Here is a 144,179-nt window from a genome sequence, read left to right as displayed (position 1 = left end):
ACACTTATGTACTATGTACTTGTTGGGGAGAGAGAGAGAGATTGTTTAATTTTAGAAGGCCTATTTATTATAGGCCTCATATTATTTTACACTTACTTCAACACATTACCAATGAAATTGCATAACATATCACAAAAGAGAAAAGCAAAACTAACCAAAGATTAGTGCATAATTAGCCAAAGTCCTCATATTTTTTCAAATACACCGCACTTTCGCCGCATAAATTACAGATTTCCGTGCGCAAAATATGCGGGGCTTGCATGATTTAATAATCTCCACATTTTCGTAGCAAAAAGTCACATATATCTTAGCAGAAAGTTGAAAAATTTTGCATTTACTTCACACAAGCGCAACCTGTCCCTGTTGCCTATGGAGGACCACAAGAGTCATGCAAAATGTAATAAAGAACTTCAATATTTAATAACTACCTGGACAATAAAAATAGCAATTAATAGATTTGTTTAAAAATTAATTAATTAATCTATAAATAAATAGACAAAGTTATAAACAAAATCATTTATGTAAGATTTTATTAGGCAATAAAAAGTGAGATTATAAAAATAACGTAGAAATTAAATATTAATCCATTAATAAATAGTTCAAATTAATATAACAATTTATAAAAACAACATAAAATACTCAATAAGTTCATCATTTTAAATTGCATTTATAAATTCTTAATTAAATAATGGAATTTCAAAATGTATTTCAAAAAGCGATTTAAAAAGAGAAATAAATAACTGGATTTATAAATTGAATTACAAATACAGGTTTAAATTAGGCATTTAAAAGGGCATTTCCGTTTAACTTTTCTGTTTTCATTTTCCCAATGATTCTCCTTATTCTTTTCGCTATTGGATTTGCTTTTCGTTTTAGCCTCTCTATTTAGCTTTTCCGTGACTCTTTGGGTCCTTGCAAATGGTCAAATGAGAAATGCAAATTAGCTATGGCCAGGAGGATGTAACAAGCTCGCTGATTGGCTCTGATTGTACGTCATGCGCAGATTTATAGATCTCAGATGAGGACCCAAAGAGTCACGGAAAAGCTAAATAGAGAGGCTAAAACGAAAAGCAAATCCAATAGCGAAAAGAATAAGGAGAACCAACGGGGAAATGAAAACAGAAAAGTCAAACGGAAATGCCCTTTTAAATGCCTAATTTAAACCTGTATTTGTAATTCAATTTATAAATCCAGTTATTTATTTCTCTTTTTAAATCGCTTTTTGAAATACAATTTGAAATTCCATTATTTAATTAAGAATTTATAAATGCAATTTAAAATGATGAACTTATTGAGTATTTTATGTTGTTTTTATAAATTGTTATATTAATTTGAATTATTTATTAATGGATTAATATTTCATTTCTATGTTATTTTTATAATCTCATTTTTTATTGCCTAATAAAATGTTACATAATGATTTTTTTTGTAACTTTGTCTATTTATTTATAGATTAATTAATGAATTTTTAAACAAATCTATTAATTGCTATTTTTATTGTCCAGGTAGTTATTAAAAATTGAAGTTCTTTATTACATTTTGCATGACTCTTGTGGTCCTCCATAGTTGCCATGGGAACGTTATGAGGTGACGTGATTTCCCGCAATTTTTGCAAGTTCCAGCACTTTCATCGCATAAAATATCATACATATCCCACATATTCCATCGCATTTTTTAAGAAAACAAAGATCAAGGATTTTTGCCCGCAACAATGACAAAAAAACTCTGCATTTTTCTGGAAGGACTTATTTATGAACTGCTATTTTATAATTAACTGGTTTTCCCACTAACACATTAAACTAAAGATAAATCTTACACACTGCACATCAACATGCTCTTATTATCTTGTTAAGTTGAATTAATGTGCTGGCTAGATAAATGTAGTCATTTAACGTTAAACTCAACAAGGATTTATGAAATGAAATATGGCCACGGACTAAGAATGTCGTAGTTATTTATAAAACTAGCACACACATTTTTAATTCGTGGGAATTAATTATTAATTCAGTTCGCGCTATGTAAACTTTGCATCGTTTAAACGTTATAAAATAAAACGTCATTAAATCGGTACTCACAGTCTGATTGCTTTCCATGTCGTCCATCTCAAATGAATGGTTTTGCTCATCCAGTTCGGTAGTTGGCGCTGTCACAAAAACGTAGGGTCATAGAACTGCGGTCATAGAACTGGGGTCCTAAAACTGCAGCTTCCAGTTGTGCAGGACTACCCTTCTCACTGATGTTGGTTCTCATTCATACGTGATGCCTGATGGCGCCCTCGTGCAGAGACCGTCCACAATTGATACAGGAACAACAGCTTGGATACGTTTCATCATGGTGCCCATATAAGGGCATAGCCGCCCTGCAGCTAAAAACCTATGGCTAAAACATGCACATATAAAGATGTTTTGTTGGTTAAAACAAGAAGACAATAAACGCGATTGGGATTTTATATGGTGCATCTGTGTGTCATGTATGGCTCTCTGGTATCTCTTGACATTTGATGTTTAAATATGAGATGATATTGAACTTGTGACGACTGTATTTTTGTTTTATCAAAAATGAATCCGAAAATGACGGCATCCATTTTAACCATAGTGCCTCGACTCGAGATGTGCGCGGATCGTCCGGTTGCCGCGCCGCGGGCTTCACAGCGTTGCGCGGATCGTCCGGTTGCCGCGCCGCGGTAATTAAATTACTGATGTCATATGAAACACCGGTCTACACAGCTCAACGCGACGTCAAACACGTACCCAGTCTTTCCCACAGGCGCTTGTAATCAGACATCCAAATGCGCCATAACCACAGAAAATAAACCTACGAGCGAGCTACCTGTAGGAATTTGTGTGGAATACAGCTGCTTTCCCAAGGTTATTATGGAAGATTTAATGAGGTACATTTAAATAAAACTCAAACATATTTACAACACAGACAGATGTCACTTATATATATATATATATACGCACAGCAACACCACAAAAGAAAGTAAACTTTAAGTATGAAATGATAACAGGAGCAGACTCCGTGTATCTCCGTTGCTGAAGCTGCTGAACTGAAACCTTGTGCATGCGCCAGACAAGGTCAACAGGTTGAACTCGCACATGCATGTTGTACAATGTGCTTTAAATTTATGATTTTTTTAATGCATCTTTGTGTAGTCCTAATGTCATATAAAAATACTATCATCATGAATTACTGATTTTATTACTTTATTCCTAAATGTCAGTTTCCACTTTCTCTCACGTACCCCCTGCAGTACCTCAAAGTACCCCTAGGGGTACGCGTACCCCCATTTGAGAACCACTGCGACATACTATATATTAGATACTTTATTATACAACTTTAAAATATAAAAACATAAAAAATTAAAACTTTTTTTTTTTTAATGTGTTTAAGGATGAGACAGGATCTGCATCAGACATTCAGCCAGCGGTCTGTGGTCATGACGACTGAGGATGAAATAAAACCTGAAGATGAGAAAGAAAGGAAATGTCAACATTTAATTTTTAGTCATCATATTTATAGTATATCTAGAACCTTAAAGCCACAATATCAGTGGCGGCTCGTGACTGCTCATCCGAGGGACGCTAATTGAAAATAAGTGTTCGGAGTGTCATATGTGTTGCTTGCGTTTTTAAAATATTTGTTTGTTGCGTCATGTGAACCATGTGCATCACGTGTTTTGTCAAAATAAGTGCCTGCTGCACACGCCTCAAAACCATTTATGATAAAAGAGACGCTCTCGTTCACAAAATACACGCAAGACACTCCCTTAACAGTAAACTTTGATTACGCATGAGATTATGCGAGTATCTGGCAAACGCAAGTGTCTCTTTTATCATAAACCCTTTAGACGCGTCTGCAGCAGGCACTTATTTTGACCATACATGTGATGCACATAAGATCTCTCGACATGCAGAACACATATTTTAAAATTACGAACCACACACATGATGGGCTACATAAAGGTTGTGACGAACTTGAACTTCACATCAAGAGCCTTCGGAAAAAAGAAGTCACCGGCCGCCAGTGCACAATATGTTTGATTTTTTTAATAAAATATACAAAGATAAATGAAGTTGTGTACTTACATTATGCAGAAAGTGTGCAAAAATGTGTTACTCCTGAGAAATTGTGGCCCTTTTAATGTCTGTGCTATTCTCGCTTTCTGGTTATAGAAACTAGAGAGACACAAGAGGACAAATGCAGAAGTGTTGGTTAAACAACATCTAACACACGACTGTTAACTTATTCATTATAATGCCATAAAGTATTAATTTATTACCTTATTTATCCGTAAACATGATTAGCAAACTGCATAAGTCTCAGGATGATGAAAACAGCATCTCCAATCATTCCCCTCTTCTTCAGTCATTCAGCTTCATCCTTTTTATTTTCTGTGGATAGTGCCCTGTAGTGATGAAAATTTACATTTAAAACAATCTTACTATACAACTAACTACAGAAAATAAAAAGCATGTAATCTGCAAAATGTAGTTTCCTAATTGGTCTGTTACCTCATTTTGTATACGAGTAGCTCTTCTTCGTCAGACTCAGTTTTAAACCAGTCATGATCTAAGATCTGCTTGAGCGTCGGACGATCACTTGGATTCAGGGCCAGGCAACCACTTAACAGATCACAGATTTCTGTACAAGATTTAGGAGAGAGCTGTTCGTCATCATGACACACAAATGGCAACAATGATCATGGCATAAAGAGACGCTTTTGTTGTCATTTAATAATACTGCAAAAAAAGTCTGTCTGTCTATCATCTAAAGGGACCCTGGTCACAGACAGACAGTACCTCAGGTTAAGATGATGGCACAATGATGTAATAAATTGGCGAGCCACTAAATGACTGTTTAGCTAAACACAATAAAATCTAACATCTTGCCAGACAGACCGTATCCTCTGATAATATTTATTGTGGATTTGATCAAAGGCTTTGTGTGTGCATGTTGATCAGTCATTTTCACTCACCCTTTGATAAATCCTTCTCAGTTGTCTCCAGATTCCCGGAATTAAACTCGTTTAAAGGACAGGGGAAAGATCCAAGCACCATGAAGTACAGCATAGTACCTATGGCCCAGACGTTTGCTGGCACGGCGTGGAATTTCTTAGCCGTTTCGATCTCAAGCGGGGTGCAACATGGAGCTCCTGTACACAAAACATCATGTTGAGTCATTTTGTAAAAGATGACCCTGCAATAACAACAGGTTTCAATACTCTGCTATATTAATTTTTTTTTTAGCTCACCCATAAAGTCACGGGAATCATATGCCTCATGCGTCAGATAATGTCCAAGCCCAAAGTCAATTAACTTCAGGCTCATTGTTGATTGCTGCACCAAGAAGTTTCCGGGATGGATGTCGGTATGGAAAACTCCACAATCCAGACAGTGTTTCACTGCCAGTACCGCCTGACGCATGAGATGTCTTGCTGTATTTTCACTAAGTTTTTCTTCAAGAAGAACAAATAGCAACAAGGATTCGCTGTGCAGTGGGTACTCCAACACGAGCGTGTAAAAGTGTTTAGTCTCGTACCAGTCATACATCTGTATGACATTGGTGCATGAGGGCGCATCTCTTAACTTAAGCATCAGCGCCACTTCTGTAATAAGTGGTTTGGGGGATCCAGGCTGGAGAAAAAATGGTCAACAAATTACAATTAGATAAAACAAATATCTTGTATTGGTGCGTAATCGCTATACTGTCTATTTTCTGTTTAGTTCACTTCATCAAATTTTATGACAACTTACAATCTGAAGAGTCCTTTCATTCTTTCGTTTGATTATTCGCTTGATGGCAACCTGTAAAGAGAAAAACAACAAAAGTTAATTTCTCTTGAGCTGACTGAAGCGGCTCACCTGACACTGCACACATAACTTTAAGGTTTGAGAATCTACAAACTTTAAAACATGGTTTAGATCAAGTGGACATACAAATTTCAGCAAACATTGTGTTTGATATAAATACGAGTGCATTACCTCACTGCCATCCGATTTACGGATCCCTTTGTACACTATGGCACAGCCACCGCACCCAAGCACTTCATCCTCCAAGCGTTGATATTTAGAATCAAAAGTGTCTGAAAAACACACAGAAAAATGATGAGGTGACAGTACATGTTAACACTCATATACTCACAGATGAAAGGTACAGCATACATTTCCAGGTACAGAAGAATATGATGAAGAAACCATTTCACATATTGGTGCAACCCACCGTAGGAGTAATGAAGTCAGTACACTCACCTTTAGGCACTGACGGATCAGCTGGTTTCTTCTTGCTTGGCGGTTCAGAAGCTTGAACAACATTTATAACTTTTGGCCTGACAACTTTATCATCTTCTGACAAGGGATTTCTGGGATTTTCAAGGGCTTTTGCCCCAGGATTTCCTTCTTCTTTTGGTCCAGGATTTTTAGTTATTTTTGCATTAAAAAACCAAGGAAGTCTGAGATTTCCAAAAGCTTTTGGCCTGGGATTTTTACCACCTTTTGCCTCAGGATTTCCAACATCTTTTGACCCAGGATTTTTAGCTTTATTTGGGTCGGGATTTCCGCCACCTTTTAACCCAATATTCTCTGGAATGGCACCTATCTTCTGTAGCCTCCCATTAGCTGCAGTGATGCCACCAAAACTGGCCAGATCAGCACCATCCATGGCATCAGGAATAGCTGTATCTGCATCTTTTTTCACTTTACTCTTCCCTTTTTTTCTCCAAGGGTTGTGAAATGAGCGGCTCTTTGATGCCTTTTGTTTGTGTTTCTTTAAGCCAACACTCTTCGATTGACAATCTGCCAGATCAACAACTTCCCTGGCATCAGGGATAGCTGTATCGGCCTCAATCTGTGAAGTCGGCATTGACTCCACTTTGCCCCTCCGGAAGCATCCAAGGAAGCGTTGCTTCAATGTCTTGGGTTTATCCGGACGAATCTTTGGTTTTGATTGGGGGCAGGCCAGATCAGGAACATCCATGCCAACAGGAATATCTGAAATGGCCTTGGGCTGTTGAGTTGGCACAACAGTCACTTTTTCTCCCTGGAGGTTAGATTTGCGGCTCTTTGAAGCCTTTTGTTTCTGTTTCTTCGGACCAACATTTGTCTTTGACTGTGATGCAAGATCAACAACTTCCCTAACATCAGGGATAGCTGGATCCGCTTTAAGCTGTGGAGTCGGCACTGACTCCACCTTGCCCCTCCAGAGACAGTCAAAGAATGTCATTCGTTTGTCCGGTTTTATTTTAGTGTTTAATTCAGAGCTGGCCAGACCAGCATCATCCTTTAGATTAGGATTTGCTGAATCCGCATTAAGCTGTGGAGAAGAACAGAGGTGGGTCAGACCGACAGACAGACAGATAAATGTTTCCTGCCATGTTTAGAAGCCATGTTTCCATCCAAGGCTTTTTAGCAAAAAATGCTTTAGCGCATAAACGCAATGTCAATACCTCAAAAAAAAAATTTTTGGAAACACTTTGAGGCTGTTTACACTTGGCATTAACATGCGTTTTCGTTGATCGGATCACAAGTGGACGACGTTAATGCCAGGTGTAAACGGTGTTCAAAACGTTTTGAACGCGTCCACTTTCGACCACTTTCAACCACATCCAGAGGTAGTCGAAACCACTTTCGATCGGATCGCTTTGGAGTTGCGGAACGCAAATGTGGTTGAATGTGTTCGAACAGCCACACGCGGCCGCCTTCTCTCCGCCCATTTATCTAATCTGAGGTATTAAAAACAAGTTTTATGTCTTTTCTGACTTCTGGCGTGAACATACGGTGAACAGCGCTATTTTTAGCCTTTCATTGATAAAACTACTGCGGGTGTTCTCTGTAGTTTTGTTTTGAAAGCGTGAAAGTTGCGTGATCCTATTTCATCAATTGCGCTGAAAATTCAGAGAAAGCTCTTACATACACACGTACAAAACACTGTGCAGCAAGTATACTTGCTAAACAAGCAGCGGACTCCGACATAATATTAGTTTGCGTCCATATAAACTCATCATTACTCCCGCTCGCGTTTGAATGACAGCAGAGAGACTCGCCCACCGTCTCACGGACCGTCCCCTCACAGTATTCACAGACAGATGCGGTTTGAAAGTGGACAAAAGAGACGGATTTAAATACCAGGTGTAAACGTAATGTGTCTCTCTCGTCCACTTGTGATCCGATCGATGAAAACACATCTTAAAACCAAGTGTAAACAGCCCCTTTGTCAAATAATAGCTTTAACGCAAATAAATGTGATGTCACATGATAGATCTTCATCACACGCAACCTCTGAAGGGCATGACAGCAAACAATAGGCGCTCTTATTGCAGCCTGAGACTTTCTGTTTTGATTTGCAGAGTCGATCCTCCCTATACACAGAGGGTACACAAGCTGCACTGAACTTAAACTTAAACCGCTCTCACTTCATAAAAATATTCAATTTTTTCTCCTCATAATCGGGTCCCTTTGGTGAAAGCAAATTTATTTTAAATTAAATTAAGACCACAAACATCAGACTCGACCTGGCTAAGCTTTTATTGTAAGAGCATTAGAGAAATTAGGTAGATTATTTGCTCAAGGTGAGATTTTTTTGGGACACAATTTAGGTGACAATTCGCTTTCATCATTCGTGACATCACCACAGACACCATTTTAGCACCATTTGAATAGAAAACCTTTTTTACGCATTTTCACTTGGTCAATAACAAAACCTGGATGGAAACATGTTTATAAATGGACAGATAGTTGTAGTAAATGTAATGATGTAACAAACCTCTGAAGGAATCAGTGTTTCAACTTTATCATTATTCAGGAATGGGTGCTTTACATTCTCCCATGCCTTCTTTAATGATTTAAAGAATGTATTCTTGCATTTTTCTACACCAAAAAACAAAAACAAATGATAAACTATTAGAAAATTCATTATGACAAAAGAAAATGACAAAGAACCGTTGTCAGTAATACTACTTAATAAACACATTTAACAAACTGTCCACCCAGATACTATTTTATCAAATATGTATATGTAATTGAGTATCTAATTCTTTATAATAAATTCCTAAAAATACAGCAATGATTATTGCATTAATAATGCTGTTAAAATATGAGTTTAAAACACACTAGAAAAACGGTCTAAACTTAATTTCTTATTGTAAGATGCTTTATTTTACTGAGTTTAATGTAATAAGATATTAGTATCTGCAAGGGTCAACAAAACTATTGAGGAACAAACATGATACAGATTTAAAGATTGTCAAGAACACAAAATTTCTATCTGACCTGTGGGGCTGTTCGCCTCCTCAAATGCTGGAGTAAACTCCTTTACTCCTCCTCGTGGATGTGAACTCCCGGCATGTCTGTCTAACAAATGTCCGTTGTTCGGGACATTGTCAGGGACGGCACTCGGAAGCACAAAATCCATTCCACCATCATCACATCTCCATCCCAACACTGCAATTCAATAAATAATGTTATGAAATGAATGCTTTAACTGAAGTGATCAATATGTGTCTAAAACTTATTTTAATGTATTATTTATTCAACTGTATAAAATAAATACCACATTTGCAATCATGCTGATATATATAAGACCTCATACGGTGGCAATTCTTATTTTTAATTTGGGGACAATTTATATTTATGTTAATGTCTTGTTATGAAGCTGTATTTTAGATACATGTATTTAAAATCTGATTTTTAGTTAAGTACTTTTGCATTTTCAAAATACAGAAAATATCTTCGACAGCAGAAATGATAAACATCAGACAGTAACATACAGGGATGCAAACAATGACATGATGTTGTGTGTTATTGTAAATCAGATGAGACAATAACATTAACAAAGCTGTTTTAGCATACTAAACATAAGATAAAGCGAAAATGGTAAAAAATAGCAAAAAAATTGATAAAACGACAAAAAAGATGCACCGTTTAGGTGAATGGGAAGGACTGGCGTATCATATGCACGCCAAAGTGGAATTTGGCATATGTATTGCACGAGTTTTACGGAGACTGGGCTGGTGTAGCTAATAATTTCATATAGACTAATAAATAAATAACGATTGGGGCGGTTTCCTGGACAGGGATTAGACTAGTCTGAGATTTAAATTAATTTAAAAGCTGTCCAAACTGATAAGAACTTGCACTGACATATCTTAAAATACATCAGTGCCCTTTGTTTTGCCTATAAATGCACACAAGTAATTTTAATTTTAAGTTTTTAGTAAGGCATGTTTGTTAAAACTAGTAATATTTCCTAAATAAATTAAGGCCTAGTCCTAGTTTAATACAATCTTTTCCCGGGAAACCACCCCATAATGTGCGTGAACTTAGGGACCATCTTTAATGTAATAACGTTAACGTTTCTATTTTCAATTGTATTTGACAGTTTATATTAATAAATAAAAAATAAAAGTGTACATTATAGCTGACAACCATATGAACACAGTTGGGTTTGTAACTGTTTGTTGACTAAAAGTCATTTCATTTAAATGCTATAAAAAGTAGAAACGTGTATATTAAGGAGTAACTTTAGAAACGGTCCCTAAAATCACCACTATCAACTTGCCAGCTACATACTGACGAATCAATTTCATCTTAAGCGAATCCCTGATCCAAGTAAAACGTAATTTGTTCATCCCCTAATTTACCAAAATATACCTCTGCTGTCTTCAAACAATACAACCCGTTCATATATATACAAAAAAATAAAACTTTTGTTAACTTGAGATAACGAGAAATTAAATTGTGATCATGAGAAAACAAGCAAGCCAAAATAAAAATAGTACAACCTCGGCTTCCGTAAATGAACAAAAAATTTGCAGTCTGAATAACAACAGTCGTGTGCACTGCTAACTATTTATTATGTTATACATCACTTATGAAAATTAAACATGGTTTTACTACAGTTATCTAACAAAACATGGTTTACGGTACTGTAGTAAAACCATTGTTACCACAACATAACCTAGGTATGATGACAAAATTTTCAAAAAACCCAAAACTCTAAATTTTTCACATGACTAGACAGAGCAGACATTCCCATTTGCAAAGAAACAAGGATTGTAAAAATCTGTTGAGTATTGAGAAAGTTATGATATTTTTAATATTAGAAATCCGGGGAAAAAGTTATATATGGATGTCTATGAAATGTGTGTGACCGAAATGCTGCTTATTCACAAGTTTTTGCTTGTAACTTTCTCATTTTATCAGATATTTGCATGAAATTTTAACAGAAGGTAGAATTGTGTTAGTACTTTCAAAATAAATGATAAACATTTACTGTTTTAGTTGGATTGGGCATCAAACTTTAGTTGGAATGTGCATCAGACCCATGGTAACCATGGTTTTTAGAACGATTCCTGCAGTGGACGTTCTGACAGAGCGTTCACTGTAGTCTATTAATAGATACGCGACTACCAAATTTCCGCGGTTTATTTAAATACCTTCTCCACCATAGACTATGAGTAAAATGTTTCAGGACCAAGATAAAATATATTTATTTGGGTCCATCTACCTTTCATTAGAGACCAGAGCTTAGTGGAAGCACACCGCCCGGTTGAAACTGACACAAATGTTTAAACAGTTGCTGTGAATTAAAAACACCTCCGAGTTGAAAGTTAAAAATATCAAACGCTTCCGGTGGTCGGACTTGACCTATTAATTGTCGTATTTAGTAAAAACATACTACAACCTTGCGGCGAGAAGTGGATATTGCATGACACACATTTAAAAGTACTGCGTGGGCTGAAACAGATTATTCGACCCAGAAATTCGACGCGCGTGCCCGCGATGTCAGCATTGCTACATAACCATGGTTTTGCTAATAGTACTCAATACACAAATAAACATGGTTAGTACACGTTTACCACATAAAAACCATTGTTAATTTTCGTGAGGGATATTAAAAAACAAGGCCTCATACGGCGTAATTCTTATCTTAAATTGCGGGGATGTTTTATTAATTTTGGTAGCTTATTTTAATTAATGGAGTCAGAATTTGTCTGCGTATTCTGCCGGTCAAGAAAAACGGCGGGTGAAATGTCAAGTTCACGAGCACCTCCTGGTGTGTCTACATGTACACGTGCATTAACAACAACTTAACTGTATGTAAACTTATCAACATGTAAGTCAGACTTTTTGATTTAACTTGCATCTTACCTCTTTGGCGTTTCGCCTCAGTACGTGTTGGATAAACATCCACCATCTCCTCCTCATCATCCTCCTCTCCTCCACATGGATTTAAACCACCGGCAGCGCGCCCGAATTTTGACGAAAGTCCGATATCAAGGACATAGTCAAAGTTCGGCACAGCATTCGGCAAAAAAAAATCCATGTTCTCGACATCTGTTCTTTCCGTGTCCTTGTCGGACAATGGTGTTACAGGACGAAACATGATGTCAGAAAATAACTGCAGACTTAACTGTGCTTAGACTCGGTTCACAGAGGGTTGAAATCTAAGTAAACTGTCCTCCGTACACAGTGCGTCAAGCAGTTTAAAGTTGCGAACTTTTTGAAAGTCTGCAAATTCACTTGGTAATCTGTACAGTAGCGTTCAGATCAGTCAAATGATACCGGTTTCTTCTGGTTCAGCTGTTTATAGGCACCGAGTGTGATGTCATAATGGTTCCATGACAACTACGCGTTCTACAGTATGGTTGTCATGGAGTTTAATGACTCTGTTCTGTTTACGGTTCAACTGTGATGAGGTTTTATATATATATATATATATTTGTATGTCCCTTGTGTTGTTTAATTAAAACAATTTACAACTTTTGGACTTTTTATTGTAGATATATATGAATATCCCATCAAAACTCTTTAATATGTCTTACTTAATGCTTATTACTACTTTTTAAAATGTATTTTACAGTATGTATAGATGCTATTTTGTATTAATATATTTAGACCTATTGTGTTATTCATTTACAACCACTAGATGGCACTATGTTAATTACCAGTAATGTTAAAAGAAAAAGAGTATTAGTCGAGAGCAAAACACAGACATGCTCAGATTGTATGGAGATTTTATTTAAATCATCAAAAAGCATCAAAGGTCATATATTTTAATGCATGATACATACAAAAGGTTTTTTAATTGCTCAAAATCCTTCACGCATATCAAATAGTTAAACACTGGCAGTCAGTCAAAAACAGACATTAAGTTAGATTATAATCCCTCATCCCTTACAGCAGTTAAAGCATCAACAGAGTTACATATTGCTGGGTTTACTGCAGGGTTAAATTCACTAAACACTATATTACTTCCCAAAAACATTAAAGGACATTTGACATGTTGACTCATGAAGAACCACCACAGAGACTAAAAAGGGTCATTGTGGTGGACAAAATACTGAATGAGATGAGAGGAAAATATCTTAAAAAATGTTTCCACTACCAAAATACTTTTTTCTGCCCCAAACCAATTTTATGCAACAATCTCCTATCTTTGGTCAGATAACATGAAGCCTAAATTAACCTCCTAAGATCGAGCTTTGGTTTGTCTTTTTTTTTTTCAGATTTCTACCAGCTATTTTGGGGATCCAATAAATATAATAACCAAATATTTTTCTTTGAACATGAAGCAGTGTATTTGTCCATGTTTGTGTATAAGAGGTTCCAGTTACACAGAATTAAGTATTATGGTGCAAACAACAAAAACATTGATGTCCACATATGTGACATCCAGGTCTTAGGAGGTTAAATGTGGTTTATACAACTATAAATAGAGATAGACCTTATATATATTTTTTTACCTTATTAAAGATATCAAGATTATATTTTTTACATTATAGATTTTATGTAGAAATCTCTCAAACTTGCTTCACTGATACTCTAAACTTTATTGAACAACATCTAAACACAGTTTAAGAATTACCTTCATTCACGGTTATATTTACCTTTAAGCTAAAGAAGACTGTACCATATACCATTAATCTATATAAAGCACTGTACTACCACCAAAAACATGTTGAAACATGTACTTTCTATTAATGTTATTCATTTTTATTACCACCAGGTGGCGACTGTAGATCAATCATGCAGTCACTGTTTCATTTCTCTGCAAAGGTTTGAGTGGAGATGAGCACGTGGACCTGTGTGATAATAATAAGAGATTATTCAAAGACATATCACAATGATGATAACTTTAGTATATGGATGAATATCCCTACTAAAAACAACTAAAACCAACCTAAGTTGACCTGGTCTCCCAGTTTGGTTTTAGCTGGTGTAGCAGGCTGGTTTTAGAGAGGTTTTTAGAGTCCACTTTAAGCTGTTCAGATCGAAAAACCAGCTTTACCAGGCTGAAAGCTTAGAAGAGTGGTCTTAGCTGGTTTACGCTGGTGCTCCACGCCTGGCAAAGCTGCATACATCTGGTTTTAGTTTCTGTGAGCTTTTATCCAAACCAAAAATGTGCACCTGGAGAATCCAAATAGACACATGATAACAACATAAGAAAGAGCACTACATACTACATGACTATCAATTCAAAACTTATCTGCACACAAAAGCACAAAACTATTTCAGAAAAAAAAACATTTGTACATTATAACAATATACTTGTTATGTTGAATGTGCTCGCTCGGGATTGGACTCCAGACTCCAGTCATTATCTGTGTCAGTTGAAGGCCTATAAAAAAATACTAACATACCCTTGGCTATGTATATTGTGTTGGACTTGATGAGACAATTTCCAGTGCACTTATGTATTGCTGTTCTTGTGTTGCCATAATTGCTTCTATTGTTTACCTCACTTGTAAGTCACTTTGGACAAAAGCGTCTGCTAAATGACAAAATGTCAATGTAATGTAAATGTATTTTACATCGCAATGAGAAAACACACGCATACGCGCGCAAACGCTTTATAATTACAAATGCCTTATGTTTGCCAAATAACTTATGCTTATAATGCTCAACATTGCTGGTAATTCCACCCCATTGCTGGTAATATCTTACTTTCTTGTGTTTATATATTTTATGCATCAGATTCATAAATATGCATTTACATAACATGATGTCATAGAAAAATAAACCCATATAAAACTCGTGCCTTAGTCATCTCCACTGTTAATTTTATGATCAAAAACAACATGAAACAAAAAACTGTAAATACATGAACAACATAACAAGACAAACTTATTGTATCTATACAGCACCTTTACTGATCGATGCATCTCTGGCTCTCACACTCTCAACAACAAAAAAGTAATATGCAGTCGACGATCCACAGTGGAGATGTTTATATCTAACCTCTGGAGAAATCTTTTTATCGTATCTTTAGGCTCTGAGCTAACGTTAGCCACAGCACGCACGCGTCCGTGTATGCGCAGATCTGCGCAGATGTCGCATTTTACAGACGCAAATTTAATCCCTGTAATCGTTTCGTGATTGGTTACTAACCCATCAATCAAAACGTTGCTGAATAGACATTGGCTGGCTTCATTTTGACATCATCCAGTCAAAAACTAAGGTCTGCAAAATGACACCTCGCTTAGCCAATGTACGATTCCTGTACTTTTAAGTTCTCAAACCTTATCTGATTGGACAATACAGAAACATAAGGCGTAGTTTTGCTCGGAAGATTCTAATGCAGAGCAGGAAGACGTGACTTTTCAGTGATAAGAATCGATATTTTTTTTTAAAATAAACATGATCGATCATACTAACCGGAAGCGCGAATCTTTCAGGGTTTTTTTCTTATTTTTTTCGTTGTTTTGGATTAAAATGTGGGATGCGTTTTAAAGAGTGGACTTTTATACGTTGCAATGTATTGTGGTGTTTCTTTGATTCGTCCGAAATGATCAGAACCATATGACGTGATATGTAAGTAAGTTAGCACTTACTGACATTCATATTATGCCTTCCGTCTGCGTTAAGTTACATTTAATTCTTTCCACTCCAGTGTACTGATCGCAAAAACAAGCTCAGAACATAAATCTTGAGTTTTAGCTTAAATGATGCAAAGTTTATGATTGTTGATTGAATACTGATGTAAAACAAAGTACAGAACCACGTAGATACGCCCCTAGGGCACGCCCACGGGCCGGTGTAGGTTAATAGTAATGTAATATGATGCTCTTCTTACAATCCCTTTATGAAAACAAGTTTATCAGGCAGGTCTTGACAGTCACGTAATTGAATCACGAATTTCCCTTTTCTTCTTGTCACTCAGAACGATTTTCAACATAATGTATTTTAATAAGATGTATTTTTCGTCCTTGACACACGTTTTTTAATCCTATTTTTCACCTTTTCCTACTTAGCGAAGTGGAAAAGTCTACGTTCAACGTAGACAATTATGGCCCGTCATTGGCCCACAGTCAGAGTGTACGTTCACTGTAGACTCTAGGCCAATCAGAGAGCCGAACCGTCTACGTTCACCTGACGACTAACTGGTTGGAAATAGAATTGATAATTTAAAGGTAAGTAAGAAATGATATACTATCATGTAAAAACAGAGAAATACGATAATATTATGTCAAAGTACAAGCTTAAATTTACGTGATTTAACTATTTATTCGATGATGCGTGACAACGAAGCGTCCGGTATCAAGATCGTTACACATTGACCGTTTCACTGACTGTCCCTATGAAACTTAACCATGGTTTTACTACATATGAAATAAAATAAAAACGTGGTGGATATAGTTAAACCATGGTAACCGCAAATTAACCATGCTTTCCCCCTACGAAAAGTATGGTTTTATTGTGGTAAAAGTGTAGTAACCATGTTATTTAGGTGTATTGATTACTATCAACAAAACCATGGTTTTACTACAGTAACCGTGGTGTAACTATGGTTTTTGAAAAACATGGTTGTCAAACCTATGGTTATTTTGTGGTATCCATGGTTTTACTACAGTAACCATGGTTTTTTGGTTTTAATTGTAGTAAAACCATGGTTAATTTTCTTGGTATTTGTAGTAACACAGTCTGGTCATTCAAATGGCATTCATTTCACCAAAAACTTGGTTATAACACTTTTACTATAATAACATTTGGTTAATTTACATAAGGATGGGCTAAAATAATAGCTTGATCTGTTGTAATGCCCAAATCAAGTTCTTTTCAATATTACTTTTTATTTTTAATTGCCACTATGACCAAAAGCCTATAAATCTCTATATCACCTCATGTAAAATACTGTACAGTGGGGAAAATAAGTATCATTAACGTTCATTTGCCCAATAAATAGCCTAGAATTCAGATTTTCACCTGACTTTGTGCATTTATAATGTGTACAGATATTCAAATTCACTCACTGTAAAACCCCTAACCTAAATCATGACCTTCTGTATTTGTCATGGTAAGAATAATTTTTTATCATCATGATGATTATAACAGGCTGTTTCCTTCAGGAGAAGATGGATCCATTGCTGCCCAAGCTAAGCTTTTTTGACATAAGTGTGCCAAAAAATAGGCAACAATGCCTTCTTAGGGCAACAAAGGAAGCCAAGGCACTGGCGAATCGAAACACGTGCTTCAAAAAGACAACAGTCGAGGACCAAAAGACGGCTTGTGAGGAAGGTATATCTACATATATCTTGGCACTAGGGCAGTTGATGTGTTTCCACCCTATGTTTCCACTGCAGCATATGATGTTTTTGTGCTTGTCATTAAAATGTCTGTGTCTTCAGCTAAAAAGAGATGTCGGCACTTCACCTCGACTCCATCAGAGGAGCAGTATCTCGGTCAGCTTCATTTGACCTTTGGAAAATACAATGGCCAAAGCTTTAAATGGCTGGTCGAGAATGATGTTGGCTACATTAAGTAGTGAGTGTGTTGCACAAAACAGAATCAACATTTTTCATAATTCCTTTTTCCATAAATTAATTATATTATGTGACATTTCAGTGTCATTGATCTGCATGTAAAAGAATGCCGGCATCCCTAAAAAAAACCATTAATGACCGGAGGGTGAAGGACCTCCTCCTGAGGTATGTGCAGCTGTTCCCTCCGGTCTCCTGCTACCTCGAGGTCAACGTGGACAGGGCAATTTATGGGCAGGACCGCTGCAGGTCGTTCACTTTCCTCGAGATGCGGCAGTGGTACAGCCTGCACAAGCTGGGACCGGCCAAGAGAGAAAATGGCGCAGGAGGCGTACACCTCTACAAAGCAGTGGCTGGTGATGAAGGAGAAGGACATCACCACCAAGTCCCAGAAGTGCTTCAGGCGCTACATTCTCGAAAGAGAGGTAGGTTACGGTGACTTTAAACAGCCGTGATTGTTACTAAACACAAGCCATGTTAAGACAAACCTCAAAGCTAAAACTTCCCTGTAATTCACAGAATCCTCCACCAGATTCCAATCTTCCTGCCGCCACTTCCAGCTCTTCAAGGCTTTATTGCCAGGTATGTTTGCACATACAAGGCATTTGTTTTGGTGAGCTTCTAGAGCACAGAATAAGTGTGACAGGATACAGACAATAAAATAATACAATTAGAATTAATAAAATACACAATATGCAAAAAATAGATTAAAAAAAGAAAATATATATTTTAAAAAGACAAGATACAAGATGGTATGTAGAGGTATGTATGTACAAATGCAAGGAAATGTAAATAAAGTTGGTAAGAAGTGTGGTGTGTTAAATAAATAATGGTTAAATAAATCAAGCTTCCCTGCAGCCGCTGCCACCTCCCAGTTGTCATGGTCCAATGACGCTCTGGACGACACAGTCTTCTTGCCCATCTCCACCAGCCAGCCTGTGTTCGTCAGGAGTCCCGAACAGCTGCCGCTCTCCACCAGCGTGCCAGCAACTGCAGACCATCCTGAACAGAATCCTTTGCGTAACGAGCAAGAAGGCAAAGCGCAGCAAGCACAAGAAGCCCCTGCTGTCCTCCACCAGCAAGGCTGGTTAGTCTCCCCCTGATGCTCGCCCAGAGGAGCCATCATCGACCTCCAACAGCGTGACTGCGTCTGCCACCACCTTGCCACAGTTTGACTATTCTGTAAGTGTAAAATCACAACATACACAAGCAATGTTAAAGCATTTCACAAAATCCCTTGGTTACTAACCCCCACCATATTATGGAAAATAAATAACTAAATGTGATGTGTTGCAGGTGGAGCTGGAAGGCTGGTTGCGGCTGAGGGAAGACTCAAATAGCATCCCATCTGCAGACATCCCCTGGCTGAAGGAAGACAGCGAGAGAGGCCTCTTTATGGCCGTCCAAATTTACAAGGACATCAAGGGCGTCATTCCAAGGCAGGGCATCCTTAAGTCAGACCGGATGTGGTTTTACCCCCCGAGCCACCCGGCTTCATTAGAGGTGGCATCCCCACATCCGGGTAAGGCTTAGTCTCTTCACACCTGTTATTATAGTGATAAATACATCAGTATTGATTACTTGAAGGGATAGTTCGCCTAAAAATGAAAATTCTGTTATCATTCACTCACTCTCATGTTGTTACAAACCTGTATAAATTTCTATATTCTAATGAACACAAAGGAAGATATTTTGAGAAATGTTTGTTACCAAACCGTTTGTGTACCCCATTCACTTCCATAATATTCTTTTTTCTTACTATGGAAGTCAATGGGGTCCACGAATGGTTTGGTTACAAACATTCCTCAAAATATCTTCCTTTGTATTCATCAGAACAAAGACATTTATACGGGTTTGTAACAACATAAGAGTGAGTAAACAACGACAAAATGTTCTTTTTTGGGTGAACTATCTCTTTAACATAGATGAATGCTGTTCTGTGATTGATGTCTGATCTCTCTCTCTCTTACTCCGATGTGTGTTTTAGGTACGTCACATCTGCGGTGTGTCCGGTTAGTTAGGGCTGGACGATATGGCCAAAATTTTTATCATGATATACTTCTTAATTTCGGACGATGCGGTATAGATCCGATAACGGTATGCATATAAAAAATACCTCAGTTTAAGAGAATAGTTTTTTTCTCCTATAAAACTATATCATATTTAAAATAAAAAGGGGATAAATATATTAATGTTCACCTTTAATACGTGTTAAGTCTTCATACAAAAAAAGTGATATCACTGTCCAGTAAAACAGACTTTCAGGCTCAGCTTAATAATATTATAGGTGCACCCTGAATCTCAGTCAGTGTTAAATGCTGTAATGCAGGGGTCTCAAACTCAAATATGCTTGGGGCCATTTTTGAGATCGACATCTCATAGAAGGGACGAAGAGCTATTTTAACATTAAAAAGCACAATTATTTATTTTACATTTATAAACTATTATGTTTTTTTGCCACCAGGTTGTGTTTTGATTTATTATGGATTTATTTAGTCACAGTATTGACTTTCATAGTTCCACCTGTGTTAATCCATAGTTTTGATATAAATTTGCTATTATAGTAATGTGGAAAAATATTAATCAGTCAATTAAAAGTCAATGTGACCCTAAAACTTTTCAATGGTAGTATTTAATGTTACTTACTGTTAGAAAAATAAAAATTACTGATCTACTTGTAATTGCTTAGCAAGCTAGATAGTCATATACTGTATTTGATACTAGACATTTAATTATATTATACATATTACTCATAACCAGGTGACACAGCAACATAAATACTTATCGTTGCTCCTCTTCTTCACCCTTTTTTTAACCATGGCACCTTATGGCTTAAGCCTATTTTTTCTCACCAGTAATTTAGTTTGTTTGCATTACATCTCCTGTTCTCCCTCCCTGTATGGTGTCATCACCTCCTTCTCTTACTTCTGAGTAACAGCTCTTCTCAGAGCAAACACTCCTGAATAGATCAATTGATCGCATGGTGACAATGATATGATTTGGCGCGAGGTACCGGTTTAAATCCAAATTCCATTTGCTCGTCGTCCCGGAGATTGCGGCTCATGGGTGCATAACTACAAAAGACGCCACGGGTTTAATAAGGAAGTTGCACCTTGACCTGCGTTTAACCTGCGTTTTTACACGTGACATGTGAACGGCCACGGGCCGTCGCAATGTATATTGAAATATCGGAAATGCGTTTAGAAACTATATCACAGTTACCGAAAAAATTTATACCGCGAGATATATTGATATTGAATTATTGTCCAGCCCTACGGTTAGTACACCATGGTGACAGAGGTGGTTTCCTGTGGACTGTGCCTCAAGGCTGCCAGGGGTGGAGCAAGTGGTCCCATGGGTCGGTGGCGAGGCTCATCGGGCCAGGTTTCCGGCTGTGCTGATGGTTGACCGTAAAGCGTGGGGTGGACAAAACTGTGATTCACCTCCTGTGTGACCGCACAGAGGGGAACACCGTAATTAAGGTATATAAGGTATTATATGTATTTAATATTTAATAATACTGTATAAATCATCACGCGGGCAGGCCGTATGTTTGACACCCCTGGCTCAGAGCCTAAAGATACGATAAAGATTTCTCCAGAGGTTAGATATAAACATCTTCATTGTGGATCGTCGACTGCATATTACTTTTTTGTTGTTGAGAGTGTGAGAGCCAGAGATGCATCGACCAGTAAAGGTGCTGTTTAGATACAATAAGTTGTAAAAGTTTGTCTTGTTATGTTGTTCATGTATTTACAGTTTTTTGTTTCATGTTGTTTTTGATTATAAAATTAACAGTGGAGATGACTAACGTTAAGGCACGAGTTTTATATGGGTTCATTTTTCTATGACATCATGTTATGTAAATGCATATTTATGAATCTGATGCATAAAATATATAAACACAAGAAAGTAAGATATTACCAGCAATGGGGTGGAATTACCAGCAATGTTGAGCATTATAAGCATAAGTTATTTGGCAAAACTAAGGCATTTGTAATTATAAAGCGTTTCCGCGCGCGAGTGTGTGTGTTTTCTCATTGCGATGTAAAATACATTTACATTACATTTACATTTTGTCATTTAGCAGACGCTTTTGTCCAAAGCGACTTACAAGTGAGGTAAACAATAGAAGCAATTATGGCAACACAATAACAGCAATACATAAGTGCACTGGAAATTGTCTCATCAAGTCCAACACAATATACATAGCCAAGGGTATGTTATAGGCCTTCAACTGACACAGATAATGACTGGAGTCTGGAGTCCAATCCCGAGCGAGCACATTCAACATAACAAGTATATTGTTATAATGTACAAATGTTTTTTTTTTTCTGAAATAGTTTTGTGCTTTTGTGTGCAGATAAGTTTTGAATTGATAGCCATGTAGTATGTAGTGCTCTTTCTTATGTTGTTATCATGTGTCTATTTGGATTCTCCAGGTGCACATTTTTTGTTTGGATAAAAGCTCACAGAAACTAAAACCAGATGTATGCAGCTTTGCCAGGCGTGGAGCACCACCGTAAACCAGCTAAGACCACTCTTCTAAGCTTTCAGCCTGGTAAAGCTGGTTTTTCGATCTGAACAGCTAAAAGTGGACTCTAAAAACCTCTCTAAAACCAGCCTGCTACACCAGCTAAAACCAAACTGGGAGACCAGGTCAACTTAGGTTGGTTTTAGCTGTTTTTCAGTAGGGAATGTTCATCCCTATACCAAAGTTATCATCATTGTGATATGTCTTTGAATAATCTCTTATTATTATCACACAGGTCCACGTGCTCATCTCCACTCAAACCTTTGCAGAGAAATGAAACAATAACTGCATGATTGATCTACAGTCGCCACCTGCTGGTGATAAAAATGAATAGCATTAATAGAAAGTATGACTTCAACATATTTTTGGTGGTATGGTACAGTGCTTTATATAGATTAATGGTATATGGTACAGTCTTCTTTAGCTTAAAGGTAAATATAACAGTGAATGAAGATAATTCTTAAACTGTGTGTAGATGTTCAATAAAGTTTAGAGTATCAGTGAAGCAAGTTTGAGAGATTTCTACATAAAATCTATAGACCATTTCAAAAGATGTAAACAACACTTGTCCAGAAGAACTTCCTGTTTCAGTTTTTTAACACTAAATAAAAGTTGGGATAAAATACAACCAACAGAACATATAGAACGGAGTCAAAAAGTTAAACAAACATCTTAAAGATAATGATATGTGTGTGAAATAAAAAAAACAGTCACAAACTGAAACAGGAAGTGCTTCTGGACCAGTATTGTTTACATCTTTTGAAATGGTCTACAATGTAAAAAAATATAATCTTGATATCTTTAATAAGGTAAAAAAATTAATAAGGTCTATCTCTATTTATAGTTGTATTATGCCACATTTAACCTCCTAAGACCTGGATGTCACATATGTGGACATCAATGTTTTTGTTGTTTGCACCATAATACTTAATTCTGTGTAACTGGAACCTCTTATACACAAACATGGACAAATACACTGCTTCATGTTCAAAGAAAAATATTTGGTTATTATATTTATTGGATCCCCAAAATAGCTGGTAGAAATCTGAAAAAAAAAGACAAACCAAAGCTCGGTCTTAGGAGGTTAATTTAGGCTTCATGTTATCTGACCAAAGATAGGAGATTGTTGCATAAAATTGGTTTGGGGCAGAAAAAATTATTTTGGTAGTGGAAACATTTTTTAAGATCTTTTCCTCACATCTCATTCAGTATTTTGTCCACCACAATGACCCTTTAGTCTCTGTGGTGGTTCTTCATGAGTCAACATGTCAAATGTCCTTTAATGTTTTTGGGAAGTAATATAGTGTTTAGTGAATTTAACCCTACAGTAAACCCAGCAATATGTAACTCTGTTGATGCTTTAACTGCTGTAAGGGATGAGGGATTATAATCTTACTTAATGTCTGTTTTTGACTGACTGCCAGTGTTTAACTATTTGATATGCGTGAAGGATTTTGAGCAATTAAAAAACCTTTTGTATGTATTATGCATTAAAATATATGACCTTTGATGCTTTTGATGATTTAAATAAAATCTGAGCTTGTCTGTGTTTTACTCTCGACTAATACTCTTTTTCTTTTAACATTACTGGTAAATAACATAGTGCCATCTAGTGGTTGTAAATGAATAACACGATAGGTCTAAAAATATTAATACAAAATAGCATCTATACATACTGTAAAATACATTTTAAAAAGTAGTTAGCATTAAGTAAGACAGTTTTGATGGGATATTCATATATATCTACAATAAAAAGTCCAAAAGTTGTAAATTGTTTTATTTAAACAACACAAGGGACATACAAATATATACATATATAAAAAACTCTTCACAGTTGAATCGTAAATAGAACAGAGTCATTAAACTCCATGACAACCATACTGTAGAACGCATCGTTGTCATGGAACCATTATGACATCACACTCGGTGCATATACAAAGCTGAACCAGAAGAAACCGGTATCATTTGACTGATCTGAACGCTACTGTACAGATTACCAAGTGAATTTGCAGACTTTCAAAAAGTTCGCAACTTTAAACTGCTTGACGCACTGTGTAGGCTACGGAGGACAGTTTACTTAGATTTCAACCCTCTGTGAACCGAGTCTAAGCACAGTTAAGTCTGCAGTTATTTTCTGATATCATGTTTCGTCCTGTAACACCATTGTCCGACAAGGGCATGGAAGGAACAGATGTCGAGAACATGGATTTTTTTTTGCCGAATGCTGTGCCGAACTTTGACTATGTCCTTGATATCGGACTTTCGTCAGAATTCGGGCGCGCTGCCGGTGGTTTAAATCCATGTGGAGGAGAGGAGGATGATGAGGAGGAGATGGTGGATGTTTATCCAACACGTACTGAGGCGAAACGCCAAAGAGGTAAGATGCAAGTTAAATCAAAAAGTCTGTTGATAAGTTTACATACAGTTATTGTGTTGTTAATGCACGTGTACATGTAGACACACCAGGTGGTGCTCGTGAACTTGACATTTCACCCGCCGTTTTTCTTGACCTGCAGAATACGCAGACAAATTCTGACTCTATTAATTTAAAAAAGCGACCAAAATATTAAAACATCCCCGCAATTTAAGATAAGAATTACGCCGTATGAGGCCTTGTTTTTTAATATCCCTCACGAAAATTAACAATGGTTTATGTGGTAAAAGTGTAGTAACCATGTTTATTGGTGTATTGAGTACTATTAGCAAAACCATGGTTATGTTGTGGTAACAACGGTTTACTACAGTACCGTTAACCATGTTTTGTTAGATGTAACTGTAGTAAAACCATGTTTAATTTTCATAAGTGATGTATAACATAATAAATAGTTAGCAGTGCATACGACTGTTTCAGACTGCAAATGTGATGTTCAATTACGGAAGCCGAGGTTGTACTATTTTTATTTTGGCTTGCTTGTTTTCTCATGATCACAACTTAATTTCTCGTTATCTCAAGTTAACAAAAGTTTTATTTTTTGTATATATATATATATGAACGGGTTGTATTGTTTGAAGACAGCAGAGGTATATTTTGGTAAATTAGGGGATGAACAAATTACGTTTTTACTTGGATCAGGGATTCGGTCAGTACTAACTGGCAAGTTGATAGTGGTGAATTTAGGGACCGTCTCTAAAGTTACTCCTTAATATACACGTTTCTACTTTTTATAGCATTTAAATGAAATGACTTTTAGTCAACATACAGTTACAAACCCAACTGTGTTCATATGGTTGTCAGCTATAATGTACACTTTTATTTTTTATTTATTAATATAAACTGTCAAATACAATTGAAAATAGAAACGTGTACGTTATTACATTAAAGATGGTCCCTAAATTAACGCACATTATGGGGTGGTTTCCTGGGAAAAGATTGTATTAAACTAGGACTAGGCCTTAATTTATTTAGGAAATATAACTAGTTTTAACAAAAATGCCTTACTAAAAACATTACTTGTGTGCATTTTGAGGCAACACAGGGCACTGATGTATTTTAAGATATGTCAGTGCAAGTTCATAACAGTTTGGACAGCTCTTAAATTAATTTAAATCTCAGACTAGTCTTATCCCTGTCCAGGAAACCGCCCCAACAGATAGACACCTCATTTTACTTTTAATTTGGCACATGACATCACTTATCACTTAAGCTATACAGAAAGCCAAATTTTGACAAAGCCACAATATAAAAACAAATTCAATCTTTATCTTATGCTTAGTATGCTAAAACAGCTTTGTTAATGTTACTGTCTCATCAGATTTACAATAACACAATACACAACATCATGTCATTGTTTGCATCCCTGTATGTTACTGTCTGATGTTTTTTGAAAATGCAAAAGTACTAAACTAAAATTCAGATTTTAAATACATGTATCTAAAATGCCCTGACAACAGCTTCATAACAAGACATTAACATAAATATAAATTATCCCCAAATTAAAAATAAGAATTTCACTGTATGACGTCTTATATATATCAGCATGATTGCAAATGTGGTATTTATTTTATACAGTTGAATAAATAATACATTAAAATAAGTGATACGTTTTAGACACATATTGATCACTTCAGTTAAAGCATTCATTTCATAACATTATTTATTGAATTGCAGTGTTGGGATGGAGATGTGATGATGGTGGAATGGATTTTGTGCTTCCGAGTGCCGTCCCTGACAATGTCCCAAACAACGGACATTTGTTAGACAGACATGCCGGGAGTTCACATCCACGAGGAGGAGTAAAGGAGTTTACTCCAGCATTTGAGGAGGCGAACAGCCCCACAGGTCAGATAGAAATTTTGTGTTCTTGACAATCTTTAAATCTGTATCATGTTTGTTCCTCAATAGTTTTGTTGGCCCTTGCAGATACTGATATCTTATTACATTAAACTCAGTAAAATAAAGCATCTTACAATAAGAAATTAAGTTTAGACCGTTTTTCGTGTTTTAAACTCATATTTTAACAGCATTATTAATGCAATAATCATTGCTGTATTGTTAGGAATTTATTATAAAGAATTAGATACTCAATTACATATACATATTTGATAAAATAGTATCTGGGTGGACAGTTTGTTAAATGTGTTTATTAAGTATTATTACTGACAACGGTTCTTTGTCATTCTCTTTTGTCATAATGAATTTTCTAATAGTTTATCATTTGTTTTTGTTTTTTGGTGTAGAAAAATGCAAGAATACATTCTTTAAATCATTAAAGAAGGCATGGGAGAATGTAAAGCACCCATTCCTGAATAATGATAAAGTTGAAACACTGATTCCTTCAGAGGTTTGTTACATCATTACATTTACTACAACTATCTGTCTATTTATAGACATGTTTTCATCCAGGTTTTGTTGAATAGGCGTAAAAAAGGTTTTCTATTCAAATGGAGCTAAAATGGTGTCCATGGTGATGTCACGAATGATGAAAGCGAATTGTCACATAAGTTTTGGTGTATCGCAAAAAAATCTCACCTTGAGCAAATAATCTTCCTAATTTCTCTAATGCTCTTACAATGAAAGCTTAGCCAGGTCGAGTCTGATGTTTGTGGTCTCGGTAATTTAAAATAAATTTGCTTTCACCAAAGGGACCCGATTATGTGGAGAAAAAATTGAATATTTTTATGAAGTGAGAGCGGTTTAAGTTCAGTGCAGCTTGCGTACCCTCTGTGTATAGGGAGGATCGACTCTGCAAATCAAAACAGAAAGTCTCAGGCTGCAATAAGAGCACCTATTGTTTTCTGTCATGTCCTTCAGAGGTTGTGCGTGATGAAGATCTATCATGTGACATCACATTTATTTTCGTTAAAGCTATTTTTTGACAAAGTGTTTCCAAATTTTTTTTTTAGGTATTGACATTGCGTTTATGCGCTAAAGCATTTTTTGCTAAAAAGCCTTGGATGGAAACATGGCTTCTAAACATGGCTGGAAACATTTATCTGTCTGTCTGTCTGACCCACCTCTGGTCTTCTCCACAGCTTAATCCTGATTCAGCAAATCCTAATCTAAAGGATGATGCTGTTCTGGCCAGCTCTGAATTAAACACTGAAATCAAACCGGACAAAGGAATGGCATTCTTTGACTGTCTCTGGAGGGGCAAGGTGGAGTCAGTGCCGACTCCACAGCTTAAAGCGGATCCAGCTATCCCTGATGTTAGGGAAGTTGTTGATCTGGCATCACAGTCAAAGACCTACGTTGGTCCGAAGAAACAGAAACAAAAGGCTTCAAAGAGCCGCAAATCTAACCTCCAGGGAGAAAAAGTGACTGTTGTGCCAACTCAACAGCCCAAGGCCATTTCAGATATTCCTGTTGGCATGGATGTTCCTGATCTGGCCTGCCCCAAATCAAAACCAAAGATTCGTCCGGATAAACGCAAGACATTGAAGCAACGCTTCCTTGGATGCTTCCGGAGGGGCAAAGTGGAGTCAATGCCGACTTCACAGATTGACGCCGATACAGCTATCCCTGATGCCAGGGAAGTTGTTGATCTGGCAGATTGTCAATCGAAGAGTGTTGGCTTAAAGAAACACAAACAAAAGGCATCAAAGAGCCGCTCATTTCACAACCCTTGGAGAAAACAAGGGAAGAGTAAAGTGAAAAAAGATGCCGATCCAGCTATTCCTGATGCCATGGATGGTGCGGATTTGGCCAGTTTTGGTGGCATCACTGCAGCTAATGGGAGGCTACAGAAGATAGGTGCCATTCCAGAGAATATTGGGTTAAAAGGTGGCGGAAATCCCGACCCAAATAAAGCTAAAAATCCTGGGTCAAAAGATGTTGGAAATCCTGAGGCAAAAGGTGGTAAAAATCCCAGGCCAAAAGCTTTTGGAAATCTCAGACTTCCTTGGTTTTTTAATGCAAAAATAACTAAAAATCCTGGACCAAAAGAAGAAGGAAATCCTGGGGCAAAAGCCCTTGAAAATCCCAGAAATCCCTTGTCAGAAGATGATAAAGTTGTCAGGCCAAAAGTTATAAATGTTGTTCAAGCTTCTGAACCGCCAAGCAAGAAGAAACCAGCTGATCCGTCAGTGCCTAAAGGTGAGTGTACTGACTTCATTACTCCTACGGTGGGTTGCACCAATATGTGAAATGGTTTCTTCATCATATTCTTCTGTACCTGGAAATGTATGCTGTACCTTTCATCTGTGAGTATATGAGTGTTAACATGTACTGTCACCTCATCATTTTTCTGTGTGTTTTTCAGACACTTTTGATTCTAAATATCAACGCTTGGAGGATGAAGTGCTTGGGTGCGGTGGCTGTGCCATAGTGTACAAAGGGATCCGTAAATCGGATGGCAGTGAGGTAATGCACTCGTATTTATATCAAACACAATGTTTGATGAAATTTGTATGTCCACTTGATCTTAACCATGTTTTAAAGTTTGTAGATTCTCAAACCTTAAAGTTATGTGTGCAGTGTCAGGTGAGCCGCTTCAGTCAGCTCAAGAGAAATTAACTTTTGTTGTTTTTCTCTTTACAGGTTGCCATCAAGCGAATAATCAAACGAAAGAATGAAAGGACTCTTCAGATTGTAAGTTGTCATAAAATTTGATGAAGTGAACTAAACAGAAAATAGACAGTATAGCGATTACGCACCAATACAAGATATTTGTTTTATCTAATTGTAATTGGTTGACCATTTTTTCTCCAGCCTGGATCCCCCAAACCACTTATTACAGAAGTGGCGCTGATGCTTAAGTTAAGAGATGCGCCCTCATGCACCAATGTCATACAGATGTATGACTGGTACGAGACTAAACACTTTTACACGCTCGTGTTGGAGTACCCACTGCACAGCGAATCCTTGTTGCTATTTGTTCTTCTTGAAGAAAAACTAAGTGAAAATACAGCAAGACATCTCATGCGTCAGGCGGTACTGGCAGTGCAACACTGTCTGGATTGTGGAGTTTTCCATACCGACATCCATCCCGGAAACTTCTTGGTGCAGCAATCAACAATGAGCCTGAAGTTAATTGACTTTGGGCTTGGACATTATCTGACGCATGAGGCATATGATTCCCGTGACTTTATGGGTGAGCTAAAAAAAAAATAAATATAGCAGAGAATTGAAACCTGTTGTTATTGCAGGGTCATCTTTTACAAAATGACTCAACATGATGTTTTGTGTACAGGAGCTCCATGTTGCACCCCGCTTGAGATCGAAACGGCTAAGAAATTCCACGCCGTGCCAGCAAACGTCTGGGCCATAGGTACTATGCTGTACTTCATGGTGCTTGGATCTTTCCCCTGTCCTTTAAACGAGTTTAATTCCGGGAATCTGGAGACAACTGAGAAGGATTTATCAAAGGGTGAGTGAAAATGACTGATCAACATGCACACACAAAGCCTTTGATCAAATCCACAATAAATATTATCAGAGGATACGGTCTGTCTGGCAAGATGTTAGATTTTATTGTGTTTAGCTAAACAGTCATTTAGTGGCTCACCAATTTATTACATCATTGTGCCATCATCTTAACCTGAGGTACTGTCTGTCTGTGACCAGGGTCCCTTTAGATGATAGACAGACAGACTTTTTTTGCAGTATTATTAAATGACAACAAAAGCGTCTCTTTATGCCATGATCATTGTTGCCATTTGTGTGTCATGATGACTAACAGCTCTCTCCTAAATCTTGTACAGAAATCTGTGATCTGTTAAGTGGTTGCCTGGCCCTGAATCCAAGTGATCGTCCGACGCTCAAGCAGATCTTAGATCATGACTGGTTTAAAACTGAGTCTGATGAAGAAGAGCTACTCGTATACAAAATGAGGTAACAGACCAATTAGGAAACTACATTTTGCAGATTACATGCTTTTTATTTTCTGTAGTTAGTTGTATAGTAAGATTGTTTTAAATGTACATTTTCATCACTACAGGGCACTATCCACAGAAAATAAAAAGGATGAAGCTGAATGACTGAAGAAGAGTGGAATGATTGGAGATGCTGTTTTCATCATCCTGAGACATATGGAGTTTGCTAATCATGTTTACGGATAAATAAGGTAATAAATTAATACTTTATGGCATTATAATGAATAAGTTAACAGTCGTGTGTTAGATGTTGTTTAACCAACACTTCTGCATTTGTCCTCTTGTGTCTCTCTAGTTTCTATAACCAGAAAGCGAGAATAGCACAGACATTAAAAGGGCCACAATTTCTCAGGAGTAACACATTTTTGCACACTTTCTGCATAATGTAAGTACACAACTTCATTTATCTTTGTATATTTTATTAAAAAAATCATACATATTGTGCACTGGCGGCCGTTGACTTCTTTTTTCCGAAGGCTCTTGATGCGAAGTTCAAGTTCGTCACAACGTTTATGTAGCCCATCATGTGTGTGGTTCGTAATTTTAAAATATGTGTTCTGCATGTCGAGAGATCTTATGTGCATCACATGTATGGTCAAAATAAGTGCCTGCTGCAGACGCGTCTAAAGGGTTTATGATAAAAGAGACACTTGCGTCTGCCAGATACTCGCATAATCTCATGCCTAATCAAAGTTTACTGTTAAGGGAGTGTCTTGCGTGTATTTTGTGAACGTGAGCGTCTCTTTTATCATAAATGGTTTTGACGCGTGTGCAGCAGGCACTTATTTTGACAAAACACGTGATGCACATGGTTCACATGACCCAACAAACAAATATTTTAAAAACGCAAGCAACACATATGACACTCCGAACACTTATTTTCAATTAGCGTCCCTCGGATGAGCAGTCACGAGCCGCCACTGATATTGTGGCTTTAAAGGAACACGCCCAGATTTTGGGAATTTAGCTTATTCACTGTATCCCCCAGAGATACAAAGATAAGTCCATACATACCTTTCTCATCTCCGTGCGTGCCGTAACTCTGTCTGACGCAGCCCCCGCTGGCTTAGCTTAGCACAAAGTCTGGAAGTAAATGGCTCCAGCTAGCAAACTGCTCCCAATAAGTGACAAAATAACGCAAACATTTTCCTATTTGTGTGTTGTGACTTGGATAGTCACAGCGTGTACAAATAACAAGGTGATATGAGAGACAGCGATCTTTTAACAGTATACCTACTGGGAACTATATTCTCTGAAGACGAAGCACTGCTACATGGGCGGAGTGATTTGCACAACTCTGACCGAAATCTCTGCTCCTCACCAGGGCTTCTCGGGTGCTGCGAGCAAATCACTCCGCCCACGTAGCAGTGCTTCGTCTTCAGAGAATATAGTTCGCGTTATTTTGTCACTTATTGGGAGCAGTTTGCTAGCTGGAGCCATTCACTTTCAGACTTTGTGCTAAGCTAAGCTAGCGGGGGCTGCGTCAGACAGAGTTACGGCACGCACGGAGATGAGAAAGGTATGTATGGACTTATCTAACTCTGGGGGATACGGTGAATAAGCTAAATTCCCAAAATCTGGGTGTGTTCCTTTAAGGTTCTTGATATACCATAAATATGATGACTAAAAATTAAATGTTGACATTTCCTTTCTTTCTCATCTTCAGGTTTTATTTCAGCCTCAGTCGTCATGACCACAGACCGCTGGCTGAATGTCTGATGCAGATCCTGTCTCATCCTTGAACACATTAAAAAAAAATATTTTAATTCTTAATGTTTTTATATTTTAAAGTTGTATAATCTAATATATAGTAGGTCATCTATGTCTGGCTCTCTCTCTAGGGTTTTTCTCCTAGGAGTTTAGGGAGTCAGGTTTATTAATGTAAAGCTGCTTTGACATAATAAACAATTGTGAAAAGTGCTACAGTATATAAATAAAATTGAATTGAATATGGAAGACTTTTCTTTAGCAGATGTTTTAATTTGCTTTTTACTTTTTTATTTGAACAAACTGATTAACTTGGGTTACTTATGTACATGTTTTTCATATGCAATATCAAACCCTTGACCTTGGTATAAAATCCTGGGAGTTAACGTAGTAAATCCAATCAGACACAATGTTAAACCTGATGCTGTTTTAACCCAAATAAATAAGTACACTTGACCTAAACCTTAAAATATACCCTTCAGTACTCTGTGTTTTAGTTTAATTTGCATGATTTCTCTCAATCATCAAGACATTTTGATTAACTTATTTTATTTAAATCTGTGAATTGAACATTTCACCAATCATGCATAAATTAAACTGCTACTCTGCAGCTATTTCTGTTATCACTGTTGGCTATTATTTTTGTTGTAAAGTTAAGAGCTGATTAAAAGTACATTACTTTACGAAATACATGTTATATATGTTTATGATAATATAATTGCAATTGGCCATAAATTAATCTAGAATAAACTTGAAATGATTGAAGTGCTCGAAACATCTGCTGGGGAAAACATAAAAGCATCAAGATCTCACTCCAAACATTTTGCACTTTTTACACAATTACAAGAATTTGTTAAAATACAAGTTTTTGGGAAAAATTACTGATTTATCTTAACTTAAAGCCATTAAGTCAAAGTGTATTCTGTTTTTTTTTTAGGGCAAACAGATCATTATTAAGACCTTTACCGCTCTTTTAATTATGCACGTTTGTCATTAAATCTGTCTATAAATAAAAACTAGACAAAATGGTAGCCTTATCAGTCAGAAGGATAAATGTTTTATGAACTTATAATAGTAAAAACCGACCAAAGTTCACCTAAATCATATTAGACACTGCTCATCTGTGATCAACTCCCCCTACTGGTGAACTATCTTCAGACTGGAAAGGATTTGGCGTCTAATTATCATTATTTGTTATTATTATAATAATTACTGACAACGGTCTATTAACAGTGTTTTTTCCCCTCTTTTCTTTGATTAAATGTCTTCAACTGTTTGACTTTGTGTCAAATGCCTTTCTTACAAAAAGATATTAAATTTTACCATTATTATTACCATTTGAAATAATTCCTCAAACCTATTTTGCATATCTAAATGTTAGCAGGTGCACGTTAGCTTAGCAGGTATTAGCTTAGCACACCATCAAAACAGGAGAACTGGTGGGATTTTTTGCTACAAACTGACTTTATAACAGAAGTCGAGTGTTTTAACCATATGTGAGCTGACGTGGCTTCGGATTGCAAAAACAAAAACACAGAGATGCACCATATATAATCCCAATCTTCTTGTTTTATCCGTCAAAACATCTTTATGTGCATGTTTTAGCCATAGGTTTTTAGCTGCAAGGTGGGCGGCTATGCCCTTTTTTGTGTGCTTTATATGTATCAAAATAATTGTACAATCAAAGCATCATGTAGCACCATTGCAAGCATAAAGGATTACAAATAACATTTGAAGTAAAAGAAATACACTTTAAGGGAAAAAAAATAAAAGAAATAAAAAAAAGAAAAGAAAAGAAAGAGGGTATACAATACAATTCTTTCAAAATGAGGAATTTAACGCATTGTAATATGCCATAGTCTTGGTAGCCTTAGGGTTTGAAAGTCCTTTCAATGTTTCAAAATAAATCTTCATCTGAACCTTAAATTGGGTAATATTGGGCTTAGTCCGAGCCCATTTGCATTTATGAATGTAAAACTTAACATATAAGATAATAAGATTTAAGCGGCTATGCCCTTATATGCATAGACATTATATACGTAGACACATCTTGTAAAGTCAAGTCAAGAATTGATTTTTGGTTAATCTCTGTCTCCATTATAAACCTCATTAGTGACACTTGTATGTCAGCAGCTCCTCTCACAGACCATGCTGTTATTAAATTAAGTTTTAATCCTCCTGGTGTTAGCCAACAGAAAAAAGGATATTGGAAATTCAATTCTAGTTTATTAAAAAGCCAATCCTTTATTGAAGGTATTAAAGCCACAATCTCAAATGTGATGTCTGATAATTGGATAGTATCATATATTTCTAAATGGGAGTTTCTTAAATTTAAAATGAGAGAATATTCTGTTAATTTTGGAAAAACAATCAATAAATTGAATAGATTAACTGAATTGAATATCATTAAAGAAATAAATATATATTATAGTAAAACTTCTTACGGATAATGACAAACAGGAACTACAAAATCTTTTAAACAAGCTGGATGAAATTTATCTTCGTAAAGCGAAAGGGGCTTTTATCAGGTCCAGAGCCAAATGGATTGAGGATGGAGAAAGAAGTACCTCTTACTTCTGTCGTTTAGAAAAAAGGCGGCAAGAGAAACTTTCAATTAAAGCCTTATCACTCCAGGGCCAGGTAATCACTGATCAAGCTTCAATCACTAAGGAAGTTGTGTCATTCTATAGCAATTTATATTCCTCAACTTTTTCCTTGGATGATGAAATTGTGTTTTTCAACCACATTAAAGACCTTATTCCCCATATAGATGCCGAAGATGTAGCGCTATGTGATGCTGAGATTACTTTGGATGAGTTAGATAAAGTAGTAAATAGTTTGGCTTCAGACAAATCTCCAGGCTGTGATGGCCTCACAGCCAATTTTTATAAACATTTTTGGTCTTTTCTAAAAGACCCTTTTTTGCTTATGCTAAAAGAAGCAACTGAAGGTATGACTTTCCCTCCCTCCATGAAACAAGGGGTTATAACTTTAATCCCTAAACCTGATAAGGACCCAAAAATTTTAGATAACTTTAGACCAATCACATTATTAAACACCGACTATAAAATTGTTACTCTCATATATGCCAACAGATTAAAATTATTTTTACATAAAATTATAAGTGATTCCCAATCCGGCTTTATGAAGGGTAGATCCATACATAACAATATTCGTTTAGTGCTTGATCTTTTAGATTACAGACATCTAGTTGAAGATGGTGGCTTTATTCTTTTCATTGACTTCTACAAGGCATTTGATTCAATTGAACACCCATTTATTTTTGATTGTTTAAAATTGTTTGGTTTTGGAGATAAATTTAGAAATATTATAAAATCCCTTTATGAAAATTCAAATAGCTCAATTTCTTTATCAGGAGGTACATCACCAAGATTCCCAATCAATCGTGGCATAAAACAGGGCTGCCCAATTTCCCCATTTCTTTTTATTTTAACCACAGAGATGCTTTCTATCCTTGTTAAAAATTCAAGTATAGCACCTTAAGAGGTACTTGGCCAGCCAGTAATCATCAGCCAGTTTGCTGATGACACTACCATTTTCATGAAACGGCTAACTGAGGTCCCCAAAATTTTACAAATAATTCACACTTTCTCTAAAGCCTCCGGTCTAAAAATGAATTTAAATATGTGAATTAATGCCAATTCATCAATGTCATTTAACTGAGGCCTATAACATCCCAATAAGATCGGTAGTTAAGTATTTAGGAATGTTTATTTCAAAAGATTCTGGGGAAATGGAAGACAGGAATGTGTGGAAAGTTTTAGATAAATGTCAAACTAAACTGAACTCTTGGTTGTTGCGTGATATAAGCTTACTTGGTAGAGTTTTTTGACAAAGATGGAAGGCATCTCAAGATTAATTTATCCTGCATACACAATAGCAATTTCGAATAGAGCCATTAAAAAAATAAATCAGATCAACTTTGGTTTTATATGGAGAAAGAAAACCCATTACGTTAAAAGGGTAGTGATGACAAAAGATTATAAAGACGGTGGGTTACAAGCCATTGATTTTGATTCTATAAATGGGACCCTAAAAATGTATTGGTTGAAATCCTTTTTGAATAACAATAACAGTTGGTTTCACATTCCCAGAGAATTATTTAAGAAATTAGGAGGAATAGAGTTTTTACTAAATTGTGATTTCACTGTTCAACGTCTGCCAATTAAATTATCCAATTTTCATCAACAGGTTTTGTTATATTGGAAGATTTTATATAACCATAATTTCACACCCCATAATTCACCGTTATGGAATAATAGATATATTAGGAAAAAATCAATGTTTGAAAAGAATTGGATGGAGAAAGGTATTTGGTCAGTGTCTCATTTAATTGATATAAATAGTGGAATTATATCATATGAAAATTTCTGTGTTAAATATAATATTATTTGTAATCGAGCCAAATTTAATTCTATTACTAAAGCCATTCCTAAGTCTGTTGTATGCCTAATTAAAGAAACTCTCTCATATTCTGATGCTGTAATTCCACATCTCCCAGGTCTTTTAGTTGATGGCCGTGAGTTCAAAGGATCCAAACTTTCAAAGTAACATAACTGTTAGAAATATTTTCAATGACATTTCTTATCCTGTAATAATTTATAAAAATTCTATTTTAAATTATTTTTCAAAAGACACCATTCACAAACTTAGAACCAAATATTTAAAATTCCCCTTACCTCCCAAAGTAAAAGAAATTCATTTCAAAATTCTAAATGGGATATATCCATCAAGTGAATTTTTACGTCTTAGATTTGGATTTGACTCAAATAAATGTGTATTTTGTGATGACATTGAAACCACAGAGCATTAGTTTTTTCACAGCATGTATGTGGAGGCCTTATGGACTGATATTTATGACTGGCTTTACCCAAAGATATTTCTCCTGGAAGACTTTACTGCAAAGGACATTACATATGGACTTTTACTGGAAAACAAAAAAGACAATTTCTTGGTTAATAATATCCTCATGCTTGGGAAATGTTTTGTACATAAATCAAAATACCGAAAGGTGATACCGAGGTTTTATGCTTTTCATGCTGAATTTGGTTCATTTATTAAAGCCCTTAAAGTGATTAAGAAAGAAAATGCAACTTGTGTCCATCATATGTGAATATGATTTAGAAGAAAAACCCTAGCCTCTTATTATTATTTTTATTATTATTATTATTATTTTTTTTTATTATTATTATTTTGCATTTAATTATTATTTAATTTATATATAAGTTTTGTGTATGTGTATTGTTGTTTTATACATCTGCACCTGATTTGTACGTTTAATGTTAACAACTATTATTATTGCCTTATTGTTTGTACATGAATATTTGTTTAATAAAAAAAAAAAAAAAAAATACTGAGCTGCCTATTGGAGCTGACGTATCGCGCGGCCGCCATCTTGGATGGGTGTCCAGTGTGCTCCCTTGCATTCATTTCTAATGAGGAATAATCATAACTCCCCTAATTTTTACCTGATTTTCACACACTGTAAGGGTTTAGCTCCAATAGGCAGCTCAGTCTTTTTTTTTTTTTTGATAAGTTCTACTAACTCAAAAAATTTGAGGCAACTGATTGCCTCTAATTTTCTTAGTTTGCCAAATTAAAAGTTTTGAGTACTGACAACTTTTATTCAAATCAAAACATTTTATTTATCTAAACTTGGATAAAGTCTTATATAAATTAAATTATATAATTTATGTAACTTAAATAGTAGTAGTTGTTTTACTTAAATATTTTGTGGCAACTGATTGCCTTGTTTTTCTTAAGTTTCCTTTACTTAAATATCTACATTTTACAACTTAAAAGAACACTGTAAAACCCAAGTTCAGAGTACTCAAAATATTCAAAATTGGTTCACAAATCACAGAAACATATCATGTGACTCATGAAAATTTGATACCAGTGAAAGTGTGTTGAGACTGAGCTCAGTGTTGACTTTTTTTTTAAGTGATAAAATAATACATTTTTATTGACCTAAAGCCTAAGCACAGGCACTACACTTCTGAACAATGGTAAGCACAAAACTAAAAAAAATAGCAAACTTTTCTAAATCTCCAAGATAAATAAATGTTTAACACTACTGAGTCTTTTTGTTTACTAAAAAACACATAAAATATCACTTAATTTAAAAAAATGCTCTCGTTTTGCGGGCTCATGCAAAGCATGCTGGGAACGGAACCTCCTCAACCAATGGTGTTGATTTAACTTTAAAATGAAGTAAATTTGCAGTGACAGACTCTTTCTTAGCTTACCTGGCAAACTGAACTCATCACAACCACCAAAAGTTTGTCATTATTTGCATCCAAGAGCAAATTCATCCGTTTAAAACACGTCTGAGTGCCCTTTCAATGATGATGTCACTTTTTGGTAAAAAAACGCCACTAGAGGGCTTTTGACTTCAAGTTCCCTAAACTCTTTACCATTGGTGTAGTTGTAAAAACTCAAAAAAAAAAAAAGATTTACTGTTAACTTAAATCTATGATAGATGTTGAATGAACTCAAAAATAATAGTTAGCTAAACTTTTTGGCACATTTTGAGTACCAGGTACTTTCTATTATAAGTTAGTTTTACTGTTTGGTTTTACAGTGCACGGTTTGAGTTGTTATAAGCGGCATAGATTTAGTTTTGATACAGGACGCTGTCACACATTGAAAAATACTGCTTTCATGCTAAAATACTTTGTTTTTATGCTCTTTAATATTGACAGAAGCAGACACTACTTAAGTACTTTCTACATAAAAGTAAATTTTCAAGTATCTGTATTTTATCAGTGTTTTTCTTTGGAAAACTTATATTCCAAAGCATATTATCATACTTTTTACTCCACTACATTTCATAATTTAAAGTTTTTGGTTTATATTTAATATTTAAGTACATTAAACATCTTCTTTTTTTACTTTTACTTAAGTATTTTTATGTAATTTTTACGTAATTAGGTATTAAATTAATTTTAATATGCAATATAAAAGGAATACACAGTATGATTCTATGGTTTAGAATGTAGTGAACATTTTTTAGTAAAGTCAATTTTTTCCCAAGACAAAGACTCTGGTAAAGCACAGATGCTTGGAAAATGTAACTACAATAGTCAAGTATTGTCCACCTTTACATATTGATAAATATAAATGAATTTATTTGATATTTTAATAAAGAAACAAGTTTGATTGTTCATTTGAATTTATTTCACTCTCTTTCTCTCCACACTCTCTCTCTCTCTCTCTCTCTCTCTCTCTCTCTCTCTCTCTCTCTCTCTCACTCTCACACACTCTCACTCACTCTCACACTCTCACACACACTCTCACACACTCTCACTCACTCTCACACACTCTCACACTCTCACACACACTCTCACACACTCTCACACACACTCTCACACACTCTCACACTCTCACACACTCTCTCACTCTCACACTCACTCACTCACTCACTCACTCACACTCTCTCACACTCTATCTCTCACACACACTCTCTCTCTCTCTCTCTCTCACACACGCACACACGCACACAATATTAAAACTGAACAAGGAGAGCTTAAAAACAAGACCATGTCATACATACCATTTGACAACCCTATGACCTGAAAAACACTGAACACAAAAAGATTCCAATACACAGAGACAAACATCATAAACAAGAAAAAGTGCAATACAAGATATGCTCCTTAAAACAGGAGGGACTCACATTACCTCCTGCCTCTGGTTTTGCACACAGCAACATCATATGAACATACATACCATTTTTGCAAAAAGATCCAAACAAGAGAAAAAACATCTCATGAAATTGATGCATAACAAGAGAACAGACCATCATATTAACTTATGATGTTGTGAACTTTTCATGGAAACCATCATTCAATATTTAAAAAACCCCTCTTTGTTTTGTGGAGAGGGGTGCCATCTTTTATCACCAAACTGAGCAAGTATTCCCTGCCTCTCAACAAGGGCTCTACTATCTCTGTCCAAATCAAAGTACCCAGAGGAACTTTGGATCCCTTGGCACGTGGATTGCGGCTGTTCAGGATGTCAAACAACCTGTCAATCATCTAAAAAAAGCATAAGGCTCTGTTAACTGATATATCATCCCAAACAATGATAATGTTATCATATGACAATGAAAATCATATCATGGAGATCAAATTATAGTCTAATTTTAATATATAAAACAAGTAAGTATTTAAGTACACAGCTCTGCTTGGATTTATTAAAATCCATCTCTAAGTTAAACATAACAATTGTATGATTGTAACGGCGCATTCACACGGGGCGTAAGCATTAACGCTTAGTGGAAGACTTGTCTGAAAGCGTGGCCAACAGCCAATCATAGTGGCGGCTACACATGCTCCGTTCTTCCATAAACGAAAATGGCTGGCTCTGCCTAGGTTATTTGCCGCTTGAAAAGTTGAGAAATGTTCAACTTCTGCCGCGAGCAACGGCACTGACGCGGCGCCGACAGATCTACAAATTCAGTTCGGCAACGCATGACATCACCCATTAAAAGTGAATGGGAAGCGTAAACGCTGACGCTCCGTGTGAATGCGCCGTTAGTTCCTGCATTCATTGGTGTAGCTTGACATTTGAGTCTGGGGGGCAGACTGATCTTTCTTTCTTTCTTCTTTATGCCATTCCAGCCTCTATGGCTATATTCATGGTGAGAACTAGTTAATACATTTACAAGTTAATCCAGACAAAGATTGGGGAGGGACAATTTGGCATCTCCAATTTGCCTAACTTGCATGTTTTTGGCTTGTGGGAGTAAACCGGAGTAAACCCACGCTGGCACAGGGAGAACATGCATATCATAGTATCTACACCGGTACATGTGCTATGATTTTTACCACAAACTAGAAACATTTTGATTGATTACACTAAAATAACATAGCCTGAATGTTAGATACAAAACATGATAATGGGTTTCTGTTTGTGCTGCCATCTCAGTTAGAACTTTGTAACCGGTCACACATAACGAAGGATAAAAGAGTTACGACTCAGACATGATCTGGCGTTTAGCCTGCACACCCACACAAGAGAGCAGCGGCCATTTTATTAATGATTGTGTTACCCGCTCCAGGCCCGAGAAACCCAGAGGGGCAAGTTGAATGAATTCACTGCAGAGAAATAAGAGAGACACGTTTATGCTGCTGAGCTCTTGCAATGTTTAATGAACTCTGACCTGAGCTCTGCAGCCTCTATTACTCAGAAGCGCTAGGCGCCCTCTTCAGGCGGCAAAGATAATAACAATTTAAGGATCAGTCCAAAAACACATTAATGAGTCCATACTACACAGAACAGAATGAGGTACATTTACTAAACAGTTTTTTCTACCATTTAATATTGTGGGGTGTCTGTTTTTCTTTATGTTTATGCACATTTATTTCTTGGACCTCTACACTCTCTCCTATTTTTTTTAGATGGCTCCTGACATCTTATTGTTCTTTAATCTACAGCTTTGTTTTCACTTCAACTCTAATTAATAGACTTTATGGCACCAATAACAGCAAGGATGAGTTGGAATGTACTGAAAGTGAGAGGTTTCATGCTGGTAATAGGGTGGCTGTGTGAGCTGTACTGATTTCAAATCTGCTCTCCATGGCCGATATGTGGGTCTACCCAGAGTGTCATATGTGAGCACTTCCTTTGGTCTTCCAGCTCTCTGTGATCTCCTTACTTCCTCCTCCTGTCTCTGTTCTACCTCTCTTTCATTCTCAATGCTCTGTCCTTCCTCCATTGCTACTTCCATATGATCTATTCCACTCTGCTCTCCATCTGGAGTGACTTGGTCTGATTCCAGGTCGAGTACCTCTTCTCCTTGACTCTGCTCTAGTACCTGGTTCTGCACTGGACTACTCGGCTTCGTAGGATGGAACTCTCTGGCAGTTGGACGAAGGCCAATCTGGTTTTGAGGCACCACAGGTACAGTTTTGGTTTTCTTGTGAGGAAGTTTGACCAGTTGGTAACACGGGATTGTTTTCCGTAGGTTGTAATGGTAAGTCTGTTCCTCCTCATCAGAGGTATCAATGTCTGTGCATTCTTTTGTCTGAGTGGTCAACAAAGGTCTGGGTTTAACTCTCATTGTTTCCTTACTCACAGGTGCAGGTTCTTCCACTGGAAGTTCATTAACAGCCATTAGAAGATTGCGATGGAGCACACGTAAGGTCTTTTTACCCATCTCTGGCTGTACCTTGTACACTGGGCTATCTCCCACTCGTTCCACCACTCGGTGCACTTCTCTCTCCCAATAGGCACGTAGCTTACCCGGCCCACCTCTTTCTGACATGTTTCTAACTAATACTCTGTCGCCAGGATGAAGAACGGCAGTAGTTGTATGGGACCGGCATTCGTCAAACTTTTATGACCCCCTCCCCCACCCGGTGACAGTTGCTGTCTGACAGGTCGTTTTTATGACCCCTTGACAGGGGGGCGGGACCATCAATCAAAATCTGTACAAGTTGTCAACTTTAGACAGAAAGTATTTAATGGTTTTATTACCGGTCATTTAGAGTGATTGTTTTTCCTGTGTATGTGTTTTATGTCACGCGTATGCTGTTATGTTTAATGACAGGTTGTGTTTGTGACATTTGCAGTCTATCACCCCTCCCTTTTCGACCCGTGCGAGTCTCACCACTGCGTGTCACGCTGCGTGTGTGTGTTGTATAAATGGGCTGTTATAAGATAGGGTTGTTTAAAACAGGTTATAGGTTTTCAGTGACTGAAAACACTTTGACTCTGACTTAACCGTTGAACAATGGCTGGCGCGTTTAATACACCTCCGGCTTCTGGTATGGAAATGGATGAGGATCTAACTTTTGCCCCCCGGAGGGGTGTGGGACATCGTGTGCGTATGACAGAATTTTTACACGATTCGGAAGACGCTGTTAAATATGAATTTCTAATGGCTGACAAGCGTTTGGGGTACTACGAGTTTGACAAGAAATTGCGCACTGTAAAGGTTTACAGTGTGGAATCTGGTGAGAAACATGAATACGGCGATCCATTCCTTTTCCTCCCTGCTAAAGACTGGTCATTGTTCTACAAACGTATCTGGAAAGATGTGCAAGGATTTTGTGACGTGCCGTTGTACGTTGGAGAGTGGAACGGTGTGACACGGGGTATGCGCTATCGTGTAGTCGCCAATCAGTGTAAAAAGAAACTTGATGAGTGTGTCTACATTTTCACATGTAGAGACGCATCAAAGATTTCCGAGCGTACTTGGCCTATACCCGAGGATGAGCACAACAACCACTACGATCTGCAATTCATATTCCAATGGCGCGACGTTCGTGTGCTTGGAGATATTTTTGCTCACATTGACAAAATGTTTAGATGGTGCAAGATGCGAGACCAATACAACTCCGTAAGGGTTAAATTGTTTGACCCCCGCGGAAGCATGGCTGAGACAGACGAGATGGCGACTCCGCCCACTTACTACAAGCATTAAATGAGCCGTCACAGACCCCGCAAACACACTGATCCATAATGTCTCAAGACTCTGAAACACCCTGCCACACAGTCAAAGATACACCCGATACCATGGAGGCTCCCCCGCCAAGTGTTGAGGACACACCGCCTATAAACAGCTGGCTGGATGAGTTCTGCAGAGAGCTGGGGTACCACAATCTGAACTTCCTCACAACGCGTAGCTGTAACATCGCTACAGCCGCGCACAGTGCATCAGAGGACGGCGTGGACGGCTGTATCGGAGTCGATGGCTTTAAGCTAATAAAGGCCATTGTTGCGTCCGTTCTGGAAAGCACCGTCGGTTCAAAGATGAAACGTGAATGCTACGGTTGCAAAATCAACCATCCTAGTCAAATACAACACGGATGCCTCTATGAACCCACGCCCTATTACTTTGACTTTAATTATGAAGAGTTCACCAGAACCTTGTTTAAACCGGAGTTTAAACACATCATCGTACAAGCTCTGAACCAGATCGGTCTGAAACTTCATCCCCTGCGGATCCAAGGAGCTGTGGACGCTATTCTGTGTGAACTAAGGTCTGAACCTTACGTTGTGGCTAAGCTGAAAGAAATTACAGATGAGCTAGTCGACGAGAAATGTGAGAAACTCGTCTACGATTGTGTGGACTCCTGGAGTAAAATCTGCTGAGTTTGAACTGACATCGATTTTCAGATGGGGAATCTGTGTTTTACCGGACTGATTAAAAATATGTTTAAAAACCATTATAAACGCGAACTGGTTAAACTCTTATGTAGCGTGATATCTCTTGAAACTGACTTTGATTTCAAACCTGATGCTTGTGAAAACACAGTCAAACGTGTGACCAGCCTCAAACAACAAATGTCTGATGTTCGAGATATTGCTAAGACATGGAATACCATGGTGCAGATGTGTGTTAATGCCGAAGATCATCCTTGTGTTTTTATTAAAAAAACTCTAGATTTGATGTATAAAAGTCATGATAATTTTTACATAGGCGATGTAATCACAATGTCTACATATGTAATTGATTTATGCATTGCTATGATTTTAAAGAATCCACAGTTTAATGTGTACGAAGTTGTCGCAACAGCTGCTGAATATATGATTGATAAAAAAATTGTTTCATGTATACACTTTTTATGGTATTTAGACACCCTGTAATGGTTTTCTGTATTATCGTTGCTGTGTGTGAAAATAAAAAAAGACTTTCTAACCAACTCTCATGCATTACTTATTTGTGGTCTGATGAGGAGACATCATGTCGGCAGAGCTCATGAGCAAAGTATATTACACACCATCCAACCCCGGGTCTTTAGGTGGTAAAAATCGTTTAAAACAAGCTGTTTTAAAAGATTACGATGTGGTGTTAAATGACGACGAGGTTTCAGACTGGCTCTCCTCACAGGATGCCTACACATTACATAGGCAGGCCCCTCTTAAATTCAAAAGAAACAAAGTGATTGTTTACGGGATAGACATGCAATTTCAAGCTGATTTGGTCGATATGTCTGCATATTCCAAGGAAAATGACGACACAAAATGTTTACTCACATGCATAGATGTGTTTAGTAAATATGCGTGGACTCGGGTCTTAAAGAACAAAAGCGGTGTTGAGGTCGCTAAGGCTTTTGAATCAATACTTGATGAAGGTCGGGTACCTCAAAAAATACAGACGGATCAGGGGAAAGAATTTTTTAACAAGCATTTTCAAGAAGTTGTTAAAAAATATAATATTCATCATTTTGCCGTCGCATCGGATTTAAAAGCTTCTGTGGTTGAAAGGTTTAATCGCAGTCTCAAAAACTTAATGTGGCGTTTTTTAACAGCCACAAACTCCAGGAGGTATATTGACGTGTTACAAGATATCACGCTGGGATACAACACCACTTATCACAGGAGCATCAAGATGAGACCTGTGGATGTCAACAAAGATATTGAACACGTTGTGTTTGAAAATCTGTATGGACCTGCAGGAGTGCGACGAGACAAACCCGTGTGTTTTAAATACAAGATTGGCGATGTTGTCAGAATCTCCAAAGTAAGGGGTCCGTTCGCGAAAGGTTATGAACAGAATTACACAGAAGAGTATTTTACAATCGCAGAGTGTATACCCAGGGATCCGCCGGTCTACAAATTACAGGATTATGATAACGATGTTATTGATGGTCGCTTTTACGAACAAGAATTACAAAAAATATCTGTGTGTGAAAACAAGGCATTTAAAGTAGAAAAAATCTTAGACAAGAAAAAACGTGGCAAAAAAATATTGGTTTTAGTGAAATGGCTCGGATGGCCTGATAAATTTAATAGCTGGGTCGCAGAAAAAGAGGTGGTCGATATACAGAATCCTTAAAAAGGAGAAACCCACGCAGAATAAAGTCAGTCCAATAAAAAGCAGACATGGGTGACGGCGGATTTTATGTTACATTACCATGCAACGCATCTTTGGATGTCTACACCAACAATACTATCTCAAATTATAGGACCATGTTAGGAAATCCTATAAACCTGAGAGGCAAATGGGAGGTGGGGATTGTTGAAATTGAATATCCTAGAACATGGTACACATTTAGTACCGAAGACGCATTTTTTGATATAATTACAGAAGTAGGAGAGTCCAATATTTACAACGATAGTAAACGACTCTTTATAAAAGCAGGATATTATGAAAATGTCACATCGGTGATTAGTGAAATAAACAAGGCTCTAAAACCTAACGGAGTCATGGGCTATGATAACATCAGAAACAGGGTATTTTTAAAAGCACCAGCCGGTGTCTTGTTAATGTTTAGCGGAAAGTTGGCTGTTATTTTAGGGCTGAAACCGAATGTGCCTATAGGGATGGACGGTCATGCGGTCACCCGACTCTGAGTCTGTCAAAGATGTTACGACAAGAGGCCCGCATCAAGCAGACATACACGGAGGCTTCTATTCGCTCTATATCTACACGGACATTATCGAATATCAATCAGTAGGTGACGCATATGTGCCGCTCTTAGGATGCGTACATATAACTGGTGAAAACAACAACATCGTCAGTATTAGATACGACAAACCTCATTACGTACCTACAAACAAGTCCGTTATCACAGAAATTGCTATTGAAGTAAAGGACGATCAAAACAAAGACGTTGCGTTTTCTTACGGTAAAGTGTGTGTTAAACTACATTTTAGACCCGTGAAGCAGTCATCTTTTTAATATTCAGTAATGTCTTATTACAATTATAATTATAACGCAAACCCTGAGCGCTACGTGACATATTATACAAACCAGGCTGGAAATGGACTACCAGGATATGTGGGGGGAGGGGTCATGTACGGTAATGGACTTGGGGGGCTTTTCAGAGGTCTGTTTAGATTCGCCATGCCCTTGTTGAAGCGTGGCTTTAACATAGCCAAACCACATCTTAAATCTGCGGCGAAAAACATATTTAGTGACGTCGTTAGCAATACGATGGCAGGCTCTTTCAACAACCACGAACAGGACGGTTCGGGTTTGATGGTTATGTCTCGCAAACGTGTGTATAGGCCGCCGGGAACCAATACGAGTGGCCAGAAACCAAAGAAAGCACGACGTACAGTGAAGAAATCATCAGTTGCAAAGCGTAAGCGCAAGACATCAGTAAAAAAACCACCGGCAAAGAGAGTTAAAACTATTTTCTAGATCATGGCACTGCTACACAACATGTCAGAAGAGTGTATTAAATCCGAACTGGATTTATTCACGGTACCTCTGACTCAGACATCTATTGAAAAAAATACTTATGTAGAAATACCACCTTTATCAGCACTATCAGACACAGCCCCGTTGGAATTTTTTATAGCAGGAACCGGAGAGGATTATATCGATTTAAATAACACATTGCTGTTTTTAAGGGTGAAAATTACTAATCCTAACGGTACGGACATAGCCGCCGGAGCGCCAGTGGGGTTAGTGAATTATCCTATTGGAAGTTTGTTTGCCCAAACGGACGTGTCGCTCGGGGATAGATTAATTTCGCAGAGTTCCAGCACGCATCCTTATCGCTGCGTCATAGAGTGTTTGTTAAACTATGGAACAGACGTTCTCGAAACAACATTCTCCTCTGGACTTTATTATAAAGATTCGCCGGGTCATATGGACGCTACAGACCCAGCTGCTGGAAATAGAGGCCTGACAAAGAGAGCAGCCTTTACAGAGTCCAGTAATATCGTCGAGTTATTAGGACCCATTCATAGCGATATATTCTTTCAAGAAAAATTGATGCTTAACGGCGTGGATATTAAAATACGTATGACAAGGGCCAAAGATGAGTTTTGTTTGATGAGAAACGATAATATAAACTACAGAATAAACATTGTTTCAGCATCTCTGTTTGTTAAAAAAGTTTCAGTGTCACCAGCTGTGAGGATGGGGCACGCTCAGGCTCTGTTATCAGCTACAGCCAAATACCCCATCGACAGAGTGTGTTTGAAAAACTTCTCCATACCTGCTGGTTCCCGTGTTTGCAACCAAGAAAACTTATTTTTAGGAACCCTACCCAAATCCATCGTTCTGGCTATGGTTGATAATGACGCTTTTACAGGCGCTTATAATAAAAACCCCTTTGCATTTAAAAACTACGATCTGGAATTCTTGGCGATCTATTCTGACGGTGTCCAGACACCTTCAAAACCTCTCCAGCCTGACTTTGGAAGCGGTGCTGCTGTAAGGGAATTTTACCAGCTAGCATTGGCCTCGGGAAAACATTTGAAAAATCAAGCTCTGTCTATCGATAGAGAGGCCTTTCTGCACGGATATACGCTCTACGCGTTTAACCTCACACCAGATGAAGAATGTGGGCGTCACGTGTCGTTAGTCAAATCAGGCAATATCAGATTAGAACTTCGTTTTAGGCAGCCTCTCCAAAATACGATAACTCTGATCGTATATGCGATTTATGATTCAATTCTGGAAATATCTAATCGCCGACAGGTTATGATTGATTACTATTAATCATGAACACTCTGCAACTAGCGAGCCTAATGGATAAAATCTCATGCAATACGCATTTCCTTGGAGTGGTGCCGTGTGACCATTTACCAGTTGACCCCCTAACAACATTGCCAGTCATGGTCATAATTAATACACACCCGTCCGGACTCCCCGGCGAACATTGGTTATCTATTTACATAAACAAATACGGAGTGGGTTGTTTTTTTGACAGTTTTGGCAACAGACCGGATCATTACCGGTTTCCCCATCAAATCAATGACTTTTTAAATCTCAATTCTGTAACGGTGCAATACTCTGCCAAACAAGTCCAGGATTTCTCAACAGATACCTGCGGTCAGCATTGTGTTTTTTTCCTGTATAATATGTGCATGGAAAAAAAAAAAAAAAAAAAAAAATGTGCATGGATCGTGAATATGAAAATGTTTTAAAAAAGTATACAGATGATCTGCTTAAAAATGACAACATGGTATCGTGTTTTGTGAAAAAGATAAAACCGTCTGATTGTTATAAAAATGTGTTTAAATGTGTTCAGTGTGTGCAGACGGGATACATGTTTGTATAATGTTTTTATTCAATAAATACACTATTAACCAGAACAAGATTTTTCAGAAAGATTGTTTTTTATTTATTAATACAGACATTCAACAACAACAACAACAACATCAATGGAAAAAAAAATTAGAAACGTAACCATTTGTTATAATCTAGATTGGGTGATTTAAACAGAGGTTCATCCGATAGAGCAACAGATGCTCGAGCCCGTGATCTTCGTTTTTTACTTTTTCCGTAAGGAGCCGGCACACCAGGTGATGTGGCCGGTGATTTAAAAGACTGAACAGCCTGTCTGACTGCATGGTTTGGTAGTATAGAATAGGGCAAATTTAACAATGAGATCGCCTCTAAAAACTCTGACCAACCTACAGGTCTGTGTTCGTCTTTGATCTTATGCGACGCGGTAACACTTTTCACTAAATCAAACAAATGGGACCCATGTATAGGTCTCCCCCTAAACACAAATTCCCCTGAACCTGTCCATGAAGATACATCTTTAGCTTTAGACATTTTATCTAAAATGTATCTGATGTTTTTTAAACTTTTTTGTGGAGCATTGTTTAACACATCATCTTTTACAACATCCTCTGGTGCATCATCCTTAACAGCCAAAGTAGATTGCTCCTTATCTGTGTGATCAGAGGGGGGAAGGCTTAATGTTAAAGTGTTGACTTCACGGTCTCTGTGTTTTGCGATTGTTAAAAATCTCTGTAAGGCGTTCGAGTACAACTTTGCTTTTTCATAAACATCCAAATCATTTCTGTGCAAAATATTTCGTATAGATTCATCCATATCGCTCTCGACATTCTGTTGAATAGATTCACGAGGGGATTCGGTCTTTAGTTTATCCAGTTGATGCTGTGGGACTAGATACATTTTCTCCGCAAATTCCATTCTCTGGTCTTTATCTAGAGGCAATCAGGCTTGTAATAAAAGGGATAGCGACGCTTAGGAGGGGAAGAAGGAAGCCACCCTGCTGGTTTATCAAACGTCTCTTTCTCCTCACACTAATCTTCTTGTCCGCAACGATTTTTATCTCACGTTTCTTCTTTTTCAATTTTTGGTACTGCACATGTTTTAGAGGTATATGTCCGTGTAATAAATTAAGAGCTAGTTCGCACAATGCCACAACGAAATCATCCGTGGCAGATTGTAGAATAACACGTCTCTGTTTGGGTGATGATTTTAATAGAAGTTTTAAAAGAGGGAGGTTTCTACAAAGCCTATCAGACATTTTCAAACTCTTTGTTTTCTTTTCCGGACGTACACCACTGGGTGCGGTGAAAGCAAATCTGTTCTGAGACGATACAGCTCCGGTGTTTTGGCTTTATAGTCAATCATAAGATACCCAAAAGGTTGACTGGTTGCGTCTTTGTAAGCCTCCATAAAATATTTTGTTTCTCCGGGGTACATCTGTCTGGCTAGAACCATGACCTGATTTGTGTCTCGGGGGTTTTTAAAAAGAATTAGATAATTTGTGTTCAAAGCTATAGTCCTGCTCGACTTTCCCTGGCAAAATAAATTCTGTACAATATAAATAACGCTCAAGTTTCTGTGGTGTACATACTGAGTGAATGCCTTTTCCACTTCGATGTTTCCAGAAGCATCACGCATGACATCGTCTAGAATTAGCAGAGATGTTTTATTAACAGGAAACAAATGATCATCATTCAGAGTCTGTGGAATCCCTTCAATGAATTTAATTTTGTACATTCTTGATATTTCTTCATACATTTTTTGCCAACATTCATATATAATTACAATATTCTCAATCTTTTCAGAAATCAAATTTACAGCATTTTCCAACAACATCTGAACAAAGATTGATTTCCCACTGTTGGATGGCCCCGCTACAATTAAAGAGAATGGATGCTGTAGCCTAAAGTCATGGTCTTTAGCATCCCTGGCACCTTTATGCCCAAAAACGTTATCAGAATCCATACGGTAACGTCGTCAGATTTTCTTTGTTTATTACTCGCTTGTTGTATACGAGTTTAAACTTCTTCACAACTGTCTTGTTGTGGAGCGTGAGTTGTCTTTTATTCCTCACAATGCTGTCAGCAGAAGCTAGCACGTGCCTGTCACGATCACCCTCATTAACATAATCACGGAAAAGATCAACCAGTGTGTCTAATGCGATAATTTGGGAGTTTGTATAATTTTGCACGATGCCTTTGGCCTTTAGGACAGAACGCCCCTTTGCGGTACGGTAAGCGTATGTTTTTGGACCGCACGATACAAACTCGACCGCAAAATCATCATCTCCAATTTCATCAGTCAGATTACCTAGATACGGCCCCAGCGGGGGGTCCCACTCGCCGTCTTTAGACGTGAAAATCACGCTGTCGGTATCGCTGTAAAGCACACGCTCATTCAGCCTATCCATAAGGTCATACAACTCTAGACGCGCGTGGGCTGTGGTAAAGGCGCCGAGAAATATGTTTATGTCACGCGTGCGCGCGCCTTTGCCGTTCGGATGGATCCATTGCACTAGAGCTACTTTGTCTGACACAAACGAAAAGTGTTTAATCTCGTACGCCATGCCAAAAATGTATCTCGTAAACTCTTCCGGATCTGAAAGCAACACTGTGGTGGGCATATTTTCACGCATAGAAAAACGACCCCACAAACTGTTTAACAACAGCTTATTGATAGATCGTCTCGCGGGGTTAAGGCTTATCTTATCAGGATTCATTTGTATCCCCTCTTTCTCAAAGTAATCAGCAATGTAGGCATCTTTGTCCTGATCTGTCACTACGTGTGCGGGGTACCCACTGGCCTCTTGCTTGTATTGTAAAAATGTTTTGACATATTCACAAAACAAGGTTTCTGAGGATTGGGGAAAATGCCACACTTCGTCCACTTTTGTCACAATGTAACCCTTCTCGATAGCCTTTAACAGCTCGAGGCTTACCCAACACCCTGAAAGCGTTCGCTGCTCATCTGTGTGATCGCAGGGGGTAGACTGATTCTGCTGCTCACAGCAGGTTGTGCAGAGAGGGAAATTCAGTTTATTATTGGCTCTGTATGGGAGCACGGGGTGCAACAGTTTTCTTGGGGGTAACACTGATGCCTTGATAAGCCCGTAATAATTTTCAAGGGGTTCAAAATCTTTTAAAATTATCTGGGGATGTCCTATCGGGTAGCACTTCTTGGCCTGACAGAAGGGATACAGACTTGTAAAATCGACATATCTGATTTTCTCACCTTCGGCGGCTTTATGGTAGAGTTTGTAAGCGTTAGTGCGGCCGCCAAATAGAGCGTCGCGGGGTTTCAGTCTCTCGGGGTGCGTGTAAGTGGACATAAACGCTATTACGTCAGGATCAGACTGCTTAGCAGCGTCCCATTCACACTCCCACATCACCTCAACATTCAACCCATACGCCTTCTCCAAAACCTCCATTTTGGCCTCATGCTGTCTTCTGTGTACAGCGTGCGTCAATTTCGTCACAGGATGAATATCATATTCATTATATTTGCAAGTATGACTGTGCCACAGGCACCCTAAAAATTCCAAAATATAAGTTTGACCATCTTTCTGGAAAGCACCATCCACATGGTAGGATCCGAACGACATTTCACCACGATTTAGCACGTGCTGGACATCGACGCCTCGCGAATGACTGACATATTCAAGCCATTCGATGGATGTGTTTGAATAGGCTTTGTTCTTAGTCAGATAAGCACCGTTGTGTGTCAACGCTAAGGTGTCTCTCTCCAGATAATGGGTCTTGTACACGGCCATGCAGCACGCAGCCAGAGTTGTGTATCTGAAGGGGTCAAGGGCGGTGCACTGTATAAACTCATCACGATATTTCATGCACGCCTCTCTCAACAAAACAACATCGTTCTTGCCGTAAAGTGCCAGTTCTTTTTTAAAGTCAAATACTTTACACTCTACGGTCTTTTACCAATCGTCAAACTGTTCCCTGGCCTTCTCTGACATTGTGTCATATCCGTACATTTTTTTGTCCGGATAGGGGCCTATGTAGTTTTCATTTTCCACCCGGTTAAAGTGATGTGGAAAATAGCCCTTCTCTGCACAGGTCAGATTCATGGCAGATGCTGTCTTGGCTAGACTCATTGGGAGAAATGAGAAGCTATCGATAAATCTTTGCTTGTAGCTATCGTCAAACATAAATATCAGACGACAGCCTTGCATAGTGATTTTAAGAGTGAGCCCCACTTTTGTGAAATATTCCAAAAGAATAAAATTGTCAAAGCCAGAAGCGTTGTGGGCTATCCATGTGTAGTCGTTGTACCTAGGGTGTCTGAATCTCTGCACGAGTTGTGCGACGCAGTCGGTGCCCTCTGCTGTGAATTCTTCACCCGTAAAAGTGATGGCACAAACAAAGTTTGCAACATGTTTTCCACCCTCGTGACGTGTCTCAAAATCATAGAATATGTACTTCTCACTGGGTTTCTCGAGCCTTAGGGGCTGAATAAAACATTGGTGATCCGCATCGGGTATCATCTCCATGCCACAATGCAGGCACTTCTCCGGTTTGCATTTGTGCGGTTTTGGTTTGTCACCGCTAATGTAATAGCATCGATTACATGTTGGACAGTATTTGGTCACGTCGCACTGGGCAAACTGCTGATTCAGTGGAGGTTTTTTATGCATATCATAACAATATTGGGATTTACAGTACCTCAAACAATCAGCGCAGTGTATCGTCTTTGCCGGGTGTTTGTAACAATCGGGGGCATTGCATATGTCACAGGCGTATTTGCATCTGTGATTCCTTTTATTAGAAAAGCCCTCGTAGCAATAGTCGCAGACGTGCTTACACCCGATAAACGCTGTCAAACTTTTTATCATAAAGTAATGACTATCTGACAGATAGAGAAAGACCGTCTTGTAGTGGGGATTGTTTTTTGTCATGTATTTTTCCAAACCACCAGTGCTTGATCTGTGAAAAACTACAATTTTGATGTTTAGCAATCTCTCAAACAATGCGACGTCATTAAATCGTATCATATCTTGGATTGAAAATCCAGCCTTTTTTTGAATGTCAGCAGCTATGGGCATTAATTCTGGGTCTGTTTTTTGGGGGTTCAAAAAGTGTGCCAGACAAAGTGCAAAGCATAGCTTGTCGGACATATTTGTAGGGCAAAAAAGATTCATTCTATTTCTTTTTATAACCTCATTGTGTGCTAGATCGCTGAATTTTCTGCGAGCACCACCACCGCCGTTTTTGCTTCTGACAATAGACACGTTTAACAGCAGATTGTCATCAACGCGCACGGCCCTGTTGCTTTGCATGACTCTTTCAAGCTGGTCTGACAGCGCGGAGACGCTATAATCGTTAGCGGGCGTAAGGATCGCATTTATATCCGACATTAATGACTCTCCGCGTAATAAAACATTTATTATTCCACCTGACCCCCCTAATATTCTAGATAGAGAGACTATTTCATTCAGAACACCATCCAAAAATAGCACGTACGATGCCATATCTGTAGAAGCTATTGCCCTCAGATTTAAACTCCTAAGTATTTCCACACTGTTAAATCTTGTACGAGGAACGACGGTATAACCATTAAATTCACCCCCGTCTCTCACAAGCCTCTCAACGTCTTCGGACGTTAGACCCATATCAGCCATTTCAGAATTGTGGTGGGGGTCGGCCGACCCCTCACCACCGTGTTGAACATGTAAATTCTCGGATGCCCCGTCGTTTAGATCAATGACTGGAGCCTCTGGTTCAATTTGATTATTGATAAATACAGCTTCTGGAACCTCAAAAACTTGATGCGTATTTAAAACATCAGGATCTAATACCATAGTCGGCTCTGGAGGGGGCTGTGAAATGGGATCGAGCATACTTATCAATTCTGCGAATTCGGCTGAATTACGTTGATTTCCATTCATGGCTCTGACAGTTTCTATCAGTATTTGCATTTCCAATTCGTAATCAAATATATCAAGCGGGGATTCATTGCGCCTTATAATTTTATTCGCATGACTACAACCAGAGTCCGAATTACGTTTTTGGGCCATTTTACAACAATATTCGGAAACACAGTGAAACCCCAAAATATTCAAATAATCAAACAATGTAAACACAATAAAACTAACCCAAAAAACAAACAATATAGTTAAACCAATGAAAAAACTCTAAACCAAAATGAGTATAAAAACGGATTATATGAGCGATGAAAACTAAACCAATAGGTATTAAGAACACAAGTTTAAAATATCAGTAAAACAATATATTTAAAACAAATGAAAAAACTCTAAGACAAAATGTGTATAAAGACTGATTATATAAACGATGAAAAATAAAACAAATGAAAAAACTCTAAGCCAAAATGAGTATAAAAACGGATTATATAAACGATGAAAAATAAAATGTATTAAGAACGTAAGTTTAAAACAACATCAAAACAATTTATAATAGTCACTTACCCTTGTGATTTTAAAAAGCGACCAGCTCTGTGGACAAATCAAACACAGGTATCCAGTATCGGAAATGTTTTAAATCCAATATGCCACAAAATGTTTAAAATGTCCCCAGACAAATCCAAAAAGTCTCTGATTTTCTCTTTTTAAAGATACGTCCAAAGCGTTGTGTTCTGTATCCTAACCTGTAAACAGATAAAAACACGTTATTAGGGCAAATATCTAAATAAAACAACTTTTTTCTTATGCAATATAAACGTACCGTGGAGATCCGCTATATATTTTGCAATAGTACACGCAACGTTCGCTTTGCCGCTGATATCCAAACCTTTAAAACAGATAACACATGTTATTAGAAAATATTAAAACAAACAAGTTTGTTTAAATCTATTGTAACAGGATTATATAAATACACACCGGACAACACGATCCAGTCTCTTTGCTCCAAGATTTCCTTGTTACGCTGCTGGTGGTTCTAGTCTCGGGCTGACTTTTTTGTTCATTCCACTCTTCTCCGCGATTTACCAGGAATAGTTAATACCAGTTTAGACAATATCACTGCAATACCAGAGATCGAATTTTTAGTTTTTAAATAAATCAGACAAAATACTGGAACGAACACAGCGAAACACATACATACCAATAGACTTGAGTATAACAGCTCTGCTCCATCCAAACTGATGCCGGAAATCTCTTGTCGCTCCCCAATAAAGGTTCGGTCATAAACTTTCAAAGATTACATCACACGACCCCCACACAAACACACACTGTCATAATATCAGCATCAGAAAACTTTGTGTCTGAACAGAAAATAGACTAGTTCGATAGAAAATATCGGCTTTAAGTTTAACCAGTTACACCTAATCACACACATATATATATATATATATATATATATATATATATATATATATATATATATATATATATATATATATATATATATATATATATATATATATATATATATGATTAGTGATTGCCTTTAAATAAACTTTTAATGTTGCAAAACTGTAGATTCAACAACACACACACGCAGCGTGACACGCAGTGGTGAGACTCGCACGGGTCGAAAAGGGAGGGGTGATAGACTGCAAATGTCACAAACACAACCTGTCATTAAACATAACAGCATACGCGTGACATAAAACACATACACAGGAAAAACAATCACTCTAAATGACCGGTAATAAAACCATTAAATACTTTCTGTCTAAAGTTGACAACTTGTACAGATTTTGATTGATGGTCCCGCCCCCCTGTCAAGGGGTCATAAAAACGACCTGTCAGACAGCAACTGTCACCGGGTGGGGGAGGGGGTCATAAAAGTTTGACGAATGCCGGTCCCATACAACTACTAACGGCACCTCTCACTGTACGATCATAGTATTTTTTTCCTTTGGCAGAAGACTTTTCACTGTTCTCTGCTGCTATCTGGTAAGCTTGTCTCATTCTGTCTGCCCACTTTTGGACGAAAATTTGAGGCTTGGCTTTCTCCATTTCATCCCCTAGGTTAAATAGTAAATCAACTGGCAACCGTGGAATTCTGCCGTACAACAGGAAAAATGGGGAAAAACCCCTCGCATCGTGCCTAGTGCAGTTATAGGCGTGCACTATATGTGGTAGGTGATCTTTCCACTCACTTTTCTTTTCCTCCTCCAAAGTGCGCAACATCTGAAGGAGTGTTCGATTCAGTCTTTCCACAGGATTGCATTGGGGGTGGTATGGAGTGGTACGGGAGTGTGCGATTCTTGATAGCTGTTGTAATCTGCGAAACAAGCCATTCTCAAATTCTTTCCCCTGGTCATGGTGAAGTTTCTCGGGGTACCCGAAACGGGGAATGAAGTCTTGAAAAATCTTTTCAGCTGCAGTTGTACCAGACTTATTCTTTGTGGGATAGGCCTGTGCGAACCTGGTGAAATGGTCTACTAAGACCAAAATGTACTCATAGCCTCCCTTACTTGGCTCTAGGTGAAGATAGTCTACACACACCAGTTCGAATGGTGCACTTGATGAAATGGAACCCATTGGTGCTTTTTGATGAAGGTGAGGGTATTTTTGCTTGATACACGTACATTTCGTCGTCACATACTCTTCAATCTCTTGCTTCATCGAGGGCCAGTAAAACCTCTCTCAAGCTAACTGGAGTACTTTTTCCACTCCAACATGTCCCATCTCATTGTGAAGTTTCATTAGCACCAGTGTTTTGAACTTCTGGGGGAGAACTAATTGCTTATACTGTCCTGTCCTTCGATACAGTATTCCATTTTCCAATTCCAGTTTACTCCACTCGTAGAGAAGCCGCCGTGCTGCCTTTGTTACCTGTTGTCTTTTACTTTCATTTAACATTCCTCCTTTTTCCTTTAATGCAATGACTTCAGCAATTGCAACATCTTCATGTTGAGCAGCCTGAATATTTTCAGGGGTGATACACAGGACACTGCTTTCTGTCACAGTAGGTTCTTCACAAGCTGTGTTAAGTTGTAATGCTGCTACCCATGGAACATCCTCATCCAGGACTGCTCTACTTCCCTGCCACACCGTGGCAATGGCTTCTGGTGTCATTGTCAAGTTATACTCTCCCATGTGGTTTTGAAGCTTTAGGGGATACCTTGACAGTGTGTCCGCATCAGCATTGGATTTTCCAGGTCTGTACCGTATGTCAAAATGGAAGTCAGCTAATTCACCCACCCAGCGATGCCCCACTGCGTTTAACCGGGCCGTACTGAGGACGTAGGTCAACGGGTTGTTATCCGTGTAAACTGTGAAAGTTGGTGCGTAATAAAGGTAGTCCCTAAACTTGTCACAAATTGACCACTTGAGTGCTAGGAACTCCAGTTTACCGGAATGAAGATGATAGTTTTTTTCCGCAGGGGTTAGGGTGCGGGATCCATAGCCAATGACACGAAGTTGGTTACCCTGCTGCTGATAAAGTGCTGCTCCAAGGCCTTCATTTGAAGCGTCGGTGTGTAGAATAAAGGGCAAATCGAAATCTGGATATGCTAATATGGGTGGACTGGTCAGGATATCAATGAATTTGGACACAACATCTTGATGTACAGATGTCCAAGTAACTGGTGTTCTGGAATGCAGTTGTCCTTTATCTTGTGCTCTACCTTTACCCTTTTTCTTGCTAGGTGAGGAGGTTACACCACTGCCGCTATCATCTGGTGAGCATTGGAGTAGTTCAAACAGAGGCTTTGCAAGGCGAGAGAAGTCCTGGATAAACGAACGATAATAACTAAAGAATCCAAGCAAGGTACGTACTTCTCCAACTGTTCGTGGCTGTTTGTTTTTTCAGGGCTCTTACCGCCTCCAGGTCCTGGGGGTCAATTTGAATTCCTTCCCCTGACACTAAACGGCCAATGTATCGAATTTGTCTCTTAAAGAATTCGCACTTCTTTGGACGAAGTTTGATTCCATGCCTTCTCATTTGTTGCAGGACCATCCTAAGATGTTCCAAGTGGTCATTAAAGGTCTTTGAAAAGCACAGGACATCATCCAAGTACGGAGTACAGCATTCATCTCGTATACTCTTTAGCACCCCCTCCATACATCTCTGAAATGCTGCTGGGGCATTCGTTAGGCCGAATGGGATACGGACCCATTCATATAGGCCCCATGGAGTACTAAAAGCTGTAGCATTTCTTGACTCCTCACTGACGAACCCTTGGTGGTAGGCACTACCCTGATCTAAAATGGAGAACCAAGTGTTACCACCAAGGTTGTCAAGAAGATCTTGAATCCTAGGTAGAGGATGTCGATCCGGTACGGTCTTGCTGTTCAGGTCTCGAAAGTCAACACACAAGCGTAGGCTGTTGTCCTTCTTCCGTACACAAACCACAGGAGAAGAGTAGGAAGATGTTGATTTTGCTATCCATCCCTTATCCAAAAGATTACGTACATAATCCTTTATTTCTCTATAAAGAGGTTTTGGAATAGCATTGTAACACTTTTGAACTGGTGTATTATCGGTAAGGTTGATTTTCAGTTGCAGGCTAGGGATGCAACCAATGTCTCCTTCGTCACGGGCAAACACATCCGATTCCTCAAACAACATCTGTTCCACTAATTCCCATTCCTGTTCATTAAGATGGTCAAGGTCTACTGGCGGATGCCACCATCTGTCTGCTGTTTCCTGAGTGAAGCGTTTTTCCTCATGACAATTGTTGTCCTTAGAGCAAGTTTGAGTGGCACACAAAAAGGCCTCACATTCAGGCTTCTCGGATCCTGTAACATCAGATCCCAAACGTACAGGTTTAGTGTCCATGATTGGTTCAACAGTACCTAATGGCAGTCTGCCTGGCAGGTAGATGTCTTGACTGGTAAGATTCTGAATAGGTATCCTCACAATTTTTGAGGCACCCCGGGGTACATTCACAACTGAAGGAAATCGTTCCAAGCCCTCTGGGAGACTGTGTCCGATTAAAGGCTCAAACATTATCATACCGCCTATAGGCCAGGCCTTAAGTCTGCATTTTATATTTAGGATTTGGCCACGGTGAATGGTAGTGCCTACTTTTCCTGTTTTTACCACACTTGACGGAACATTCCAGGGTGTGTCAGAAGTAACAGTGGAGACCAGCGCCTCTGCCATGCCTTTCTGTAAGTTCATAGCCTCTGAGAGCAAATCAGTTAGATGGACTTCTGTCACAGTGTCACCATTTTCTCGAATGATCTCTTCAATCACGTTGAAACCCAACAGCGGACAATCTACACCCTCTTGACTAACTAACATGGGTACGTAAATAGTGATGTTTCCATGCTTATCACTGGTCATCTCAAGCAGAACTTCGACCCACCCTTCAAAGGGCACTACTGTTCCATTTGCTGCTGTGACTTTGAGCTGTCTATCTGCTAATAAGGTCTCCAGTGGTTGGATTTGGACTCTGGGTAAGTTTTGTTGCAGCCACTCTTTTCCAATAATACTAACCTGGGCTCCGCTATCTAAGAGCATCTGTGTTTGTACCCCATTTAAATGACAGGCAATCATACAACGACTACCAATTAACTGTGCAACTTTTCTCCCCTTATTTTTTTGCATTTTCTTAACAGAATTTTGGGAGGCTGACACATCACCTTGGATAGCATTCACATGGGGTTGGGACACAAGAGGCATCTCAGTCACTGGTGGTCCCGTCCCAGTGACCTCGACTCTTTTAACGTTTGATTACTTTTCATTAGGCACCCCACTGCTCTGTGCCCAGCTTGGCCACAACGGAAACAGTGTGTGCAGTGATCATTACCCAGGGTTTGACACTGTGTACATTTTCCCTTTGCTGCAGATCTAGGTTGTGGCTTGGTATTCGCTATGGCTACTGCAGCTGTTGGCTGCTGTGGACTGCTTCCCATGGACACAACTTTCTCCAGGTTTTTTGTTAGGGCAGACACTAGAGCAGACAGTTCATGTATAGCATCACGGTTAGTTTTAACCTCTACTTGCATCTGTGAGGTAGGTTCTGTCTCTGTATTACTTTGCTGTATAGCACTAGCGACAGTGATTTTTGGTTTACTTGTTTGGCCAAGGCGTTTTTGTCTTTCTGCCTCTTCGCTCACTGACTGAGTTACTAGTTCAAGAATCTGATCATCTGTAATTGTTTGTGCAGCAACAGCAGACTTAATGTCTCTCCTCACATATGCATAACGTTCATTTAGCCCCTGATAGAGTGAATGAAGGAACACACCCTGCACTAACTTGATATCATACTGAAACTCAGCTCCTAGTTGCTGTGATGCAAACAAAACTCGCTGTCTTAGACCCATGAGTCTGTACACAAATTGCTGAGGTGATTCTTTGTCCTGCTGCTTTGCATTACTTAACTCTTGAAACAATTCAGTGCTGCTTTTGTCTCTAAGGTGAGCCCTAAGAAACCGTTTAAGTTCTGCTATAGTGAGACTGTCTTTGGTGATGAGCATCTCTTTAAAGGTACCTGGTTTAATTACTTTAAAGACAGTTCTAATGATTTCAGATTCTGTGAATTTTTCTGCCAAACCTTCATCAATTTGTTTACAGATGCTACTGTAACTAAGATCAGAGTTTGAATCAGAAATTTGTCCACCATAAATTTTAAACTCTCTACGTGGCAAGTATGCAGCTACATCTGAGAATTTAATCAAGCCAGTCACATGTTCAGTTACAAGAGGCTGTGGTGAAGTACTCTCAGTTCTTACAGAGGACAACATATTTACAGTCCGTTCTACCTGAACCTTTGCAGAAGTTGGTGTCGATGCTGGAGGTGATTTGGCTGTAGCAGTTTCTGAATCCTCTTCTACAACAGAAGGTAACTCTGGAGCATTCAGCTCATCGATGAGGTCTTGGAGCGTAAGCAAGCAGGACATCCCTTGGTCCTCCAGACTCTGAAGTTGCTCTCCACGCAGAAAGTCAACGATGAAGTCATAGAGTTCCACTTCCGTAGCACCCTTGCTTGGCAAAGACTCTCCTCCTTCCTTCTGGCAGAATTCAGCTACTCTGTACAGCACCTGGTGTTTCAACTCGCCGACCAGCAGGTGGAGCTGTTTCTCAATATCCCAGCGTAGTTCTCGAAGGGTTGCCATCACTGGAACACTGGTATCTGCTCGTTCAGCTCATCAATCTGGACCAAAATTGCTTTACTGTGGTTATTTTTTTCAGATTAGCACCCAACCAGCCGGTGGCGCTAATCCCGGACGAGCCCCCAAATTGTTACCCGCTCCAGGCCCGAGAAACCCAGAGGGGCAAGTTGAATGAATTCACTGCAGAGAAATAAGAGAGACACGTTTATGCTGCTGAGCTCTTGCAATGTTTAATGAACTCTGACCTGAGCTCTGCAGCCTCTATTACTCAGAAGCGCTAGGCGCCCTCTTCAGGCGGCAAAGATAATAACAATTTAAGGATCAGTCCAAAAACACATTAATGAGTCCATACTACACAGAACAGAATGAGGTACATTTACTAAACAGTTTTTTCTACCATTTAATATTGTGGGGTGTCTGTTTTTCTTTATGTTTATGCACATTAATTTCTTGGACCTCTACAATTGCACACCTGTGTAAGTTAACTCCGCCCACTTCATGAGAATAAATCACAGTCAATATAGAGAACATATCATTTACATAAATCAACACCCCCACTTGTTCTTAAATTGACAGAATATAACACAGTGCATCACATACATTTCCAAATCACAGTTAATCCATCACACTCCAAATAAAAAACACATACATTTATCCATTTTTGCTTTAGACACAGATTTTGTTAAAATGTCTGTCACCATATGTAAATGATATGTTCTTTAATTGACTGTGAATTATTCTCATGAAGTGGGCGGAGTTAACTTACACAGGTGTGCAACTGCAATCATTAATAAAATGGCCGCTGCTCTCTTGTGTGGGTACAACAATAATGAAGAGTTATTTTGCCATCATTCAATGCAGATCGAACAAAATGATACCTTATGTCGATATGCTTACACCTTTGTCGACAGACCGGATTCTTTGAAAGTGCAATGGCACGCTGATTGTCCTCAAAAATAGTCACTGGTGCATATTCAAGTACATTGTCCATTTCATTGATTCAATTGGTCAGATACAAGCTTTCTTGTGCAGTAGCTGATAAAGCCATATATTCAGCTTCACATGTGGATAAAGCAACAGTTTTTTGTTTCTTAGACTTCCAAGAAATAACAGGCCCATTTCTAGACAAACTGAAACAGTAGCCAGTAATACTATGCCTGTCATTCAAGTCTTTGTCCCAGTCTGCATCGCTATAAGCCACAAGTTTAAGATTTACATCACTTCTCTTATAGCATAGTTCTAAGTCTGCTGTGCCTTTCAAATACCTCAACACATGTTTAGCAGCAACCCAATGTTGTTCTTTTGGTGCCCTTCGATATTGTGACAATTTTCTAACAATAAAGCTCAAATCTGAGCGAGTACTTGTCATCATATAGATTAAACTTCCAATCACTTCTCGATACCTCTTTAGATCAACAGGTTCACATCACTGTCAAATTTCACTTTGATTTCACATGGGGTTGATCTTGGTTTGCAGTGAGTCATATCAGATCTCTCCAAAATTTTTAAAATTTATCTTTCCTGATTCATTTTAACTTTACCATGTTCTTGCGTAAAGTCAATGCCTAAGAAATGTCGAAGTTTTCCCAAATCTTTAACCTTGAATTTCATTCCCAAAATTTCCTTCGCATCACAGAGTATTTGATCATTACTTGCTGCAATGATAAGATCATCAACCCAAATAATCAGTATGACTCTTTCTTTGTCAGTTTGTTTACTGGAAACACAACAATCTGCTGAGTTTTGAACAAAATCATTTTCAATTAAGAAATCATGCAACATCTTGTTCCAATTTCGTCCTGATTGTTTCAGAGCATACAGTGATTTATTGAGCTTACACACTCGTTCTTCTCCTGTTTTTGACTCAACTTCAAATCCTTCAGGTTGCTTCATATAAATTTCACATTCTATAGGAGCATGCATATTTGCAGTTTTAACATCCATCTGATGTAACTTCAAATCATATTGTGCTGCAAGCTGCATTAGAACACGTACTGAAGTTATATTGGCAGTAGGTGAAAATGTCTCATTATAATCAATACCTGCCACTTGACTATAACCCTTTGCCACATAGTCAATAGTCAATGGCTGTTCTGGATCATCTTTGATCTCATATTCGTAATCTGCAAAGTACTGAGTAGCCGGGTAGAACCATCCTCTGCTATTTTGCTTCGCTTCATAGACAGAGTCTGGCTGGGCATAATTGACAATCGTTTTCCTTCTCATGGGAGGGGCTTGTCTGAAGTTTAAAATCATTGGTCTAAACGTAAGCCAATCACATAACGTTTGGATATGATGTGCGTTATGCGCCAGCTCAGCCGCATAAAATTTCTGCTGTAAAACACACGCATGATGTGAAAACAAACCCATCGAGCGAAATACCGAAGTTAACATGGCTATGAACGACTTTTGCAGATTATGTAAAGTAAATCGGGCCAGAGCTAGTTGAACACTATCCTTACGGTGTCTTTCCACTCACGTCTAAGTGGAGGAACGCCCCTCTCTCCTCTCAAACTCTTCCACCAGACGGCCATAACCATATGTAAATTAAATCTTCCTACCTTTTTTTCTGGTTAATCAGGAACGTCACCAAAGAATGTTTGCCCACGCGTCCTCCACCATTAACTGTAAACAATAAAATTTCCTTCCATGATATCTCGATTGTTGTGCACGTCAAGCTGTGCTGCACACAGTTTCTCGCTGACGATCGATAATAGTTGATAAATTAAACTTTTCCCAAAACCTGTCGGGAGTAGGGCAACAACATAATCTCCATTCAAAATGTTTAACAAACACTTTTCTTGTTCGGGATTAAGTTGGCAAGTGCCAGTTCTCCACAACAGAGCAAATAGCTTTCTGTGCCTCCATGTCCACTACAAACTACAACCGTACATTCGGCGCTTAGCGTCTACGTCACGGCTCTCAGCCCGCCCTCTGTTCATTGATTCGCCGGTTGGTTTGAGACCTGAGGAAAACGGTTTGAATGGGAGGTATCTCAGACTGAGTACAGAAGCGTAATGAAATTTAGCGGAAGTACAAAGTCTGACGTAGTCAGGCTAAGTACTGAGGGGGTCTTCTCTCCCTTTTTGGATATCTAGTACCTTAACTGCTCTCATTTTCACACTTTGTGCTGACTTTACCCTTGACTTTACTTTCATTTCTTGTGGAATTACTTTAGTCCTGTTCAGTTTTGGTACTAAGGTTTCAACCTCCTTCCTGTATTCCACATATTCATCCACATCCTCCACTGTCTGAGTATCCCTTTCATTTGTACTTTTTTGTGACAAACTTCACCAGTCTACTCTTAAGTACTCTACAAAACAAGATAAGCAGCTATTTTTGTCATAACCATAGACTGTAAAAAAAGATGGACGACGCCTGTTCACTCTCTTCCATTGGTGAAAAGTGAAGCCGGCAGTGTCCCGATATGGCGCTGACATCTTGGGTCTTGAGTCTGCGCAATAGCGATTTTGGGACCAGTCATGCGCAGTAGTGAGCAGGAAGGGAAGCCGCGAAGTCAAAACCCCGCCCTCGCTCTCGTAGAATGCGCATATCACACGATATCACAGCTGTCAATCGTGACGTGACACCACCGTTTTTATATCATTAAATAACTAACTAAACACAAACCTATTTTTAAAACAAACATTTGAATTTACATCAGCGTGATAAAAACTACAGTAAATGACAGAAAACAGCTTCGGAAAAAAGATAATTGAAGTGTAATTAATTTTTTTAGTTGGTCTCAAGTCCCAATGAATAACATGGGGAGGCGGGGTTTATGACCTTTACTGGGACCAGTCACTGGGGGGCGATCGAGACGTTTTGGCTTCACTTTACAGGGCTTGTGCGGCACGCTTTGGTCATAACCAACAAATATACCCTTTTCACATCGCGCATCCAACTTTTTCTTGTCATACTTGTATGCACAACACTCTAACCCAAACACTCTCATTTTGGATAGATCAGGCTTTTTTCCAGTTATCAGATAGTATGGAGTTTGTCCCAGACGTCTATTATAACATCTGTTTCTGATTATAGCAGCGGTTTGTACCGCATATGTCCACAACTCCTTTGGTAATTTACTCTCAATTAACACACATCTTGCCATTTCAAACAAAGTCCTCCAAGCTCTTTCAGCTGTCCCATTTTGATGGGATGCCTGAAATACAGAGGATAAACTCTGTTCCATTATCTGGTCGTATACATTTAATTTTACCATAGGGTGCAACATCAGCAATGAATTTCTCTGTGTCACCTTTGTTCTTCAAAAAATAAGTAAACACGTGTAAATACATCATTTGCTTTCCCATCTAGATCTCTATTTCTAGTCTGAGCAAATTTGCCTTTCACACACACTTCACATGTCAAATTAGATCTGTCAATTTTACCTCTAATTTTCATCCCATCAGAAACATTCTCCAACTTTACAGTTTTTCTCCATTGGTTTTGTTGTGTTCGCGTATGCGACAGAGACACTCTCCACTCCGGCTGCAGGATTTTAACTGAACTTTATTGCTCCCTTACACAGTAACAATCCGCCAGCTCAGGGGCGGGGCTACCACCGTAGCAATCTTATTAGACACCACCACATCTCCCCTTCTCCAAAACAATGAACGTACTGAATCAGATAAATTGCTATTCAAGGACAATAAAATATTATGACTTATGTCCTTACACTTAACAAGTGCAACATGAAATGTCTCTATGAAATAAATGTACATTATAGCTGTAATCAAATAACAACACTTTTGTTTGTTTTGTTGACATTAACCATATATATCTTTTTTTTTTTTTTTTTTTTTTTTTTTTCAGGATGTGTATATTAACGGAGGTCAGGGTAGACTACCTGAACACTCCTGGCGCAGTGAGAGGATTATTCTGCCTCTATTGTCACTGGCCATGAACTAAAGGTTCATTCGTCTTGGTGGAACAGATAAACGTCCTGACCGTGTATATGTTCCTATTTGGGAAGATACAGAAGTCTGTGGACTCGGAGCTGGTTGGTGAACTGTGAGCGTCTCCCTGTCAGGAATGTTATCATCTTCTAATAATTCTGGCCAGTCCACAGTCTGTTCCTTTCCTTTATCAGGATTTTGAAGTCGCACCAAGGCTTGTCTGTTCCGTCGAATGTTTCCATGTGAAGTTGTCAAAACAAATGACCTTGGACCGTGCTGTCGTGCCACTTTACCTGTAATGTCTTGGTCCCTGATCCATACCGTTTCTCCTGGCTTTAGTGGTGACATGGATCTGGCTCTGTGTCTCTTATTGAATGTATGTTTAGTGCGTGCACGTAAACTGGATTCAAATTGTTTCAGTTTATCGGCATCTGGAAGTTTTGGTGTAAGAAGGGATGGTAGCACTGGCAGGCCTGTTCTCAATCGTCTGCCCATTGATAATTCAGCTGGACTGTAGCCATTTGCAAGTGGTGTTGAACGGTATGCGAGTAAGGCTTTAAAGGGATCTTTTGTTTTCCCCAGGAGCTTTTTGACAGTTTGTACTGCCCTTTCGGCTTCGCCGTTCCCCTGGGGAATCGTGGGCTGCTCGTAACGTGCTTAAAATCATAGTCCTTCTCAAACTCCCGAAAGTCTGCACTGCTGTACTGTGGCCCATTGTCCGATATTAGTATCTCAGGTACCCCATTTTGGGAAAACACAGCTTTCAGATGTTCAATTACAGCTGCTGATGAGGTTGATGACAATCTAGCCACATCTACATCCCTGGAATAATAATCGACAGTTAAAAGGTACTTTTGTCCTTTTAGTTCAAACAAATCTGTAGCAGCTCTCTGCCATGGATAGGACGGGAAGGCTGTTGGTTGCAATGGTTCTACGGCTGTTCTGGAAGCCTTTTTGCATTCGTCACATTGCTGCACCATAGTTCGCAGCTGCGAACTCAGCCCGGGCCACCACACTGACTGTCTCGCCCTTTGGCGGCATTTTTCAACTCCTTGGTGTGCCTGGTGTATGTGTTGCAGGATTGACTTTTGCAGTGAGGCGGGAATAATTAATCTTGTACCTTTTAGAAGCAGTCCATCCAGAACAGAAATTGTACTTCTTTCCAACCAGTACGGTCTGAGATTGTCCCTATCATGTACTGTTTTTGGCCATCCATGTTCATGAAACTCCATTACTTGGTTGCATATGGGGTCTTTTTTCAACTCATGTCGAATTTCATCCAAGCGGCTCTTTGATGCTGGGAAACTTTTCTGTATTTGGGCCAGATAGATATTTGTGTCTTCCACGAGAGAAGAGTCAGCATCCGTCATAGCTGTTGTACAAGGTATCCTGGACAGCGTGTCTGGAGTAGCAAACAATTTTCCTGGAACGTGACTGATTATGTATGAATATCTCATAAGTCTCATTCTGAATCTTTGTAGCCGTGGCGGTAAGTCATTCAGATGTTTTGTGCTCAGCAAGCTCAGAAGTGGCTTATGGTCAGTTTCGAGAAGGAAGTGTTTTCCAATAAGGTAGCAGCTAAAACGTTCACATGCCCAAACAAGAGCTAACGTCTCTTTTTCTATCTGGGCGTATCTCTGCTCTGTTGGTGTTAATGCTCTTGACGCATATGCGATGGGCTTCCATGCATCCCCAAACTTTTGAGAGATCACCCCACCCAGACCAAAGGACGATGCATCCGCTGCTACTTTTGTGTCCCTCTTTGGATCAAAGAATGATAGGGTCGGCGTTGTGACAAGCTCCTTCTTCAATGTTGCAAATGACTCCTGTTGTGGTGAGTCCCAGGACCATAGATTTTTTTGTGAGAGAAGGTCACGCAGGGGTTTTGTTTTCTCCGCCAGGTCCGGAATAAACTTCCCAAGCTGGTTTATCATGCCTAAAAAACTGCGTACCTCAGATACATTAGTAGGCTCCCGCATGTTTTTAACAGCAGCCAGCTTGTCCGGGTCAGCCTGTACCCCATCTGAAGAGAGTTTGTGGCCTAAGAACTTGACTTCTGTCTTGGCAAATTCACATTTCTTTTTGTTTAACGTTAGACCTGCACTCTGGAGCTTCTTTAAAGCTGCATCCAGTCTAACATCATGTTCCTCAGGAGAACTTCCATATATAAGGATGTCATCCATGTGACATGTAACTCCGTCCAGTCCCTCCAAGAGCTGACACATTCTCATCTGGAACAGCTCTGGAGCGCTGGAAATTCCAAATGGAAGCCTTTTAAAAGCAAATCGGCCAAATGGCGTGATGAAGGTGGTCAACAGTTGAGACTCTTCAGCCAAACGGATCTGCCAAAATCCAGAATTGGCGTCTAACTTTGTAAAGATTTTTGCTCTGCCCAGCTGGCCTATTGTGTGTTCCACTGAGGGCAAAATAAACTTCTCTCGCCTTACAGCATTGTTCAATTTCGTCAGGTCAACGCAAATTCTCACTGAGTCATCAGGCTTAAGAACTGGGACCATTCCAGAACACCAATCGCTTGGTCCTTCAATCTTCTTGATTATGTCAAGCTTTTCCATCCTGGATAACTCATCCTTCACTTTCTCCATTAACGGTATGGGTATCCGTCTCGCGACGTTCACAGAATAGGGTGTTGCATTGGGCTGTAATTTAATACAGTACTCCTCTTTCAGCTCGCCTAAGCCTGTGAAAAGATTTGGATATTTCTTTTGCCACTGACACTCTGTGATATTATCCAGTCTTGCAACAAGGTGGAGCTTTTCAATGGCATGTCTACCCAGGAGTGGTGTGAAGAGATTTCTGACCACATATATGTCTTCCTCTGTGTTTTGATCATTTTTTGTGATGGAAGTAGAAAATACTCCTTTCACATCCAGTATATGCTTCCCAGGTCCCCTCAGTATTTTCTGTGTCTTCTTTAGATCTATAGTTTTATTTGAAGTCAGCAACGTATGTACCGATTCAGGAATCGCTGTGACATCAGCTCCAGTGTCCATTTTCATTTTTACTGGTTGTTTCAGGATCTGGACGGTTGTATACCAGCCTTGAGTATTTGAATCCAGTGCCCCGAGAAATGCTTTCCCGTCATCTGAGTCGCTGCCCCCTTTAACCTCATGAAGCACAGTCTTGGAATAGCATTGACTCATATAGTGACCTGTCCTATTGCACTGGTGACATACAGCATCTTTAGCTGGGCATGTATCTTTTATATGGTATGGTGATTTACCACATCTTGTGCAGCATGATTTCTTTGATTTGTCTTTATGTTTTTTCTGAAAACTTGGCCAATTTCTTTCTTTTCCTGGCTTATTTGGCTTTGCATATGAACCATGCTTGTTTTTCTCTTTGTGTACCGCATTTAGTTTTAAGTCTTCTTCATCCTCCTGCCTTATTTCTGCCTGTTGTTTTCTTACCGTTTCGCTCTGCCTGGCCATATTTATGGCTTTCTCCAGAGTTAGGTTTGCGTGCAGTTGAAGGCGCTCTGACAGTTTGATGTCTTTCAGCCCAACAACAATTCTGTCTCTAATAAGTTCCTCTCTTAGAGTTCCAAAAGCACAGCGCTCTGACAGTGAATACAGTGCAGTGATAAAGTCATTAACTGGTTCATCAGCCTCTTGCTTTCTGGAGTTAAACTTTGCTCTCTCATAGATCACATTAATTTTTCCATTGAAGTATTCCTTTAATTTTTCCTGCACAGTTTCATACTTTTCCCTTTCTTCTGTTGTCATTGACAAGCTGCACAAAATGTCATCGCCTTTGTCTCCCATACAATAAATCAGTGTGTTGACTTGTTGTAGATCTGATGCTTGTGCAAGATTACTTGCAACTCGGTACCTTTCAAAGCGTCTGAGCCATCTTTCGAAGTCATTTGGTTTTGTAAAATCAAACGGTTCAGGGGGTCTAATTTGATATGAGGACACAGGTGCTGGCGATTCCTCCATTTTCTGTATGGATTGTGTCTGTTAATTTTCTTTAATCCTCTTTTTTTTTTTCTTTCACAATTTGAGCGACTGTTTTAACATCAGTAATCATAACACTTCTGTGTGTTTCTCTGCCTGTCTGCACCGTGGTTGCTGGGCGACCGCACCCCTCCCCCGCTAACTTTCAGCATAAAGGGAGCGCGTGCTGACACACGTGCTGGCTGTTTGTTTCTTTCTCTTATTTTTTTATTTTTTTTTTTAAGAACAAAACTACGGCTTATTTTGCAGTTTACCTGTCCAGCGATGCTTGGCAACTTGTTCGGCAGTTTATTTTTCTTTAGAGACTGTTCGATCCACTTCGGACACCATGTTGTGTTCGCGTATGCGACAGAGACACTCTCCACTCCGGCTGCAGGATTTTAACTGAACTTTATTGCTCCCTTACACAGTAACAATCCGCCAGCTCAGGGGCGGGGCTACCACCGTAGCAATCTTATTAGACACCACCACAGGTTTGGCTCATTTCTTGAAACAGAAATTACATTCTCAAAACAACATGGACAAACCTCCAAACCACTTGGCAAGTGTTCACAACAGAATTGAATTTCTCATTCATTTCATCAAATTGCAAATATCTAAGTACATGTCTCAATAGCTCAGTACATCTTTGCAACTGATTAAGTACAGGTAGCCTACATTTAGCACAATTTCCAAGTGAATAGATCTTGTTGATCTAAACTGATTGGTTGATTCTCAGTCTAATGGTTGTTCACTCCAAAATGTGTCAGCGTCATTTCATTGTATAAGTCATCACATGCACAATAGTCTGTTCAATTGGCAAAATTAGTCAAGAACATAATACCATAAATAACATATATGAATGCTTTGAACATTTGATAAATTTATTACAGCAATTGACAGTCAGGTAAAACTAAAACTTGACTAACAAAGTAGGAGTTTACGCTTTTGTAGAGAATAATGGCATTTGAAGGAAACGAGGCCCCTCACATCCTCGTGTTTGTGGATGAAGCTGGCTTCAACCTGGCCAAGGGCCGAAGACGTGGCCATAAAATTATTGCCCACCGGGCCATGGTGGATGTCCGAGGCCAGTGAGGGGGCAATATTACTATGTTTGATGCCATATCTGAGAATGGTGTGGCCACTCACATCCCCAGTCTTGGCCCATACTATACACAGATGCTCCTCATCTTCTTGGACCGCCTTCATTTTGATTTGATCCCTCAAAATGAGAAAGGTCTCATCGGGCCTCACCTACCACAATATGTCATTGTATGGGACAATGTGAATTTCTACCGTGGCCTGCTAATCAGGGACTGGTTCAATACTCATCCAAGGATGGTCATGGTGTTCCTACCACCTTACTCTCCTTTCCTCAATCCTATTGAGTTTTTCTCCTCTAGGAGGTGGAGATATATGAGCATAGGGCTCAAAATCAAAGGTCCCTGCTCCATGATGAATGCTGCGTGTAAGGATATTACAGGAGATCAGTGTAGGGGATGGTTGCGACAGGCACGCCGTTTTGTTCCCTCGTTGCATCGCAAGGGAGAATAATACACTGTGATGTGGATGAGAATCTGTGGCCAGACAGACAGCAGCGTGTGGATGGTCATGAGGGTGAGGATGGTGGCCAGGAGAGGAAGGGTGAGGACAGCGACCAGTGAAGAAATGTTAGTTCTGAAACTCTCGCATTATTTACAGCAGGCTGCATATAATTTTCATTGTTTTTTGTGTTTATATTAGAGTATATTATGCTTTATATATTTTATTTTGGTCTGGTGTATGAAAGTTACTTTGTGTGTGAAAAGTCATTACAATTTCCTTGGCAGTGTGAGTGCAATGTGTGGTGTCAAACCTTGGAGGCTACTCTTCCCTAAAATCATATTTTTTTTCAGTTTTATACATAATTGTATTCTGTTAGCTAGACAAAAAACAGTACAGTAACCATTGTCAATAAAGGGATAAGACTGAAAGGTGGACATAAGAGATATTTCAATGGTCCCCTGCCATAGTGACAAAACATCTAAACATTTCGACTTGCAGTGCTAACACAATGCCAAAGGGACGATGCATTTTGGGAGCACTGACTGTTAAAATGAGAAGGATATTTAGTTTTGACACACGAGTGAACTATTTTGGGAGAGGTATAAGCTTTTGCAGGTGAACCATGGTGTTGTGCCGAACCATCCACTTTATTTTGACAAAAGCACCAAAAGTGTTGAGAACGTCCGGTCTGTTTCAAGAAATGAGGCAAAGCAGTTGAGAAGGATATTTGCCATTTTTTGTGGCACTGACTCTTTATATGGGAAAGGAATTTAGTTTTGAAGCATGAGTGAACAGTTTTGGGAAATATATGAGCTTTTGCAAGCAAGCTATAGTGTTGAGCTGTAACAGGTGAGTCTCATACTCCAGTTGTCCCTTCCTTTAACTTTCATTACGCTATCCTCTCCCGAACCAGCCGTGCCAAACTTCTCGGTGCTTTCATAGCTCCTCAGTTTTACATTAAAGTCTGCAAATGATAGTTTTTCATCACTCTGCGTAACGAAAATGGAGAATGGTTTGAAAGTATCGAACAAACCTTTTAAAATCATGGCAGTCAATAAATTGTCACTTAAAGTCTCTCCCGCATTTCGCAATGCTGTGATGGCAGTCTCTGCATGAATAATTTAATCTGTAACGGTTTAATTTACACCTTTCTGAAGAGATGTCAACTCCTTATACAAACTTATCACACGTGGCTTCCCCTTACCAGCGTAATGATCTCTCAAAATCTGTAATGCCTTCTTGCCATCAACCGCGGCCTCTCTCATCACAAGCGACAGACTTTTATCGTCTAATAGTTGGATCAGAACTGCATATGCCTCTTCATTTTTACTGTCGTCGTCTTCCTCCTCTGCACCTTCGTCTTCACAGCTGATGCTTCACCCAATATGGTGGATTTCAATCCCAGAAGACGCAAATGTGCAAGGAACTTTGCTTCCCATAGTTAGTCATTTTTTTCCTCTCCGTCGAAATATAATCGATTCCATCGGTTCCCAAAGTCTTTACTGGGCCCATAACTTGTTGGCACTGCCATCTCAGTTAGAGCTTTGTAACCGGTCACACATAACGAAGGATAAAAGAGTTACGACTCAGACATGATCTGGCGTTAAGCCTGCACACCCACACAAGAGAGCAGCCAGCGGCCATTTTATTAATGATTGCACACCTGTGTAAGTTAACTCCGCCCACTTCATGAGAATAAATCACAGTCAATTTAGAGAACATATCATTTACATAAATAAACAGTTTCTCTTTCCCTGCAAAAAAAACGAGTTTTGGTTTTTAGATCCAGCTCTTACACAACCTATAACACACTTACTTTGTGAAAATCATAAAAAGTTAAAAGTAAAGATTTAAATTATTCAAATTATTTGTACATTTTTATTTATAATATGAATACTCTAAACAGTGAAATGACTCCCACTGTATTTAGAAACTGTTTTTATTATAAAACAGTGATCAAATATTGAAGCGAAATCATAATAAATTACAGTTTATAAACAAGATTTATATTAAAGTTAACATAGCCCAAAAATTACAGGGTTAGTTAAATTTAGGACATTTTCTAAAACACAACCGAATTCACTTCTAAAACACAACAAAATGCAATGCCTAATTTAAAATACAATAAAAACGAAACGGAAAATGTATATACAGTGAACAGCACAATAGCCCACTAATTTCTATAATCTTTTGAGGATAAATAAACTCCACCGAAGCTTCACACGCCAGGCGCAGTTCTAAAGAATGACCGCTTGAGGGCGCTTTAGAGGCGCTTATGTGCGTTGGTTGCTATTATTCAAACCTCCGCGGAAGTACTGTTTTATGAGTATCAGATTTTGCAGATAATTTGTTTAATCAATGCGTAATCATATTGTGGTTGCACGGACTGTTATATGTTATAATCAACAAGATATATTAACTTTTATATTTTTTCAATAGTAGAGGAAGGATGTTCCGATTGGTCGATGTACTATTTGTCCCGCCTCTTCTCCTTTGTGATTGGACAAAAGCGATTTACATCGCGCCACTTTATAAATACACATTATTAGCAGAATAACAATTGTTTTACAAAGCATCTTTAAAATGTATAATATAATTTGAATATGTATATTTGTTGTGGAATATCATTTATTTTATAAAAAATCTTTTTAGCCAATGGGGGGCCTGCTCCACCACAAGCTCCGCCTATGCCTGCATTTAGCTGCAAGTATTCGAAAGTCGTCATTTTCTATCCCTATGATAAATGTTGCTGGTTTTACTTTTTAAAAAAAATGCATCTTGCGAATACAAAAAAAGTTAATCTGTGAAAATAATTAATTGCACTTCAGTGATGACTATAATGAGAGTCTCGATCTAATATCTTTGCACGTCTCTCTGTATTGTGCATTTAAATCATGAATATTTAATAAAAGGCGGTCTTTACTCTGATTTTATACCATTCAGTGTGGTTTTGCATTTACAGTATACGGTATAAAAGACACTTTAATCTGTTAATCATTTGTGATGCTGGCAAAATGAGTTGGAATAAGCAAATTAAAATTTTTGTTATTTAGATTTTGAAATTCTTTATTTTAAAAAAATCACAGGTTTAGTTAATTTAAGGACATTTTCTTCACTTCTAAAACACAACAAAATTCAATGCCTTTTTTTATATACATGTTAAAACTAAACGGAAAATGTATATGCAGTGAACAGTACATTAGCCCATTAATTTCTATAATCTTTTGAGGATAAATAAACTCCACCGAAGCCTCACACGCCAGGCGCTGTTCTAAAAATGACCGCTTGAGGGCGCTTTGGAGGCGCTTATGTGCGTTGGTTGCTATTATTCAAACCTCCGCGGAAGTACTGTTTGGTATCAGATTTTGCAGATAATTTGTTTAATCAATGCGTACCCATTTTGTGGTAGCACGGACAGTTATATGTTGTAATCGACAAGATATATTAACTTTTATGGTTTTTTCAGTAGTAGAGGAAGGATGTTCCGATTGGTCGATGTACTATTTGTCCCGCCTCTCCTCCATTGTGATTGGACAAAATCGATTTACAGCGCGCCACTTTTGATAAATACACATTATTAGCAGAATAACAATTGTTTTACAAAGCATCTTAAAAAACGTTTTAAAATGTATAATATAAAATTAATACGTATATTTGTTGTGGAATATCATTTATTTTATTTAAAAAATAATTTTAGCCAATGGGGGGCCTGCTCCACCGCAAGCTCCGCCTATGCCTGTATTGAGCTGAAAGTATGTCGTCATTTTCTATCTCTATGATAAATGTTGCTGATTTTACTTTTAAAAATGCATCTTGCGAATACAAGAAAAAGTTAATCTGTGAAAATAATTAATTCAAACCGCCAGGTGCTGTTCTAAAAATATCCGTTTGAGGGCGCTTTGGAGGCGCTTATGTGCGTTGGTTGCTTTTATTCAAACCTCCGCGGAAGTACTGTTTTATAAGTATCAGATTTTGCAGATAATTTGTTTAATCAAAGCGTACTCATATTGTGGTAGCACGGGATGTTATATATTGTAATCGACAAGATATATTAACTTTTATGTTTTTTAAGTAGTAGAGAAAGGATGTTCCGATTGGTCGATGTACTGTTTGTCCCGCCTCTTCTCCATTGTGATTGGGCGGCTGGATAAAAGCGATTTACAGAGGGTCACTTTTGATAAATGCACATATTATTCCCAGAAAACAACTGTTTTACAAGCATCTTAAAAATTAACGTTTTAAAATGTATAAGAACCAAAATTAATATGTATATTTTATATTTATGTGGAATATAATTTATTTTATAAAAATCCTTTTAGCCAATGGGGGGCCTGCTCCACCGCAAGCTCCGCCTATGCCTGCATTGAGCTGCAAGTATTCAAAAATCGTAATTCGTAAATCTCTATGATAAATGTTGCTGATTTTACTTAAAAAGATGCATCTGGCAAATACAAGAAAAAGTTAATCTGAGAAAAATAATTAATTGCACTTCAGTGATAACTATAATGACATTGTGCATTTAAATGATGAATATTTAATAAAAGGCGGTATTTACTCTGATTTTATACCAAGGTCAAGTTTGGTTTTATATTTACAATATACAGTATAAAATACACTGTAATCTTGTAATCTTTTGTGACCCAAGTTGGCAAAATGAAGTTGATAGAGTCCCCAAAGTAAATTTTTGAGTTAAAGATTGAAGGTTTGAAAACAAAATTACTCTATCCATACCTTAAAATCACTGGTAAAACTAATAGATTTAGCACACATAAATATTATTGTGTTCTACTTTTTTCTTTCTTTTATTGTTTGATTGACATCGACACAGACAGCTTTAATATCTGTAATGCAAGGATCTAACATTCACTTAAGACATAACAGATTATATCTGTGTGAATTCTTGTCAAAACAGATATTTTTAAAACTGTAATTCTGTATATGTACAGTATATATCCAGGTTTGTGCATGCTTCAAATCTGTCAGTTAGCGTGAGGAAGATCATTTTCAAATCTTGCCACTCTTAATAATTCTTTTAACATCAAACAAGTCCTGCACTTTATTTTTTAATTCCTGTATGTTTTAAAACCCAAACCAAAATAAGACATGTGTGGATGTAGGCTATGCATTGTTGTATTAAAGGGATAGTTCAGCCAAAAATGAATATTCTGTCATCATTTACTCTCATGTTGTTACAAACTCGCATCAATTTCCTTGTTCTGATAAACATGAAGGAAGATATTTTGAGAAATGTTTGTAACCAAACCGTTTGTGGACCCCATTTACTTCCATAGTAGGAAAAAAAAATACTAGGGAAGTGAATGGGGCCCACGAAAGGTTTGGTTACAAACAATTCCTCAAAATATCTTCCTTCGTGTTCATAAAGGACAAAGAAATGTATACAGGTTTACTTGTATATAACTAGTAGTTTTATTTACTTTCTTTGCTTTGATCAGTGTTGCCGTTGGGTCATATTTTTTTAATGTCCTGTGTTGTTCTAACTTTTCTGGTGACCTGTAGGTGAGATCAGATATGAAATGTCAGTCATGCTGACAAGATAACATTTAAGATAACATTGAGCTACACTCAGAAAAAAGGTTACAAAATTTATCAAGGTCCTAATATGCACCACCATTTTTGTACAGGTACCTTTAAGGTACCAAAATGTGCCTTTGAAGTACCAATATGCACCTTTTAGGTACAAAAGTACTTGTTAAAAAGGTACTGCCCCAGTGACAACTTTTGTACCATCCGGTTTGTGACGTCACGCTGAACAGATCGTGCATCGTAGCTCCGTCGAGTTCATCATCTAAAAGCTTTTTTTTACCATCTTATTCCTATTTATATAATATAACTTATTAGTTTTACATAGGAATACTTTACCGTGACGATTATTGAGCAGTACTACCACGTGAAACTATTTATCACTAATAAACAGTTAGCATATAGCCCGCTAGCATCCACACGGTGGAGGCTGAAGCTAGCATTTTCCAATCTAATGGCGGATTCATCTGATATATGCTTTTCTGACCTATCCTCACCTGAGCGGGAAGCTGTGGAGGAGTTGTTTCCCGGTTTTAGCAGATCCAAGGCGAGGTACAGCGCCCACTTCACCCTGCCTTCCGACGTCCACAAGCGAGCAACAAACATGCATTCCACGCGATGCAGCTTCACGGACCGTGAACGACATGAAAGCGATCGGGAAGCTGTGGAGGAACCGCTGCCCGGCCTTCGCAGATTCGGCAAGCCAAACATCACCCTGACCCCAGACGTTCGCAGGCGACCGAGGCGTGTCACAACCGAACACCCCACGCGATGCAGCTCCGGGGACCGCGTTCGGGTAAACGAAGACGCCATCGCCCAGCATGAAAGCGGTAAGACTCCGCTTGTTATTGTAACATGTACTACTTGCCACATGTATAGTTTAGCTTCTGCTGTTAGCATAGAGGGGTTTACATGCACTAAGTGTATTGAAGTATTAAGGTTAACTGAGAAGGTTGCTGAACTAGAATCGCACATCCGAACGTTAGTTGAGGATAGCAAAACCGCTAATGTTACTGTCGCAAATAATCTATCGAGCGAAAAGACTAATGGCTCGGTTCCGACATCAGATGCTAATATAAATATTACAAATACTGTATCGAGCGCGCATAGTGTTTATCAAAATACACATGGCTCGGTTCCGTCATCAGAGTCAAGTCGGCGGTCAAACTGGGTGACTGTTAGGCGGCATAGTCATATAAGGCGTCCTTCTAAGACCCATAACGTAACGACAATTTCTAACAGATTCGATCCCCTAAGGAGTATACCAGCTGAAACACCTTTTAAAAGTGCCCTGGTCATTGGAGATTCTATACTCAGGAACACTAACATTGAGGCACCAAACACCATAGTCGACTGTATACCGGGAGCCAGAACGTCTGACATTAGATCCAAACTTAAAGTGCTGGCTAATGCTAAGCGGAAGTTTTCTAAGATTGTTATTCACGCCGGCACGAATGACACTAGGCTCCGCCAGTCGGAAATCACCAAAGATAATATTAAGGAGATGTGTGAAATTGCAAAAACAATGTCAGACAATGTAATATGCTCTGGTCCCCTCCCCGCCTACCGGGGAGATGAAACACATAGTAGATTAGTGTCTCTCAATGGATGGATGTCAAAGTGGTGCCCTCAGCATAACGTAGGGTTTATAGACAATTGGAAGCATTTCTGGGGAAGACCATTTCTCCTAACCCGAGATGGCCTTCATCCGTCATCGGAAGGAAGTGCTATACTCACTAAAAATCTGATCAATAGTCTTAATTCTGATATAGTCTGACTATCCAGGGCCCAGGTCAGGAAACAGACGGATCGGCTTAACCGTCCATCTGTTAGCTGCCGTGATATGTCAAGACCACTTATATCCCAGCACTTCGAGTCAATCTTACCGAAATATCAGCACATTTCAACTGTATCTGTTCCCCGAACAAATAAATACAGGGCACCGCTTGTTACATCTGGTACAAATCTGATTCAAATAAAATTAGAAAACAATACATTAACAGATGAATCTCGAATCTTAAAATTCGGCCTTCTTAACATTAGATCGCTTACCAATAAAGAACCTATTGTCAATGAAATAATTACAGACCAAAACTTAGATGTACTCTGTTTAACAGAAACCTGGCTTAAAGCAGACGACTACATTAGTTTAAATGAATCCACCCCACAAGACTATTATTATAAACACGAACCTCGATTAAAGGGGAGAGGGGGTGGTGTAGCTACAATTTACAACACAATGTTTAAAGTAAACCAAAAATCTGAGCTAAAATTTAAATCATTTGAAGTAATGTTGTTAAATATGGAAATAACTGATCGTAACCACAAACAGCTTTCTTTTGCTTTAGCGACAATCTATAGACCACCGGGCCACCATGCAGATTTCCTTAATGAAATAGCAGATTTCCTATCTGAGCTTGTAGTCACTGTAGATAAAGCTCTTATTGTTGGTGATTTTAATGTCCATGTGGACAACCCAAAAGACGCATTAGGACGTGCGTTTATAGATGTTCTAAATTCTCTCAATATTAGACAAAACGTGACAGGGCCAACGCATACTCGTAATCACACATTAGACTTAATTCTGTCACTCGGACTCAATATTAATGACGTCGAAATATCACCTCAGAGTGATGCAGTTTCTGACCATTACCTTGTGTCATACACTGTACTTCTAGATAGGATCACTCAATCTACAACATGCTACCGACTAGCCAGAACAATAATTTCCACCACTAAAGATAGCTTTATTAGCACTCTTCCAGACCTGTCCCAAATGAAACATGTAGCAGATAACTGTGACGATCTAGATATTGAAATAGAAAACCTAAACAATGTCTGTTCTAACACATTGGATGCCGTTGCTCCCATTCGAAAAAAGAGATTCAAAGAAAAACCGCCAGCTCCATGGTATGACCATCACACAGCAGCCCTTAAAAAGGCAGCTAGAAAAATGGAAAGAAATTATAGAAGCACAAAGTTAGAAGTATGGCGCGCAGCATGGAAACAGAGTGTTAAACACTACAGACAGGCTATTAAAACCGCCAGATCTACATATCTTAGCAAGCTTATAAATGAGAATCATAATAACCCTCGTTTCCTCTTTAGCACAGTTGCGAAACTGACTAGAAACAAAGAACAAACAGAAACCAATAGTAAACTTCAACACAATAGTAACGACTTCATGAACTTCTTTTCTAACAAAATTTCGGCTATTAGGGAAAACATCGTAGCTACCCAGGCAGCCACCACTCTACCCATTAGTTCACTTAACACTAGACTACCATACGAACATCTTGATTCATTTAAACCTACTACAATAGATGAGCTCTCTAAACTAGTCACATCATCCAAATCATCGTCCTGTATATTAGACCCCGTTCCCACAAAACTACTTAAAGAAGTATTCCCTGTAGTGTCAACCCCGGTTCTAAATATCTTTAACTCATCGCTAGAAATAGGATACGTTCCAACAGCTTTCAAACTAGCAGTTATTAAACCGCTGATTAAAAAACCACAGCTTGACCAAGGAGAACTTAATAACTTTAGACCAATCTCAAATCTCCCTTTTCTTTCGAAAATATTAGAAAAGGTAGTGGCAAGCCAGTTACGCACATTCTTGACAAATAATAGTACATATGAAAAGTTCCAATCAGGATTCAGGCCCCACCATAGCACAGAGACAGCGTTGCTTAGAGTTACAAATGACCTCCTATTAACATCCGATCGTGGTGAAATCTCAATTCTTATATTACTAGACCTTAGTGCAGCATTTGACACAATAGACCACAGAATCCTACTCAATAGACTAGAAAACTATGTTGGTATCAGTGGTCAGGCGCTAGCCTGGTTTAGGTCATATCTAACCAATCGCTATCACTTTGTTTATGTAAATGAGGAAGAGTCATATCACTCCCTGGTTAAATACGGTGTACCGCAGGGATCAGTTTTAGGTCCTATCCTGTTCTCGTTATACATGTTACCCCTAGGAGACATTATCAGGAAACATAACATAAGTTTTCACTGCTATGCGGATGATACCCAGCTTTACATCTCCTCGCATCCCAGCGAAACACACACGTTTTCTAAGCTAAAAGACTGCATTAGCGATGTTAGTGACTGGATGGCACATAACTTTCTTAAGCTCAACTCCAATAAGACAGAGGTACTTATTATTGAACCAAATCGCTACAAACATAATATGTCAGATTACAAATTGCACATAGATGGCTGTACTGTGGTGCCATCTTCCACGGTTAGGAACTTAGGTGTGATGTTCGACAGCAACTTATCCTTTGATAGTCATATCGCCAACATCTGCCGCACAGCATTCTTCCATCTTAGAAATATCTCAAAAATACGCCATATACTGTCTACATCTGACGCAGAGAAGCTTATTCATGCTTTTATGACCTCTAGAATAGACTATTGTAACTCGCTACTCGGGGGATGCCATTCAAATCAGGTCAACAAGCTTCAGCTAGTTCAAAACGCTTCTGCAAGGGTACTTACTCGATCTAAGAAGTATGACCACATAAGCCCAATTCTGGCATCTTTACACTGGCTACCAGTTAAATATCACATCCAATTTAAAATATCACTAATCACCTACAAAGCTTTAAATGGCTTAGCACCCTCATATCTTAGAGAATTACTATCAGAATACAATCCATCACGCACACTACGGTCGCAAAATTCTGGCCTATTGATTATCCCTAGACTATCAAAAGTGTCTAAAAGTGGAAGATCCTTTTCCTACTTAGCCCCTAAGCTCTGGAATGATTTACCAACCGATGTCCGAGAATCAGACACAGTCGATCATTTTAAATCTAGACTTAAAACTTTTCTCTTCAACAAAGCATTCGCATAATTTGTCTAGTAAAGGTTCTTAACTCGCAATAGTTATTTGCACGGAACAAAGCACTCACGGTCATAACACAGACCAACCAAATAAATAAATAAAAACCTTTTCTGCATGAACACTTAAAATGAATTGCATTAAATAGTTTGCCACCGTTTGCCACTGAACCTGCATTAACGACGACAGTGGGGCTTCCGGCCTTAGTCAAACGGTTTGGCACGTATGGTCGGGTTGCGATTTTGGTGCTTTCGTGTGTCTTGTGAATAGTATGCCATACAGACCCGTTTGCCACTGAACCTGCATTAACGACGACAGTGGGGCCTCCAGCCTTAGTCAAACGGGTTGGTATGTATGGTCGGGTTGCGTTTTTCGCGCTTTCGTGTGTCTTGTGAATAGTATGCCATACATACCCATTTGCCACTGAACCTGCATTAACGACGACAGTGGGGCCTCCAGCCTTAGTCAAACGGGTTGGCACGTATGGTCGGGTTGCGATTTTGGCGCTATCGTAAGTCTTATGAATAGTATGCCATACAGACCCGTTTGCCACTGAACCTGCATTAACGACGACAGTGGGGCCTCCAGCCTTAGTCAAACGGGTTGGTATGTATGGTCGGGTTGCGTTTTTCGCGCTTTCGTGTGTCTTGTGAATAGTATGCCATACAGACCCGTTTGCCACTGAACCTGCATTAACGACGACAGTCAAACGGGTTGGCACGTATGGTCGGGTTGCGATTTTGGCGCTATCGTAAGTCTTATGAATAGTATGCCATACAGACCCGTTTGCCACTGAACCTGCATTAACGACGACAGTGGGGCTTCCGGCCTTAGTCAAACGGGTTAACACGTATGGTCGGGTTGCGATTTTTTGGCGTTTTCTCCTGGTCCTGTAAATGGTATACAATATAGACCCGTTTGCCACTGAACCTGCATTAACGACGACAGTGGGGCTTTAGGCCTTAGTCAAACGGGTCGTCAGGTTTCATTTTCTCTTAAAGATCGGAAGGTGACCCTTATTTACCATATATACCCTCGCATTGGGCCCCCAATTTGCTAAATCCTCAACTGTGGATAACATAATTATGCCGCAATATTTAGTCTGTCTGGAACTAAGCTGAGTTAAACCACATCACTGTGTGACACTTCAATACATATGAACGGCCGCTACGCTAATACGATTTTGTTTTTCCCAAACAGACCCAGTCCCGGTAGATGTGAAAGTCGGCACACCTCTGATCTACTGGCTGTCCTTCAACGTTATGCCCAGCTGATACCTGACCAACGATCACCGGCAGAACCGCTTAATCTCCGCTAAATCTCCATTTCCGTTCTCCCAAGGGTTTTTCCCTCCTAGGACTTATTTTTCCTCGGATAAAAGCCCGGGGGTTTTTTTTCTCCTAGGGGGTTTTTCACCCCGGGAAGGCAGCCTTTTTGGGCTTTACCTAGCTTCCTCTTCTATACGCTGCTTTAGTAATACGTGCACTTATAATATTGAGTCATAGCCGCAGCAAATTTAACTGCTCATGCTATCATGTATTTTGTTGTGCTATCTGTCGTTTTCTGTGCTTTTCACTGCTTCTATTTATGTAAAGCTGCTTTGAAACAATTGACTTTTGTGAAAAGCGCTATATAAATAAAATTGAATTGAATTGAATTGAATTCTTGTACCTTTATTTCTGAGAGTGTGTGAACTCTTTCCCGAGAGTCATGAATATGCGCAGTAAGTTTGATCAAATTAGCTTTACTAGCGGTGGGTTGCTATTACTTACAAAAACAAGTTTGAATGTTTTTCAAATTTAAAATAATATGTTGAAATGACTTGTAAAACACATATTTTAAATTTAAGGCAGCAAAAAAACTTTTTACAGTGTATTACAATGAAATACTGCAGATCTTAAATAAAAATGACGAAGAAATGTTATTAAATCAAACTCTCACAGTTGAGCAGTAGAGATATGAGAGCTGTTCGATGCTATAATAAGTGACTGCCTGTGTCAAGATCTCATGTTCATGTAAATACATGAAGTATCTTTATGATTCAGTCTTAAAACTATAAAAACAAAAATGTTAGTATTGGTAGATTAATGTCATGTCTGCACTGCATTACATCGTTACCAAAATACACAAATATTCTCTGGCCAAAAATATATTTTAAATGTATGCTAAATACATTTTGTAGACAGTAAAGCTTAATTAAATATATTTTTTGAATTTGAAAATATATTTCGTTTTAACCTTCATATGAGAATATATTTTAAAATGTATTTCAAGGGCAACAAATACATCTCTAATTTTACAACCCATATGGCAAAAAATATATTTTTCCTTAAAAAGTTTTTATAAAATGTATAAAGTAAAATTATAAAATGTATATTTTTGTAATAGAAAATATATTTATTTTTAACCTTTTCAAACCTGTTATGTTAACAGGTTTGTAAAATAATATGCAACGTGAATATAAATACATTTTTCCAAATATATTTAAAAATATACTGAAAATATATTGGTGAATACATTTAGTAAATATATTTTTTGGCCATTTTTTGAAAAATATTTAAAATTATATTTAAAAATATATTTTTTGCTGTATGGGTAATAATAACTTATATACTGTACACACCTTTGAGCTGTTTGTTGATATTCATTTATAGTTTTAAACATGATGTTCATAATGTTGTGCTTCAGAGTTCAGTGCTTCATCTTGTAAGCTTTGTGAAGAGGGCCGGACTGGACATCATACGGTGGAAAGTGTTATTTCTTCTCTTCTGAAACACAGAGAAGGTTTGAGGCTCATGATTTATGTGCTGGATTTAAAGCTCATCTGGTCACCATCAACAGCAATATTCTGATAAAAAAGAAATGATTTTATGTTGTTTACATACTTTAGAAAGAAGGATTAAAAACTGTTATGTTTGAATAACTGCAGTACAACTCAAATGTTCAACTTTAGGACTTCCTGGTGTCTACAATTAATGAGACTTCTTGATGATCTGGAGACTGAAGGTCGATGGGTTTGGGTTAATAACCGAACTCTTAAAGCGACTGCAGTAAAGTAAGACCTCTGAACTCTTTACTTTTGCTTTCTGTATTCAATCTGCTAAACAGTTATAGGATGTTAAACAAAGTTCATAAAAATTTGAATTATTTTGAATTGAATTGTAAATAATAATAAAAAAATTCACAAGAATGTAAACTATAATTTTGACCCAAGGTTTTGGACTGTGTTTTGCATCACAGATATTGGATTTATATAAATGATTTCAAAAAATCAGAAATTCTTTTAAATATGTCATTATCACACTTTCTTATAGATCATTTGATTCTCTGCCAAATATCACTGTGAATGAAATATATTTTCTCTAATGACTTTTAAAGGTTCTGGTTTAAAAAGAAAGATGGGAATGGGATGGATAACTCGGGCTTGTCTGGGATATGAAGATTCTCATTTAAACTCTTGGTTTGATGCATCTTGTAAAACCAAGAAGATGTTCATCTGTGAAAAAAATATTCATTGACTCTGTAGTGAAGGATCCTACCTTAGATCCTCACGTGCAGAATGTTTTTATTATTGTGTTTTTTGGTTTATTTTTAATCATTTATTTACATAATCATCATAATCACTTTATAATCATTAGTTATCCATATAACTGTTTGTTTGATTATTACTTTTATTATTAGCAATTTCATTATTATCATTTTTATCATTAGATTTATTGTTTATTCATTTATTCGTTCATTATTATATTTCTATATTTTATTGTTTATTCATTTATATTGTTTATTCATTCATTCATTATATATCTATATTTTACGTCTCAAGATTCTGTGTGTAAACAAAGATAGATAAAGAGAATGTTTATGGAAGCTCATAGTCTACAGTGCATGCTGAATTTATGCTGGTTAGATGAGGTTTGAACATTGAGACATATATGCAACTGAAACTGTCCATCTATTAAACTCTATTTTATCATCAAAAGCTTCGTCTCGTGTCCTGCTTGTGTTCTTCTCTAGCAACGATTGATCAACCTCTTAACTGACAGAAGCCTGTTAAACAAGTACATTTATATTTTCTGACGTGATCTGGCGTCCGCGGCTGGATCGTTTTTTATTTTGTCTGGTGTGGAGACCTGATCTAACAGAAGTGATGACTAACATAACTGAAAGAGACTCGCTGATATTCACAGTTTGCTTACAATAGTTTGTTTCATCTGTCAGAAAAAAATTGTCAAAATAATCCCTACACTGTGTAGTCACTGTGTGGCGGCACCCACATTCATATTAGTTCATATTACTGTAGTACATTAAAAGGTACAAATGTATAGACATCTGTAGTTAATTCCCATGCTGGTCCATGCTGGTTTGATGCTGTTTTTTTCAGCAGGGTGTTGTTTACTTTAATGTAAAAGATTACTTGACACAATAATGCGTTGTAAGGTGATGCGTAACCCTGACAAAGGGTATTTCTAAAGCCAGCAGCAAATGGCTGAATCCACAGGGAACCAACCGCTTTTAAATTCCTGTTGAATTATCATCTGAAACCTCTCAAAGAGTTCACATCTACCCCCCAAGACAGCTACCCCAAGTGTGGGACAGAAGAGTCACAACCTACCACACTTTCTCGTTCCCCTCTCCTCATGTTCTCAAAGCAAACTGTATATGGAATGCTGCAAGTTAATAAAACATTTATCCTTCTGACTGATAACGCTACCATTTTGTCTAGTTTTTATAGACAGATTTAATGACAAACATGTGCATAATTAAAAGAGCGGTAGAAGTCTTAATAATGATCTGTTTGCCCTAAAAAAAAAACACACACTTTGACTTAATGGCTTTAAGTTAAATCATTTATTTTTCCTAAAAACTTGTATTTAAAAAAATCTTGCAATTATTGTGTAAAAAGTGCTAAATGTTTAGAGTGAGATCTTGTTGCTTTTATGGGTAACACTTTACAATAAGGGTGCACTATTCATGAATTCATGCTTAACTAATGCACGGATAATACTGAATTAATGTATTACTAATGATTATCTAAGCTATTCATTAGCTATTTATTAATGATTGCCTCATTAGCAACTAATGAAGAGTCTGTCTGATTAATATATTAGTTCATATATGAATTGTTATTAATTAAATATGTAATTGTGGATTAATTCCATCATCACCTCTTTTATGAACTAAGAGTGTTAATTAATTTGTTAATTTTACCACAATGAGCCAAAGCCTTATATTTCAACTTCCAGATAATACAGGTAAACTAATATGCATGAATACATTATTAATTACAGCATTAGTAGTGTTGTAATTAATACAATTACTAAATAATGAGTTAATAATGATGTGCCTCAACAAGTAAAGTCACAACATAATGATATATTTGCAAAGCATTAGCTAATGATTTATTAATAATTAATGACCATCACTAGAGTTTATAAAAGCTATTTATTAAAAACTGTTTCCAAAAACACATTTCCATAACACACTACATTTAAACACAACATTAAAACATAACAAATAATATAAAATGAAATAATACAAAAAGAAGACTGATCAAAATTAGACAACACGTTCAGATACCTCACAGATATCTGTGTTAATCTTACACCAGTGCTAATACATAACACAAATGTACATTTTTAAGTCCAACCGTTTTAGTCTGTCAGTCGTACAAGTGAATGTTAACAAACTCTGATAGACAAAAAAAAAACATGCACAGACAAATCCAAATTAAATCCTGCGGCTCGGGACGACACATCGATGTCCTAAGACACGAAACGATCGGTTTGTGTGAAAAACAAAACAGTACTTATATAATTTTTTACCTCTATCCATTTTTTTCACCATACAGGGCAACACGTGCATTCACTACATCGTCTTATTCATCTAATGTTTAATGGCGGGTTGCGAAACAACTTCATAGGTGCATACCGCCCCCTACTGTATCGGGTGCACGGCATGAGGGCGCTTATAAACTATACGGGGCTCCCGATACTGTAGGTGGCAGTATGCACCTATAAAGTTGTTTCACAACCCGCAATTAAACATTAGATGAATAAGACGGTGATGTGAAAAATAAACATAACGGTGATGTGACCGCACGTGTTGCTCTGGGGTTAAAAAATATATTTTTAGAGGTTAAAAAATATATAAATACTGTTCGGTTTTTCACACAAACCGATCGTTTAGTGTCTTAGGACATTGATGTGTCGTCACGAGCCGCAGGGTTTAATTTGGATTTGTCTGTGCATGTTTTTTTCTCTATCAGAGTTTGTTACCATCCAATTTTTACGACTGACAGACTGAAATGGTTGGACTTAAAAATGTACATTTGTGTTATGTATTAGCACGGGTGCCAAATTAACACAGATATCTGTGAGGTGTTTCACGTGTTGTCTAATTTTGATCAGTCTTCTTTTTGTATTATTTCATTTTATATTTTTTTATGTTTTAATGTTGTGTTTAAATGTATGGAAATGTGTTTTTGGAAACCGTGTTTAATAAATAGCTTTTATAAACTAGTGATGGTCATTAATTATTAATAAATCATTAGCTAGTGGTTTGCAAATATATCATTATGTTGTGACTTTACTTGTTGAGGCACATCATTATTAACTCATTATTTAGTAAAAGTATTAATTAACACACTACTAATGCTGTAATTAATAATGTTTTCATGCATATTTGTTTACCTGTATTATAAGGCTTTGGATCATTGTGGTAATTAACAAATTAATTAACACTGTTAGTTCATAAAAGAAGTGATGATGGAATTAATCCACAATTACATATTTAATTAATAACAATTCATATATGAACTAATATATTAATCAGACAGACTCTTCATAGTTGCTAATGAGGCAATCATTAATGAATAGCTAATGAATAGCTTAGATTATCATTAGTAAAACATTAATTCAGTATTATCTGTGCATTAGTTAAGCATGAATTCATGATTATTAGTGCACCCTTATTGTAAAGTGTTACCCTTTTATGTTTTCCCCAGCAGATGTTTCGAGCACTTCAATCATTTCAAGTTTCAATCATTTCAAGTTTATTCTAGATTCATTTAATTCATTTATCATAACATGTATTTCGTAAAGTAATATACTTTTAATCAGCTCTTAACTTTACAACAAAAATAATAGCCAACAGTGATAACAGAAATAGCTGCAGAGTAGCAGTTTAATTTATGCATGATTGGTGAAATGTTCAATTCACAGATTTAAATAAAATAAGTTAATCAAAATGTCTTGATGATTGAGAGAAATCATGCAAATTAAACTAAAACACAGAGTACTGAAGGGTATATTTTAAGGTTTAGGTCAAGTGTACTTATTTATTTGGGTTAAACCAGCATCAGGTTTAACATTGTGTCTGATTGGATTTACTACGTTAACTCCCAGTATTTTATACCAAGGTCAAGCGTTTGATATTGCATATGAAAAACATGTACATAAGTAACCCAAGTTAATCAGTTTGATCAAATAAAAAAGTAAAAAAAGCAAATTAAAACATCTGCTAAAGAAAAGTCTTCCATATTCAATTCAATTTTATTTATATACTGTAGCACTTTTCACAATTGTTTAATTATGTCAAAGCAGCTTTACATTAATAAAAAAAGAAAAAACACAGAAAAATCAAGGGTCAGCAAAAGTTGCAAAGTACAGATTAAACTGAACTATCGAGCGTTGTGATAATGTAATATTTAGAAGAGAGATCTAAGTTAAACCTGTCTCCCTAAACTCCTAGGAGAAAAAAAACCCTAGGAGAGAGCCAGACATAGCTGATTCTATAGAGGACATACTATATATTAGATAGTTTATTATACAACTTTAAAATATAAAAACATTAAGAATTAAAAAAGTTTTTTATGTCTTCAAGGATGAGACAGGATCTGCATCAGACATTCAGCCAGCGGTCTGTGGTCATGACGACTGAGGCTGAAATAAAACCTGAAGATGAGAAAGAAAGGAAATGTCAACATTTCATTTTTAGTCATCATATTTATAGTATATCAAGAACCTTAAAGCCACAATATCAGTGGCGGCTCGTGACTGCTCATCCGAGGGGCGCTAATTCAAAGTAAGTGTTCGGAGTGTCATATGTGTTGCTTGCGTTTGTAAAATATTTGTTTGTTGCGTCATGTGAACCATGTGCATCACGTGTTTTGTCATAATAAGTGCCTGCTGCACACGCGTCAAAACCATTTATGATAAAAGAGATGCTCACGTTCACAAAATACACGCAAGACACTCCCTTAACAGTAAACTTTGATTATGCCCGAGATTTTGCGAGTATAGTTAAAAAAGCATTCATTCATACCTCCTTCAAACTCCATATGTCTCAGGATGATGAAAACAGCATCTCCAATCATTCCCCTCTTCTTCAGTCATTCAGCTTCATCCTTTTTATTTTCTGTGGATAGTGCCCTGTAGTGATGAAAATGTACATTTAAAACAATCTTACTATACAACTAACTACAGAAAATAAAATGCATGTAATCTGCAAAATGTAGTTTCCTAATTGGTCTGTTACCTCATTTTGTATACGAGTAGCTCTTCTTCATCAGACTCAGTTTTAAACCAGTCATGATCTAAGATCTGCTTGGGCGTCGGACGATCACTTGGATTCAGGGCCAGGCAACCTCTTAACAGATCACAGATTTCTGTACAAGATTTAGGAGAGAGCTGTTAGTCATCATGACACACAAATGGCAATAATGATTATGGCATAAAGAGACGCTTTTGTTGTCATTTAATAATACTGCAAAAAAAGTCTGTCTGTCTATCATCTAAAGGGACCCTGGTCACAGACAGACAGTACCTCAGGTTAAGATGATGGCACAATGATGTAATAAATTGGCGAGCCACTAAATGACTGTTTAGCTAAACACAATAAAATCTAACATCTTGCCAGACAGACCGTATCCTCTGATAATATTTATTGTGGATTTGATCAAAGGCTTTGTGTGTGCATGTTGATCAGTCATTTTCACTCACCCTTTGATAAACGCGTCTCATTTGCCTTCAGATTCCCGGAGTGAAAGTCGTTCAAATTAGAGGGGAAAATTCTAAGCACCATGTAGTACAGCAAAATACCTAAGGCCCAGACGTTTTGCTGGCACGGCGTGGAATTTCTAAACCGTTCAGCTCCTGTACACAAAACATCATGTTGAGTCATTTTGTAAAAGATGACCCTGCACTAACAACAGGTTTCAATACTCTGCTATATTAAAAAAAATCAGCTCACCTACAAAGTCGAAGGACTTATGTGCCTCATGCGTCAGATAATAACCAAGCCCAAAGTCAATTAACTTCAGGCTCATTGTTGATTGCTGCACCAAGAAGTTTCCGGGATGGATGTCGATATGGAAAACTCCACAATCCAGACAGTGTTGCACTGCCAGTACCGCCTGACGCATGAGATGTCTTGCTGTATTTTCACTTAGTCCTCTATGATTTCTAACAAAATCCCACAAGGATTCGCTGTGCAGTGGGTACTCCAACACGAGCGTGTAAAAGTGTTTAGTCTCGTACCAGTCATACATCTGTATGACATTGGGGCATGAGGGCGCCTCTCCTAATTTAAGCAACAGCGCCACTTCTGTAATAAGTCGTTTGGGGTATCCAGGCTGGAGAAAAATTATGAATTAGATAAAAACAATATCTTGTATTGGTGCATATTCGCTTAATTGTCTATTTTATGTACTTCATTACATTTTATGACAACTTACAATCTGAAGATATGTGTGATACTTTTTTTTGGAAATTCGCTTGATTGCAACCTGTAACGAGAAAAAAAAACTGAAGTTAATTTCTCTTGAGCTGACTGAAGCGGCTCACCTGACACTGCACACATAACTTTAAGGTTTGAGAATCTACAAACTTTAAAACATGGTTTAGATCAAGTGGACATACAAATTTCAGCAAACATTGTGTTTGATATAAATACGAGTGCATTACTTCACTGCCATCCGATTTACGGATCCCTTTGTACACTTTGCCACAGCAACCTTCCCCAAGCACTTCATCCTCCAAGAGTTGATATTTAGAATCAAAAGTGTCTGAAAAACACACAGAAAAATGATGAGGTGACAGTACATGTTAACACTCATATACTCACAGATGAAAGGTACAGCATACATTTCCAGGTACAGAAGAATATGATGAAGAAACCATTTCACTTATTGGTGCAACCCACCGTAGGAGTAATGAAGTCAGTACACTCACCTTTAGGCACTGAGGGATCAGCTGGTTTCTTCTCGCTTTGCGGTACAAAAGCTTGTTGAACAAAATTTATAACTTTTGGCCTGACAACTTTATCATCTTCTGGCAAGGGATTTCTGGGATTTCCAAGAGCTTTTGGCCTGGGATTTTTACCACCTTTTGCCTCAGGATTTCCAACATCTTTTGACCCAGGATTTTTAGCTTTATTTGGGTCAGGATTTCCACCACCTTTTAACCCAATATTCTCTGGAATGGCACCTATCTTCTGTAGCCTCTCATTAGCTGCAGTGATGCCACCAAAACTGGCCAGATCAGCACCATCCATGGCATCAGGAATAGCTGGATCTGCATCTTTTTTCACTTTACTCTTCCCTTGTTTTCTCCAAGGGTTGTGAAATGAGCGGCTCTTTGATGCCTTTTGTTTGTGTTTCTTTAAGCCAACACTCTTCGATTGACAATCTGCCAGATCAACAACTTCCCTGGCATCAGGGATAGCTGTATCGGCCTCAATCTGTGAAGTCGGCATTGACTCCACTTTGCCCCTCCGGAAGCATCCAAGGATGCGTTGCTTCAATGTCTTGCGTTTATCCGGACGAATCTTTGGCTTTGATTGGGGGCAGGCCAGATCAGGAACATCCATGCCAACAGGAATATCTGAAACGGCCTTGGGCTGTTGAGTTGGCACAACAGTCACTTTTTCTCCCTGGAGGTTAGATTTGCGGCTCTTTGAAGCCTTTTGTTTCTGTTTCTTCGGACCAACGTAGGTCTTTGACTGTGATGCCAGATCAACAACTTCCCTAACATCAGGGATAGCTGAATCCGCTTTAAGCTGTGGAGTCGGCACTGACTCCACCTTGCCCCTCCAGAGACAGTCAAAGAATGCCATTCGTTTGTCCGGTTTGATTTCAGTGTTTAATTCAGAGCTGGCCAGAACAGCATCATCCTTTAGATTAGGATTTTCTGAATCCGCATTAAGCTGTGGAGAAGACCAGAGGTGGGTCAGACAGACAGACAGACAGACAGACAGACAGATAAATGTTTCCAGCCATGTTTAGAAGCCATGTTTCCATCCAAGGCTTTTTAGCAAAAAATGCTTTAGCGCATAAACGCAATGTCAATACCTCAAAAAAAATTTTTTTGGAAACACTTTGAGGCTGTTTACACTTGGCATTAACATGCGTTTTCGTTGATCGGATCACAAGTGGACGGCGTTAATGCCAGGTGTAAACGGTGTTCAAAACGTTTTGAATGCGTCCACTTTCGACCACTTTCAACCACATCCAGAGGTAGTCGAAACCACTTTCGATCGGATCACTTTGGAGTTGCGGAACGCAAATGTGGTTGAATGTGTTCGAACAGCGACACGCGACCGCCTTCTCTCCGCCCATTTATCTAATCTGAGGTATTAAACACAAGTTTTACGTCTTTTCTGACTTCTGGCGTGAACATACGGTGAACAGCGCTATTTTTAGCCTTTCATTGATAAAACTACTGCGGGTGTTCTCTGTAGTTTTGTTTTGAAAGCGTGAAAGTTGCGTGATCCTATTTCATCAATTGCGCTGAAAATTCAGAGAAAGCTCTTACATACACACGTACAAAACACTGTGCAGCAAGTATACTTGCTAAACAAGCAGCGGACTCCGACATAATATTAGTTTGCGTCCATATAAACTCATCATTACTCCCGCTATTGTTTGAATGACAGCAGAGAGACTCGCCCATCGTCTCACGGACCGTCCCCTCACAGTTTTCACAGACAGATGCGGTCGAAAGTGGACAAAAGAGACGGATTTAAATACCAGGTGTAAACGTAATGTGTCTCTCTTGTCCACTTGTGATCCGATCGATGAAAACACATCTTAAAACCAAGTGTAAACAGCCCCTTTGTCAAATAATAGCTTTAACGCAAATAAATGTGATGTCACATGATAGATCTTCATCACACGCAACCTCTGAAGGGCATGACAGAAAACAATAGGTGCTCTTATTGCAGCCTGAGACTTTCTGTTTTGATTTGCAGAGTCGATCCTCCCTATACACAGAGGGTACACAAGCTGCACTGAACTTAAACTTAAACCGCTCTCACTTCATAAAAATATTAAATTTTTTCTCCTCATAATCGGGTCCCTTTGGTGAAAGCAAATTTATTTTAAATTACCGAGACCACAAACATCAGACTCGACCTGGCGAAGCTTTTATTGTAAGAGCATTAGAGAAATTAGGTAGATTATTTGCTCATGGTCAGATTTTTTTGCGATACAATTTAGGTGACAATTCGCTTTCATCATTCCTGACATCACCACAGACACCATTTTAGCTCCATTTGAATAGAAAACCTTTTTTACGCATTTTCACTTGGTCAATAACAAAACCTGGATGGAAACATGTTTATAAATGGACAGATAGTTGTAGTAAATGTAATGATGTAACAAACCTCTGAAGGAATCAGTGTTTCAACTTTATCATTATTCAGGAATGGGTGCTTTACATTCTCCCATGCCTTCTTTAATGATTTAAAGAATGTATTCTTGCATTTTTCTACACCAAAAAACAAAAACAAATGATAAACTATTAGAAAATTCATTATGACAAAAGGGAATGACAAAGAACCGTTGTCAGTAATAATACTTAATAAACACATTTAACAAACTGTCCACCCAGATACTATTTTATCAAATATGTATATGTAATTGAGTATCTAATTCTTTATAATAAATTCCTAACAATACAGCAATGATTATTGCATTAATAATGCTGTTAAAATATGAGTTTAAAACACGAAAAACGGTCTAAACTTAATTTCTTATTGTAAGATGCTTTATTTTACTGAGTTTAATGTAATAAGATATCAGTATCTGCAAGGGCCAACAAAACTATTGAGGAACAAACATGATACAGATTTAAAGATTGTCAAGAACACAAAATTTCCATCTGACCTGTGGGGCTGTTCGCCTCCTCAAATGCAGGAGTAAACTCCTTTACTCCTCCTCGTGGATGTGAACTCCAGGCGTGTCTGTCTAACAAATGTCCGTTGTTCGGGACATTGTCAGGGACGGCACTCGGAAGCACAAAATCCATTCCACCATCATCACATCTCCATCCCAACACTGCAATTCAATAAATAATGTTATGAAATGAATGCTTTAACTGAAGTGATCAATATGTGTCTAAAACTTGTCACTTATTTTAATGTATTATTTATTCAACTGTATAAAATAAATACCACATTTGCAATCATGCTGATACATATAAGACGTCATACAGTGGCAATTCTTATTTTTAATTTGGGGATAATTAATATTTATGTTAATGTCTTGTTATGAAGCTGTTGTCAGGGCATTTTAGATACATGTATTTAAAATCTGAATTTTAGTTTAGTACTTTTGCATTTTCAAAATACAGAAAATCTCTTAGACAGCAGAAACGATAAACATCAGACAGTAACATACAGGGATGCAAACAATGACATGATGTTGTGTATTGTGTTATTGTAAATCTGATGAGACAATAACATTAACAAAGCTGTTTTAGCATACTAAGCATAAGATAAAGATTGAATTTGTTTTTATATTGTGGCTTTGTCAAAATTTGGCTTTCTGTATAGCTTAAGTGATAAGTGATGTCATGTGCCAAATTAAAAGTAAAATGAGGTGTCTATCTGTTGGGGCGGTTTCCTGGACAGGGATTAGACTAGTCTGAGATTTAAATTAATTTAAGAGCTGTCCAAACTGATATGAACTTGCACTGACATATCTTAAAATACATCAGTGCCCTGTTTTGCCTCAAAATGCACACAAGTAATGTTTTTAGTAAGGCATTTTTGTTAAAACTAGTTATATTTCCTAAATAAATTAAGGCCTAGTCCTAGTTTAATACAATCTTTTCCCAGGAAACCACCCCATAATGTGCGTGAATTTATAGGGACCATCTTTAATGTAATAACGTACACGTTTCTATTTTCAATTGTATTTGACAGTTTATATTAATAAATAAAAAATAAAAGTGTACATTATAGCTGACAACCATATGAACACAGTTGGGTTTGTAACTGTATGTTGACTAAAAGTCATTTCATTTAAATGCTATAAAAAGTAGAAACGTGTAAGGAGTAACTTTAGAGACGGTCCCTAAATTCACCACTATTTTTCAATTTCAATTTAAAGAACTTTATTGGCATGATTGTGTCACTTACAATATTGCCAAAGCATTATACATAAAACGAGAAACATACAATAACACAATATTAACAAACATTAAGGTGCAGTTAAGCTAAGGTGCTGGGTGATGGATGAAGTACTACTGCAAATAAAATAAAATAGAATCAGAGGATATTTACAATATAAAGTAGACTTTGAAATATAAACATTGGAAGTATACAAATGTACATTTATGGAGGCAGATGAGAGGTAAAATAAAAATACTGTACAAGATCAGGGCTGTGGATTATTTCTGATGGTGTGTAACTTGCCAGTTAGTACTGACCGAATCCCTGATCCAAGTAAAAACGTAATTTGTTCATCCCCTAATTTACCAAAATATACCTCTGCTGTCTTCAAACAATACAACCCGTTCATATATATATATATATATATATATATATATACAAAAAATAAAACTTTTGTTGACTTGAGATAACGAGAAATTAAGTTGTGATCATGAGAAAACAAGCAAGCAAAAATACAAATAGTACAACCTCGGCTTCCGTAATTGAACATCACATTTGCAGTCTGAATAACAACAGTCGTATGCACTGCTAACTATTTATTATGTTATACATCACTTATGAAAATTAAACATGGTTTTACTACAGTTAACGTTACATCTAACAAAACATGGTTAACGGTACTGTAGTAAAACCATTGTTACCACAACATAACCATGGTTTTGCTAATAGTACTCAATACACCAATAAACATGGTTACTACACTTTTACCACATAAAAACCATTGTTAATTTTCGTGAGGGATATTAAAAAACAAGGCCTCATACGGCGTAATTCTTATCTTAAATTGCGGGGATGTTTTATTAATTTTGGTCGCTTTTTTAAATTAATGGAGTCAGAATTTGTCTGAGTATTCTGCAGGTCAAGAAAAACGGCGGGTGAAATGTCAAGTTCACGAGCACCTCCTGGTGTGTCTACATGTACACGTGCATTAACAACAACTTAACTGTATGTAAACTTATCAACATGTAAGTCAGACTTTTTGATTTAACTTGCATCTTACCTCTTTGGCGTTTCGCCTCAGTACGTGTTGGATAAACATCCACCATCTCCTCCTCATCATCCTCCTCTCCTCCACATGGATTTAAACCACCGGCAGCGCGCCCAAATTTTGACGAAAGTCCGATATCAAGGACATAGTCAAAGTTCGGCACAGAATTCGGCAGAAAAAAATCCATGTTCTCGACATCTGTTCCTTCCATGCCCTTGTCGGACAATGGTGTTACAGGACGAAACATGATGTCAGAAAATAACTGCAGACTTAACTGTGCTTAGACTCGGTTCACAGAGGGTTGAAATCTAAGTAAACTGTCCTCCGTACACAGTGCGTCAAGCAGTTTAAAGTTGCGAACTTTTTGAAAGTCTGCAAATTCACTTGGTAATCTGTACAGTAGCGTTCAGATCAGTCAAATGATACCGGTTTCTTCTGGTTCAGGTTTTTATAGGCACCGAGTGTGATGTCATAATGGTTCCATGACAACGACGCGTTCTACAGTATGGTTGTCATGGAGTTTAATGACTCTGTTCTGTTTACGGTTCAACTGTGATGAGTTTTTATATATATATATTTGTATGTCTCTTGTGTTGTTTAATTAAAACAATTTACAACTTTTGGACTTTTTATTGTAGATATATATGAATATCCCATCAAAACTCTTTAATATGTCTTACTTAATGCTTATTACTACTTTTTAAAATGTATTTTACAGTATGTATAGATGCTATTTTGTATTAATATATTTAGACCTATCGTGTTATTCATTTACAACCACTAGATGGCACTATGTTAATTACCAGTAATGTTAAAAGAAAAAGAGTATTAGTGGAGAGTAAAACACAGACAAGCTCAGATTGTATGGAGATTTGATTTAAATCATCAAAATCATCAAAGGTCATATATTTTAATGCATGATACATACAAAAGGTTTTTTAATTGCTCAAAATCCTTCACGCATATCAAATAGTTAAACACTGGCAGTCAGTCAAAAACAGACATTAAGTAAGATTATAATCCCTCATCCCTTACAGCAGTTAAAGCATCAACAGAGTTACATATTGCTGGGTTTACTGCAGGGTTAAATTCACTAAACACTGTAATTCCCAAAAACATTAAAGGACATTTGACATGTTGACTCATGAAGAACCGCCACAGACTAAAAAGGGTCATTGTGGTGGACAAAATACTGAATGAGATGAGAGGAAAAGATCTTAAAAAATGTTTCCACTACCAAAATATTTTTTTCTGCCCCAAACCAATTTTATGCAACAATCTCCTATCTTTGGTCAGATAACATGAAGCCTAAATTAACCTCCTAAGATCGAGCTTTGGTTTGTCTTTTTTTTCAGATTTCTACCAGCTATTTTGGGGATCCAATAAATATAATAACCAAATATTTTTCTTTGAACATGAAGCAGTGTATTTGTCCATGTTTGTGTATAAGAGGTTCCAGTTACACAGAATTAAGTATTATGGTGAAAACAACAAAAACATTGATGTCCACATATGTGACATCCAGGTCTTAGGAGGTTAAATGTGGCATAATACAACTATAAATAGAGATAGACCTTATTAATTTTTTTTTACCTTATTAAAGATATCAAGATTATATTTTTTACATTATAGATTTTATGTAGAAATCTCTCAAACTTGCTTCACTGATACTCTTAACTTTATTGAACATCTAAACACAGTAAAATAATTATCTTCATTCACTGTTATATTTACCTTTAAGCTAAAGAAGACTGTACCATATACCATTATCTATATAAAGCACTGTACTACCACCAAAAATATGTTGAAGTCATACTTTCTATTAATGTTATTCATTTTTATCACCAGCAGGTGGCGACGGTAGATCAATCATGCAGTCACTGTTTCATTTCTCTGCAAAAGTTTGAGTGGAGATGAGCACGTGGACCTGTGTGATAATAATAAGAGATTATTCAAAGACATATCACAATGATGATAACTTAAGTATATGGATGAATATCCCTACTGAAAAACAACTAAAACAAACCTAACCTAGTTGACCTGGTCTCCCAGTTTGGTTTTAGCTGGTGTAGCAGGCTGGTTTTAGAGAGGTTTTTAGAGTCCACTTTTAGCTGTTCAGATCGAAAAACCAGCTTTACCAGGCTGAAAGCTTAGAAGAGTGGTCTTAGCTGGTTTACGCTGGTGCTCCACGCCTGGCAAAGCTGCATACATCTGGTTTTAGTTTCTGTGAGCTTTTATCCAAACAAAAAATGTGCACCTGGAGAATCCAAATAGACACATGATAACAACATAAGAAAGAGCACTACATACTACATGACTATCAATTCAAAACGTATCTGCACACAAAAGCACAAAACTATTTCAGAAAAAAAACATTTGTACATTATAACAATATACTTGTTATGTTGAATGTGCTCGCTCGGGATTGGACTCCAGACTCCAGTCATTATCTGTGTCAGTTGAAGGCCTATAAAAAGAATACTAACATACCCATGGCTATGTATATTGTGTTGGACTTGATGAGACAATTTCCAGTGCACTTATGTATTGCTGTTCTTGTTAGGGCTGCACGATAAATCGCATGCGATACCACGCGCATCACCTCCGTAATGCCGGTTCCTTGATTAGTATTAAATCTCCAACAGCTGCTTTCAGATGGCGCGACATTAACTGCACAGACCCGTAGTTCCCTGAGCTGGGCCATATCGCATACATATCGCAGGCGATACGTCAGCGATAATTAATGCGAAATTGCCCCGACTGTCAGTGAACTACGGCTCTGTGTAGTTAAAGCTGCTCCATCTGAAAACAGCTGATGCCGATTTACTACTACTCAAGGAACCGGCATTACTAACGTGATGCGCGTGACAAACACATGCGATTTATCGTGCAGCCCTAGTTCTTGTGTTGCCAAAATTGCTTCTATTGTTTACCTCACTTGTAAGTCGCTTTGGACAAAAGCGTCTGCTAAATGACAAAATGTAAATGTAATGTAAATGTATTTTACATCGCAATGAGAAAACACACACGCACGCGCGCAAACGCTTTATAATTACAAATGCCTTATGTTTGCCAAATAACTTATGCTTATAATGCTCAACATTGCTGGTAATTCCACCCCATTGCTGGTAATATCTTACTTTCTTGTGTTTATATATTTTTTATGCATCAGATTCATAAATATGCATTTACATAACATGATGTCATAGAAAAATGAACCCATATAAAACTCGTGCCTTAACGTTAGTCATCTCCACTGTTAATTTTATGATCAAAAACAAAATGAAACAAAAAACTGTAAATACATGAACAACATAACAAGACAAACTTACTGTATCTAAACAGCACCTTTACTAGTCGATGCATCTCTGGCTCTCACACTCTCAACAACAAAAAAGTAATCTGCAGTCGATGATCCACAATGGAGATGTTTATATCTAACCTCTGGAGAAATCTTTATCGTATCTTTAGGCTCTGAGCTTACGTTAGCCACAGCACGCACGCCTCCGTATATGCGCAGATGTCGCATTTTACAGACGCAAATTGAATCCCTATAATCGTTTCATGATTGGTTACTACCCCATCAATCAAAACGTTGCTGAATAGGCATTGGCTGGCTTCATTTTGACTTCATCCAGTCAAAAACTAAGGTGTGCAAAATGACACCTCACTTAGCCGATGTACGCTTCCTGTACTTTTAAGTTCTCAAACCTTATCTGATTGGACAAAACGGCGTAGTTTTGCTCGGAAAATTCTAATGCAGAGCAGGAAGACGTGACTTTTCAGTGATAAGAATCGATATTTTTTTTAAATAAACATGATCGATCATACTAACCGGAAGCGCGTATCTTTCAGGATTTTTTCTTTTTTTTTTTCGTTGTTTTGGATTAAAATGTGGGATGCGTTTTAAAGAGTGGACTTTTATACGTTGCAATGTATTCTGGTGTTTCTTTGATTCGTCCGAAATGATCAGAACCATATGACGTGATATGTAAGTAAGTTAGCACTTACTGACATTCATATTATGCCTTCCGTCTGCGTTACATTTAATTCTTTCCACTCCAGTGTACTGATCGCAAAAACAAGCTCAGAACATAAATCTTGAGTTTTAGCTTAAATTAGGCAAAGTTTATGATTGTTGATTGAATACTGATGTAAAACAAAGTGCAGAATCCCGTAGATACGCCCCTAGGGCACGCCCACGGGCCGGTGTAGGTTAATAGTAATGTAATATGATGCTCTTCTTACAATCCCTTTATGAAAACAAGTTTATCAGGCAGGTCCGACAGTCATGTAATTGAATCACGAATTTCCCTTTTCTTCTTGTCACTCAGAACGATTTTCAACATAATGTATTTCAATAAGATGTATTTTTCGTGCTTGCACCACGTTTTTTTAATCATATTTTTCACCTTTTTCTACTTAGCTAAGTGCAAAAGTCTACGTTCAACGTAGACAATTACGGCCCGTCATTGGCCCACAGTCAGAGTGTACGTTCACTGTAGACTCTAGGCCAATCAGAGAGCCGAACCGTCTACGTTCACCTGACGACTAACTGGTTGGAAATAGAATTGATAATTTAAAGGTAAGTAAGAAATGATATACTCTCATGTAAAAACAGAGAAATACGATAATATTATGTCAAAGTACAAGCTTAACTTTACGTGATTTAACTATTTATTCGATGATGCGTGACAACGAAGCGTCCGGTATCAAGATCGTTACACATTGACTGTTTTACTGACTGTCCCTATGTAGTAACCATGTTATTTAGGTGTATTGATTACTATCAACAAAACCATGGTTTTGCTATATTATTATTACTACAATACCGTGGTGTAACTATATTTTTTCAAAAACATGGTTGTCAAACCTATGGTTATTTTGTGTTATCCATGGTTTTACTACAGTAACCATGTTTTTTTGGTTTTAATTGTAGTAAAACCATGGTTCATTTTAGTGGTATTTGTAGTAACACAGTCTGGTCATTCAAATGGCATTCATTTCACCAAAAAACTTGGTTATAACACTTTTACTATAATAACATTTGGTTAATTTTCATAAGGATAGGCTAAAATAATAGCTTGATCTGTGGTAATGCCCAAATCAAGTTCTTTTCAATATTACTTTTTATTTTTAATTGCCACTATGACCAAAGCCTATAAATCTCTATATCACCTCATGTAAAATACTGTACAGTGGGCAGTGGCGGTTCTAGACAAATTTCACTAGGGGGGCCAAGGAGGGGCCAGTGTTTTACCAGAGGGGCACATAAAAAAATGGCAAGAAATTATATTAAAAGATTATAGGGGTGGTTACAGGAATTAGTTTAATACAGGACTAGGTCTTAGTGTAATTAGGAAATATAACTAGTTTTAACAAACATGCCTTACTAAATACATTACTTGTGTGCATTTTGAAGCAAAAAAAAAAGGGCACTGATGTATTTTAAGATATGTCAGTGCAAGTTGTTTTCAGTTTGGACAGCTCTTACATTTATTTTAGTCTAGGACTAGTCTAATCCCTTTCCGGGAAACTGCCCCATAAACTTTATTTTACTTTACAATCAGATAAATATTTATTTAATACAAGAGTGAGTGCACGTGCAAAAGGGGAGCTTGGCTCTTTTTTTAAAGACCCCCACCGAAAATCATGCGAGCCTACTCAATAAACTATATGAAATGTAAACTTTTATAAAGACAAACGTTTGTTTTAGTTTACATTTAAACACACATTGCTAGACAGTTAGGGACCACAATCTAATCAGTATTTAAAATAATATTTATTTTAAAATATAAACATTTGTATATGTAACATTTAAAGGCGGAGTCCACGATGTTTGAAAAACGGTTTGGAAAAGGAAGACGGGCCAACTACCAAAACACACTTATAGCCAATCAAATCAAATCAAATGCCGGGTTGCGTATGTGTGGGGCGGGTCTATCAACAGAAGGTCCAGATTCTATTGGGGTAGGGGCGTGTTTGTTTAGGCGATTTCAAATATCAACACTGGCTTTCAAACATCATGGACTCCGCCTTTAATTATACTCCTCCAATTTATGCACGTATATGTAAGAGCATAATTACAGTGCTTTTTACAATGTGTAAACGTTAAAAAGTTAGCGAGATGTTGGTTTTGCCGGTTGTTGATGAGTAATGGTACATTCACACAGGGTGTAAGCGTTAATGCTTGACGGAAGGCTTGTCTGAAACGTGGCCAACAGCCAATCACAGTGGCCGCTACACATGCTCCGTTCTTCCATAAACGTAATTGGCTGGCTCTGCCTAGGTTATTTGCATAAGGCGATCTGATTGGCTGACGCACGCGTTGCCGCTTGAAAAGTTGAGAAATGTTCAACTCGGTCAGTATCTCGGTCAGCTTCATTTGACCTTTGGAAAATACAATGGCCAAAGCTTTAAATGGCTGGTCGAGAATGATGTTGGCTACATTAAGTAGTGAGTATGCTGCATAAAATAGAATCAACATTTTTCATAATTCCTTTTTCCATTAATTAATTATATTATGTGACATTTCAGTATCATTGATCTGCATGTAAAAGAATGCCGGCATCCCGAAAAAAAAAAAAACATTAATGACCGGAGGAGGAGGACATCACCACCAAGTCCCAGAAGTGCTTCAGGCGCTACATTCTCGATAGAGAGGTAGGTTACGGTGACTTTAAACAGCCGTGATTGTTACTAAACACATGCTATGTTAAGACAAACCTCAAAGCTAAAACTTCCCTGTAATTCACAGAAGCCTCCACCAGATTCCACTCTTCCTGCCGCCACTTCCAGCTCTTCAAGAAGAGAACCAGGATCGGTCAGAGCTTTATTGCCAGGTATGTTTGCACATACAAGGAATTTGTTTTGGTGAGCTTCTAGAGCACAGAATAAGTGTGACAGGATACAGACAATAAAATAATACAATTAGAATTAATAAAATACACAATATGCAAAAAATAGATTAAAAAAAGAAAATATATATTTTTTAAAGACAAAATACAAGATGGTATGTACAAGTATGTATGTACAAATGCAAGGAAATGTAAATAAAGTAGGTAAGAAGTGTGGTGTGTTAAATAAATAATGATTAAATAAATCAAGCTTCCCTGCAGCCGCTGCCACCTCTCAGTTGTCATGGTCCGATGACGCTCTGGACGACACAGTCTTCTTGCCCATCTCCACCAGCAAGCCTGTGTTCGTCAGGAGTCCCGAACAGCTGCCGCTCTCCACCAGCGTGCCAGCAACTGCAGAGCATCCTGAACAGAATCCTTTGCGTAACGAGCAAGAAGGCAAAGCGCAGCAAGCACAAGAAGCCCCTGCTGTCCTCCACCAGCAAGGCTGGTTAGTCTCCTCCTGATGCTCGCCCAGAGGAGCCATCATCGACCTCAAACAGCCAGACTGCGTCTGCCACCACCTTGCCACAGAGTGACTATTCTGTAAGTGTAAAATCATAACATACACAAGCAATGTTAAAGCATCCCTTGGTTACTAACCCCCACCATATTATGGAAAATAAATAACTAAATGTGATGTGTTGCAGGTGGAGCTGGAAGGCTGGGTGTGGCTGTGGGAAGAATCCAATGGCATCCCGTCTGCAGACATCCCCTGGCTGAAGTAGGACAGCGAGAGAGGCCTCTTTATGGCCGTCCAAATTTACAAGGACATCAAGGGCGTCATTCCAAGGCAGCGCATCCTTAAGTCAGACCGGATGTGGTTGAGCCACCCGGCTTCGTTAGAGGCGGCATCCCCACTCCACAGGCCTTTTTCCCCTCCGCCGTTTTTTCGTCTGGCACCCTATCAGGGTGTGGTGGTGCTCTCTGAAGTTGGGGCCGGAGGCAACACATACCTCTTCAAGTCTGGTTACCACATCCGGGTAAGGCTTAGTCTCTTCACGCCTGTTATTATAGTAATAAATACATCATTATTGATTACTTAAAGGGATAGTTCGCCCCCAAAAATGAAAATTCTGTTATTGTAGGAGCCATATATATTCAACTTTAGTTTGGTTAATTTAGTTATTGCTTATTTTGGCCACTAGGGGAGTATTGCACTGGGTGTAGCACATCACTGGAAAGTAGATAAATCTACAGGTGTGGTAATTAGTGAGAAAGGTGTGGAGGGTGGGGAACACACGGTTCTTACCGTAGCCGTGAGTCTGCCACAATAATTTATTTATCAGCACAACAGCACTTTATCAATCAACACTGGGCAAAGAACTATTTTATGATACCTCTTTTTGATATATTTATAATAAACAGGAACACCATGCCATCCATGCTGAGGCTTAGAGGTTAGCCTCCACAGTTATCATTCACTCACTCTCATGTTGTTACAAACCTGTATAAATTTCTATATTCTGATGAACACAAAGGAAGATATTTTGAGAAATGTTTGTAACCAAACCGTTTGTGTACCCCATTTACTTCCATCATATTTCTTTTTTCCTACTATGGAAGTAAATGGGGTCCACGAATGGTTTGGTTACAACCCAGCAAGCAATTTTGGCTAAAACAAGGCTAAATTTGGGCTGTCAGTGAAAGTCTAATACACGTCTACCATAGCCCAAGAATAGACGATACATATAACAAATAAAACCAAACACCTTAAACACCTGTTGACGGTGCTTACATGTTTGAATATCATACATCTTCAAGTTATTTTGGCAAAACTGGCATATTACCAAATTCAAGGTTATTTAAGGTAGAAGTGGGTTATTCATAGTCGGACTATATTGGGTCTATAGTAAGCCATCATTTCAACGTCTCGGTTTTTGTTTGCTGGGAAACATTCCTCAAAAATATCTTCCTTTGTATTCATCAGAACAAAGACATTTATACGGGTTTTGTAACAACATAAGAGTGAGTAAACAATGACAAAATGTTCTTTTTTGGGTGAACTATCTCTTTAACATACATGAATGCTGATCTGTGATTGATGTCTGATCTCTCTCTCTCTCTCTCTCTCTCTCTCTCTCTCTCTCTCTCTCTCTCTTACTCCGATGTGTGTTTTAGGTACGTCACATCTGCGGTGTGTCCGGTTGGTACACCATGGTGACAGAGGTGGTTTCCATGCCTCAAGGCTGCCAGGGGTGGAGCAAGTGGTCCCATGGGTCGGTGGCGAGGCTCATCGGGCCAGGTTTCCGGCTGTGCTGACCGTAAAGCGTGGGTGGGACCAAACTGTGATTCACCTCCTGCGTGACCGCACAGAGGGGAACACCGTAATTATGGTGTGGCGGCAGGTGCAGGAGAACCATAAGGAGGACTACTATCAGAGGAAGGACCTCTACACCACGCTCCTCATGGCCTTGGTGAAACCCGGAGGCATTGTCTCTGCGTTGGGCCATGGGGAGTTCCAGGCGGCACCACTTCCCAGAGAGCTCCCTGCGCGCGGCTCCTGCGGCATGCGTTCCTCCTGGCTGAGGCGGAAAATGTTCAGGACTACCGGAGCCAGATACTGTCCACGTTCCACAGCGTCCTGAAAATGGCATAAGCACCACATTGAACACCACATTATGCAAAACTAAACCAAACTGTTTTTTTTTTATTTTGTTGTAGGTGGTGAAGAAATTGTCTGGGGAGGGCAAGGGCATCGGGAACAAGTTCTCCAAGATCGTGTCCTTTGTTCTCACCTGTAAGGAGTCTGTGGAAAAGCTGGGGCCCATGTGCCGTGGCGTGATGAAGCGGTTTCGGCTCGTCAATCAACCTGTACACAAGATCCTTAACATAGACCGGTGATGCTGCAAGGCGCAGGGTCTGACGGCCGTGGAGACGCTCTTCCAGCCTTGGATGGATGACGGGATGGTGGTGAGGCTGGAAATTTTCCACTGGCTTCATCCCTTTGATGCTGCTCTGCAGACCGAGGCCCACTCGAAGTACAGCGCCTTCAAGTCTGCGTTGGTCGGGGCAGTGCTGGCCTTTAACCGCGAGGACCTCCAGCTCCTCATGAAGGCTGTCAGGGCCAAAGAATTTGCCGTAATGGAGGTGGTGAGTGATGAGAATCTGGTCAGGCGTTACATCCCCAGGGACCATCTCAAACATCATGTCCGTCGTGTCACCCTCGGTGCCCAGGAGACATTTCGTCTTGTCCACTTGGTCATAGAAGAGCTCAAGGGTCTAGCAGGGCTCGCCGAGAGCAGTGTCAGCCTCTTCAAGTCCCCTGATGAGAAAAATCACCTCACACACACGTACATACATATGCACAGACACACGCACAAACACAATGTCAATATGTGCAAAATGACAATAGCTCACTATGAATGTCTGTGTGTTTTTGTGTTTATAACAGCCATTGATGAGATCAGGGATTAAAGTGAAAAAAATTCTTCTGACTGAAATTTTTTTCAGGCCAAGTCATATTCCTTTAACTTACACTTTATGTAGGCGAGACCAATAACATTTTAAGGGGAGATTTTTTTGCCATTAATTCCATATTAAAGTCTCCTGTAGTATATAGGTAGCTGTAGTTTACAGGGAATTTCAGATTAAGGCGAAACAGCTAAATAACTCACTATATAAAAAGAAAACATGAATATCACCACCTTTAATGAATCTTTTATTAATTATTAATTAATTAATTGTAAATGTATTAATTTGAGCATTTACTAATATTTTTTTAAATCAAAGTTGAAACTGTTAACATTAGTGAATGCACCATGAACTACCGTCAATTACCGTAATGACATAAACAAGAATGCTTATATACTCTATATTTTCATTGTTTGTTCATGTTATATAATGCATTTACTAATGTAAACAAATACAACTTTTTCATATCATATTATTCAGTACACAAACAAATAATCCAGGGTCTGTTCTGTTCACAAAACAGCTTACAGTCACAGCTCTTATACAGTAACGTTATGTATGAATATAAATCCTAAACGAGTAACTCGAGTCAAACTCGTGTACAATAAGCACAGTCTGTAACCATAGTGAAAGATGAATGACTGTACCTTTATCAACAAATTATTATGTTACAATAGAGGCAGCGCTGATGTGCTATTTTGTGCGCAATGTTTCTGCTGTTTAATTTCTCCTAAGACCTAAATGGCCGTGTTTATATGAGGATATTTGCAAAGACTGGATTTTTTACGCATATGTTTATTTAAGGCCAATAAAGCGGCAAAAATACTCACACAATGAGAAGCGAATGCGCGACTTTGCGTGCCCATCTGACACAGAAACAGCGGCCGCATTTTGCACTGTTGTTTGACTTTGAATGGCTTAAATCACTTGTTTTTAAACTGTGGTGCTTAAATATGTGTACAAATGTTAAGTTAAGCAACTGCAAGAACCGACATGTGGTTGACATCAAAGTCCCGCGAGAGCATTTCGGAAGCAGTCTCCTCTTATGATTCCTCGAATCGCTCTCACGGGATTTGGATGTCATCTGCCTCCTGGTTCTTGTGGCGCCACATGAAGTTTACCCACGAGTTTAACAAACCCGTTGTATCAGCCACTGGTTAGATCAGCAGTCAAAAACGGGACGCGGGTGATCACGTACGGGGGAAATCATTTACCCCCAAAATACAGCACCCCTAGTCATACTGTGCAAAGACACGCAAGTTACCTGGCTTTTTGGTTTTCTTAGCCCACGAACTGAAAGCCTTGCCAATCTTCATCATTTCGCTAAGTCAATCTCCAGGTCTTTTACACCTTTATCGATCTCCAAAACATCGGAGCCTTCCTGCATTATAAGTTTGTCCATGCTAGCTGAAATAAAGTTTTACCTCAGCTTAACGTGATACAGCCAGAAAACCCGGAGTGGATCCGGTGCGTGGTGGTTACAGAACGCTTACAGTGGAGAGAGGAACGTGATTTGGCTCCACTCCAGGCTTTGATCACATCCCACTTAAAAAGGTGAATACACGACTCGTCTTTATGAAAAGTGAATTTAATAATTTTTCAATTGACGGAAATCCGTCTAGCGACGGAAAACTTTAATCCATGTGAGATGTGGGCCAGCCAGCAGCAACACCTGGAATACATCCAGGACCCACCTGGATGCAAGGAAATTGGACCCATCAACGGTGTGGACCTGCCCTATTACAAGGGCCTGCGTGGGTACAACAGCCTGAAGGGGTTCCACAAGTCGATGCCCCAAATGATTCTAGGTAACCTAAGGGGGAAAAATAAGTGTTTAATTGCAAAAATGCCAACACATGTTCCCTTTGTGTCATTCTGATAATACCTGTGGTTGGGATGTTCAGGTCCCCGCTGTGCGGCACGGCCTTACCAGGTCTACCTCATCAGTGGAATTGCCAGGTGGAACTCCGACCGCAGCTCGGACGCAGTGTTTGGGGGCAGAGGCCGGCACCACAGAGTCTACTCAGTGGCGCTCATTGATCGCCTTAAATCACGATGCCAGCGGCTGTTTGGTGAGACAGTGGAAGAGAACTTCAGGGCCCCGGCCAACATCCAGTCAGACGAGCTGCTTTGGCTTGAATTTCTTTTTAGCCAGAGCACAGGGGAGTCCTTCTCTCTTAAGGGCATCGTCAATGACGGTCCTGGGCCGGAGGAGGAGGTCATTCAGCCTGGGCAGGCCAACCAAGACGCAAAAGCAGAAGAGGCGTACCACAGCGACGAGGACCATCCTCTGTCTGATAAAAGAGAATACAGAATTAATGTGCAGGTAAAAATAGTAGTATACTTTAGTGTATTAGAAAAATGATTGAAGTACACGAAGTAAAAAACAAGTATGCTTCTACTTGTTGTGCTTTATTTAAAGGGACACAAGGCAGCATTTTTATGTTAATAAATCATCTTCGTAAATCGGTATACGGTTAAATGACTCATTACCGGACGAATGAAGACTCTCTCACCCGCTCCTACCGTCTGTAGGAAGAATACCCCACTTGCAAGTTCGCTGTATCCGACCCGGTGTCCTTCAGTCTCGCAAAGTCTCAGATATCGCGAGAAGCAGGATCACTTTACGGCTAACAACACAGAGACAGACGAGCAAAACGCGGCTAGCGATTGTTGCAAATGGCAGAGCCAGGGAAGAAGCATCGAAAACCCTTGACGGAAGATTCCAAGAAAAAAATAAGAGCTTCAGACCTAATATATATATATATTAGGGTGACCATACGTGCCATTCTTCCCGGACGCGTCCTGGTTAGAATTTCGGGTGCATTTTCCGTAAGTCAACAGTTAAATTTTAAGGTAAGAATGAAACTACGATTGCATGTCTTATGTTTTTAACTGAATGGCGTATGCTGTCAACAAATACGACTTCCAGAAGACGCACCAAAATCCTGGCCAGGACACGTCCGTGAAGAATGGCACGTGTATAGATAGATAGATAGATAGATGTAGAAGGAAAATATTTGTCTAAAGTAATATTAGTAAGGTCTATAAGTTCATCTGGACGAATGACGTTTTCCCTTTGCTTGTCTATATTTATTTATTTATAATTCTATTATTCTCATGCCCACTCTCCCAATAAAAAACAAAACACGAAAGCAGTAGTTTGCCTCGTTCATATCGGTCGTTCAAGGTAAAAAAACTATTATGCATGACAACACAATAAAAATAAAAAAATCAGTTGGAAAGGAAATATTACTTACCTAACTTAGATAGACATAACTGGATTGGAAATAAGCTGATAAACTGTGTTGCAAGGGGGGGGAGGAACAACAGTTTTTATGTGTGTTTGAAAGCATTTACTTCCAGACGCTAGGGGAAGCTCGTAGAGAAATAATACGCAGACTTGCCTGGTTTCCCTTTAAAGAGTATTCAATATGTACTTTTTAATAGTATACTTCCAAAAATTAAGTTCAACTTAGAATCTAAAACATCCAAAAAATATATTTTTAGGTGGTCCCTCCCTTCAACACCTTTGTGTCGGCTGTACTGGGCGTGGGGATGTACTCCATCTCGGGGTAGTCAGATGGAGGGAGGACGGCAGGTTGGCACGGTGTAGTAGGCAGCTCTTCAGAAGACACAGAGGTGGTCTTGGAGATGAAGGCTGGCCGCCTGGAGGCATGCAGGTTCACCAGCCTCTCCTGCTGGTGGATGAAGTCCCTCACTCTTTTAGTGTTTATGTTGGGAGAGGGATGCCTGCCTTGCACAGGCTTGGGTCATCCATCGAGACCCGGTGCTAGATCCTGTCATAGGCTTAAGGATGCTGGCCTTCTCGGGCTGGAACAAGAGCCATAGCAGCTTGACAAGCACATACATAAGCCGGTTGTGCTGCGGGCTGATGTCCTACAGTGCTGGCGCGTACCTTTTGGCCATCTTCACTTTCTGGACCACGGTGGCGTCTGCAAGGTCATCCCATTTTGTTCTGCAGTAAAATGTGTTTCCCCAGTGTGTGCGGTACAGCTGGTGGTATTCTGTGGCTGCTTGTCTTGTTCCTCCACCGCATTCCAGGCATCGAGGACTCTGTTCCAGCACATTCACACGGGGCGTAAGCGTTGACGCTTCCCATTCACTTTTAATGGGTGACGTCATGCATTGCCAAACTGAATCGTGGATCCGTCTCGCGGCAGAAGTGGAAAATTTTTCAACTTTTCAAGCGGCAACGCATGCGTCAGCCAATCAGATTGCCTTATGCAAATAACCTAGGCAGATCCAGCCAATTATGTTTAGGGAAGACCCGAGCATGTGCTGTGGCCACTGTGATTGGCTGTTGGCCACGCTTCAGACAAGCCTTCCGTCACGCGTTAACGCTTTCGCCCAATGTGAATGTACAGTTTCTCTGCGCAGTGTTGAGAAGCAGCTTCTGGTCTCTCAAGCCGACCTCCAGCAGCACAGTACAGAATTCCTCCAGCTACTGAAACCTGGGCAGAGGATTGTCACTGCAGACATCCTCATGGAAAACATACACAGAGAGATAACACACACACAGAGCGAGCGAGAGAGAGAGTGAGAGAGAGAGAGAGATAGAGAGAGAGAGACAGAGAGAGAGAGAGAGAGAGAGAGAGAGAGAGAGAGAGAGAGAGAGAGAGAGAGAGAGAGAGAAATGCAACAAGACTAAAATAGTGCACTAAAATACACTACTGACAATCAAGATTCCTGAGCAATTAAGACACTTACAGTACAATTGCATTGTATCGCCATTCTAATAGAAATACACCTAAAAAAATATTTTTTGGACGTTTTGGCTCTGAGTTGAACTTAATTACATATTTTTGGAAGTATACTTTTAAAAAGTGCATATTAAATACTCTTTAAATAACGCAAAACAAGTAAAAGCATACTTGTTTTTTTACTTCATGTAATTATCAACGAACACCACAAACCACTCGGTGAGTAGCACAGTTTTGAAAATGAACGTTAAGTGTTGTTTTAATGACATGTTTGTGCATGGCCCTTGACTTCCATTCTGAAGCAGTCAATAGACGCTTTAAAACGAGTCAAAATGTCAAGACACAACCCATTGTCAAAATTTCAGTGTCCATCACTGTAGTTTATCCAAAACAAACCAGAAATGAGACTCAAAGTGTTAAATACCGGAATTATCCTTTAAAGGGACACAAGGCAGCATTTTTATGTTAATAAATCATCTTCGTAAGTCGGTATATGGTTAAATGACTCATTAGTGGAAGAATGAAGACTCTCTTGCCCGCCCTTGCAAGTTCGCTGTATCCGACCCGGTGTCCTTCAGTCTCGCAAAGTCTCAGATATCGCGAGGAGCAGGATCACTTTACGGCAAACAACACAGAGACAGACGAGCAAAACACGGCTAGCGATTGTTGCAAATGGCAGAGCCGGGGAAGAAGCATCGAAAACCCTTAACGGAAGGGAAACATAACTGAATTGGAAATAAGCTGATAAACTTGGTTACGATGGGGGAGGAACAACAGTTCGTTTTTACGACAGTGTGTTTAAAAGCATTTACTTTCAGACACTAGGGGGAGCTCGTAGAGAAATATTATGCAGACTTGCCTGGTTTCCCTTTAAGAGAGAAGGACTCCCCTGTGCGTCTGACTGGATGTTGGCCTGAAGTTCTCTTTCAATGTCTTAAACACGGCGTCTGAGCTGCGGTCGGAGTTCCACCTGGCAATTCCACTGATGAGGTAGACCTGGTAAGGCCGTGCCACACAGTGGGGACCTGAACATCCCAACCACAGGTATTATCAGAATGACACAAAAGTAACATGTGTTGGCATTTTTGCAATTAAACACGTATTTTTCCCCCTTAGGTTACCTAGAATCATTTGGGGCAGCGACTTATGGAACCCCTTCAGGGTCTTGCTCCCACGCAGGCCCTTGTAATAGGGCAGGTTCACACCGTTGATGGTCGTTGTGCGGGTACCGGTACATGCCATGGCCATGCCTGGTGGGTCCTGGATGCATTCCAGGTGTCGCTGCTGGCTGGCCCACATCTCATCAATGGCTGCTGTAAACACAAAAACACACAAACATGCATGGTGAGCTGTTGTCATTTTGCACATATTGACATTGTGTTTGTGCGCGTGTCTGTCCATATGTAAGAGCTGCACGATTCTTTATAAAATGAGAATCACCATTCTTCTGCTTAAAATAAAGATCACGATTCTCAAGAACTTTGTTCATTTTAAAGACGTACCACCCCTGAACATTAGTTTAACATTAGTTTTTACAGGTGCAAAAAATTATGCTTCTGAAAGTTTCAGATAAGTGTAAATAATCTTTAAATTCAGTTCATGTTAATTGTAGAGTGATTTATGTAGGCTATTCATTTTATTTAAAGAAAAAAATAAAAATATAAATTTAATCTTCACGTCCACTAGAACACTTGGGCCAAATACAGAAAAAAGTCATGTAAGTAGTTAAGTGGTCAAGTCAAGTGCAAAGACAGCAAGTGTGTTTATTGGGCGCAGTCAATGTTTCCCCCTGTGCTAAAAACACTTTCGGAAGGGATAAGATCCGGAATAAGATCCTTTTTTTTGGTACTAAAACAACGTCAAGGTTCTTGTTGGATGTACCTGCGCATTGCTTTGCCTCACTCATTCTCTTTAGTTTCTGTTTCTTTCTCTCTAACTTCTGTCGAAAGCATCCGCTGAAACAGTGGAGCGAACACGAGCACAAGCACATCTGGCTGCGCAATAATAAATGTGACGTCAAGACGTCATCGCGGCCGCTGTGATTGCGTGTTGTTGAGAGAACTGATAAGACTGCGTCTTTCCTCCTTGAAAATATAATAACCGTAATTTCCGGACTATAAGCCGCATCTTTTTTCCCACGCTCTAATATATGGCTAATATATGGTCAGGGTATATACAGCAATCCTTAAGTTAAATTTACTACTTTTTAATACCTTTTTTACTACCTTCAGAATATTTTTTAAAACCATCACGACACTGAATTGCAAGTGTTAATCAGCGACCTTGTGAAATGTGCATCTTCTATGAACTGTTGCGGATTCACAAACCGGCATCTTCTATGAACTGTTGCGGATTCACAAACCGGCATCTTTTATGAACTGTTGCGGATTCACAAACCGGCATCTTTTATGAACTGTTGCGGATTCACAAACCGGCATCTTCTATGAACTGTTGCGGATTCACAAACCGGCATCTTTTATGAACTGTTGCGGATTCACAAACCGGCATCTTTTATGAACTGTTGCGGATTCACAAACCGGCATCTTCTATGAACTGTTGCGGATTCACAAACCGGCATCTTTTATGAACTGTTGCGGATTCACAAACTGGCATCTTTTATGAACTGTTGCGGATTCACAAACCGGCATCTTTTATGAACTGTTGCGGATTCACAAACCGGCATCTTTTATGAACTGTTGCGGATTAACAAACCGGCATCTTTTATGAACTGTTGTGGATTTACAAACCGGCATCGTCTATGAACTGTTGCAGATTCACAAACTGGCATCTTCTATGAACTGTTGCGGATTCACAAACCGGCATCTTTTATGAACTGTTGCGGATTCACAAACCGGCATCTTCTATGAACTGTTGCGGATTCACAAACCGGCATCTTTTATGAACTGTTGCGGATTCACAAACCGGCATCTTCTATGAACTGTTGCGGATTCACAAACAGGCATCTTCTATGAACTGGTGAACTATTGTTTGCACTTGTGCTATAGGCCTAATATGAACTTGTGGGCATAAAATCCTATGGCAAGTGGCTCTGGCAGAATCTCAACAGGTCCATGTAGGATGGGCTGAGGGTCAAGTGTAGAAACACATCCACACGTTGCTTGAAAGGCTGGAAAGAGCGGAATTGTTCATCTCTGCCCTCAAGAGACAGCAATGATGTAAACTGCTGAATGATTACATCACCTACAACATAGACAAAGAAATTAAGTTAGTTAATACAGTAGGTCATTTAAATGTATTAGTCCCAGTTGGCCTATCAGACCATTTGGCAATACATACATCACATAATGTTATAACATCTAAGTAGAGCTAGGAATGTGTAAGGCTTCTTCTGAACTTATTAATTTGATAAAGCATTGACACTTCCTGACTGTTGAGAGGAGAATGCAGAAAACCATCTTGCTAACACACACACTTCTCATACAAGGCTTTAATCAGTCTGAATAACCTATGAACTTTGACTGTCCCTATACAATATCTTCTTACCAGCTGGTATGCCACCTGCCAAATGTTTGCCCTGGAGGAATGTTTGCACTATTCCTTTCATCTGTCTGATGCACCAATCGGGATCTCTGTGCATTCTTGAAGGGTCCAAGCATGCAATCTGCCTGACCACTTGGAATTTCAGGGGGCTTTTCTCCTGTAGCTTCACAACAACTTTAATCAGGCCCTGCAAACATTCTCGCCTGAAGGTGAGCACAGAAAGCTCACCAACCTTGAATCCTGGTTTGCTCTGAAGTTCCTAACAAATGAGGAACATTAGTGAATGTTCACTGCAAATGCTTTGGAAAAAAATTTGTTTTACTTCTTTATCCCTATTTCTATCCCCATTTCTTTTTCATCTTCTTATTATTACTATTAATTTGAGTAGTAGTAGTAGTTTTAGTAGCAGCCTAAACATAATAGTAGTAGTAGTACTAATAAATGACAGAAGTTAATTTTACAACATACATCCTGGTTCTTTTTGCAGGCAACCCAAAACACACGTGCATCTCTGGGGGGGGGGGGGGGATAAAGAAAATTACCTTTATAGCAGATTCTGCTCCCAGGCCTATGTCTACACTCTTTGGGGAGACCAAGTTCTTTTCATCTGTTAGATCTATTTTGATCAGCTGCAGGGTTGTGAGGTCCTGGGTGAGGTCTCGTTGAACGAACCGCCTCAGTAAACTCTTAAAATGACAAAACAAGCAGTTAGTAATCCAACCATTTACACAGATTCACCAAATGCAATCAATTTTATAAAATATTTAATGATCATTACCATCAGCAGCTCAGTCAAATCTTTGGCCAAGAAGGGCAACACTGGCTCATAAGTTTGGAATTTTGTCAAGAAGGGGTTGAAAGTTCTTGCAATGAAGTTTTGCAATAATGAAAGGATCCTTTTGTGCAGCTACTATGGTGTCATATGAAGCTGTGCAGGGGACTGGAACCTTCTTTTTCTCTGCAGCATCCACATACATCTTCAGCACTGGCCAAACTTCAACTGCCCTTTCCGCCACAGGAACATTTTCCACCCATCTATGGCCACAAAATGGTATGGGAAAGCAGGAGGACCCCGTCACCCTAGTGAAATCTCTCCTGGCAGGCACATTATGAAAGAGGAAGTGCATGGCTCGCAGAAGTTTTTCCAACTGCCACATAGTAAAGCCTGCCTTTAAAGCATTGTGGACGGTGTGAAGTCCACAGCTTCCAACTGTGACAACCTGGGCACCTCCATAGAGCTCTGCATGTTCTTTCTGGAGTAGATCCACCAACTTGAAATTCACATTGGGGCCATCCATTCCAACTGATAGCAGTTGCCTCATATTCAATTATGTGACACATTCCTGTGAATCGACACCAGGAGGAAATCTGTTATAAGTTATCATTCAGAGACAGTAAAATAGATCTCAACATTCACAAAGGTTGGTTAAGGAGAAGCATTACTGCATACACATTTGTTTTCAATTAATAAATGGTAATTCAGCAATTAAATTATTTAGTGTTTTTTTCCAACAACAAAACCTGAGCCAAATATTACATTTCTATAACTGTGATAAGTTGTTGAATTTAACAAAATACTAAAAACTAGTGCGGTCAATCGATTAAAACTTTAACTAGATGAATTACAAATTTTTTTCTGTGATTAATTGCAATTAATCGCAATACAAAAGAAATGTTTTTGTACGTTTTTAACATAATAATTTTTACAGTTAATCAAATTAATGTAGAAACAACATAAAGACAGTAAATACTTGTTTAAATGGCATCTTTTTATGAATGAAGGCCAGTATTACTGATATTAATACAGCTACTGATTTTTTTTATTTACATTTATTATTAGGCTTCAAATACAACAGTTTTTAATTTAAGTAAACTTAAAACAATGCTAACATGAACCCTTAGTAAATGTCATGTTTACTCCTGCCCTTCCTGTCTTAACAGTTAGAACATAAACAGAAATTTAATAAAGTTATCAAAGTTATATGCAGTCTGCACTGCATAAACTATAAATTAAATATTTAATCCTTATTAAAGCTACAAAAGTTATTTAGTCAAGAGCAGCGAGTCATTTCCCTTTGTTCTTTAACTTTACTGACAGGAAGCTTTATCGGCTGCTGTCCCTTTAAGAGCAGACAGACACGCGGATCTCACCGTTTATATACTGTCTGGATGGATCTCGCCTCATTCTCTCACAACTCTTTTTGTTCATTTTAGACTTTATATAAATCATTTAAGATTGCTATTATGAGGATAATCGACAAAACTGGCACTTTTGGGATGTTTATTGTTAGTTCAAGCAGTAAATTAGCCAACATCATCCTATAATATACAAAATCTTTGTAAATAAATAACTCTTCAAATTAGGGTTATATTAAAAAAGCACTAACCTTTATGTGATGCAACAAATCTTCGGCCCTTCCATGTCCCAAAAACTGAGATCCGAAGTATCTGGATTGGACACGGTCATCCTCCCAGTATCGAACATGGATGTCAAGTTGTTTTTTCTTTGACGCCTGATTGAGGCTCTCATCAAACATTAACACAAATGGCCCAGCCTTGTTGATGCCATCCACAAGTTGTTTTTTGAAGAACGATGCTAATCCAAATCGGATAATGTACCCGGTTTTGTCTTTACCACATGTGAATGACTTCGCGATGTCAGGGTCGGGAAACATTTCTTTAAACAGCTCCGAAAGTTCAACCAGTGGTGATTAACTGCAGTGTTCAGACACCACAGAGCCTCCGCGCGCAGTGTTGGTGTGGCGCCCATGACCATCCGGAGGTCAGACGTTGCTGGAGCCGTAGCTTTTGCCAGTAGGCCTACAGTGGCACTAATTTGCGGCGTTGGTGGTGGAGGAGCAGCCGCGCAGACAGCTGAGATTGGTAGAATTAACTGCTCTCTCCGAGCACGCATTCTATTTCTGTGTTTAGTGGAATGCATATGCGACCGAAGTGCGTTAACTCCCATCCAGTTGACATTTATGTTTTTTTACAGACCGAACAATAAGCCTGCCCGTTATTCCCTACGTCAGGCTTGATCCAGTCCTTAAACGCTGGGTCGTTAACCCAGCATTTTGAAAACGTACATTTGCCCATGAAGACGACGATTGTAGAGCTGAAGATCTTTGCCCGAACCAGACGGGACCCGTCGGGCTCGGGCGGGTTCGGGCTTCATTTCTAACATTTTACACGGGCTCGTGGCGGGCTCGGGCTTGCGCTCCGGCTTTGTGAGGTAAATGAGCGCTCAAGTTCAATGCTGCAGTAGCGCAGGATCGCGCTGATTTCATTTACAGTGGATTTAATGATTTTCCTCATCAAAAACATGTAGCCTAATCTTGGTGAGTAGGTTTTTCAATGTATAACTAAATATGAATCGAGTCTTAAATACATAATTTAGACAGAGGATATAGACTAATGTTGGCAGTAATGGAGAAAATTGCCGACACAAATCCCGCGGATCCTTTCTCTTAATTTCGTTATTGCCAAATACCCATCTTAATTCAGAATGTATTATCTTAATTTAACTCGTTAAGAAATATAAATTTTATTGGCATATTTATAGTGTATTGCATAAGTCTATTTAGAATGAGATGTTACAATGTTACAGATGACTTATTTCTTTGTTTCAACTTCCAAGTGGCGTGTAGATTATTAGTCATGAATAAATAATGTTAAAACCTGTGTAAATTTCTCATTCTTGACAAAAGCTGTGTGTGTGCTCACATTTAAATAATGTCGGGCTGTAAACGGGTTCGGGCTCTTAAAAAGCTGTCAATCTAAATGTACGTTCGGGTTCGGGCTGCATTCTGTCTGGCTCCGGACATTTCGGGCCTAACTTTTAAGGCCCGATTACAGCTCTAGACGATTGTCTAAATAAAACGTAAGCCAGCCACTTCTGTTGAGCGCGCAGTGTTCTGAGATTTTTTTTTTTTTTGCGCAATGTTCTGAGATGATGCCGAATGACCACTGAAATGACGTCAGCATCAAACATACGTTGAGACGGAGACGAAAGATCTTGATGATTATGTGCCCAGAAATGCTTTTAAACAAAGTAACGCGAACGCAGATTGAAATTCTATCAGAATAGGACACCTTATAGTCTGAAAAAATAATACCTAATTTGGAAATAAATAATACCTCTGAGACCAATTTACAACTTTTAATTGCCTTTTTTGATTGACTTTTTAATACTTTTTAAAACCCCGCGGACACCCTGATGGTTAATATATTTTCCCGCTTTAATTTTTTTTTTGTGGCATGAAGCTTTCATTAGACCAATGAAATTGACGAACAAACAAATGAACTTCCCATCATTCTGATTACGGTAGTCATTTTTTCACCCTCATCATGGCACAGAAACGGAGAAATGCATGTGATGCAGCTTTCAAGTTGAAGGCGATTGATCTGGCTGTTGGAAAAGGAAATAGAGCTGCTGCACGGGAGCTTGGTGTTAATGAGTCGATGATAAGACGTTGGAAACAGCAGCGTGAGGAATTGCAAAAAGACAACTAAAGCTTTCAGGGGGAAGAAAAGCAGATGGCCCGAACTAGAAAATGAGTTTGAAGACTGGGTAAACACACAGAGAGCAGACGGCCGAGGTGTTTCAACTGTGCAGATCAGACTGAAAGCCAAAACAATCACCACCGCAATGAAGTTTGGGGATTTTAGAGGTGGACCATCGTGGTGTCTCAGATTTATGAGACGTAAAGGCCTGTCCATCAGGGCACAGACGAGTCTGTGTCAGCAGTTCCCTCCCGACTATGAGGAAAAAGTTTCAAACTTTCGCACATTTACTGATGCAAAGATAGCGGAGCATTCCATTGGCTTGCACAACATCATAAATATGGATGAGGTTCCTCTGACATTTGACCCGCCTCTCACTCGTACGGGAAAAGCGATTCGTGGAAAGGCGATTCATCAGTCACGCTTAAAGCAACTGGGCATGAAAAAACGCACTTCACCTGTGTTCTGAGCTGCACGGCATCGGGAGAAAAGCTTCCACCGATGGTGATTTTTAAACGCACGATGATGCCAAAAGTAAACAAGAAGGATGGATGACGGAACGCCTAATGCATGAATGGCATACGGAGTGTTACGGCAGGCGACCGGGAGGATTCTTTCACAAGAGCAAGGCATTGCTAGTTTTGGACAGCATGAGGGCCCACACAACAGATTCGGTGAAACAAGCCATCAAGAAGACAAACTGTGATTCCTGGAGGCACAACAAAGTATTTGCAGCCACTCGACATCACTATGATCAATGGGTTTCGAAAGGCTTGACTGCTGCGTGTTGAAGAGGGCTCAGCGGGGGATTTGCCTCCAGATGAAAATTATGAGAGTGACAATGAAAACTATCCAATATCAGAAGAAGCAATTCTGAGGCTATTCCACTCCGACACCGAAGGAGATGACTTCAGTGGTTTCAGTGCACAGGATGAGGAAGATAGTGACGATGACTTGCTTGTTAGGCTAATGTTTACTGCTATTTTTTTGTTACAAGTCGTGTTTCGTTAAAGCCTATTTATTTTTGTTACAAGCCGAGAATTTATTTTGTTACAAGCATCAAGCGGTGTTTCATTAAAGCCTGTGTAAAGTTAATTTGTTTCAATGTACCGGTAGGCACCTGCGGCTTATAGACATGTGCGGCTTATTTATTATATGTTATTCAAAATACAAAAAAATCAGCAGGTGCGGGTTTTATTCAGGTGCGCTCAATAGTCCGGAAATTATGGTACCCGAATCTTTGAAATGCTGGATTAATATCGTTTGGGGGGTCGAATAGAGATCACGATCTTTTAACGATTAATCTTGCAGCTCGAATGCGTATGTGCATGTGTGTGGAAAATGTCCAGCCTCACCACCATCCCGTCATCCATCCAATGCTGGAAGAGCGTCTTCACGGCTGTCAGACCCTGTGCCTTGCAGCATCCCCGGTCGATGTTAGGGATCTTGGTTACAGGTTGATTGACGAGCCGAAACCGCTTCATCACGCCACGGCACATGGGCCCCAGCTTTTCCACAGACTCCTTACCGGTGAGAACAAAGGACACGATCTGGGAGAACTTGTTCCCGATGCCCTTGCCCTCCCCAGACAATTTCTTCACCACCTACAACAAAACAAACAAATACAAAACAGTTAAGTTTAGTTTTGCACAATGTGGTGTTCAATGTGGTGCTTATGCCATTTTCAGGACGGTGTCGAATGTGGACAGTATCTGGCTCTGGTAGTCCTGAACATTTTCCGCCTCAGCCAGGAGGAACGCATGCCGCAGGAGCCGCGTGCAGGGAAGCTCTCTGAGAAGTGGTGCCACCTGGAACTCCCCGTGGCCCAACGCAGAGACAATGCCTCCGGGTTTCACCAAGGCCATGAGGAGCATGGTGTAGAGGTCTTTCCTCTGATTGTAGTCCTCCATATGGTTCTCCTGCACCTGCCGCCACTCCTGCGGTCACACAGGAGGTGAATCACAGTTTTGTCCACCCCACGCTTTACGGCCTCAACACCGACCCATGGGACCACTTGCTCAACCCCTGGCAGCCTTGAGGCACAGTCCACAGGAAACCACCTCTGTCACCATGGTGTTCCAACCGGACACGCCGCAGATGTGACGTACCTAAAACACACATCGGAGTAAGAGAGAGAGAGAGATCAGACATCAATCACAGATCAGCATTCATGTATGTTAAAGAGATAGTTCACCCAAAAAAGAACATTTTGTCATTGTTTACTCACTCTTATGTTGTTACAAACCCGTATAAATGTCTTTGTTCTGATGAATACAAAGGAAGATATTTTGAGAAATGTTTGTAACCAAACCATTCGTGGACCCCATTGACTTCCATAGTAGGAAAAAAGAATATTATGGAAGTGAATGGGGTACACAAACGGTTTGGTTACAAACATTTCTCAAAATATCTTCCTTTGTGTTCATCAGATTATAGAAATTTATACAGGTTTGTAACAACATGAGAGTGAGTGAATGATAACAGAATTTTCATTTTACGGCGAACTATCCCTTCAAGTAATCAATACTGATGTATTTATCACTATAAAACAGGTGTGAAGAGACTAGGGTTGTAACGGTATGGCGGTATACCATGATATTAACATGTACGATTATCATACTGTAAACATTTGCTTATTCACGGTTTTGAAAAAAATTATAATAAAGCAGATCTCACGTGCGCTGCTGCACATATGCAACTTCATTCCACGTGACTACTAGACTCCACTCGTTTAAGTACAGCAGACAAAATGTCAGAGCCAGAGACTACAAATTCTAACCTCTATCCCCCGCCGGAAAAAAAATTAAAATCTGCAGTATGGGAATACTTTGGGTATCCAAAAAACTAACACCTTGAAGATGGATATCCAGTTTGCAAGAAATGTGGACAAAGAGTGGCTGCAAAAGGAGGAAATACGTGTGCTACCATATTCGCAAACACATCCCTCTGTGCAGATAAAGGTGTGTTTTGTTTATAATTTAAAGCAGCATTATTTCCGTGATGCAGAGGGAATCCCGAAATCCAGTCATGAAAATTGGACATAAATCGGAACCGGATTTGTGTTTAATTTTTCGGCCGATCTGTTTTCGGACACAAAGCTGTTATATAAATGCGCCTCTAAAGAGAACTTTTTGAGAAAAGTCTTTATGGCATTTTCTTTCCGTCTAATCTCAGTACAATGCGCACATGTCAACATTGTTTACATGGGAATGCTGGTAACCTTTTCTCTCTTGCGCACACGCTCTCGTTCTCTCAAAACACTAAAGCCCATTTAAGTGATTTATATTACAAGTCAATTTTAAGTTGATTATACGTAGGCCATATCTAAAGAGAAGTAACTTATTCCTTATTTTGTTTAAATGAGAGATGCAGCTTAATTGTGTCTATTTTTTTTCAAAAGTTTCTTTTTTTCACAAAAAGTTTTATAAAATAAACCAAATGTTTAACCAAAAACCATATCTGTTTGCATTCATTTAAGGGTCAGTTTAGCTGATGATTATAATGATGGTTTAATCCCATATACCGCAAAACCGTGAAAACCATGATAGCTTCCAAGACGATTATCCTACCGTGAAAATCTCCTACCGTTACAACCCTAGAAGAGACTAAGCCTTACCCGGATGTGGTAACCAGACTTGAAGAGGTATGTGTTGCCTCCGGCCCCAACTTCAGAGAGCACCGCCACACCCTGATGGGGTGCCAGAAGAAAAAACGGCGGCAGGAAAAAGGCCTGTGGAGTGGGTATGCCGCCTCTAACGAAGCCGGGTGGCTCGGGGGGTAAAACCACATCCGGTCTGACTTTAGGATGCGCCGCTTTCGAATGACGCCCTTGATGTCCTTGTAAATTTGGATGGCCATAAAGAGGCCTCTCTCGCTGTCCTCTTTCAGCCAGGGGATGTCTGCAGATGGGATGCCATTGGAGTCTTCCCACAGCCGCACCCAGCCTTCCAGCTCCACCTGCAACACATCACATTTAGTTATTTATTTTCCATAATATGGTGGGGGTTAGTAACCAAGGGATTTTGTGAAATGCTTTAACATTGCTTATGTATGTTGTGATTTTACACTTACAGAATAGTCACTCTGTGGCAAGGTGGTGGCAGACGCAGTCTGGCTGTTGGAGGTCGATGATGGCTCCTCTGGGCGAGCATCAGGAGGAGACTCACCAGCCTTGCTGGTGGAGGACAGCAGGGGCTTCTTGTGCTTGCTGCGCTTTGCCTTCTTGCTCGTTACGCAAAGGAGTCTGTTCAGGATGCTCTGCAGTTGCTGGCACGCTGGTGGAGAGCGGCAGCTGTTCGGGACTCCTGACGAACACAGGCTGGCTGGTGGAGATGGGCAAGAAGACTGTGTCGTCCAGACCGTCATCGGACCATGACAACTGGGAGGTGGCAGCGGCTGCAGGGAAGCTTGATTTATTTAATCATTATTTATTTAACACACCACACTTCTTACCTACTTTATTTACATTTCCTTGCATTTGTACATACATACCTCTACATACCATCTTGTATTTTGTCTTTAAAAAATATATATTTTCTTTTTTGAATCTATTTTTTGGCATATTGTGTATTTTACTAATTCTAATTGTATTATTTTATTGTCTGTATCCTGTCACACTTATTCTGTGCTGTAGAAGCTCACCAAAACAAATTCCTTGTATGTGCAAACATACCTGGCAATAAAGCTCTGACTGATCCTGGTTCTCTTCTTGAAGAGCTGGAAGTGGCGGCAGGAAGATTGGAATCCGGTGGAGGCTTCTGTGAATTACAGGGAAGTTTTAGATTTGAGGTTTGTCTTAACCTAGCATGTGTTTAGTAACAATCACGGCTGTTTAAAGTCACCGTAACCTATCTCTCTATCGAGAATGTAGCGCCTGAAGCACTTCTGGGACTTGGTGGTGATGTCCTTCTCCTTCATCACCAGCCACTGCTTTGTAGAGGTGTACGCCTCCTGCGCCATTTTCTCTCTTGGCCGGTCCCAGCTTGTGCAGGCTGTACCACTGCCGCATCTCGAGGAAAGTGAACGACCTGAAGCGGTCCTGCCCATAAATTGCCCTGTCCACGTTGACCTCGAGGTAGCAGGAGACCGGAGGGAACAGCTGCACATACCTCAGGAGGAGGTCCTTCACCCTCCGGTCATTAATGGTTTTATTTTTTGAGATGCTGGCATTCTTTTACATGCAGATCAATGATACTGAAATGTCACATAATATAATTAATTTATGGAAAAAGGAATTATGAAAAATTTTGATTCTGTTTTGTGCAACACACTCACTACTTAATGTAGCCAACATCATTCTCGACCAGCCATTTAAAGCTTTGGCCATTGTATTTTCCAAAGGTCATATGAAGCTGACCGAGATACTGCTCCTCTGATGGAGTCGAGGTGAAGTGCCGACATCTCTTTTTAGCTGAAGACACAGACATTTTAATGACAAGCACAAAAACATCATATGCTGCAGTGGAAACATAGGGTGGAAACACATCAACTGCCCTAGTGCCAAGATATAAGATATACCTTCCTCACAAGCCGTCTTTTGGTCCTCGACTGTTGTCTTTTTGAAGCACGTGTTTCGATTCGCCAGTGCCTTGGCCTCCTTTGTTGCCCTAAGAAGGCATTGTTGCCTATTTTTTGGCACACTTATGTCAATAAAGCTTAGCTTGGGCAGCAATGGATCCATCTTCTCCTGAAGGAAACAGCCTGTTATAATCATCATGATGATAAAAAATTATTCTTACCATGACAAATACAGAAGGTCATGATTTAGGTTATGGGTTTTACAGTGAGTGAATTTGAATATCTGTACACATTATAAATGCACAAAGTCAGGTGAAAAGTTTAATTCTAGGCTATTTATTGGGCAAATAAACGTTTATGATACTTATTTCCCCCACTGTACAGTATTTTACATGAGGTGATATAGAGATTTATAGGCTTTTGGTCATAGTGGCAATAAAAATTAAAAAGTAATATTGAAAAGAACTTGATTTGGGCATTACCACAGATCAAGCTATTATTTTAGCCCATCCTTATGTAAATTAACCAAATGTTATTATAGTAAAAGTGTAATAAACAAGTTTTTTGGTGAAATGAATGTCATTTGTATGACCAGAGTGTTACTACAAATACCACGAAAATTAACCATGGTTTTACTACAATTAAAACCAAAAAAACATGGTTACTGTAGTAAAACCATGGATACCACAAAATAACCATAGGTTTGACAACCATGTTTTTCAAAAACCATAGTTACACCACGGTTACTGTAGTAAAACCATGGTTTTGCTGAAAGTAATTAATACACCTAAATAACATGGTTACTACACTTTTACCACAATATGTGAATGTGTAACGATCTTGATACCGGACGCTTCGTATTTCTCTGTTTTTACATGATAGTATATCATTTCTTACCTTCCAATTATCAATTCTATTTCCAACCAGTTAGTCGGAAGGTGGACGTAGACGGTTCGGCTCTCTGATTGGCCTAGAGTCTACAGTGAACGTACACTCTGGGCCAATGACGGGCCATAATTGTCTACGTTGAACGTAGACTTTTGCACTTCGCTAAAAAAGAAAAAAAAAGTAGAAAAAGGTGAAAAATAGGATTAAAAAAGGTGCAGGCACGAAAAATACATCTTATTGAAATACATTATGTTGATGGTCGTTCTAAGTGACAAGAAAAAAAAAGGGAAATTCGTGATTCAATTACGTGACTATGTCAAGACCTGCCTAATTTAAGCTAAAACTCAAGATTCATGTTCTGAGCTTGTTTTTGCGATCAGTACACTGGAGTGGGAAGAATTAAATGAAACGCAGACGGAAGGCATATGAATGTCAGTAAGTGCTAACTTACATATCACGTCATATGGTTCTGATCATTTCGGACGAATCCAAGAAACACCAGGGCTGCGTTCAGCCCCGACAGAACGTTGCACAACGTTTATTAAACTGAAACGGTGATGCACTGAACACCCTGTTGTGATGACGCAAGAGTTGCAACTACGGTAGCTGAGAGGCCATTCTTTGTGTTCTTTTTTAAATGTTTCTGAAGCCTGATGAAATCGTTATAAATGTGTGTTTAATACTGTAAAATACCCTCGATGTTACAGTCACTGACCTTGCCGTCCAGAATGAAAGACAACATTCCAACTTGAACCCATTGAGAGAGCTGTCTCTTTACTATCGCGTGGTTTTATACATCTTGCCGCTGATTGGGCTGACATTTCTGACACACCCACCAAACAAGAGAAAACGCTTCTAAAACCTGTTGGATTCCGTTGCACACCGTTTCAAGGAAACATGTCGTTCAACCAGGTGTTGTACCGAAATCCGACTCCCCGGACAAATCCTACTCCCCTCGCGTGCACGCGCATCACACACACAGTTGATAGGCGGAGCGGTGAGTTGGTAGGCGGAGCCGCGAGGTTTCAGCGCTCTTCTGCTTTTAAAACAGCCATTTTCTGATATTTTGCAGTGTGTCTCCAAGAAAATACACAAGACCGCTGTCTAAACTTTATTTAGTCATTTCTAATTGAATTCGTCAGGATTAAATATGAAGGACAATAACACGGTCGATCGATTTAGCTCGCGACACCGTCAAGACCATTACGATTACACTGTTTTGTTTTGGTAAAAAGGGAAGTGATTTAGTCTTACAGTAGTACAACAGATATCATGTTTAATTGTGGTTGCTGTAGTGAAACCATGGTTAATTAATGCCATCTAAATTCTCTGTATTAACCAGTCGTCAATGCTTTTGTCATTGCTTTTTCATACTTTGTGGATTTATAGCTGTCTTATAGCAGACAGTTTAAAATATAAAAGCTGTACTATTGTCTGCTAAAGTTTTGTTGCATCCAAGAAATCTCAAGTTAACAATATTATTAAGCCAATGATCGGAAGAAAATAGTTTTTTTTAGCAATGTTGTGTTTTTCTTCAATGTTCATTTTGTAAAACAAAAGAAATTACTTCTTAAGGATTACATGTAAAAATGCACATAATATTAAACTTTATGATTCTTTCACTTCATTTTATTGAGTTTATGCCCTCGTAAGAGAGGCTGAGTAATAATTTGTACCTGTTAAAATTATACTCCCCCCTTAACTCAGGTTAAAATGGTCAGATGCACATCATATTTATATGAGTAATACCTCATGTAATGGAGTTTATACCCTCATAAGCATTAAGCTGTAAATACAATAGAAAAAGTTTACTGAGAGGGGAGTATAATTTTCACGGCCTTAATATGACACCTGTTAAAATTATACTCCCCCCTTAACTCAGGTTAAAATGGTCAGATGCACATCATATTTATATTAGTAATACCTCATGTAATGGAGTTTATACCCTCATAAGCATTAAGCTGTAAATACAATAGAAAAAGTTTACTGAGAGGGGAGTATAATTTTCACGGCCTTAATATGACACCTGTTAAAATTATACTCCCCCCATAACTCAGGTTAAAATGGTCAGATGCACATCATATTTATATGAGTAATACCTCATGTAATGGAGTTTATACCCTCATAAGCATTAAGCTGTAAATACAATAGAAAAAGTTTACTGAGAGGGGAGTATAATTTTCACGGCCTTAATATGACACCTGTTAAAATTATACTCCCCCCATAACTCAGGTTAAAATGGTCAGATGCACATCATATTTATATTAGTAATACCTCATGTAATGGAGTTTATACCCTCATAAGCATTAAGCTGTAAATACAATAGAAAAAGTTTACTGAGAGGGGAGTATAATTTTCACGGCCTTAATATGACACCTGTTAAAATTATATTCCCCCCTTAACTCAGGTTAAAATGGTCAGATGCACATCATATTTATATTAGTAATACCTCATGTAATGGAGTTTATACCCTCATAAGCATTAAGCTGTAAATACAATAGAAAAAGTTTACTGAGAGGGGAGTATAATTTTCACGGCCTTAATATGACACCTGTTAAAATTATACTCCCCCCTTAACTCAGGTTAAAATGGTCAGATGCACATCATATTTATATTAGTAATACCTCATGTAATGGAGTTTATACCCTCATAAGCATTAAGCTGTAAATACAATAGAAAAAGTTTACTGAGAGGGGAGTATAATTTTCACAACCTGTAAAGAGAGCTACCTGAGAAAGACATGGAAAATTTTCAAGGACAAAAGCCATCCAACCAACAGAATGTTTTCATCAAAGAAACAATACTGCTGTATAAAAACCCTGACTAGCAGATTCCTTTTCCAGGGCATCAAGTCAATGAACACATTTACATAAATCCCTTTTAACACTGCACGAATGCTACTTCCGGTCCTGTATGATTGTATGGAAACTATGTGTACTGTATCACTGTCCTTATTGTACTATATTGTATCCTATACTATCCTATATAAACTACACATAGTAATGTGTTTTTTGTGTTAACTGTGTATTTCAAAGGCCTTTAATACATATAGCCTACATATAGATGCTGTTAACTGTAACATTTTAATGTTACTGAATAGATTTTAAACTGGTAATGTTATGCTCTTCATTATAAAATATCTTGATATTTGTAATTTCATTATTACCTTGTTAATGCATTTCTGTTTAATGTCTGATTAGATTTAGATTTACAGTATACCACCATGGTGAGTATACTGTACCCCTTTCTTTACTGCAATTATTGTTTGTAGTGTATTTACTGTGTTAGGTGTATTTATTATGGTCATACCCGACTGCATTGCAAAAAGGATTACAGCACACAAGACTTTCACTCCTTGTACACCTGTGTCAAAGATGTTACAGTAAAAATATTTAAAATATTTATGATTCGGAAGGTATTCTATTTCAGTAGTTGTTCAATAAAACTATTTATTGACAGCTATACTGTACATTTGGTTTATCTCACTTCCAGTGTAAGAACAGTAACAACTTACAAATAGTTATTATACAAAAACAAATATTTTAAACAAATATACATATTACACAGATTCTGCAAAACATTACAAACTAGCCAAAATGTACAAAGACAATTCGAATGAAATGATTAAATCCTTAAATTAGCTTTCCTTCCCACTTCACTATTTACATGCTGGACAGATGAAGCTTGCCACCTTCACTGGTGTGTTTATGCAGTCACAGTGAAACCACCGTGGGCACACATCACAGCCAATCTAAACAACAGTATAGATTTTTTTTTATTTGTGACACTTCTCTGTGAAATCCAGGTTAAAATTGAATAATCTATGCATGTTATTCAAAGCATCAAGGTTTGATTTGAATCATATATATCCTTATGATTTTAAGTGTTGACATGGTCTTACTCATCAGTATTACAGATATCAAGGTTATATTTTCACAGAATGTTCTTTACATTATTTAGGATGATTTTATGCAGAAAACAGTAAAACAAAAAAATTACTAACTGGGTTTTCAAAGGCAGGGTTAATGAGTACACATATAGCAACTTACTCTATAGCAATATTTGCAATAATTTCTAAAATTATTTTGTTTGATAGGGGAGAAGTTTATGCTTACCCAGTCACTTCCATTTTCTTGACCCCCACAGAAGTAACACAGGTTCCTCAAGTCATCTGAAAAATAATATCAAGTTAGAAAATGCAGTGTTATGTTATGTTGTGATGTCAAAATGTCTTGGTTACAGATGTAACCTTGTTCCCTGCGTAAACCTCCCAGTCTCTTGCCATTAGAGTAGCCCGGACAGGGTTACCCTAACCACATTTGCGTTAAACACATTTTACAGTCAATTCTTAATTATGTAGTTGCAAGACCTGTATTTTTACCTGTGTTGTTTAGGAGAAAAATTGCAATTGCCCTTCTAAGGTCTGACACACCATCTGCGGAAGTGGAAAATTCTATAGGCTTGTCTTCCAAGATACATTCTGCAAACTACAGTAAAAGAGTAAACAATTAGGAAATATTGGGGTTCTGAAGCAAACATTATAATTTGCAGTTAAGCATGATGCATACAGGCAATCAGATAATGTTTTTATCATGCATTCAGATTTCATTCCGATTCTATAATGCTTACTTTCAAGACAAAGACCCCGCAGGAAGTGCTGTCTCTTTGGAGTGGGTGTGGCAGTGTTTCACACACCCATCTGGATATGTGAACTCCCTTTTGTCTCATAAATGATCTGTAACAATTAGATAAGAAACCCCCAGAATTGAAACAGAGCTTGGCACGTTTTTTATTTTTTTATTTCTATTTCATGGCATGCTAGTTGTCTTAACTCTAAACTTCTCATTGAGTTGTCAAAAAACATACACTTTTTTTTCCAAATACAAACACAATTCACCTGCTTTCACATACAGTCACATTTCTCAATGTTTTTAATTATTACATTATACAATTATAAAACTATCAAAAGACTCAATTAACCTACAGTTATCCATGCATGAACATTAAGTAGCAAAACCGATGACTAACACGGATCAGAATCTCAGGATACCACGATAAGTTTGAAGGTTGAATTACATAAAGAAAGGGGCCAAAACACATTTGTTCCAGAAGTATTCCCTGTGCATGGGAAGACTATGAAGAAAGCTTAATGAGAATGATATAATTGAAAGTAAGATTAATAGTTTAGAGGAAGAGGATGAGAATCAAAAGGGGATGAGCCAGAGAACAATGGAGGATAAACACTTATTTGTTTCTCTTTATCAGACTACTTTGGTAATTTCCATGAGCTTACATCTTAATGCTATAGCATATAATAGAGATATTCTAGAGAATTGTGTGCTTCTGATTTTATAGCAACAGCTTGGGAAGGGCCCTTTTCTATCCTAACATGACAATGCTGCTACTGTATGCACTGTTAGAAAAAAAGTACAAAACTGTACCTTTTTTGCTGCTGGGTGGTACCCCAAGGTACCGTTTTGTACCTTTACAGGTATATAAACATAATACAATGTTGTACCTTTTGAGGTACATTACTGTTCCTTAAGGATCTATTGTTTACCTTTAAAGGTACAGTTAACTGCTTTGTACCCCTAAAATTTAACTGGTACAAAATTGTTCCTCAAGGTACACAGTTGGTCCTTAGGGTATAATATTGTATCCCATAAGGTACAACATTTCAATGTGTTGTATACCCATAAAGGTACAAAAAGGTACCTTTTAGGGTACCACCCCACCCAGCGACAGAAAAAGAAACAACTTTGTACCTTTTTTCTGACAGTGGCATAATGCAATGTTCAAAAAGAAAATATTGATTCAGTCTGGTTTGGAGGAATAAAGGTCTGTATTAAGCCCAGACTTGAGTCACCTTTGGTGACTTGCCAAAGGTGACATGCAAAGATTTAATGGTTACACAAAGATTTAATAATGGTATGGTACAGTATGGTATAGCATTATTATGTTTTTATTGGATTGTAGCAAAATAGAAACAAGTTCATTAGAAGAGGGTTTCCCAACAATAATAAAAAATGTGCATATATACTGTACATGTTCAGTAGATGTGAGTATTATGACAATCTGAACAATTCAATAGACGTAATATAGTAATGTTTTGGGCCCTGATGCTGATCATTAATAAGTGTTTGAGATTTTGATGTAAGAGAATATGATTTTAATTAAAACATTTGGGTGAGACGGTTTGATGTTTATACAAGTTTGACTGTAGTTATGATATTTTGGGAGTTAATAGTTCTGAGGAAACTGTTAACTTTTTACAGAATTTTGTGTTAGTGATCAGGAAAACTGTTATAAATTAGTATACCCACTTTATATAATTTTCTAAAAAGGTTGGAATACCTTGTCACTTCCTGGCATCTTTTTAGTTTGGTTTGACTCTCCCCCAAGGGATCCAGATATAGAGCTTTCTTTTCTTGCGGGAGCATGACCTAAAAAAATGTAAACAGAAACAGCCACACCCATCTACATATGAACATTTGTAATGCTTCAACTGCATGTATTAATAGATTGTCAAAACATAAGTGACTTAGAAACCCAAATTTATAAAAACTCTTGGGAAAAAAGTATTTACCGCTAGAGTCCAGTGATGGGAGTAATTAATGATTCCAAGTATGTATTTGTAGTTCTGTGGATCCAGCTGAAATTTCAAAAGTTAAATTTACTTATCACACTGTTATATTATAACCCATTACTTTGATGGGGTACTATGTCATTCTCTCTCTCTCTCTCTCTCTCTCTCTCTCTCTCTCTCTCTCTCTCTCTCTCTCTCTCTCTCTCTCTCTCACTCTCTCTCACTCTCTCTCACTCTCTCTCTCACTCTCTCACTCTCTCTCTCTCACTCTCTCTCTCTCTCTCTCTCTCACTCTCTCACTCTCTCACTCTCTCTCACTCTCTCTCACTCTCTCACTCTCTCTCACTCTCTCTCACTCTCTCTCACTCTCTCTCTCTCTCACTCTCTCACTCTCTCTCACTCTCTCTCACTCTCTCACTCTCTCACTCTCTCTCACTCTCTCTCTCACTCTCTCACTCTCTCTCACTCTCTCTCTCTCTCTCTCTCTCTCTCTCTCTCACTCTCTCACTCTCTCACTCTCTCTCACTCTCTCTCACTCTCTCTCTCTCTCTCTCTCTCTCTCTCTCTCTCTCTCACTCTCTCACTCTCTCACTCTCTCTCACTCTCTCTCACTCTCTCTCTCTCTCACACACAAACACACACATACATTGTTGTAATGCATGTTTTGTGTTTCTGCTGCTTGAGCACACTTAAAAGTTATATGGCATGTTATCCACCAACCTTCACTTTTGCCCGCTTCTGGTTCCAGATATTGCTCATCTCAAAAGTGTCAATGGCTACAGTTTAACTGTTGAATTCTTATTGAATTTTTGTACCAAGAGGTACATATAAGCATTCATTACCTGTAAGAAATAAAAGAAAATAACTTTCCCAATAATAATAGCATGTTTATAATATAAAATGACAGCAACCCATTTGAATTTAATACAGTAATGGTTGTTGATGACAAAAATGTAATAATAACATCATGTGAGCTGTATCAAGTCTTACCTCACTTTCCAGTTCCATTGTGGGTGCAGTCCTGTGTATGTCAAGATAGAAGAGTTTAAATGGTCCTATTTTTGCAAGCAGAACACATACCTTTTTCCCATCCCAGGCCTCTCTCACACCTGTAAAATAAACAACAATAAATTATATTGTTTCTGTTGTAAGGCTCAATTCCACAATTGAATAAGGAGATTCACAGAAAAAAATAAGTTTAGTTCACATTTCTATGACATATGTTGCAAGGGAACTTCAAACAGTTCAAAAAAAGTTTACCAGTTACTTTGGATGTAATATCACAAAATTTAACAAAATAAAAAAATTTAAAAAAATTCTGTTATTGCTCATCTTACAAAATACTTACATCTTTCTACATCAATGCTGGATGCCTGGAGAAAGGTAGCAGTCTGTGGTGCGGCACTGACTGGCGAGGCGGGAGGTATTGGTATTGGAGTGTCTGGAGAGGAGATGACTGGCGAGGCAGGAGGAATTGGTATTGGAGTGTCTGGAGAGGAGCTGACTGGCGAGGCAGGAGAAATTGGTATTGGAGTGTCTGGAGAGGAGATGACTGGCGAGGCAGGAGGAATTGGTATTGGAGTGTCTGGAGAGGAGCTGACTGGCGAGGCAGGAGAAATTGGTATTGGAGTGTCTGGAGAGGAGATGACTGGCGAGGGAGGGATTTGACCAGTACCCTGTGGCGTGGACTTGACTGAAGAGGCAGGAATATAGGCAGGAGTACAGGCAATTGCATTGTTTATTTCAGAGACATGTGACTGTTTTTGTAATTTGTGAGGGACTTTTGGACTGTCTTCAAAATAGGGCTTCAAATGGTCAATGTTTATTTTTAGTTTTTTTTCACCCCTCACATTCTCCAGGTCAGCAATCTTTCCATCCAATGCAATTACTGTGAATGGACCAAGGTAGTTTGCCTCAAGTTTTCCGCCTTTCCGCTGCTGGCTTCTCACATTCAGTCTCCACACTTTGTCTCCCACATTAAAATGTTTGATGGTTGATTTCACCCTTTTTTTTAACTTTTCTTGGGATTGTTTTATGTTTTCCTCAGCCTCAAGCAAAACTTCACTGAGTCTTACTGCTGATTCTGTCACTTGCTCCACAGACACTACTTCTTCCACACTTTGGTTGATCTAAAAAAGTTTTTGGACCATATATTAAAACAGGCTATATAGTAATGAGCTATTAACACATTCACATTATTACCTTAATAAAAATAATTTAATTCATTTTGAATGTACTTTACCCTGAAATCCTCTGGAATTTCACAAGGATAACGGGCCTCTCTCCCAAACATTAAAAAGTAAGGGGAGAACTTTGTTGTCATCTGTTTTTTTGTGCGTATGCCAAACATGACAGCATCAAGATGTTTATCCCAGTCCTTTGCCTTGTCTTTTACCAGCTTGCAAAGAGCTCTGAAAACAAAACATTAAACATTGTACAATATTGCAAGCAATAACAATAGTTATTTGTGTTATTGTAGTTCTGATAGCAGGGCATGGTGCTAGCAATAATTCACCAGGAATTGATGAGTTAAATATATAAAAATTACTTGGTAATTTGCTAATAAGCAAAAGCCATACCAACAACAACAACACACCTTTAAACTTGTTTAGTGGTCATCATGCATAAATAAATAAATTAATTAAATGTTCAGTTATACCTCTGTATGGTACAATTCATCCTCTCCACAAGCCCATTTGTTTGTGGGTGATAGGGTGCACATAAGGAACGCTTTATGTTGAGTAGTGAGCACACACGTCGGTTCAGCTAAAAAGTATGTTTTGACATTATTAGAGAGATGCACTTTGTAACTATGCTTAATCAACATTAACCAGAACAAGCTAACATATTGTTTGGCCATATCATGACTCATGTTCACATTAAAACTTGCCTTATTCACAAACTCTTTTCCTTGATCAGTCAGTATCCTTTTGGGTGCCTCAAACTGATGCACAAATTTGACTAAACAGTCTGTAACACCTTTGGCAGACTTTGATTTCAAAGGATAGGCTTGGGGCCACTTTGTTAGGTAGTCGATGATGACACAGATATATTGATTTCCGTCATCTGTTAAGGTCAGTTTCCCAATCAGGTCCATTCCTAACAGCTCAAAGGGCTTTTTCACCTAGAGAAGATTTAAAACAAATCAGACATTATATGATGTCACCTAATATGTACTAAAATATATTGTGTGCGTGCGTGTGTCTGTGTGTGTGTATGTGTGTGTGGGGGAGTTGGTATATGTGGTTTACGGGGACATGAATAGTGTATAATGACATGTTTACTATGCTATAACAATGGTTTACAGGATAACACAGGAAGTGTCCCCATAAACTGAACAGCTAAAAAAACATACTAAATGGTAGTTTTTCATAGATTAAAGACTGGCAACAGGTTTTTGTGACATTGGGGTTAGGGATTGGGGTAGGTTAGGGGAATAGAATATAGCAATTTGGACAGTATAAAATGCATTGCGTCTATGGAAAGTCCCCATAAACCATGTATGCCTGACTGTGTGTGTGTGTGTGTGTGTGTGTGTGTGTGTGTGTGTGTGTGTGTGTGTGTGTGTGTGGGTTGGTCTATGTGGTTTACGAGGACATGAATAGTGTATAATGACATGTTTATTATGCTATAAAGGTGGTTTACGGGGACACAGACAGTGTCCTCATAAACGGAAAAGCTAAAAAAACATACTAAATGGTAGTTTTTCATAGATTAAAGACTGGCAACAGGTTTTTGTGACATTGGGGTTAGGGATTGGGGTAGGTAAGGGGAATAGAATATAACAGTTTGGACAGTATAAAATGCATTGCGTCAATGGAGATGTCCCCGTAAACCACATACACCAACATGTGTGTGTGTGTGTGTGTGTGTGTGTGTGTGTGTGTGTGTGTGTGTGTGTGTGTGTGTGTGTGTGTGTGTGTGTGTGTGTGTGTGTGTGTGTGTGTGTGTGTGTGTGTGTGTGTGTGTGTGTGTGTGTGTGTGTGTGTGTGTGTGTGTGTGTGTGTGAGTGAAAGAGGGACAGAGAGAAAGACAGAAAATTATACATACCACAATAGGCTTGTAGTCTGACCCCTGTTTTAAAGATGATCTACTGGCTTGACATTGGGCACACTGTCCCACCTGGTAAAAACATATACACATTTTTAACTTTTGTCAATAATTATAAATAAAAATATGACTTTTAAACAGCATAGGTAAATGCACAAAAAAAATCGAATTAAAAAAATACAATGTTAACAAACCAAAATGTGTTATTACCCATTTGTCAATATCTTGTTACATGCCGGGCCAATAAAATCTTCTCGATATAGCATCTCTGGTTTTATTTTGCCCTGCATGGGCTCCAATGCTGCTGGTATGAAATTCTGAAAAAATACTGTTGGCTTCTTCAGTTCCATTCACAACTTTGGTTTTGATTGCTTTTGGGGTTCCTTTGTATCGAACATAGAACAATTTGCCATCTATAATCCATAAATTAGTTGTTAGTCTTGATGTATAAAACAACACACCATCTTCAAATATTAATAGCACACATACAACTCGGAGACATCTATTTATTGTCTGCATCTACTTCTGATTTATCAGAGCATGATTATTTTTTTCTTATGTGGTGGAAATGAGCTTACATAGTAGTGTAATCACACTACGAAACACCGTTTTGAAAAATTGCATATAGTAGCCTACTGCCCTTCAAAACAAAAAGGCAGTAACTGCATTTTTGGTCAAAAATTACTTATTATAATTTTCATGAAATTCAAAACATACTTTGTTATGTGACAAAAGTATTTTATCTGAAATAAAATAAAAATGGTAGCCTTTTGCACAGGCTGGATGATAGAATAACTTTAAAGTCATTTTTCTCATTTCTGCACTAGTCACTGCCTTTTTGTTTTATAGGGCAGAGTAGTCCTGTAATAATTGTTTATTTTTAATAAAGTTTAAGACTTCAAAACATCTGGCCTATACCAATTGTTTATCAATAGGCTAAATAACTGAAATTGAAATTGTTAGTTTAAATGTGTGTCTTATAAGGCTTACCTTTACCAAAACATCTGGCCTATACCAATTTTTTATCAATAGGCTAAATAACTGAAATTGAAATTGTTAGTTTAAATGTGTGTCTTATAAGGCTTACCTTCAATTTCAAAAGTGTTCGCTTTTTTGCGAAATGAGTTTTTCTCTGTTTTACTTAGCCCATCGGGGTATTTGCCATGGGACTTGTAAGATATAATCTGCTGATATATAACAGCATCCATATTTGCATTACACAACAACTACAACAAAAACTCTGCACGACTGCCAACGATGCGCAAAATAGATGTAGGCCTACTAATTTGGCATGCGACACATTCTGACCTTTTACGTGAAACACCTTTTACGTGAAAAAAATAAGACGCGGAAGATACGCAGCTGTAGGCCTACATGCGCCAAAAAATAAATATACGCACTATCAATAAAGTACTTAATAAAAATAAAGGACTGAATAACTTAATAAAAATAAATAAAGGACTTAATAAAAACAAAGGAGCATCTATCTATCTATATTTTTTACACTTTTAAGAAATCAGCAATTATATAATGTACGAATGGAAAATAATCTTTTATTCAGCTGAAATCACATAATTTCTTAAATATTTCAACTATTTTAGAACTGATAATTATTATTAATAAGTTATTTGATATTTTTGATGATTAAAATATGCATATGAGCAATGACCTTGAAATAATCTTTTATTCAGCTGAAATCACATAATTTCTTAAATATTTCAACTATTTTAGAACTGATAATTATTATTAATAAGTTATTTGATATTTTTGATGATTAAAATATGCATATATGAGCAATGACCTTTAAAATGACTTATATAGTAATAATGAGGCAATATTGGATTAAATAAAGTACTCTATCAAAACCAAGTAAACACATGTTTATTCAAAATAATATCTTCATATAGCAACAAAATTATGTATACATTTTACAGTAAGGTTGTATTATAGAAAACATTAGGAAATACATTACCTTACATGAACAAACAGTGAGCAATATGGTTGTTTAACACGTATTAACTCTTGTTAATGTTAGTTAATGTAAATTATGGTGCAATACCTAATGTAAACAGTTATGTATACAACAATTTATTTTCTAAATGTATTAAATGTAAACTAAGATTTATAAATGCAGGGGTGGTGTCAGGGATGAGAGCGAGAACCAGATGCAGGTGAATCAAAATGTGAAATTTATTTCAAATAATCAAACTGAATAGCACAGAATTCTTGTGAGCACAGCAGGGCCAGACTAGAGGGCAGCCAGGAAGCAGGATAGGGGCAGGATTCCAGGTAGATCCACTGGAGCACCAGACAGCAGGCCACAGGGCTGAGGTCAGCAGTGATAGGCTGTAATACAAAAGGAGGCAGGAAACAGTCTATAACATAAGTAGGGCTCAGCACTCTCCTGGAAATAGACAGGCCAAGGCTGGTGGAGAGGGAAGAGGGAGGCTCTTACAGTCACTGTACCAGAGGAAGCAGGGGGGCGAGCAGAAGAAAGGACTGCAGCAATCGGGAGGGAAGGACGTCTGGGCTGGAGAGCAGAGGAGATGCCTAAGCAACAACTCAAGGACCTAACAGGGCTAGTAACAAAATAAAGAACAGCAAGGCTTGATAGGACACAACTAAACTAACAACTTAGTGAGAGCAAGACTTATCACAAGCTAAGCAAGCAACAAGGTCTGGCACAAGACAGAAAACACAAGGAGAATATATAGGGGAAGGAATGAGGAGATAAAGAGGGAGGACAGCTGAGGGGCATGAACTAATAACAAGGAAATGAACAAGGACGCAAGGGGGGCGGGGTCAAGACACCACAATGACAGCAGAGCACATGGCAGGCTGTCAAACAAATAAAAACACAAGACAACAAGGTGAAATCAAACTGAAGACCTGACAGGTGGTAAAAGTACTCAAACGTTATACGAGAGTAAAAGTATATATACCTAAATAAAGTTATATATACTTCAATTCAAACATCACTTAAGTAAAAGTATTTTTATTCAAATGCCAATTTTTCTTTCAGTTCAACCTATAATGGTCTAAATATCATTATACCATGCTAACATTACAAAACCTGTTTTTTTATATTTTTAATGCGAATCAAAACTCAAATTAGATAAGCAAAAACACCAATAAGAAACAATTCTATACTTTATTTAACAATCACCTACACATCAACGTGCTGTAAACAGGACAAAGCAAAGAAGAAAACCCAGTTTTTCATTGGTTTGGAAAGCCAGAGTAATAAATACTTGGAGTGGGCATAGGGATATGTATCGTAGGAAAAAGTAAACTTTGTCTTTAATATTGTAGTGGAGTAAGAGTAAAAGAGCAAATTAAACAAAAAATAATTCTTAAGTAACAAAGTATTTTTACTTAATTACTTACCACCACTGTTAGTTAGTTAATTTTAGCTAATGCATTAACAAATTGTTAACACATACAACCTTATTACTCATATATAACAAGAAATGTTTCCAACTCAGTTCAAAATGTTCATACCTAGTATGATGTCACATGTACAATCAACAATGATTTATATGTTTTGTGATATTTGTTTAAAGGCTTTTTGTTTGTTTCCTCAAGGTCCTTAATCTTTGATTTTCAGCATCTTCTGCATATTTCAAACTGAGGACAATTAGGAAACTCATACATAACAATTACAATAGATACAAACATTCAGTGATGCTCAGGCCGGCATGATGCATTAAAAGTCACAAAAAACATTCTTCATGGAAACATGCATGTGTGTGTATATAATTATTATTAATTATACTCCCCTTCAGTAAACTCGTATTGTATTTACAGCTTAATGCTTATGAGGGTATAAACTCTATAACATGAGGTATTACTAATATAAATATGATGTGCATCTGACCATTTTAACCTGAGTTAAGGCGGGAGTTTAATTTTAATAGGTGTGAAATTATTGCCGTGAAAATTTTACTCCCCTCTCAAGAAACTCTTTCTATTGTATTTACAGCTTAATGCTTATGAGGGTATAAACTCCATTACATGAGGTATTACTAATATAAATATGATGTGCATCTGACCATTTTAACCTGAGTTAAGGGGGGAGTATAATTTTAACAGGTGTCATATTAAGGCCGTGAAAATTATACTCCCCTCTCAGTAAACTTTTTCTATTGTATTTACAGCTTAATGCTTATGAGGGTATAAACTCCATTACATGAGGTATTACTAATATAAATATGATGTGCATCTGACCATTTTAACCTGAGTTATGGGGGGAGTATAATTTTAACAGGTACAAATTATTACTCCGCCTCTCTTACGAGGGCATAAACTCAATAAAATGAAGTGAAAGAATCATAAAGTTTAATATTATGTGCATTTTTACATGTAATCCTTAAGAAGTAATTTCTTTTGTTTTACAAAATGAACATTGAAGAAAAACACAACATTGCTAAAAAAAAAACCTATTTTCTTCCGATCATTGGCTTAATAATATTGTTAACTTGAGATTTCTTGGATGCAACAAAACTTTAGCAGACAATAGTACAGCTTTTATATGTTAAACTGTCTGCTATAAGACAGCTATAAATCCACAAAGTATGAAAAAGCAATGACAAAAGCATTGACGACTGGTTAATACAGAGAATTTAGATGGCATTAATTAACCATGGTTTCACTACAGCAACCACAATTAAACATGATATCTGTTGTACTACTGTAAGACTAAATCACTTCCCTTTTTACCAAAACAAAACAGTGTAATCGTAATGGTCTTGACGGTGTAAATAAAGTTTAGACAGCGGTCTTGTGTATTTTCTTGGAGACACACTGCAAAATATCAGAAAATGGCTGTTTTAAAAGCAGAAGAGCGCTGAAACCTCGCGGCTCCGCCTACCAACTCACCGCTCCGCCTATCAACTGTGTGTGTGATGCGCGTGCACGCGAGGGGAGTAGGATTTGTCCGGGGAGTCGGATTTCGGTACAACACCTGAAACCGTAGCAAAACGTTGCGCACCGGTGTGAGATTGAACGTGCCCCAGAATACATTGCACGTATAAGGGTCCACTCTTTAAGACGCATCCCACATTTGAATCCAAAACAACGAAAAAAATAAGAAAAAAAATCCCGAAAGATCCGCGCTTCCGGTTAGTATGATCGATCATGTTTATTTTCAAAAAAATATCGATTCTTAGCAAAGTCAAGTCTTTCTGCTCTGCGTTGGAATCTTCCGAGCAAAACTGCGCCTTATGTTACTGTTTTGTCCAATCAGATAAGGTTTGAGAACTTAAAAGTACATTGGCTAAGTGAGATGTCATTTGCACACCTTAGTTTTTGACTGGATGAAGTCAAAATGAAACCAGCCAATGCCTATTCAGCAACGTTTTGATTGATGGGGTAGTAACCAATCATGAAACGATTACAGGGATTCAATTTGCGTCTGTAAAATGCACCTTTTTTTACTGTCTATGGCGCTACACGGAGGCGTGCGTGCGTGCGTGAGTGAATGCTATGGCTAACGTTAGCTCAGAGTTAAAGATACGATCAGATTTTCTCCAGAGGTTAGATATAAACATCTCCATTGTGAATCGTTGACTGCATATTACTTTTTTGTTGTTGAGAGTGTGAGAGCCAGAGATGCATCG

General features: G+C 38.4%; 4 protein-coding genes and 3 long non-coding RNA genes across 12 annotated transcripts; 2 read left to right on the top strand and 5 right to left on the bottom strand.

Moving 5' to 3' along the window:
• Positions 1 to 17,244: 17,244 nt before the first annotated feature.
• Positions 17,245 to 18,919, top strand: LOC135731998 (uncharacterized). Of its 2 annotated transcripts, XM_065249914.2 has the most exons (5): positions 17,245 to 17,513; positions 17,624 to 17,759; positions 17,841 to 18,180; positions 18,275 to 18,337; positions 18,614 to 18,919. In XM_065249914.2, exons 3-5 carry the CDS (start codon positions 17,865 to 17,867, stop codon positions 18,856 to 18,858), a joined length of 624 nt encoding a protein of 207 aa, XP_065105986.1. In that variant the 5' UTR covers positions 17,245 to 17,513; positions 17,624 to 17,759; positions 17,841 to 17,864; the 3' UTR covers positions 18,859 to 18,919. The 2 variants fall into 2 exon arrangements, with proteins under 2 accessions (XP_065105986.1, XP_065105979.1); XM_065249907.2 differs by having other exon boundaries at positions 17,624 to 18,180.
• A 1,822-nt stretch (positions 18,920 to 20,741) lies between these two features.
• On the top strand, positions 20,742 to 22,794 carry LOC135730335 (uncharacterized). The gene is made up of 3 exons (XR_010525948.2): positions 20,742 to 21,237; positions 22,198 to 22,424; positions 22,525 to 22,794. It is a non-coding gene; the product is annotated as an uncharacterized lncRNA (long non-coding RNA).
• A 67,852-nt stretch (positions 22,795 to 90,646) lies between these two features.
• On the bottom strand, positions 90,647 to 93,849 carry LOC135730342 (serine/threonine-protein kinase pim-3-like). Its single transcript, XM_065248230.1, has 8 exons — positions 93,273 to 93,849; positions 93,006 to 93,106; positions 92,777 to 92,827; positions 92,293 to 92,674; positions 92,043 to 92,195; positions 91,579 to 91,708; positions 91,366 to 91,472; positions 90,647 to 90,995 (listed from the first exon to the last, which is right to left on the bottom strand). Exons 1-7 carry the CDS (start codon positions 93,793 to 93,795, stop codon positions 91,433 to 91,435), a joined length of 1,380 nt encoding a protein of 459 aa, XP_065104302.1. The 5' UTR covers positions 93,796 to 93,849; the 3' UTR covers positions 90,647 to 90,995; positions 91,366 to 91,432.
• A 5,474-nt stretch (positions 93,850 to 99,323) lies between these two features.
• On the bottom strand, positions 99,324 to 129,012 carry LOC135731950 (uncharacterized). Of its 4 annotated transcripts, none has more exons than XR_010526627.2 (8): positions 128,377 to 129,012; positions 127,935 to 128,087; positions 127,038 to 127,220; positions 126,795 to 126,930; positions 126,394 to 126,713; positions 105,209 to 105,243; positions 100,514 to 100,739; positions 99,324 to 100,409 (listed from the first exon to the last, which is right to left on the bottom strand). It is a non-coding gene; the product is annotated as an uncharacterized lncRNA (long non-coding RNA). The 4 variants fall into 4 exon arrangements; XR_012335528.1 differs by having other exon boundaries at positions 100,509 to 100,739; positions 127,038 to 127,206; positions 128,377 to 129,010; XR_010526622.2 differs by having other exon boundaries at positions 127,038 to 127,206; positions 128,377 to 129,003.
• On the bottom strand, positions 105,519 to 109,396 carry LOC141279798 (uncharacterized). Of its 2 annotated transcripts, none has more exons than XR_012335556.1 (3): positions 108,117 to 109,396; positions 107,483 to 107,962; positions 105,519 to 106,383 (listed from the first exon to the last, which is right to left on the bottom strand). XR_012335556.1 is itself a non-coding variant. In XM_073812888.1 (3 exons), exons 1-3 carry the CDS (start codon positions 108,526 to 108,528, stop codon positions 106,378 to 106,380), a joined length of 705 nt encoding a protein of 234 aa, XP_073668989.1. In that variant the 5' UTR covers positions 108,529 to 109,396; the 3' UTR covers positions 105,519 to 106,377. The 2 variants fall into 2 exon arrangements, 1 of the variants encoding a protein (XP_073668989.1); XM_073812888.1 differs by having other exon boundaries at positions 107,676 to 107,962.
• Positions 123,515 to 126,285, bottom strand: LOC141281313 (uncharacterized). The gene is made up of 4 exons (XM_073812851.1): positions 126,193 to 126,285; positions 125,592 to 125,915; positions 125,137 to 125,477; positions 123,515 to 123,628 (listed from the first exon to the last, which is right to left on the bottom strand). The coding sequence occupies exons 2-4, from the start codon at positions 125,883 to 125,885 to the stop codon at positions 123,586 to 123,588; spliced, it is 678 nt and encodes a 225-aa protein (XP_073668952.1). The 5' UTR covers positions 125,886 to 125,915; positions 126,193 to 126,285; the 3' UTR covers positions 123,515 to 123,585.
• A 2,509-nt stretch (positions 129,013 to 131,521) lies between the features above and the next one.
• On the bottom strand, positions 131,522 to 132,392 carry LOC135730350 (uncharacterized). The gene is made up of 3 exons (XR_010525954.2): positions 132,307 to 132,392; positions 132,041 to 132,096; positions 131,522 to 131,676 (listed from the first exon to the last, which is right to left on the bottom strand). It is a non-coding gene; the product is annotated as an uncharacterized lncRNA (long non-coding RNA).
• Positions 132,393 to 144,179: the final 11,787 nt, after the last annotated feature.

Source organism: Paramisgurnus dabryanus, chromosome 20 (genome assembly GCF_030506205.2).
Source record: "Paramisgurnus dabryanus chromosome 20, PD_genome_1.1, whole genome shotgun sequence".
NCBI lineage: Eukaryota > Metazoa > Chordata > Actinopteri > Cypriniformes > Cobitidae > Paramisgurnus > Paramisgurnus dabryanus.
Note: the sequence above shows the minus strand (reverse complement) of the source record. Positions and strands in the feature narration are given on the sequence as shown.

Bases quoted from the DNA above. Each gene is read 5' to 3' on its own strand.
- LOC135731998 (XM_065249914.2), top strand. From the start codon at position 17,865: ATGCCGGCATCCCTAAAAAAAACCATTAATGACCGGAGGGTGAAGGAC. The intron at 18,181-18,274 runs GTAGGTTACGGT...TGTAATTCACAG, and splicing joins GCTACATTCTCGAAAGAGAG to AATCCTCCACCAGATTCCAA. The intron at 18,338-18,613 runs GTATGTTTGCAC...GCTTCCCTGCAG, and splicing joins CTTCAAGGCTTTATTGCCAG to CCGCTGCCACCTCCCAGTTG.
- LOC135730342 (XM_065248230.1), bottom strand. From the start codon at position 93,795: ATGCCGACTTCACAGATTGAGGCCGATACAGCTATCCCTGATGCCAGG. The intron at 92,675-92,776 runs GTAAGTTGTCAT...ATTTTTCTCCAG, and splicing joins ATCACACATATCTTCAGATT to CCTGGATACCCCAAACGACT. The intron at 91,709-92,042 runs GTGAGTGAAAAT...AATCTTGTACAG, and splicing joins TGAGACGCGTTTATCAAAGG to AAATCTGTGATCTGTTAAGA.
- LOC141279798 (XM_073812888.1), bottom strand. From the start codon at position 108,528: ATGATGTTTGAGATGGTCCCTGGGGATGTAACGCCTGACCAGATTCTC. The intron at 107,963-108,116 runs GTGAGAACAAAG...TGCCATTTTCAG, and splicing joins TTTCCACAGACTCCTTACAG to GACGCTGTGGAACGTGGACA.
- LOC141281313 (XM_073812851.1), bottom strand. From the start codon at position 125,885: ATGACGGTCTGGACGACACAGTCTTCTTGCCCATCTCCACCAGCCAGC. The intron at 125,478-125,591 runs GTAAGTGTAAAA...GATGTGTTGCAG, and splicing joins TGCCACAGAGTGACTATTCT to GTGGAGCTGGAAGGCTGGGT. The intron at 123,629-125,136 runs GTAAGGCTTAGT...TGTGTGTTTTAG, and splicing joins AGTCTGGTTACCACATCCGG to GTACGTCACATCTGCGGCGT.